This window comes from Salvia splendens, chromosome 9, assembly GCF_004379255.2.
Source record: "Salvia splendens isolate huo1 chromosome 9, SspV2, whole genome shotgun sequence".
NCBI lineage: Eukaryota > Viridiplantae > Streptophyta > Magnoliopsida > Lamiales > Lamiaceae > Salvia > Salvia splendens.
The window spans coordinates 15,008,407-15,152,585 of record NC_056040.1 but is presented as its reverse complement, the minus strand read 5'-3'; the positions used below and the strand labels follow the sequence as shown (position 1 = coordinate 15,152,585).

General features: G+C 35.6%; 11 protein-coding genes, 2 long non-coding RNA genes and 2 other non-coding genes across 18 annotated transcripts; 9 read left to right on the top strand and 6 right to left on the bottom strand.

Annotated features, from left to right (window-relative positions):
* The first annotated feature begins 25,825 nt into the window (after positions 1-25,825).
* Positions 25,826-31,510, top strand: LOC121746522 (phosphatidylinositol/phosphatidylcholine transfer protein SFH8-like). Of its 2 annotated transcripts, none has more exons than XM_042140400.1 (15): positions 25,826-26,059; positions 26,181-26,314; positions 26,860-27,163; positions 27,949-28,048; positions 28,170-28,436; positions 28,538-28,615; positions 28,699-28,800; positions 28,897-28,946; positions 29,043-29,145; positions 29,228-29,323; positions 29,417-29,533; positions 30,040-30,166; positions 30,269-30,669; positions 31,014-31,088; positions 31,180-31,510. In XM_042140400.1, exons 2-15 carry the CDS (start codon positions 26,281-26,283, stop codon positions 31,198-31,200), a joined length of 1,875 nt encoding a protein of 624 aa, XP_041996334.1. In that variant the 5' UTR covers positions 25,826-26,059; positions 26,181-26,280; the 3' UTR covers positions 31,201-31,510. The 2 variants fall into 2 exon arrangements, with proteins under 2 accessions (XP_041996334.1, XP_041996335.1); XM_042140401.1 differs by having other exon boundaries at positions 25,827-26,059; positions 29,420-29,533.
* Positions 31,511-31,720: 210 nt separating this feature from the next.
* On the bottom strand, positions 31,721-35,816 carry LOC121746523 (phosphatidylinositol/phosphatidylcholine transfer protein SFH12-like). 2 transcript variants are annotated; one of them, XM_042140403.1, is made up of 14 exons: positions 35,595-35,816; positions 35,133-35,208; positions 34,635-34,896; positions 34,299-34,398; positions 33,950-34,216; positions 33,790-33,867; positions 33,601-33,702; positions 33,465-33,514; positions 33,281-33,380; positions 33,089-33,190; positions 32,897-32,998; positions 32,532-32,703; positions 32,066-32,457; positions 31,721-31,968 (listed from the first exon to the last, which is right to left on the bottom strand). In XM_042140403.1, the coding sequence occupies exons 2-14, from the start codon at positions 35,164-35,166 to the stop codon at positions 31,882-31,884; spliced, it is 1,848 nt and encodes a 615-aa protein (XP_041996337.1). In that variant the 5' UTR covers positions 35,167-35,208; positions 35,595-35,816; the 3' UTR covers positions 31,721-31,881. The 2 variants fall into 2 exon arrangements, with proteins under 2 accessions (XP_041996337.1, XP_041996336.1); XM_042140402.1 differs by lacking the exon at positions 35,595-35,816 and adding an exon at positions 35,472-35,566.
* A 12,963-nt stretch (positions 35,817-48,779) lies between these two features.
* On the bottom strand, positions 48,780-49,463 carry LOC121749202. The gene has a single exon (XM_042143790.1). The coding sequence runs from the start codon at positions 49,461-49,463 to the stop codon at positions 48,780-48,782; it is 684 nt and encodes a 227-aa protein (XP_041999724.1).
* An 8,102-nt stretch (positions 49,464-57,565) lies between these two features.
* LOC121746554 (40S ribosomal protein S25) lies at positions 57,566-58,990 on the top strand. The gene is made up of 4 exons (XM_042140438.1): positions 57,566-57,654; positions 57,751-57,825; positions 57,912-58,046; positions 58,719-58,990. Exons 1-4 carry the CDS (start codon positions 57,652-57,654, stop codon positions 58,830-58,832), a joined length of 327 nt encoding a protein of 108 aa, XP_041996372.1. The 5' UTR covers positions 57,566-57,651; the 3' UTR covers positions 58,833-58,990.
* Positions 58,991-61,446: 2,456 nt separating this feature from the next.
* LOC121746653 (very-long-chain (3R)-3-hydroxyacyl-CoA dehydratase PASTICCINO 2A-like) lies at positions 61,447-62,415 on the bottom strand. Its single transcript, XM_042140563.1, has one exon. It carries the CDS (start codon positions 62,324-62,326, stop codon positions 61,658-61,660), a length of 669 nt encoding a protein of 222 aa, XP_041996497.1. The 5' UTR covers positions 62,327-62,415; the 3' UTR covers positions 61,447-61,657.
* A 728-nt stretch (positions 62,416-63,143) lies between these two features.
* LOC121746840 lies at positions 63,144-64,363 on the bottom strand. Its single transcript, XR_006039078.1, has 2 exons — positions 63,836-64,363; positions 63,144-63,641 (listed from the first exon to the last, which is right to left on the bottom strand). It is a non-coding gene; the product is annotated as an uncharacterized LOC121746840 (long non-coding RNA).
* A 12,638-nt stretch (positions 64,364-77,001) lies between these two features.
* On the top strand, positions 77,002-81,317 carry LOC121746832 (glucose-1-phosphate adenylyltransferase large subunit 1-like). 2 transcript variants are annotated; one of them, XM_042140770.1, is made up of 15 exons: positions 77,002-77,489; positions 77,728-78,031; positions 78,235-78,357; positions 78,817-78,987; positions 79,227-79,319; positions 79,429-79,515; positions 79,596-79,651; positions 79,756-79,849; positions 79,969-80,154; positions 80,272-80,352; positions 80,438-80,524; positions 80,604-80,708; positions 80,806-80,912; positions 80,995-81,055; positions 81,157-81,317. In XM_042140770.1, exons 2-15 carry the CDS (start codon positions 77,798-77,800, stop codon positions 81,256-81,258), a joined length of 1,587 nt encoding a protein of 528 aa, XP_041996704.1. In that variant the 5' UTR covers positions 77,002-77,489; positions 77,728-77,797; the 3' UTR covers positions 81,259-81,317. The 2 variants fall into 2 exon arrangements, with proteins under 2 accessions (XP_041996704.1, XP_041996705.1); XM_042140771.1 differs by having other exon boundaries at positions 77,017-77,489; positions 79,432-79,515.
* A 6,162-nt stretch (positions 81,318-87,479) lies between these two features.
* On the top strand, positions 87,480-90,124 carry LOC121748875 (protein RER1A-like). Its single transcript, XM_042143428.1, has 4 exons — positions 87,480-87,639; positions 88,331-88,703; positions 89,422-89,602; positions 89,757-90,124. The coding sequence occupies exons 2-4, from the start codon at positions 88,351-88,353 to the stop codon at positions 89,805-89,807; spliced, it is 585 nt and encodes a 194-aa protein (XP_041999362.1). The 5' UTR covers positions 87,480-87,639; positions 88,331-88,350; the 3' UTR covers positions 89,808-90,124.
* Positions 90,125-91,510: 1,386 nt separating this feature from the next.
* On the bottom strand, positions 91,511-94,084 carry LOC121746656 (probable pinoresinol-lariciresinol reductase 3). The gene is made up of 5 exons (XM_042140568.1): positions 93,759-94,084; positions 93,539-93,673; positions 93,077-93,314; positions 92,725-92,928; positions 91,511-91,838 (listed from the first exon to the last, which is right to left on the bottom strand). The coding sequence occupies exons 1-5, from the start codon at positions 93,942-93,944 to the stop codon at positions 91,672-91,674; spliced, it is 930 nt and encodes a 309-aa protein (XP_041996502.1). The 5' UTR covers positions 93,945-94,084; the 3' UTR covers positions 91,511-91,671.
* Positions 94,085-99,335: 5,251 nt separating this feature from the next.
* Positions 99,336-101,920, top strand: LOC121749031 (protein RER1A-like). Its single transcript, XM_042143645.1, has 4 exons — positions 99,336-99,486; positions 100,150-100,522; positions 101,286-101,466; positions 101,593-101,920. Exons 2-4 carry the CDS (start codon positions 100,170-100,172, stop codon positions 101,641-101,643), a joined length of 585 nt encoding a protein of 194 aa, XP_041999579.1. The 5' UTR covers positions 99,336-99,486; positions 100,150-100,169; the 3' UTR covers positions 101,644-101,920.
* A 2,139-nt stretch (positions 101,921-104,059) lies between these two features.
* LOC121749959 lies at positions 104,060-104,137 on the top strand. The gene has a single exon (XR_006039760.1). It is a non-coding gene; the product is annotated as a small nucleolar RNA U30 (small nucleolar RNA).
* A 632-nt stretch (positions 104,138-104,769) lies between these two features.
* LOC121749960 lies at positions 104,770-104,847 on the top strand. The gene has a single exon (XR_006039761.1). It is a non-coding gene; the product is annotated as a small nucleolar RNA U30 (small nucleolar RNA).
* A 6,364-nt stretch (positions 104,848-111,211) lies between these two features.
* On the top strand, positions 111,212-113,159 carry LOC121748525. The gene is made up of 5 exons (XM_042142940.1): positions 111,212-111,597; positions 111,690-111,769; positions 112,443-112,561; positions 112,674-112,750; positions 112,843-113,159. The coding sequence occupies exons 1-5, from the start codon at positions 111,366-111,368 to the stop codon at positions 112,866-112,868; spliced, it is 534 nt and encodes a 177-aa protein (XP_041998874.1). The 5' UTR covers positions 111,212-111,365; the 3' UTR covers positions 112,869-113,159.
* Positions 113,160-113,447: 288 nt separating this feature from the next.
* On the top strand, positions 113,448-114,754 carry LOC121748526. The gene is made up of 2 exons (XR_006039489.1): positions 113,448-113,795; positions 114,515-114,754. It is a non-coding gene; the product is annotated as an uncharacterized LOC121748526 (long non-coding RNA).
* Positions 114,755-114,936: 182 nt separating this feature from the next.
* Positions 114,937-117,297, bottom strand: LOC121748524 (transcription factor bHLH63-like). The gene is made up of 7 exons (XM_042142939.1): positions 116,666-117,297; positions 116,356-116,586; positions 116,133-116,267; positions 115,969-116,040; positions 115,681-115,866; positions 115,497-115,596; positions 114,937-115,159 (listed from the first exon to the last, which is right to left on the bottom strand). The coding sequence occupies exons 1-7, from the start codon at positions 117,083-117,085 to the stop codon at positions 115,122-115,124; spliced, it is 1,182 nt and encodes a 393-aa protein (XP_041998873.1). The 5' UTR covers positions 117,086-117,297; the 3' UTR covers positions 114,937-115,121.
* Between the last annotated feature and the right edge of the window lie 26,882 nt (positions 117,298-144,179).

Below are 144,179 nucleotides of genomic sequence, written 5' to 3'. Positions count from 1 at the left end.
GCTCTATCCAAATGTGAGTCGAGAGCTCCATAGCCATCTCCAAACCCCGAATCAGAGCCAAAAGCTCTGCCTCAAAGCTCGATGATGCAGCAATCGGACGAGTATTATTTTTAATAATTTATAAATAAATTATAAAATTACAAAAACATTCATACATGTTTTAAAACTGAAGGCCCCGTGGGCCATGTGCACCAACATAAGTGATGCTATGCAACAATTCAAACTCTTAAATCGGATTCGTATTCATCAATACTTCCTTATACCTCATTATTTTAGAGCGAATATGAGAAATCTATTACTCTTATATTGTATACCGTCGCGAAATTAATAGGAGTAACAGTTATATATTCCACATTATCTAAAAAATTAATAATTACAATGCTTCCTTTTCATAATGTTTTTTTATACAGTACTCCCTCCGCCCGCCATTAGGAGTCCCGGTCACTTTCGTGCATTCGTTTTGTAAAAATGATACTAATAAATAGTTAAAGTGGATAAATGGTAAAGTGGAAGAGAGAATAATGATAAGAAGACATTTGTCAACATTATTCTCTCGCTTACTTAACCATTTCTGCACTTTAATTATTTATTATCATTTTTACAAAATGAGTGTGCAAAAGTGACCGAGACTCCTAATGGCGGACTCTGAGAGTACTAATTATGCTTTCTTTTCATATTGTTTTTTTTGTATACAGTAATTATCTTTGCTCGTTTCTGCTTGGTAGTTTGTATAAGTATTTTTTATAGGAGCTGCTTGTGTCAGTTTTCTGATTGATTAGCTTTGTTGGCTTTTCCTTTAGATTGACTTAGTTGTACATTTTGGCTAGTTTTCATCTCTGTATTTTGGACTTCTTGCTGGCTAGGATGGCTTGAGCCTGCTTCTATATGCATTAAAAAAAATCTTTTTTTTGGGTGGTAAATTACAACCTTTGATCGATCAAACAACGTCGGTAAGTAACAATATATATTTGCAGCACATGTATGATGCATACCAGCACGACAACATATATACTCATTTTTTTTTTTAATTTTATTACTTATATATGCATAAATGCAAAATAGTCTCTACGTTATGGGTATACAACATTGAACGTAGATTCTGAGATACAATTCATATGGTAATTTTATAAATAACTTATGGTAAAATACAACAGAAAATAATGAAAGGGATGATTAATAATTTTGTAACAATTTTCCGTGTGTATGAAGACAATCACTTTCAGCATTTTAATAAATATGTTTAACTCTTGAGTCGTTTAGTTATCATGTTATACATTCGATTTGACTATGAATAGCAATATAATGATAGAGCCATAGAGGCGTGGCCAAATTGATCTTTATTAAATTAATCAACCTCAGAGTACTGTTATATATTCCCCTAAAAAGGTTCACATTTTTTTTATCACTATTGCAAATCGGATAAATTAAGTGTGAAATATAGAAAATAGTACTTAATTTGTGAAAGGTTCATCAAATAAAAAGGGAAAATATACTCAGTTTTGAATGGACATATTAAATTGAAACCCAGCATTTTATTAGCAAAACATATTTTATTTATTTTTCTTTTACGGCGCACCATGAGCACATGTAAAATACAATAATTTATGTTTAAAAATGAATTTAACACATTTAAAAAAACAGTGACGATATTCTTATAAGTTAGAATGAGGGAACACTTGACTTTATTAGGCGGAGATTAAAATACAATTTGATACTACTACTTATTTTCAAACCAAATACTTAAAATATAAAGAATGCCGCGTGATTGCTTTTCGGCCATTAATATCAAGAAAAAACAAAATTTTGAAGCATCATTTTACATTTTGAAAATATTTGTTTTATTGTGTTGGTACAATGCATGCAGACCTTTTTTTTTTGAGCTTAGTGAAAGTGGGCTAGTGGGTAGTTTATATTTATTAAAACCATTAGTAATTTTTTAAATATCAAATTAAGGTGTCAAGATTGGCTAAGATATGAGCGCATCTTATCCACTAATATAATGTTAATAGCCTAATAGGTAAAGTGCATTAAGTATATGTTGATTTTTTCTTTCAAAAAAAAGAAAAGGCCTATATTGGTCAGAAGACTAAGCAAAGAAGTACAAAAATAGAAATAAACAAAATTAAACAGAACCAATCAACGAACAAACTAGTCTAAGTGAAGCATCATAAATACAAAACATTTACTATCATTCTATCAACAAAGTTGAAGAAACACTACTTAGAGGAGGAATATGATGGTCAAATTTGCTTTAATCATCAAGAAGGCAATCGTATCCCAAACATCTTCTAATTTTAGGTATGTTTTTACATTCCTGACGAATAAAGAAACTCACTTTTCAAAATATGAACAATTTCGTACGAACAAACGAACATAAATTTAAAAACGGTATCACGATTGATTTAAACCTAAGATAAAGGTACCTGTCATTAACTACACTATCACTAAATCAATACACCTACATAGGGCCAAAATGATAAGCTATTGTTATTTTACTTAACTATGATATTGGACATGGTGATTCATTGCGATATAGTAGTATAAATAGTGGGCCCAAAGATAGAAATTTGTTTATAATCTTTGTGGGCTTTGTGATCAATCTATTTACATATTCACAATATTATTTTGGGCTAGAATAGTACTTACTCGACCAGTCATATATATAAAACAATGGACTTAACGCTTCTATATTTAGATATCATTGATTATTATCCACTCATAATTTACTAGAGATTATTATAACGTATTTGTTACGATTAAGTATATATTTATGCTCAATTAGCTAAAATCAAGTTCATTGCGTGAAATTTGAGTTTTGTGTCATATTTTTATGCTACTATTTGGATTTTGTTTATACATAAATAAAGTATACTGGCTTTCTTTTGTAAAAGAAAGTTCATAGACTCAATTTAAGTGGAGTTGAAAGCAATGTCTTTCAACAGGAAGGAACATAGGGGCTTAGTTAAAATAACAATATACACCTAAATTCGCTTTAGTCCAAATTTATAAGAAATATTTATATTTATATTTATTGCATTCGAACTCAAGCATTAAAAGGAAACATCCAAAAAATAAGAAGTTTTGGACCCATAAATAATAAATAGTTCTTGTAAAGTTTACAATGTAGACTATATTTGACTAGTCCATTTGCGACATACTCGATGATTTGGATCAATTAAATTCCTTTTTGGTCATTTCAATGTCGCATCGCCACGGCTAATTTTGCTATTTCAATTCATTCAATTATTTCGGTTATAGTAAATTGGTAGTATGATTTTTATTTTCGTCAATTATTGACGAAATTGATTAACTAAGGAAAGGTTGGTGGGATTCCTAATTTAAAATTTTCCCCGGTATTTGTGGTCTATTTTACTTTTATGGGTTATTGATTAGTACTTTTAAGTTTAGGAACACAAATATCGGGTTTAAATTTTTTATTTTTGTATTGGTGTGATATGTGTCGGAATATGAATATTCAAAACTAATCAATATCATTATTGTAATCGCACACATAATAGTACTCCTATTAAAAAGATATAAAATTAGACCTGATTGATTTATAAATATTTATATACATTTGCAATTGTTATAAATACAACTATATATGCTCCAACTGGACTAATTTCTCTAAAAATATGTACTATAATCTATAATTATTATATTTGAGTCAACATGAATATACAGACATTTTGTGTCCAAGTACGATGAATTTTGTATCCTTAACTCTAGCAGAACATTGATTTCATGAATCATGACTGACATTAATTTAATTGAGATAATTTATTTTTCAATATAAAATTGGATTAACCGGCAGCGATTCCGTTTATACTGAAGGAAATAGATATATGTGATGAAAAAATCGAATTATAACAAGATGTCCAAAATCAACATATGTCTAATAATATAAGACTAAAGTCTCAAAATGATCCTTAACATATTGCGTTTTTTTTTTTATTTTAGTCCAAAACATCATCTTTTGAATTATTCGGTCCCTCACATTTGAAATCGGATCACATTTGGTCTATTTTGGACGGTTCCGTCAATTTTTTGACGGTTTTAATTACCATGGTCACAAATCCGTCACTAACTGAGAGAAATTGATCCGTCACTAATCCGTCACAAATCCGTCACTAATCTGACTGAAGGTTCAGCCGAACCCTTCATTATTTCTCTCTCTAGCCAGACTACTTACGAGATGTCTACTCCGGCTGAGCCACCGGTCACCACCACCAGCTCCGCCATGTTCCGGCCGTGGCCTCAGTTCCTAGACCTCTCCGCCCTCAGCATCCTCGTCTCCCTCTCCGAATCGACCTACCGCGTCACCCAAAACCTCCGCTATTTTCTCCCAAACTACGTCGTTCTGACCTTGATCATCTTCCTCCTAACCCTCCTCACCCGCCTCCTCAACCACAGGTTGAAATCTTGTTCCCCTCAATAATATAATAATGTAATGTGTTTAATAATAATTGAATAAAGTAAAAGTACAAAGAAACCCTCGCATTCTACTCTTTCTCTAGCTTAATCAACAGTAGCATTTCATTTGGTATACACCTTTGCGTTAATTTTAATGATTGTGTTGTAATCAAGATCATTTAACGTAAACTTCACTTCAATAATAAGCAAACTATTGAAAGTGAAATATGGCCATATTAATTGAGTGATGATAAACAACCAAATTTTGTACAATTAAAACAAGGTTATAATAATAATTTGATGTATTAATTATATATTAAAAAGACTTATTAGCCTTTAACCTCATTTTTTATTTTTATATTTGAATTTCCTTTCTATTATTTTTAAAATTTGAATTAAAGTATGCACTAATTACATTTATGGTTCCAAAAAAAAAAAAATTATACACAAATCATAAATATATGACCACAATATTATGCACTTTCCATGTACTATATATGCATCCATATATTTTAGAGTAAACTATAAAAATTATCCCTAGACTATGGGTTTACCTCGCCCATAGTCCTTGGACTTTAAAAATATCCTCAATAGTCCCTGGACTAAGGGTTTATCTCGAAATTGATCATTTTGCACTGTTATCAGACGAAAATATCCTTTTGAGGGTTTGGGTAATTTTGACATTTCAAAATTCGTACTGTTCACTGCGTCAGCACATCATTGATTTTGTACAGGTTTTGTAATGATTGTTTTCTCTCTCTCTCTCTCTTGCCTCTCTTTTAAATATGACCATATTCTATCTCCTATCTCACTTCTTCTTCTTCTTCTTCTTCTTCTTCTTCTTGTGCCAACCATTCCCTCCGTAAAATCTCGACGCATTATTCTTCTTCTTGTTGTTCCTGCTTCCCTCTGCAACGTCGAGCTTGTCTTCATGTCTTCGATGTCCGTTAAAAATTCGGCTGATGGATGAGGAGGGAATGGTTGTAGGTGTCTCCGGTTTGAGTACGAAAATTATATGTGCCGGCAAAGAGCGATTCTCAAAATCGTTGTCGACGCAAGAAAGCCATCAAATGGAATGTTGTATTTCGTTTGCGAGAAAAAGGACAAGGTTGGAGGCTGCAATTATTTTCGGTGGTGTCATCCCAAGTGTGTGAATTTTGAAGGCTGCAATTACTTGGTTGGGAACAGTGGGCGTGAAGACGAAGTTGATTCTGAAATATATCCAAAGCGGTGTGTAGGTGAAAGTAAAGTGAATGATTGTATTTTGGTGTTATTTGCTGGGTTTTCATTATTGTTAGTTTCGTTTGTAGCCATTCTGGTGAGTTTGATGAAGTAGGTTTTGACAGGTAGATTGCAGTGTGTGGGGGAAACATTTGGTGAATAAACATTTTACGAAGAAGAATTGTAATTTGAAGTGAGTGATCTTGGTGAAAATTTTGACGTGTTTAAATCGGTATAATTTGATTTTGTTTGATTTATGTGTTCTAAGTATGATTTTTTTGAAGTTGAAAGTTTTAGTTTTTGTGATTTGAATTAATTAATTTGGCAATGAAATTAACCATGGCGGAAATGGGTATTCTTCGATGGGTATGAAATGGGTAAACGAAGGTACCTAGTAAGGAGTTCTATATCTCGTTGGAAATCTTACTGAGTTGTTGAAATATATCAGATGTTGTATACTATACGGCTAAAACAACACAAAAAAATATCAAAATTGGTTATTAGAGGTGGTTCCAAAAATAATATCAAATGTAGTATACTATACAGCTAAATCAACACAAAATAATATCAAAACTGACCATCAGATGTAGTACAAAAACTAATATCAGATGTAGTACAATAGTGTACTATACGCATAAAATAATATCAAATAGGATAGATACTTCAAAAACTAATATAGTATCGGGTTTTAAAGAAATATCAGATTTAGTCCCTGAGTATTGGGCATTTTATCGACATTTCAAAATTCTAACTTTTTCAATCTGTCAGCCTCACCCAGATTTGCATGTACTCTCATATATACACATATGGGGTATTGACACGTAGAGAGAGAGAGAGAGGAAAAATTGAGTGACTTTCGATAAACCCTTCCATCTTCCCACCATTTTCATCCGTTCATCTTTCTTCCCTCACACCAACCCTCCATTTTCCCTCTCATTTTCCTCTCACCTGCTTCTAACATATGCATTTTCGCACTCTCACTCCTCTCTGTCGTGGCTGGTGACCAAGCAAATCGCCAGTGTCCACTCTCCAAAAGTTGTATCGCCAGCCACAATCCCGAAGGGGACAAATCAGTGACCGTGATGCCGCTGAAAAAAGGGGACGAAAGAAGAAGAACGATGATGGTGCTAGGTCAAGTCAAAATACGCTGAACAATGATGGTGTTGGGTCAAGTCGAAATACGAGGAACAATGGCGGTGCTCGCCCTAGCCGTCCTCGAGTGATAATAGACCTTGAGCAGGAGAAATGGCAACTCCGTGGTGGACATATTGAAGGGAGGATTTTTACATGTGTGTCGTATGCACGTGTTCCCCCTTTCAACAAGATTTATAATTTTCCCACTAATGCAACAAATATTACGAAGTATAAGAGGCAAGAGTGAGGTCGAACCACAGAGACTAGGGACCTACTCGAGATTGTTTCTACGACACAAACGGAAAAGGGGTCGGTTGATGCCACACATTCATTAAGGGCTGAGTAACTACTAGACCTGGGAATTTAAACCTAATCTATTCTATCTACTGGATCCAGAGAACTGAAGGTGCTTCAAATGTAATTGCAATCATGATTTGAAACTGAAAATTACTTTAGATCATTCACCAAATTTCCTGGGTCAAGCAAATAAGTTTCCTAAACCAGCCAGACATCAGAGCGTAAGAAAAGCAACAGAACAGATTTCCCTAAATAGCTACTGACAAGAAAGCTGCCACTAACAAACTAAAGCAGATCTGATTCTAACTACTAGCAAACTTCATCTTCTTCATGAATCCAATGGGAAATACAAAACAAAACAGAGCATTAAACACCATGAAAACAAAGCAATCTCAGATCTAAATTTAAACATGAAATTAAAGCCTAAGCTAACAGATCTACGCTACTGGGTCTAGCAGATGCGAGATCGAACAACAAACAACCATAATCATGCAGAATAGAAACAGAGAACTTCAGATCCACCAACACAGATTCAGATCCACCAACACAGATTCAGATCCACCACAATCCAACATCGAAAACGAAACGTAAACACGAAATTCAAGCTAGAACTGCCAGATCTACTCTCCTGGATCAAGCAGAAAGCGGAATAAACACAAATTAACCTTGCATGCATCACCTAAACTAACAAATCTCAGAAATCGAGCACGTGAATAACTAGATCTCAACCTCTAAACTATTGGAAATCGTGTAAACATCATGGATCTAAACATCTAAGCCACCAATTGCGAAAAACGTCCAAGAAACATGAGTAAATAGCATCATCAACGTGAAAATAAACACCAAAGCTTCATAAAACCAGAAATAGGTCGAGATCCAAAGGCGGAGTCGTCAATTCCTCCGATGAAACTCGAGATCCAACTACATCGTCTCAAAAGTGGTAAAGAAAGCAAGGATCCAACGTCGGAGTCGTCAATTCCACCGTCGAAACCATTGAACTAAGCTAAGAAATCAGCAACTAAACTAAACTAAGCTAAGAAAACGGTGGCGTTAAGCGCCTATGAGAGTTTCCTACCTAAACTACGAGAATGGTAGCGTTAAGCGCTACCGAGAACTTCCTACCTAACTACCATAGCGTTAAGCGCTCCCCTTCTTCATACATGTTGGTCCCTTTATATAGGGAGGCTTCAAGCTCGAATCCCTAGGACATGCTCTTCATGATTTGACGTTTGTACCCTTAAAATATGATCTTTTAAATCTGCTCATTTCTTCACCTTTTCTGCTCCATTTTCCCCACCCCGGGTAATTTATGTGCATTCCTAGGTCCAGCAGATTTTTCACACACCTGCTCTCCTGATAATTCTCCTTGACCTAGTGGATTTTTGACACTTTTTACTTATTTTCTGTTCATTTTGCATCTGCTCGGTCAATTTGCAGCATCTACTTGACCCAGCCAATATCTGCACACTTAATCTCAAATTTGCGCATTATCTCCCCAAAAAAACATGTAATATTACCAAAAACCAATGCATAACGAGCCTTATCACATATCTCCATCTTCCACCCGGAGCTTGAATATGGTACGCATTTTATCATTTAAAAGTGTATTGCTATGTACTTGAAAAAATGAAGAATTTGTAATTATGTAATGTTGAGGTTAGGGTTCTGTGAATATTGATCGATTTTATGCATCCGAAAATGATAGACATTTTTGAACTAATGGATTTTGTTGTTTTGCGTAACTTTGAACAGAGAATAGGCCAAATTGTTTTACAATTGCCCTTCACCACCATGGTATGTTCCGCGCTGGAGATTACATTACGGGATTGTTAAACTACATCGACTATGTGAGCATATTGCAGTTTGACCAGTTCGAATTGGCAAGTATGATGGTCAGAGTTGGGTATCCAAGACACACTATATGTAAGTCTTATTATTGTCATCCCCATTTCAATGATGGATGCGTGGGTACTCAAATTGGGCATCCACCTGATCCGCTCATCGAAGAAGACGATGTCTCTCGATTTACGAAGTTGCTATAGCTCGAAATCGAGGCTCATTCACGTTTACGTGGTTTAGATGACAACTACAGACGCTTGGGCACGACAGCAGGATGACCAAATTGAGTTGTTTGAAAAAAATTTGCAGTCAAAATCGTCTAGTAGTGTTGTGATTGAAGAAATAGAGGAGCCCCCTTTGGTTGTACCGAAACCGGCTAGAAATAAGGCAATGACTATTCCACAAACACCTTTGTTAGGGTGGTGTGAACGTGACATCGAGTTTGACGTTTACCTCGTTGATAGCTTGGTGTAAGCACGTGAGGAATGGAAGGCGAAAGAAAGGGAAAATGAAAGCGTTATAAAAAATCTGATGGATGAATTTGTTGTGGTTCAGGTATCATATTTGGTGTTATATTTGTTTGTGTTATAACTATAATAACAACCATATCTAAATGTGGACATTTATCTTCTAGGATGATGTTGGTGATGTTAATGCTGGTGATGCAATGGAGGAAGATGATGTTGATGTTGTACAACATGTATTAAATGTGTTATTTGTCCATGTAAGTTAACTGCTTACTTATTGCTATGCATGTTGTAGGTTGACAAAGCTCATGGGGTAGGAGGATTACAAGGACACGTAGACCATGCAGTTGGACAAGCCGATGTAGCACAAGCGCAAGTTGATGAGGTACCGTGATTACTGACTTTGTATGTATTTTGATATTAGTTTTCATGCATATTGATTTTGATATTATGCATTGTTGGTTTTGAGGAGAAGATTGATGTGGTTAACAAATGCATTTTTGTTGACTTTGCAGCCAACGAAAACAATTGAACAAGCTGTTGAAGTTCAAACTTCATCTGATGTAGATGTGTCTCATGTTGATGAGGTACTGTCATTGATATTGAGATTTAATTTTAGGATTGAATTAATGTTATGGTTGCATACTTACTAATTTGGCTATTATGTTGTGCTGATATGTGTGTTGTGTAGGTTGATAAAGTGGTTGGAGTGGGAGTATTACAAGATGAAGTTGGAGATGATGTTCAATCTGTTCATTGTGCATCTGATGAAGCCCAATGTAATGTTTATGATGTAATGTTACTGCATCTGTCATTGATAATGAGATTTATTTTTGAATTGACTACATTATGATATGATGTTATGGTTGCATAGTTACTAATGCAGACTGTTGTTGATATTAGTTTTCATGCATAACATATTGATTTTGATATTATGTTGTGTTGGTATGCATGTTGAAGGTTGAGAAAGTGTTTAGAGTGGGAGGACTACAAGATCAGGTTGGACCTTCGCATAGAGATGAGACTCAGGTTGGAGCTGAGATTGAAAAAACATCTGATGAAGCTCAAACTCATGCTCATGGCGTACTGTCATTGATATTGAAGAATTGAATTTTCTTTTTTCTTTTGAAATTGAATTGTATTTTGTTTTGTTTGTGAATCACTGACTTTGTATTTATTTTGATATTAGTTTTTATGCATATTGATTTTGACTTTGCAGCCAACTATAGCAGTTGAACAAACTGATGAAGTTCAAACTGCATCTGATGTAGATGTGTCTCATGTTGATGAGGTACTGTCATTGATAGATATTCAGATTTAATTTTAGGATTGAATTGAATACATTATGATTGTTATGGTTGCATAGTTACTAATTTGGCTATTATGTTGTGTTGGTATGCATGTCGTAGGTGGAGAAAGTACTTGGAGTGGGAGGACTAGAAGATCAAGTTGGAGCATCGGTTGGAGATGAGGTTCAAAATGCATCTCGGGATGCCCAACCTAATGTTGATGAGGTACTGTTACTGTCATGTGATTGATTTTGAGTTTTGTGTTTGAAATTGAATATTGTTTGGTTTCACAATGATTTTGTATTAATTTTGATATTAGTTTTCATGCATAGCATATTGATTTTGATATTATGTTGTGTTGGTTTTGATGAGGGGATTGATGTGGTTAACAAATGCGTTTTGGTTGAGTTTGCAGCCAACTGGAGTAGTTGAACAAGCAGATGAACCAGAATCAGTTGCATATGTTGGTAATGCACGGACAGAGGATGATGTGTACAAGCCAATTATGGAGGGCAGTGTACAGAGGGCAATTTGTGCCAGACTTTGTTGAAGCAGCTGCTGTGTTTGAGAAGTATCTTGTGCGGCTGACTGAGGCTGAGGAGGGGAACAATGGAGGAGGAACAAGATTTCAACCTGTGGTTGAGGAGGTGAAAACAGAGGAAAACCAGGGAGGAGAAACCACAAATGGTGCTAAGGATGTGAACAATGGAGGAACAAGAATTGCACCTGATGAGGCTGTGAACATAAACTTGCAAGACGGCCAAGTCGAGGACGACGATGACGACGTAGACATAGACGATTGCCCTCTGCACAACGAGGGTTTTGATATGCATAGTGATGATGACTGCGAAGACTTCGATCAGTTCATTTCTCTGGCAAGCATGTGACGGGGTGAGCAAATGTTTGCGTCTTATTTCGAAGAAATGACCAGGCAACGCGAGGCTGAGAGAGCCGCAGCCGCAGCCGCAGCCAAATCTTCCGCTGCAGCCGCATCCAAATCTACCTCGAAGACAACTAAACGCCGCAAATTCTGTCCTGTGGTAGATACTCACAATGATGAAGCCCAACGGATGGCTGAAGATGCTGACATGCTAGATGGCATAGCCAATGCCGAGGTGAGAGATGTTGATTCAGACGATGAAACACCTAAGCGTAGTCCTGTGGTGAAATTGTCGTTCATACTCACTGATCAGTTGCCACACTTTCGTGCTGGACATATCTTCTACATCCGAGACTTCTTTAGAGAGGTTCTCCAACAGTATGGCATGATGTCGAAGAGGTCCGTTCATATCAAAGTGAATGATGATACAAGAATGAGAGCTGTGTACCGTGGCGCTGATGGTGAGTGCACTTGGTTTGTGTACACGCATAAGGAAAAAAATGGAGACTATATGGTGCAAACATTGAACAGGGAACATATTCACACATGTTCAGAGGTTCAAGAAAATAAATGGATCACAGCTAAGTAGTTGGGGAAACAGTTCACTGAGAAGATAAAAGTGCAATCAGAAAATGTGTAGATGAGTAGTTTGGTTCCAGACTTAGTCGGATGAAGTCATAAAGGGCTAAGGGACACGCACTCGAAGGCATATTTGAGGGTATCGACAAGCAATACAAGAAGCTCTTCTACTACAAGAATGAGCTGCTTCGAACGCATCCCGGCTCGACTGTTCAGATACATTATGAGAATCATAGACGTACACCAAGCTCAAGTCCAAGGTTCCTTAGAATTTATATTTGCCTAGGGCCACTAAAGATCGGATGGACACGGTTATGTCGACCTATTATCTTCCTTGACGCATGTTTTTTGCGGAGGACGTATAAGGGACAAATATTGACTGCCATCGGGATCGATCACAACAATGGTTGGTGGCCTATACTTTGGCCTTTTTGTGAAACTGAAAGCTATAAGCAGTGGAAATGGTTTCTAGATCATCTGGATGAGGACTTGCAGCTATCAGAAAACGGCCCTCGATATGTATTCATGTCTGATCAGCAGAAGGTAAGTATTGCAATTGGAAATTTTTTTCATATCATATTATAACTTGTTAGGTAACAACTTTCGTTTTTATATGGACATGGTTTGTCTAAGATAATTGCTGAAAAGTATCCGCAGAGTGAGCACATGTTATGTGTACAACATATGTACAACAACTTTAAGAAGCGGTTCTCAGGTAAAGAGTTGAAGAAAAGGATATGGCAAATATCTCATAGCACGACTGTGGAGGTTTTCGAGCAGAGATTGGATGAACTTCGGGTGTACAACCAGGCTGCCTATGAGCATTTGGTGGGTGCGGCACCAAAAGAAAAATGGGTTAAGGCATACTTCTTTGGACATGCAAAATGTGATACACTGGTAAACAAGTTTTAAGTGTATAACACATGTTTAAAGTATATAACACTATTTTGGGTTGTGAATCAAGATTTACCATCATCTAATGTCGACATTATTCTGCAGCTGAACAATATGTGTGAGACATTTAATGCTAAGATCGTCGAGGCACGTGAAAAACCTATTCTGACTTTGTTGGAGGAAATTCGAACAAAACTATTGGAGCGCATCCAGATAAGAGGTCAGTAGGTGAAGAACTACAACTACCCCGTACCACGTTGATCTAGGATTATCATTATTTAAATCGTTCTAGGATATTACTAGACAGAAACAATTCCATCATAATCCATACGATAAATAAAATCCAACCAACCAAGATTTATACAAATCTTAATTCTATTTAGAATAGATATCTAGAATATATCATACATTACTTAGGATTTCTTAGATAAATAAGTTTATCTAAATCCAATTAAATAAGGATTTTCTTTTATATTATATTTATCCTAATCTATCTAGGATATAAATCCAAAAGATAAGGATAACTTGGATTAATGCTTATTTTAATCCATCTAAGATTTGTCATAATAGAATTAAATCTATTCAAATCTATAGGATAAAATAAATTAATATTAATATTAATCCTAATCCATCTAGGATTTATTCTTGGAGTAAATCCATATAAATCCATAGAATTAGGTAATATTATATTATAATTATTCAAATCTATCTAAGATTTATCTAGGAATAAATCCTCATAAATCTATAAGGTAAGAATAAAATATTATATTATCACTATCCAAATCCAACTAGAATTTATCTATGAATAAATTCATATAAATTCATAGGATAAGAATAAAATAATATTATCATTATCTAAATCCAACTAGGATTTGTCTAGCATTAAATCCATATAAATCCATAGGATATAGATAAAAATTAGATTATTATTTTCCATATATAACTAGGATTCATCTAGGAATAAAATCCAAATAAATCCATTAAATAAGGAAATAATCTAATTAATCCGTGATTTAATTCATAATCAAATCTCATATAATATATAATATCCACAAAAGATATATTCAAATCTAATTTCATATTTATCTTGAATTATTTCCAAAATTGAATCCAAGGATTTGGAAATCCTAATCAAATTTGGAAAGCAAAGTCACGGAACGACACGATGCGACGTCGCGCGGGTTCCACCCGCGCGAGCGTCGCGCATAGGGTAAACCCTAATCTTGCGTCGTCGAACTCGAGTCCGGGAAACTGCCCGCGAAGGGCTCCCACTCGTCTTGCGAGCTTGCCGAGCCTGACGTCTCCGACGCTACTGCATCGACGTCGCTCCAGCCGCTGCTGCCCGGAATTCCGCTGCCATCGCGTTTGCAGATCGCCGCTGCAATCGTGCAGCTGCGTCGCAGCTCTCGCTGCTGTTGCTGTCCTTCGACAACACAGCTGCTGTCCGAAGATACAACAGTTGCTGCCGGAGCTGCTGTCCGTTGCCAACTCTCTCGCTTCCGTCGACTGTCGAGTCTGGGAACTGAAAGGATATGGACTAGATTAGATTAATATGAATTAAATAATTATAGTTGGGCTACAATTATAATTAGTCCATAAGCCCAACAATCATGAAACCCTAATGACTCTTTGTCTATATATATGGTTATTTATTCTCCATTGTGGGGGAAGAGAAATAGCGTAACATTAGAGAGAAAATACGTAAAGCTCTGTAGAGAGAATTCCTAGCTTTCTTCTACGGAGCAATTGTACCGGGATAGTTCCTGCATCGGATTGGATTGCACGTGGACCTCGATAGTAGTGGATTCAACTTGCAGGATTCAATCGAAGAAGAACAACACAACAAGTAAGATTTAGTTCCGTTGTGTGTTACGTGCTCAACTTGCAATATGATTATGAATCTAGATCTGTTATTCTTGTCTGCAATTTCCGCTGCGCTCATTAGATGAATACAAGAATTCCTAACAGTGGTATCAGAGCCCGGGGCTTGATTCATAATTGATTTTGTCCTCTAATTAGTTCGTGGAATAATTTTGGAAATTAAAATCATATGTAATTGGGTATACTTTGGAATCTGATTCCAAAACTTTACGAAAAGGTTAATGCTTTCGAAAATTGATTTTGAACAGCTCTCTCCGCCTCTCTGAAATTTTGTGGAAATTGGATTACGCATGTGTTTTGAAAGTTCAGCAAAAGTTCTATTGTATTTTGGAAATTCTTTACAACAATTTCGAAACTTCATGCAATCGAAAGAAATTTTGAACTGTGGATTTTGAAAATTGGGTTTAGCTATTCAAATTGCTAATTTGTTTCTAAAGTCGGTGGTACACAATAATTTTGGAGAATTAATGGTAATGGTTGGGTTATGATAATTTTGGAAATTGAACTTGATAAATTCTCAATTACATCACATTTATTGATTTGATCAATAAATTATTATTCACACAAATTGTTTCAATAATTGGGACGTGGGTTAGCAATTGTTGTGTTACTGGATGTATTGGTCCATACAGATCACGATGTCATTATTTTGGAAGTGATAATAGTGATAAATCCCAATATGATGATTAGATTCATTATTTATTGAAATAATATAGCATATAATAATTCGAGAATAATATATGATGATTAGATTCATTATTTCATAATCTGCTATAATATTAACAATGTGTGATATATTATTATTTGGAAATAATATATATTTAATATTGATTTGGAATTAATATTGAATATTTAATATATTAATTTAGAATTAATATGAATTGTTAGTCCACGTTTAATTTGTAATGAAATATTAATTGGATTAATAATTCTATTTGTTGAGCATTATTTGATATCCTATGTGATAAGCATGCTATTTGATTTATGCTTATTTATTTAAACTATAGTAGTTAGAGACCGTTTTATTGTCTGGGTAGGCGGCGCCCAGTATGTGTAGTCCGTGTTATACTATATCTGGGTAGGCGGCGCCCAGTATTTGTAGTCCGTGTTATACTATGTCTGGGTAGGCGGCGCCCAGTAATAGTTTGAAATTTAATATTGGATATTATATTCACGAAACTAGTATCACACTTTTCCCCATAAAATATAAGTCTTGTTTTGATACAAACGCATCGTCCATCATAATTGTTTGATGTTCCTAGCCTTTTCGACCACGAGTTTTACGCCAAAGTGTTTACTCTAAATCTACAAGGCCTAGGCTCATTCATAGATGCATGGTTGGCATCGTGTGATGGGGTTGACTTGCTTAAATTGTTTAGTGACGCCAAAGCGACCTAAATAGTTTATGGATGCATATTAATTGGATTAATAAACCAAGAATTGCAAAATAGTTGTTGCAATTGGCTTTGAGGCCTACCTTGTGATATTATTGTAGTGATCAGCCAAAGCAGGGGCTGCAATAATGTAGACTTGGATCTTGGACCACTAAAATTTATATTTGATATAAATTCGTATTTTATGTTTGGGGGACATAATATACGTTAAAATTAGTGGGAGCTAATCAATACAATAAACCCTTGTTTGATTAGTGATCCGAATGTGATCTTTGTATGCTTTTATAATTTGCTTTTCGTTTTATTTTCTGTTCAGATAATATGTCAAACTTATCTTATGAGTGTATGATGGAAACAAACAAATTGACTAGGTCAAATTTCACGGAGTGGCAGAGAGACTGCCCAAAACTCAAGGCACAAGGTGCAATGAGTGGGAGTTCAGCTATGTTTGTCATTGAGATAAATATGTCTATGAATAACTCACAATCCTGGGTATTGGATACCGCTTGTGGTTCATACATTTGTAATAATGTGCAAGGTTTAATTGACAGCAGGAAAGTGAGGCCTGGGGAAGTAGACCTACGTGTTGGAAATGGAGCAAGGGTTGCTGCCGAACGCGTAGGAACTTATAGATTAGATCTTCCCTCAGGACATAGACTAGATTTACATAATTCTTATTTTGTTCCAGTTATTTCAAAGAATATTATTTCCATTCCGATGTTGGACATCGAAGGTTTTTCCTTCCATTTTGCAAACAGCAGATGCTCGTTTTCTAATAATGGATTGTTTTATGGAAATGTCTCTTTAGAGAATGGATTGTATATGCTTGAATGCAAACGGGATATTCTCAATGTGCAAAATAAAAGACTTAAACTAAGTAATACGAATAATGCAACCTATCTTTGGCATTGCAGACTTGGTCATATTAATGAGAAAAGAATAGCAAGATTGAGAAAGTTAGACTATCTCACTTCATTTGATTTTGAATCATATGGTGCTTGTGAATTCTGTCTCAAAGGAAAGATGACTAATAAGCCACTTTCTGGGAAAGGGGTGCGTGCTAATGGTGTGCTGGAGTTGATCCACACAGATGTGTGTGGACCGTTTCCAACTCAAGCAAAAGGTGGTTATTCGTACTTCATTACTTTCACTGATGATTTGACAAGGTATGGATATGTGTATCTTATGAAACACAAATCTGAGGCCTTTGTGAAATTTAAAGAGTTTAAGTGTGAAGTTGAGAAACAACTTGGGAAAAGTATCAAGACTCTCCGATCAGATCGAGGAGGGGAATACTTGAGTCGGGAATTTCTTGATTACTTGAAATCACATGGAATTCAGTCAGACTGGACACCTCCTGGTACACCACAAATGAATGGAGTATCTGAAAGGAGAAACCGAACATTATTAGATATGGTTCGATCCATGATGAGTTTAGCTAGTCTTCCTTTATTCCTATGGGGTCATGCCTTACTAACGGCTATTTACATTCTAAATAGGGTTCCTTCTAAATCAGTCGAGAAAACACCATATGAGTTATGGTGTGGCAAGAAAGCAAGTCTTAACCATATCCGGACCTGGGGTTGTCCAGCTTTTGTTAAGAAAATGATGACTGATAAATTGGAAACCAAAAGTGAGAAATGTTATTTTGTGGGATATCCTAAAGAAACTAAAGGGTACGATTTCTACTGTCCTGAAAATCACAAGGTGATAACATCAAGGAATGTGACGTTCCTTGAAGACAATTATGTCTGCAAGGAACAAGGTCAAAATACAGTAGATCTTGAAGAAATTCAAGAACCACAAGTTAACAATGAGGATGAAGTATTATCCACTGGATTGGACAATAACTTAGTGGGAGTTTTTGATGATCTATTGGGAGGGGAAATTACTCTTAGAGAGGACCTTAGAGAGACTCTCGAAGGACCACCTCAAAACAATGAGATGCATCAAAGACAAGATGATACAATAGTTGCATCACCTCTACCTCAAGAAGATCATAGTGATATTCCTGAACCTTCTCACATACAGAATGAACAGCTTGAACCAGAGCAAAACCAACTCAATAGGCCTAGAAGGATTCGTCGTGCACCTGAGAGACTGAATCTAATGGTTGAGAACCAAGATGATGAAGTTGATTTAGATGATGATGAGCCTAAGACCTATACCGAGGCGGTGTCAGACACCGATCGAGAGAAGTGGCTTGAAGCCTTGATATCTGAAATGGACTCGATGTACTTCAACTTAGTCTGGGAACTAGTTGACTTGCCAGATGGGGTTTACCCCATAGGTTGCAAATGGATCTTCAAAAAGAAGAGAGATGCAGATGGCAAAGTACAAACCTACAAGGCTAGGTTAGTGGCAAAGGGTTATAGTCAGCGTGAAGGCATTGACTATGATGAAACCTTTTCGCCAGTTGCTAAGATCAAGTCCATTAGGATATTACTTGCAATTGTTGCATACTACAATTTCGACATTTGGCAAATGGATGTCAAAACCGCATTTCTCAATGGAGAATTAGAAGGCGATGTCTATATGACACAGCCAGAAGGTTTTGTATCGAAAGAAAGGCCGAATGCAGTGTGCAAGCTAAAGAAGTCCATCTATGGACTTAAGCAAGCTTCGAGGAGTTGGAATATTTGTTTTGACAGAACAATCAAATCGTTTGGTTTTGTCAGAAGCAAAGAGGACCCATGTGTTTATAGTAAACGCGAGAATGGAAACGTTGTCTTCCTCATCATATATGTTGATGACATCTTGATTATGGGAAGCGATCGTTCCATGATGCAATCCGTGAAAGAATGGTTGTCTAGTTTATGATGAAGGATCTGGGTGATGCTTCCTACATCCTTGGAATTAAGATCTATCGAGATAGACCAAATAGGATGTTAGGATTATCACAATCCACTTACATAGACAAGTTGCTAAGGCGCTTCTCAATGGAGAATTCTAAGAAAGGTTTTCTTCCTATGGGACATGGCATTGTATTGTCAAAGAAGGATTGTCCTTCTAATGACAAAGAAAGAGGCAACATGAAAAGGATCCCGTATGCTTCGGCTATAGGATCTATTATGTATGCCATGATTTCTACTAGGCCAGATGTGGCCTATGCGCTTAGCATGACAGGCAGATTTCAGCAAAATCCCGGTGAGGAACATTGGAAAACTGTTAAGACTATTCTTAAGTACCTTAGAAGGACTAAAGAATATTTCTTAGTCTATGGTGGACAACCAGAGTTATCAGTTACTGGGTACACTGATGCTAGTTTCCAAACAGACCATGACGACTATAAGTCTCAGTCTGGATATGTTTTTGTCCTCAATGGTGGAGCAGTGAGTTGGAATAGTTCCAAACAAGGTACAACTGCCGATTCCACCACCGAAGCCGAGTATATTGCTGCATCTGAAGCTGCCAAAGAAGCTGTTGCTTTGTTAGAGTTCGTTAAAGAACTGGGTGTCATTCCGAGTGCCAATAGTGCAATACCTTTGTATTGTGACAACACTGGTGCTGTTGCGCAAGCAAAAGAACCCAGAGCTACGAACAGGAACAAGCATGTTCCCAGAAGATATCATCTGATCAGAGAAATAATTGAAAGAGGCGACATAAAATTAGAAAGAGTACCCACTGATGATAATTTGGCTGATCCTTTCACCAAACCGTTATGTATAGCAAAACACAACAAGCACTTTGAGAGCTTAGGTGTTAAGCATCTTGGTAGATGGCTTTGAATCAGTGGGAGTTACAGTTTTATATGTCTTAGAAACATTTTGTGTTGAGACAATATTACTTGATCACATTATATGAAAATTTCAATTTCTATGGGTTTTGTGCACTTATTGGAATAATTGTTTTAAATGTTTGATTTTATTCTAAATATTTGTTCCCTTGAATTATGACTGTCGTTAATGGTGTGAGACATTAATGATATAGTATAATTCTAAAATAGCCCTAACCAATGATCATCAAGAATGGGATATTGATGATATGTTATAGGTTAGCATAGGGTTTGCATCACATTCTTCGAGAATGTAGTTGTTCTCACAACTATGAGATATTAGATACTCGTGATGGACACATGGTATACTTTGGAGAGTATTGGTATACCCTACTATTAAACTGTTTTGTTAAGTGTCTACAGTTTATTAGTACATGAAGTATGTAATAGTCCTTGGATCTGAGGTCATTACACATTTTGTTTGTTGAGTGGTGTGCTTTGATCTTGTCCAATGCTTTGCCTCCCAAAGGAGGATTGAGACACGGACTTGTGTTGGGTACATCATAAGATAAATGGACATGGTAGTTGAGCCAAGAATGAGATTCATTCCTCGATTAGAATTTCGAGAGAACACTCAAATTCTCTATATTACTTGACCATTAAGTCATTGGCCAATGCAAAGATATATTTAATTAAAGTAATTGAATATGATCGAATGGGTCATTTAATAAAGATGAGATAAAGTGATTGAGCTATTTGGATGACACATGACAAATCTTAGGCTCAATCGGGTGGTTCGTGAATGAAAGGATATTACTATAAACTTTGTGTAAAGGTTTGTTTACCGAATTCACGTAAACGTCCGTCATATATCGAGCTACGCTGCCAACGCAGTCTAGGAGTTTTGTGCAGACTTCGATTAGATCGTCGTCGATAATGGGGGCCTAAAGGGTCACACTATAAGTGTATTTTGATCCGCTCAAGGGTACAAAGTTGGAACTGCGTATTATATCTAATGCTAGTCCAAGTGGGAGATTGAAAGGATATGGACTAGATTAGATTAATATGAATTAAATAATTATAGTTGGGCTACAATTATAATTAGTCCATAAGCCCAACAATCATGAAACCCTAATGACTCTTTGTCTATATATATGGTTATTTATTCTCCATTGTGGGGGAAGAGAAATAGCGTAACATTAGAGAGAAAATACGTAAAGCTCTGTAGAGAGAATTCCTAGCTTTCTTCTACGGAGCAATTGTACCGGGATAGTTCCTGCATCGGATTGGATTGCACGTGGACCTCGATAGTAGTGGATTCAACTTGCAGGATTCAATCGAAGAAGAACAACACAACAAGTAAGATTTAGTTCCGTTGTGTGTTACGTGCTCAACTTGCAATATGATTATGAATCTAGATCTGTTATTCTTGTCTGCAATTTCCGCTGCGCTCATTAGATGAATACAAGAATTACCAACTCTCTCGCTTCCGTCGACTGTCGAGTCTGGGAACTGCCCACGAAGGGCTCCCACTCAATTCACGAAGAGCTGCTCTTCTGCGTCAGGCAAGCTGCCCAGTTCGTTAGCCTGGGCTACCGACGCAGCTTGGCCAGCCAGCGACGATCGAACTGCCGGCATAGCTGTTGATGTTCAGCTTCGCGCAAACTGCCCAGCTCGGGAGCTTGGGCTGCCGACGCAGACAGCCCAGCTTGACTTCACCGCACGCACGCTGCTGTACGCGTCGCACAAACTGCCCAGCCTTAAGGCTTGGGCTGCCGATGCATTCAGCCCAGCGTGCCACGCTCCGCAGCTTCCCGTCGTAACCGCACCTGCTGTGCTGCGTCGCACAAACTGCCCAGTACGTAGGCTTGGGCTGTCGACGCAGCCTGCCCAGCGTGCGATTTGATTCAAATCACGCACATGATGCACGAATTGATTCATGATTTATTAATTACCATGTAATCATTACATATATCAATAATAAATCATACATATCATCATTACATAGAGGTTTTGAACAAAAAAATGCGAATTATAATGAGAATCGGTTGATTCTTGAACAGCCATAATATCCACGCAATTTGATAAAACCATCGCATATGTAATTGACATCTTGCATTCAAACAATTCACCTTACATGAAATTAATCCACATAATCAGAGCCAAAAACTGGCTCTGATACCAATTGTTGGGGTTTTGGAGCCCCTTGCACAGCGGAAGACTTGTACAAAACAAATAAATCAGACGTAGGATCTATTTGACAGATTATGGGATTAATCAATTCACATGTTAACACATAATTGCATGCTAGAACGCAAATAATTCATGCTCATAGAATATAAATCCTAAACATGAATTCTACGGTTTAGAGTTACCGATTTGATTCTCCAAAGAATCGTCGATTGCTTGCGCCTTCTCCACGATGATCTTCAATACTAGACCACAAATCTTCTGACTGGTGTCCCGAACTGTATCTCGACATCAGGGTGGGCTGATCTTATCGAAACACTATGACTCGAATAAAGAAGACAGATCTTTCTCACGGAGGAGAGCTGAAAAACTCACGGAGGAGAAACTAAGAGAATTTTCGAGCTCCTCTTAATAATAGAGGGGACGAAAATTATCTCTCTAAAATTGATTATTTCTCTGTCTCTTTTATTCTCCTATTTATAATAGTTCATATTGGGCCCAGTCAGGGATCTATGGAAGATTTTGGATATGGGCTCCCCCAATTAGCTTTTTACTAATTAAATTGAACCCACAATTTAATATAAGCTTATATTGGAATATTACGAGCAGCCACTACAGACGTAATATTGACCTCCCCATCCAAATCCAAAATTACAAGTAATCCGAGTTTCCATTTTGTTTATTATTATTTATTTCTCGCGCTTAAGATAGAAATGTCCATTAATTAATTAAAGTCTGCTATGGACTTAATTAATTAACATCTTATTAATTCCAAGAGTGGACTTAGCAAGAAACACTTATTTATTAGTCATGGAATAATTAAATTCCAACTGGTCAGTTTCCGAATAATAAAACCTTGTTCAAGCTCCTCTTGAGGACATTATCAAACGAGACTCACCTCGCGCACGATTCAACATAAAAGCAATCCTAGCACCGCTAGATAATGATCACCACTACCCAATATACCTGGATCGTTGGGTGACGAAAAACCCGCACCTTTGGTAAGTCAAAGTAGTAGATACTCAATATCGTATGCTCAATGCTAACGTACATTGATTAAGAAATAGATATTTATCAAGACCTCGTCTTTCAGTAGATAGCATAAAGACACGTCTTGCTGTTAGATCCATTCAGTGCTATACCACACCAACGTCATCTTATTTCAATAAGGCTTAGAAATAATCGGACTGACATTGCAACCTTTCACGATAGGTAGCCAAAGCCTATCTAGGTTGTGAAATTCTTCTTTTTCTTTTGCAAAGCATTGCATAGAACCGACTGTAGTTACCTTAAAGTGGACGACGCCCACAATCAGTCTACTAAGCAAAAGACTTAGGCTTTGTTTACTTCTTATGCATTTAAATGTTTATAAAACATCTTATAAACGCACAAGCAAACACAATGTAATAATATACTGATTCTATTCGTGCGAAATGCTCGAATAATACTGAATCGGGTCAAAAGTGGATTGTAGAGTTTTTTTCGTACACAAGCAAGATTCTATTAGTGCGAACTCGCTCGAAACATGCTTTTCAGTATACTAAACCTAACAGCTTCTTCATCAACCCATGTACGGAAAACTCAGAGATGTGGTCGTCGGAAGACGGTTGATTGAATTGAATTGGCCTCCAATATGAAACTGTGTTTTTTGTGTATGGCATTGCAAATCTCTAAACTTAACTTAATCATTTTTTTTGTAAATCACATACAGTCTGTGTCTCTACCCTTTAATACTTGGGTTGCTACTCCTTTTTGTTTGTTTTTGCCCATGGACTAGTAAAGGGATGTGCAGACTAATGATGATTTTGGTATGCATTTATGTAGGATTGCATACATAAGTTAGGAGTACCTCGTATGTACTTAAACCTTCTACTTGATATGCTATTATTTTGTGGTATCCACTACCTCTCACATCTCAGATGACTATTAGTACGAAGTATGGTATTATTTTGCGTTGTACTCTTTGCCATCTACTACATCTGATATTAATATTAGTACCCAATTTGTTATTATTTTTTGTATTGTCATAGTTTGTGCAGTAGATTTGATATTAGTTTCGTATGACATGTGATATTAACTATCAGTAGCCAATTTGATATTATTTTCATATACTGCATCTGAAATTATTTATGTATAAGATCAGGCGTTAAGACGCATTGGATTCATCTATCTTCCAACTTCCAACTTCCAACTAACTCATTTAATGATACCCCATCAACCAATATAAAAACCTGCACAACTAAATACATACGCCTCAACACAACACAATAGAGACTACCACAAATCCAAATCCAGTCGTTGGTGGAAAATTGTCTGACGAAAAGTTGAGAAGTATCTAAAGCGACCCCAAAATGCAAACGAAACGAAGCCGACACTATCCAAAACTGAGTTTTGTTTCTCAGCACTGGTCTCAGAAACTGCTGCCAATGTCACAGTTGTCTCAAGCTCAACTATGACAGCGACGTCGAACAATCAACACCCATTCGAATGGGCAATGGAATGGGAACAATGGGTGGAAGATGTCGAACAAAATCCATTCGAGTAGATGTCCAACAACATCAATTTAAGTAGGATTTCCAACATGATCTGTCTCATTAGCCACTATATTATTACTAGGTACGATTAGTTTTATTTTTAGATTTCGTGTATTACCACACGTCAGACCTGTCGAATGAAAATTTAAATGCCCATTTTCATACTTCTACTTCATACAACGTTAATTTCATAGTGCATCAAATAAAATTTCAAATCAAATTTTCATTCACTACAACATCAGAAACTTCAAACTTCATAAAATTTGATTGTTATAGACCTTAGAAAACGCATAATCAAATTAAATTGACGGCAATCAAAATTTTCCCCAATAATCACGTACTGCAATCTAGTTATCAAAACACTTGCTCAAACCCACGATGATGGATACAAATGAAACAAACAACGGAAACCCAACAAATCAAAGAAATCAACTTCGTCCTCTCCTCCAACCAACCCCACCTTCACGCCGATTCTGCCCAACCAAATCAAAAACCGCACACTTCGGATAACACCACCATAAATAAACCTTGCAACATTTCATTTGCTTTCTTGTTACCGGCGACTGTTGCGGAGGAAACCAGAGGAAGAAGAAGGGAAGAAAGATAGAGGAGAGAAGGTGTAAAGAGAGAGAAATATACAGTCACGCATCAATTACACCACCTGCACAACTGACACCATTGAAAAGTCAAAATTTTGAAATGTCCAAATTGCTCAAACCCTCAAAAGGATATTTTCGTCTGAAAACAGTGCAAAATGACCAATTTCGAGATAAACCCATAATCTAGGGACCATTAAATGCATAAATAAACTTATTTTTTTCAAATAAACTAGTTTTTGGTTGTACAAAAATATTTGTTGATATTAATTTGTTAAATAATAGGCAAAAATTATAATTTCTTGACCATTTTTTAGCACATTTATTTGGGAAAATAAGATTACAATATAAAAATAGTAATGATCAAATTTATGAAGTCAACAATTTAAAATATAGAAGCTAAATCATTGAATAAAAAAAAGAGAATCGAAAGGCCGACCGACACAGTCTTCAAGTAAAAACACAAAAGAAATAAAAGCACGCGCTCTACCATGTGGCATTAATATTCAAGGGCTCCATTCTCTCAATTCTTCTAACCCAAGAATACTACTGTACGAATAATGATGACTTAATCACTGCTGGCCTTTGCCGTTTTGATCAAATTCCTCTTGCCACGCCCCACTATACACCTAAAAGTCGCCGTTGCTAAATTATCCGGCGATTTGCGGACTACGCCTTTTGTGGATATTTGAGAATTTTTGTTACTTTTCGGATTTTCTTGCTCTAACTTTTCGAGGTTTGCGTTTTGCTCCAATTGAGCTTTCTCTCACTTGATTTCTCGATCTGCTGCAAAATTTGAGCTGCTCTAGATTTTTGTTTACTTTACTGAATTGATGTTTTTTTTCCTTGGGGTGAAGAAATCCTGGGGTTTCAGTGCAGAGAGAGTCGGGATAATTGATTAGTTGTTCAATTGGTGCCATAATCTTCAAGAACTAGCTGCGTTGATCGAAATTGAAGATGTCTGGGCCTTTGGATCGATTCGCCAGGCCTTGTAAGTGAAATTGTGTTCAATCTCTTGATGTTCCATCTGCATTTGGAGATTATTACTTACGATTTTTTTCTGTTTGTGATTTTTTTATGTTTGTCTGTTAAATGTATGTGAAGATTACAATTTCTTGCGCTGTGTATGATTTATTAGTGGCAAAATTTGTGAGATTTTGGTTGGTTAAGTTTGGTTTCTATAAGAATGTGAAATTTAACTTGTCTGTTTGAAATTACGACCGCGGTTTTTCAGTTTTTTGCTTTTATTTTTAAAAATTGAAGAAAATAGAGCGGTTGGTTTTGATACCTAGACCTCTCTGCATATTGTCAGTTGGGTTAAGCCGTTAAGGTAATTCCTGTTTTTTAAAGTCCAATTCCTGGTTTTGATTCAGTTTCTGGACTGATGGAGTTTTGTTTTTTCCTTAAGCATTAATATCATTGAGAAATGTACTAATCACATCAGGGAAGCTCAAAATTACTACATGATTTGTACTGCCCTTTTATATTTTCCAGATGAGTCTTCACATGTATATCTAATTGCTTCTTGTTGAACAGGCTTTGAGGGTTCTTCTGGTAACGACGAGAGAAGAGAAAGAAAGTCTGACTTTGAAAATTCTGAGGATGAAAGGAAGACGAGAATGGGCTCCTTCAAAAAGAAAGCACTCAACGCATCTTCTAAGTTTAAGCATTCTCTCAAGAAGAAGAGCAGTAGAAGAAAGAGTGATGGCAGAGTCAGTTCTGTTTCAATTGAAGATATCCGGGATGCGGAGGAACTACAAGCTGTTGAGTCATTTAGACAAGCCTTGATATTGGATGAGTTGCTACCAGAGAAGTTTGATGATTACCATATGATGCTTAGGTAGTCACTTTTCTGTTTCCTTCGTAATTTAACTTATCAAGTAAAATCTGAATTTGCATGCTAGGTGAGGAATTTTGATAAAGGAAAAGATCTTTCACTTATTGTCATCCACTTTGAATGCCTTTATTTTGGGTAATTGATTATATTGACAATACATAAGAATGAGTATTTGAAGGATAACACGATCAAACAATCGCAAAAGTGTTTATTCCATCGAGGTAATATGTTGCGGGGTAGTGTTTATAAATGGAAATGGACTAAGTTTAGTGGACGTACCAAAATGGCAAAAATTTAGGTGAAGGGAGTATTATCTTTATCTATCAAAGCTATCACCAAAAATGAATATCTCCTGATTCCCAAGATATCTAGGAAGAGTGCTTAATCTTATTTACTGAAAATTAAAGCTAATATTAACTGCATCTCTGCATGCATACATGCCATCCATTTTTACTAAATATACTACCAACATTTACAGAACATCCTAGTCCAAACTCCAAAACTGTTTGCCTACACATTTGAGTAGAAGTAAGTTTTTGGACACCCACATTCTTTTTCTCTAAGGGAATCTTTGAACTACTCAATATTATGATTGGCAAGATTATCTTTTAAAGAATGTCTGGTATGGTTCCTTGGATTCAGGCTAGGACTGTTCGATATTTTCCTAAGGTTTTTCAAGGCTATAGGATAGTTTGATGGAAGTTCTTTCTTATTCGCTAAATCCTACTTCTTTCACCATTTGATAACTCGTCAACTTTCTCATAACACTTTTGACATTGTGCATGTAGGTTTCTGAAAGCAAGGAAATTTGATATTGAAAAGTCCAAGCAAATGTGGGCTGACATGATACAATGGAGGAAAGATTTTGGCGTTGACACTATTGCAGTGGTAACAAGACCCATAAATTTTCATCATATCTGCATGCAACTTGGCCACCTTGTTTCTATTTCACATTAAGCATTAATCCTTTATTTTTGTGGGTTCTGTTCACCATCTTCCTTTTCATCAGGATTTTGATTTTCAAGAGGTAAATGAAGTATTGAAGTATTATCCCCATGGATATCATGGAGTTGACAAAGAGGGACGGCCTATATACATTGAGAGGCTAGGGAAAGTCGATCCAAACAAACTTATGCAAGTGACCACGATGGACCGTTACATAAGGTACCACGTGAAAGAATTTGAAAGAAGCTTTGCCATTAAGTTTCCAGCTTGCACCATTGCTGCCAAACGGCACATTGACTCGAGCACAACAATTTTGGATGTTCATGGTGTGGTAAGTTGGGCACGTCCAGTGCTTCAATTATCATGACATCTGAGTTGGTTGTCCTTTTTCTACTCAAGGGGTTTACCTTACCATCTGTTAATGTTCCCCAGGGTTTGAAAAACTTTACCAAGAGTGCAAGGGACCTCATTACACGACTCCAGAAGATTGATGGTGACAATTATCCTGAAGTAAATTCCTGCATAATTGACTTGCTTTATTTCTGATATTTTATGTGGTTTTAGCTATTAATTTATATGTCTCTTCATTGCAGACACTCCATCAAATGTTTATCATCAATGCTGGGCCTGGTTTTAGGCTGCTTTGGAATACTGTAAAGAATTTCATCGATCCCAGGACTGCCACAAAGATTCATGTAGTTCTTACTTCTTTTCATCCTTAATATCAATTATGCTTTGCTGAGAGACTTGTTGTAACTTAAGGTTCTCTCTGTTTGTTGTGTTTGGCCCAGGTTCTTGGAAATAAATACCTTAACAAGTTGCTTGAAATCATAGATGCAAGGTGAAAGGGGTGGAAATTACATTTTCTTTGTTTTGATTGTTACTAACATTGATGTTCCTTTATAAAGACTCTTCTCATATTTTTTTGCATCTGCAGTCAACTGCCTGATTTCTTGGGAGGAACATGTACTAGCTGTGCAGATCAAGGGGGTTGCTTGCGCTCTGATAATGGCCCATGGAAGAATCCTGAGATTTTGAAGGTTCTCGCTTTCGCATGACTGCTTACTTGTGTTGGTCTAACATATTGATTAAGATGGTTAACAGCAAGAATTTGCTTTGCAGATGGTGCTTAATGGTGAAGCACGACGTGCCAGGCAGGTTGTGAAAATCATCAATAGTGATGGCAAGGTAGTATATGCAAAGCCGCAATACTCCATGGTATGACCGCTACCATTTTCTAATTTTTTGATATATATTGTTCTTGAGACATTTGATATGAGCTGATATATCTTATATTTATGGTTTTGTTAGCAGTTAAAAGGCAGTGATACTTCAACGGCAGAGTCTGGATCTGAAGCTGAAGATATAGCTTCACCAAAAGCCACTAGGAGTTACTCACACCTTCGTTTGACTCCAGTCCGTGAGGAGGTGCAGTTAATTCTATCTTTCTATCTTAATTGTTCTTTTTGACAGTCGCAACAAAAAAGGAAGGAGACATACTATTTGTGAACTCTCTAATATTATTATGTTAGTGGTAGGCCTTGGAAATTTCGAAGTCTGCCTCATGGCCCTCAGTAATGAAATTATATGGGCAGTAAACCATTATCAGCTATGTAGGTCTGACCAATCATAAATGCACCCCCCACCAATTCTACTATCTAATGTTTTACTAATAAATAAATCCGAATTTCTTTGATTCTGGTAACTGGAACAAATTTCTTTTGATTTCGCCCTATTTATATATGTCATTTTAATTATCTCTGTAAACGCTTATCAATTTGGAGATAACTTTATCGAGAATGTCAGGAAGAAGTGTCACTTATGATAACAAGAATGTTAAAGGGAATGTAACCAAAAACATATACTTTTCGTTGTAATTTTCCTCATAATAGCTCTCCATTATGATTTGAAGGAACATTTGATTTGTTTTTCAGGCCAAGGCTATTGGAACAGCTGGGTATGCTGGTCAGTTCCCAGGTTATGACGAATATGTTCCCATGGTTGACAAGGCTGTTGATTCTGGGTGGAAGAAGTCCCCTCAAAAGCTTTATGTTCCAAAAGGTTTGTTGCAACTGGTTTGGAAGCACACCATACTTTATGACCGTTCTTTAACATGTATCAGGCTTTGCCTAGAGATGCTAATCTGTTTTTAACTCATTTCAGAGATAAAAGCACCTGAAAACTCTCAAAAGGTGCCAGAAGGTGTTTGTGCTCGTCTTGTGGCAACTCTTATGGCTTTCTTTATGACACTTTTCATGTTCTTCCTCTCAATATCATCACGTGTTACCAAGAAACTTCCGGATGCATCACCCAATGAGCAACCCACTCAGGAATTCTCTTTTGATGCTATTGCAAAGGAGGAGTTTAGGCCACCATCTCCTACCCCATCGTTTACAGAGGCAGAACTCTTGTCAACCGTTGTTAAGAGATTGGGTGAGCTCGAAGAGAAAGTCATCACTCTTGAAGCAAAACCGTCTGAGATGCCATATGAGAAAGAAGAACTGCTGAATGCTGCTGTTTACCGTGTGGATGCCCTAGAAGCAGAGTTAATCGCAACCAAAAAGGTCTTATTCATTACAACTCCATATTTCTGACGGATCTTTATATATCCTTCCTGAGTTGGTAAAAAATTATCTTTATGGCTAGAGAGGTTTAACTAGTTTGGAAAATCATGAACTGCCCCTTGATTTTATGCGAAAACTGTGACCTCAAGAGCCGAACATTATTTTTTGCTTATGGTACACCATGCCTTATTAGCTTCCTTGTCTGGTTTAAATCACCAATGGAGTCTAATTTCATTGTCAGCCTAGGAGACCAAGTCTTGCTACGATTATCATGTGTTTTGAACAGTCTTTTCTTTTATGTATTTGAATTTAATAGAAAATTTCATATCCTTTCTTTCGAGCAGGCTCTGTATGAGGCTTTGATGAAACAAGAAGAACTGCTTGCTTATATAGACAGTCAAGAAGATGCCAAATTCCGGGTAAGTGAAGTCGATGCACAGTTGTCTTGAATTAACAGATAGACAACGGTTTGGTTGGTTCTAACACGCCTCTCGCTCGTTCTCTTTACAGAAAAAGAAGTTTTGCTGGTAAGCTGCATCATTTTGGAGATTTGATGGTTGAGTATGTCTTCGGCTGAATCGAGATGCTCACCACTACCACATTACCTTAATGCTTTTGAGTTGTGATTGAAGATGTGTATAATTCGTGGATGACGCATACCTTTTGTGTAACACACACCTAACATATATATACTTATATATTGATCTAAATCTTTTTTTTTTGGTGTGATTAAATATTTTCTAAAGAGATGTTTGTTTGAGTGATGTTTGAGACGCATGTATGTGAAATTATCTGAACTCAAACATTTTAAGAGTGGTATCTATGCTGAGTATTCTAAATACAAATTTGTCTATCTTCTTTTGACAAAATATTGAAGACTGACCTTTTTATAGATTCGAGTTTAAATTGTCAAAAAATAACACAAGGAGGAAGGATAATTATTACAGTTTGAGATGTATCTATGCTGGGGTCATTTTTTACAACCCACGCAATTCTTGAAAATTATTACAGTTTGAGATGTAGCCAAGAATCTCATTGCTAGCCAAGGACAAAAGCAACTGCGTGGTTTATTATGTTATAAACAACTAACAAGATTTTATTTTTAATAAGATTTTACTAAAAAAAATAATTAGCAAACTCCTTGTTGAGGATCAGCTGGTATCATATCTACAAGAACAATAACATTATTAATTATATTCACAGTTTCTGGAGTTAGAAAGCGAAGAACTTCTTCTTCTTCTTTTTCTTCTCGATGTAGGCGAGGAGCTCCTCTTGTTGCGTGAGAGATTGCTCGAGAGACTGTCCAACAACAAGACGCAGGCGCGATGAATTTGAGTATATGATGGAATGGCATTCGTAACGTTAAAAATGAGAAAACAGAAGAAAAAGAGGCAACCTTTTTGGCTTCTTGTAGCTCTTGCTCTAATGCATCGATACGAGTAATGGCGTTATTTAGCATCTCCTCTTTCTCAGGTGCCATAGTTGGGGGCTTCTGGCATTCTATGCTCATCTTCTCCTCCAACTCGTTCATGCGCTTCATCATGATCAAGTAATCTTCTCTGGAGACGCCTGCCTCTGGGGACTCGTAGACAGGTGCCCGGTTTTTCATCATGTCATCTGAGCCACGCATGGAGCTAGAGTAGAGAGTGGAATCCGTGAGTCTCCTAGGCATGTTGCGTGTCATACGGACCATTGTGACTACGCCCATGACAAAGGTCAGCACTCCGGTGAAGATCTGGTTGCTGAAGCCGTCCGCGTTCTTACAAGAATTGATGCCCGGGAAAAACTCTGCAGGCGGGTGTAGTAAGACAGATTTGATAGGTTATGAATTGTTAGCAAAACTTGAGATAAAGATTATGCACCTTTGACAAGCATGAGACTGTCTTGTTGTTTGTTTACTTTAGGCCAGGCTGCAATGGTCTTCTCGACCATGTGGACGTATTGATCTTGCTCTTGTGGGGCCGGTTCGGGCTGGGAACGGGATTGGGGGTAAGGATGGAGTTGGGGTGGTTGGTAGGGTTGGGATTCAACTACCTGCAGAAAATTCTTTCAAGTGTTAAAAATGGAATCATTGCTTGAGGTTTTAAGACAAAACTAGAAGTAATATGGTAGATATTTGAGTTCTTGAATATGGTAGATATTTGAGTTCTTGAATAACGACCATTAGTGGCTTCTTCGCTGGCCAAATTTAAAGCAACGAAAAACGGATTACATATTTGCTACTTGCCTCTTCATCAGGAGGAGACATCTGCTGCTGTGGCTGTGTAGTATTGTCATTCGAAGAAGTAGATCTGGGAGACTCGTTCTTCATGTCGAAAGACATGCTTTTCTTCACATGGCACGTGTCGTATATCAGCCTTAAATGATTTTAGATAAAGTTTGAAAAAGAAGACAAGGATCAACTCTTGAAACTTGGTACCTTGGACTTATTACCATTCTCATCCTCCGATATCGTTTTCTCATCCGCGGACGCAGAGGAGGTGCGCCTGTGCGCGCATTTGTGGTCACCGTTGCGCACCATCTTGAGATGAAAATCGAAATCATAGAATCTTAAGTTAGTTTTGATGTCATCTCAAGTGAAGAAGAACTGAAGATGACATCAAAAGAAAACCTTCATTATCTCGGGATCGTTCCAAGGGCCTCTATCGGAGACCATACAGCCACCCTTGTCAGCGCAGGCGCACGTCCCCCCCAAGAACTCCGGTAGCTCACTGATACAAGATCAAAATAATGTGACTGCTCTCTGTGGATTCCTCAAACGTTCGTTGCTTGAAAAGTTGAGTAGTAATATTTACCTTGCATCAATGACTTCAAGCAACTTGCTCTGGTATTTGTTACCAAGCACCTGAGATCAAGAAACACGCCAACTCGATTTTCATACCGTTGAGCTAAAGATCAAATGGAGACGAAAGCAGGGGGGATGTTGCTTACGTGGATCTTCGAAGTGGTCTTTGGGTCGAGGAATGACTTGACAGTGTTCCACAAGAGCCTAAAGCCAGATCCAGCGTTGATGATATACATTTGGAATAATGTCTACGAGATAAAATGGTAGTTAAGTCATAGAATAAGATCTCGGAGCTACAACCAAACAAGAAAACCTAAAGAATCCACATGTTGTACCTCAGGGTAGTTATCCCCATCAATCTTCTGAATGCTCTGAACGAGCTCCCTCGCAGACTTGGTGAAACTTTTCAGCCCCTGAAACGAAAAAAGGATTCGTTCGAGAGATCAAAGTAATAAAAATGGTTTATTTCTCAAATTTAGGTAGTTTGTTGCATACCACTCCTTGGACATCCAAGATGGTTGTGCTCTGATCAATATGCTTTTTGACTGAAATGGAGCAGGCCGGGAACTTATCGATGAAGGTCCTCTCGAACTCCTGAACATGGTATTTTAGGTAGCGTTCCATCGAGGTTACCTGCAAGAGCTTGGTTGAGTCAACCATACCGAGCCTTTCAATGTACACCGGCCTGCCCTCCTTGTCAACCCCGTGATGCCCTTGTGGGTAGTATTTAACCACCTCCTCTTTCTCAGTAAAATCGAAATCCTAGCAATCATATTCATATCAATGTCGATGTTAAGCTTAAAAAACTCGAGCCATTATGCAAAGGGTCGTAATCAACAGTTACCTCCATAATGGTGTCAGAACCGAAGTCCTTCCTCCACTGAAGCATGTCGGACCACATTTGCTTCGATTTTTCAATATCAAATTTCCTGGCCTTCAAGAACCTGTTTGGAAACATGCATTGTGAACATTAAATGATCATATATTAAAAAATTAGACTTATTTTTCTCTTTTCGTTGCTCATTTTAACCTTGTAGTCATTCTTCGTTGTTGAACACATAGACAGATGTAGACGAGGCTAAAGTAGACGATTCAAAGAATCTTATCTCTATGTGATTTAAAGCTGTTAAATTAAGATGATCAGTCTCAAATTCTTCCAAGAAACAATATATGTTACTACCTTAGTAGCATATGAAAGTCGTCGTGTTTTGCAGGTAACAATTCCTCTAGAATGAGCGCCTGGCGAAAAGCATCCACAGACTGCGCTTCTTCAGCATCATGCTCGTCCTCGAGCACAACAGACATAACTCTGCTGCTCCGCCTGCCCTTTCTAGAAATCGAGTCCCTGAACTTGTTAGAGGCAGTGATTGCCGCCTTCTTGAAGGATCCGATCCTAGTCTTCTTATCGTCATCAAGATTGTCCGCATCAACCTTCTCCAGGCCTTTAACAAATTCCACCAACAATCAATCTCAAAAAATTCAACAATTACAATCACCCCCATTCCATTTTCACCTAATCTTAGATTTTCCACAACAAAACTTTCCATTCCGTCATATCTTCATATCATCAAATCAAACCATTATACCAAATTTATTAAACATCAAATTCATCCATACAAAGGCAAATGACATGAAAAATTGAATCAGGAATCCAACGAATTCGCAGAAAGCAACGTACTTTGATCCGAGGGGCGGTCTAAATGTCCCGACATCCCGGCTGCAGCAGCTTGATCAAGTTAGACAGCACCATAAATCTACAAATGGCAAAATGCACAAAAACTCATTGATTGCCTAATTATGCCTTTTACATTGACAATCAACATATATATCTTGAATTTATACAACATAACCTAACCTAATCAATGTTCAAATGCACAAATCCAATCAACCGACATAAATTGCTTCAACATTCACAACATGATCTAAACCGACTAATATTCTAACAGCATAACCAATATTTACAAGAAAAGATTGAAAATTTAACAAATGATTGAAAATATTAAAAGGAGAACATTACCGAATGGAAGATGTGTTTTTTAGTTTCAAAATTCTAAGGAAGGTGAAAAAGAGAGAGAGTGAGATATTGGAATTAGAGACAGAGAAAAGAGGGAGAGAGAAAAATTAGGAAGAAATTATTTACCTGTGGAAGTGGTTAGAGAGAGAATGTGAGAGGAGTCTCTCTAACCGAATTAGCTCCGAGAATTTGTGGCTACAAAAATCAATGGCTATCAATTATTCCACTAATTTCTTCAATCATTTCTTACACTACCATGTGACCTAGCCTACAAATTTTTGGAGATACATTATGCATCAATTTAATTGAAAATGAGAGAGAGAGAGCTGTTGTAAACTAGGAATCCGTCAACTATTCACTGTGTGTGTGTGTGAGAGAGAGAGAAGTGGAAGCCATGTCGGAATCCAGGCAGAGAATCCCACCACAATGAGGTAAGGACTGTTTCTGTTTATTTTCCCGCGAAAATTAGTTAAATACAGTACGGTAGCATTACTTTTATTTTTGAGGACTTTTCATCATATATTTTTTTTCCATAATCAAATAGTAGTGTTCAACTTTTTTATAAAATACTGGGATTTGTATATTCAAGTTCGACATGAATCATATGATGTAATGATTTGTAAACACATTTACTAAAATTTGTATACTATCAATCAGCCAATTGAACTATTTTGATGCGAACAATTTCTTGATGAAGATAATATATCTGGTGCTCTAGCATTTAGGTGCAAGTGTGTGATCCTTTTGAAATAAACTGATGATATAACACGTGATGTTGATGAACAGTGTTATGAGATTCAATTATAGGCATTGACAGTGAGTACTTTTGAGTCTATGATATTGATGTTCAACACACCAAGATTCTTGTGAAAAGTGAGACATAGATACTAGAGGTTTTTCTTGTGACAAATTATTTTATCATTCATGCACCTTAACTGTAAATGGTTTTTTCTTTGATATTTAAGTATGCTAGCATTATGAATTATGCAAGACCACACCCAAAAGCTTTGAGGACAGACATAGATTATCACTAGTATTATATATGTATCTATAATTGGGTGAGTGGATGAGTGTCTGGTTTGATACATCCTTGGAGATACTGGTGTGAGGATTTTTTATTAGGTAATGATAGTGTTGATGTTAATTTAATGTTTTTTTTGGAGTATGCTGAGATTATTTATGATATAAGTATGTCTTATGGGAAATATTTCATAGTTTTGATTACAAATACACATATTTCTTTAGTTAAAAAGATGAGATATCAAAAGTTGACCAAATTAAAATTGGACCGAAAATTGTTGATTTGGGTTATCTTCTTTTGGTTTTTAGGCTACAGGGCATAATTGGGCTTAGTCCATCGTGTTAAAAAGAAAATCAATAACAAAATATAAATAGAAATAGAAGTAAAAGAATTGGGTTTGTGTTACACTGTTAGTCAATTCTGTTAATCTCATAGTAGTACTATTCATTTTCATTTGTCAATATGAATGAATATATACATATGGATATATGTCGAAGGAGAGAACAGTTCAAATTAGAACAATCTTTCTTGTATCAAGTAGTAAAAGTTAATACTCCATGCACTAGTATTCATCTTTATATGATTTATAGTATTGTAAAAACAAGTGTTATCATTTTTAGGCTTAAAAACCTTGTTATATACACATAAAAAACCATTATTTATACGTTGAGTGATGGGGTACGAACTAAACCCTAATGGCAAGCCCAATAACAGTGACGGCCCATCAGCCCAGAGCCCAAGAAAGAGTATCTGTTCGGCACCAAAGAGTTCGGCACGACCAAAGAGTTCGGACTCAGCCTACAGCTCGGTAAAAGCCGACCAGTCAAGCTCTCCTCTCAGATCGGCAAGAGCTGATCGGTAAAGTCCAGCAGTTCGGTCTCAGCATTCGACCGAACTAGGAGTTAGTGGACTCATGAAAGGCCTCCACGACCTCCGCTATACCCACGATCTATTTAGTGGTATGAAGCAGTTATTGAGCATTTATTGCTCACCCACGATCTTGTTAGTGGGGCTGCAAACCACGATCTTAGTTCAATGTATAAATAGAACTTAGATCAGATAGAAAAGGGTTAAGCTCTCTAGAGATAAAATCATATAGCAAGTCTGTGTTGTAAGCTGTAATCCCAGATCAAGCAATACAATCTTGCCCTCCCTTCTTCCCGTGGACGTAGATTTACCCCAGTAAATCGAACCACGTAAATTCACCGTGTCGTAATTTATTTTTACGAGCATTTATCATCATCAATAATTCGCGGATTCATCACTGGCGCCGTCTGTGGGAATCAGAGAACAAAATTTGTGATAAAGCGAATTTTTGATCCATTTTTTCCATCCAAAAAATGCATACCAGATCGCAGAATACCCGTATTCCAGCCCGTGAGAACCAGGAGGAAGCCAATCCATCCCATAGGTCGGGAAAACAGCCTAGGGATAAATCCACCACCAGTTCTCATGGCGAAGGAACAAGCCGCTCCAAAAATCGTCCCACTGAGTCTTCCCAGCAGCCCGATTTGAATGAGGCTGTCAAGCAGTTTTTGGCTGAAAAGCAGGAGGAATTCTTAACCTTCCTGCGAAAAAGCCAAAAGCAGCCGGAGACGAAAACGACGGATTCTCCTTCTCCCTCCGCACAAGAAAGTCACTACCGCAGTAGTGTCGCATCTCCCAGGAGAAAGAATCCTCAACCCCGACATATTCCTGTTCCTCCTCGGTACCGGAATCACAGGAGAACTCAATCTCCTCCATACCGACGAGATATCGGATTCGCCGTGTACGGAGCACTGAAGACTCCGTTCTCGGACGACATCACACGAACTCCCCTACCACAGAACTACCGAACTCCGTCGATGACTTACGACGGGCTCGTGGACCCTCACGATTTCTTGGGGCGCTATCAATATAACATGGCGAACCAGGGTCTCAACGAGGTCCACATGTGCAAGCTGTTTCCCGAGCTGCTCATCGGGAACGCGAGAAGGTGGTTCGATAGCCTCCCCCAGGGCAGCATCAGATCTTACCGAGATCTAATGGATGCCTTCCACAGGAGGTTCTTTCAGAAAGCGGAAGCCCGAATCACTTCGGCTCAGCTGCTTTCCATTCGTCAAGGTCGCGACGAAAAAATCAGCGACTTTATGACAAGATTCCACAAGGAATGCCTGCAAGTAGACGATCTCAACGATCTGCTTGTCATCTCGGCATTCCAAAATGGAATCTTGCCCGGAGCTCTCTACAGGAAGCTCGTTGAGTGCGGTCCGCAGACAGCTCAGGAAATGTGGGACATTGCGGACCAGTACTCCCGGGCCGATGAGGCAGACCGTCGCAAACGGTCGTTAGACAGCTCATCGACCCGAGGAGACAGAAGGAAGCCCGATCATAGCGATCAGGGGCATCCTCGCCGGACTCCATTTGAAAGAATTCAAAGGGCTCCGGTGCAAGACAGATTGGGACCTCGTCTCAATCCCGAGAAGCCGCCCGCCCAGTTCGTACCGCTGAACAAGCCGAGAGCGGAAATTTTCGAACTGCACTCTGACCTATTCGAAAAGCCAAAGCGGATGACGAAATCAGCCGCGCGCCGACCACAGGATAACTACTGCTCCTACCATCAAGACCACGGTCACGATACTGAGGAGTGCAGAAACTTGGCTGCAGGTATCGATGTTCTTGTGAAGGCAGGGACATTGAAAAAATACCGAAGTAAGCAGCCAAAGAAGAATAAAAAACAGAGTGGTGCGAACTGCGCTCCTCAGGATCCGAAAAGGCAGCCGGATCCCGAAGACGATGACGAGCCGCAATATGATGGAGTAATCCAGACTATTGATGCGCTTCCTGCCGGGAAGACCAAGTCGTCCCTAAAGTCAGAACGCAGAGGCTCCAATCGAGAGGAGCCAACGCATAAAAGGCTGAAGCAGGACGAAGTGATTACGTTCTCGGCTGCTGATCCCGTCCCGGCCATCTCTCCTCACCAAGACGCCATTGTCATCCAAGCCGGAGTGGCAAACAAACTGATCCACAGGGTGTTTGTGGATACAGGAGCGTCGGTTAGCATTCTTTTTAAAGAGTGCTTCGACAAACTAGAAGTGGACCCAGCTCGGCTCAGTCCGGCTCCGCTTCCCCTGAAGAGCTTCACTCAGGAGGACACCCGCCCTGAAGGTATTATCAGCCTTCCGATCACGGTGGGGAAAGCGCCTACTAGCTCCAGTACGATGATTGAGTTTTTCGTGGTGAAAGCTCGGTCCCCGTACAACGTCATCCTGGGAAGAGACTGGCTCAACACAGTTCGGGCCGTTTGCTCCACCTATCACCTCACCATCAAGATCCCTACTAAAGGAGGGATAGCGGTCATCCGAGGTGACCAAAAGAGAGCAAAGGAATGTCTGCAAATTGCGCTTAGAAGTGCCGAGCAGTCAGATCGGCACCACCAAGCATAGCAATCACAGCAGCCGGAGTCAGAGGCGATGACCGAAGTCATACCGGAGCCGAACTCGATGACAGTTCAGCTGTACGAAGACGATCCATCCAGAACGGTTAAGATCGGCTTCGCGGGAACGCCCCTACTTCGGGAAAAAACCATCCAGCTCCTCAAGGAGTATAAAGACGTCTTTGCATGGTCTCCGTTGGACATGACCGGAGTGCCCCCCGAGGTAATCACTCATCGGTTAAATATTGATCCTTCAGTCCGGCCGATAAAACAGAAGCAAAGACTCTTTGCGGCAGAACGAAGTCAAGTCATCCATGACGAAGTCCGTCAATTATTGAAGGCGGATGTGTTATTCGAAGTGAAGTATCCTTCGTGGGTGGCCAATCCTGTCATGATCAAGAAAAAGGAAGGAGGATGGCGGATGTGCATAGATTTCACCGATCTAAATAAGCACTGTCCCAAAGATTGCTATCCCCTTCCGAACATAGATAAAAAAGTAGAAGCTTTGATAGGCTTTGAAATTTTTTGTTTTCTTGATCTGTACAAAGGATACCATCAAGTTTTAATGGATGAGATTGACGCTTCAAAAACGGCCTTCATTACTGATTTCGGCATTTTCGCTTATAAAAAGATGCCATTCGGTTTAAAGAATGCCGGAGCCACTTATCAAAGGATGGTAGACAAGCTTTTTCGGCACCTGATTGGAAAGGAGGTCGAAGTGTATGTTGACGATATAGTCGTCAAAAGCAAAAGCACTTCGGAGTACGAGCACAACCTCAAGTCCACTCTCAACGTGCTCAAGAAAGCCAACCTCAAACTTAATCCCCAAAAGTGTACCTTTTTGGTAGATTCGGGAAAGTTTCTGGGTTGTTGGGTTTCAAAGGACGGACTCAAGGCAAACCCCTCAAAAGTTCAAGTCGTTCAGAACATGGCAATGCCGAAGTCCATACATGACGTGCAAAGGCTAACCGGATGTCTAGCCGCACTGAATCGATTCCTTTCCCAAGCAGCCGAAAAGCAACTGCCGTTCTTCAAGGTGTTGAAAAAGGCACCAAAGTTCGAGTGGGGAGCCGAGCAGAAAAAGGCCTTTGACGAACTCAAAAGTTATCTAGCCGAGCTTCCTATTCTCTCTGCTCCAACCGAAGCCGAAGTAATATTCTTATACTTAGCGGCATCGGATCAAACCATCAGCGCGGTGCTTGTACGAGAAGAAGGCCTAAAGCAGCTTCCCATCTACTTTACAAGCCGAGCATTAAGAGGTCCAGAAACAAGGTATCAACCTCTGGAAAAAATTGCTCTGGCATTAGTAAATGCAGCAAGGAGACTGCGGCCATACTTCTATGCTCACAAGGTATGCGTCCTAACTGATCTGCCACTTCGGCAAGTGTTGACCAAACCAGAAGCATCAGGCAGAATCGCCAAGTGGGCTATAGAGTTGGGAGAGCACACAATTGAATATCTACCTCGGAAAGCCATCAAGGGACAAGCCTTGGCAGATTTTCTTGCGGAAGCAAAGTTCGATCAAGCAATTCCTGTTATTGCCGAACAGAAGAATTCTGCCAATGCCGAACTAGCACAGCCCTTGGAATCCGAAGTAGAGCCGCCAGACTGCTGGAGCGGATTCGTAGATGGAGCTTCAAACAAGATGGGAAGTGGAGCTGGTATTTTACTTGTCGCTCCCGACGGACACGAGGTAACCTACTCACTTCGGTTCCTATTCCCCACTACTAATAATGAAGCCGAGTACGAAGCTCTCCTGGCCGGACTCCAGTTAGCGCAAAGTCTGCTCGTCAAATCTCTCAAAGTCCATTGTGATTCACAAGTCATAGTAAATCACATGTTGGGTACAAGTGAAGCTCGTGACGAGAGAATGAAGAAGTATTTGGACAAAGCGCAAAGCATCAGCCGAAGTTTCTCCTATTTTCGGATAATCCGCATTCCCAGAGCGGAAAATAGCCGAGCAGATACCTTAAGTAAGTTGGCCTCAGATCCGAGCTCAAAGGCGGAAGAATTAATGCATCGAAGCATTGATGAAGCCGAGGTACATTCAGTATCTAGCTCGCCGAACTGGATGACGCCGATCTTGCAGTATCTGGATCAAGGACAATTGCCCGAAGATAAGAGAGAAGCTCGGAAGATCACGTGCCGAGCACTTCGGTACGAACTTCATGAAGGAGTCCTCTTTAGAAAGTCTTACCTCCAGCCGTTATTGCGGTGCGTAGGACCAGAAGAGACGGACTACATCCTCAGAGAAGTTCATGAAGGATCGTGCGGTAGCCACATCGGAGCCAGAGCTTTAGCTAAAAAAGTTCTGAGATGGGGATATTATTGGCCAACCATGGTACAAGAGGCAGTGCAGCTCGTCAAGAAGTGTACGAAGTGCCAAATTCATGCAAATGTCCCAAGGATGCCGCAGACCGATCTATACACTATGCAAAGCCCTTGGCCTTTCATGCAATGGGGCATAGACATAGTGGGACCACTTCCTCAAGCTCCTCGGCAAATGAAATTCCTTATCGTTGCCGTGGACTACTTCACGAAGTGGGTGGAGGCTGAACCATTAGCTACGATAACGAGCTCAAAGGCATTGGACTTCGTCTGGAAGAACATAGTGTGCCGATTTGGCATACCCCACATCCTCATCTCGGATAATGGGACTCAGTTCACCGACAAGACGTTCAAGAATTGGTGCCAAGAGCTGAACATTCAACAGCGGTTCACTTCGGTCTCCCATCCCCAAGCAAACGGACAAACGGAAGTAACGAACCGGATTCTGGTGAAAGGGTTTAAAAGCTCGGTTAGAACAAGCCAAAGGACAATGGGTAGAAAATCTCCCTCAAGTCCTATGGTCCTACCGAACTACGCCCAAAACCTCCAACGGTGAAACTCCGTATAGTCTGGTGTACGGCACTGAAGCCGTAATTCCGGTGGAGATCGGCGTACCCAGTCCCCGAACTCTAACTTTCTCCTCAGAAATGAATGACGACGGACTGAGAGCAGAACTAGATCTCGCCGAAGAAAGAAGAGAATTGGCGTGCATAAAAGCAGCCAAGTATAAGGAGCAAGTAGCCCGGTATTATAACCAAAGGGTGAAAAAGCTTCAATTTCAAGTGGGAGATCTCGTCTTGAGAAACAACGAAGTAAGCCGAGCAGAAAAGCTGGGCAAACTCGAACCCACATGGGAGGGTCCGTATCGGGTGTCAGAAGTCCTCGGCAAAGGGTCTTATAAATTGACTCACATGTCAGGAGAACAAGTACCCCGAACATGGCACGTCTCCAACCTCAAGAAGTTCCACTTGTAAGAGACAAAGTCCGGTCAGTCTGTCTTGTGTCTAGTTCGGTCATAGGGGTACATGTTTTTATTTGTTTGTTTTTACTTGTACCTTTTACTTGTTGTTTTATAAAAAGTTTAAAGTTTTTTTCTTTCGTCTTTTTCATTTTTTCTCTATGTGTTTTGTCTCTATGTGCTTGTCGTCTCTTACAAATGGTACCAAGGTATATCGTTCTTTAAAGACTGATCCCCTTTTTAGATCGATTATTAAAGACTATTGTGAGTCCAAGCTTCTAAGGAGGATATAAGACCACAATTCAGCTTAACAAGCAGTCCGTCTGAAACGAACTGCAATAAGCCAACGATTGTGAGTCCAAGCTTCCAAGGAGGATACAAGACCGCAATTCAGCTTAACAAGCACTTCGTCTAAAACGAACTGCAATAAGGGAAAGTCCGATCCACGCGATAAACCTCGCCGAATTAGGACGACCAAGTTCGGTCAAAGAAGTTTACCTCATAAGACCGGGGACGACCATGTCTAGTCAAAGAGGTTTACTGCATAAGACCACTTCGGTTAAATGGGAAAGTCCGATCCACGCGATAAAACTCGCCGAATTAGGACAAGGGAAAGTTCGATCCCGGCGACAAAAATCGCCAAATTAGAACACAAACCAAGTCTGGTCAAAGATGTTTATTTCATCAGACCAAAGACGAGTCCGGTCAAAGATGTTTATTTCATCAGGCCAAAGACGAGTCCGGTCAAAGATGTTTATTTCATCAGACCAAAGACGAGTCCGGTCAAAGATGTTTATTTCATCAGACCAAAGCCAAGTTCGGTCAAAGAAGTTTACTTCATAAGACCGAGGACAAGTACGATGAAATTTTTTCGCTAAGCTGTAAATACAGTGTTAGAAGCGAAAACAAAATTTCATTTTTCAAATCTTGTTCGGCATACAACTCAGCTACCCTACAAAATGGCGTTACGCTATTACAAAGGACTACTCTACTGTCCAGGGTTGCTGAAGTTAAGCCACCTATCTGCAAAATCCTCTGGAAGCCGAGTTCGGTTGTTCCGAGCAGATGAAGAATAAGCAGGTCGACGAGATGCTATCCTCGACCCAACGCCTCTTCCCCGAGCCCGAGAAGTCCTAACACCTCGGCGATGAAGAGTCTCTGCAATAATCATCTGCTGATCTTGCTCGCTCATAGTCACCACTCCTCGGCGATTTTCAGTCCGTCCCTGTCTTGACGATTCCGGTTGCTCCTGAGCCCGTTCTCGTCTTGACGTTTCCGGCTGTTCCGGAGTTCGTTGTTGACTGGAAGTAGGATTTTGAACAAGGGAACCAGAGGCTTGATCTGGAGTGCGAGCATCTGTTGGCACGACATGCCGAAGGAATCTTTCTATGGAGGGGCGCCGAGAAAGAACAATGTCGTACCGAGAAGCCCAGCGCCGTAATGATTTCACAACTTGTTGGCAAGCCGAGCTCTCCAGCGCATTGTTCCTCCGGAGTACATGATATTCCTCCCACAGTTCGTCAACTCGACTCTGAACATCTGATATGGTCAAGCCCCCCGCGCACACGGATGTAATCCTCGTACGCGGTCCTCTCAGCAATGGTCGTATTCAGCTCGGCCTCCAGACCCTTCTTATCGGACTCTAAGTCCTTATTATCGGCCTCCAGCTTCACTAAACGAGCCAGAAGCTCGTCATTCTTCGTCTGATCGGCTATAGCTCTTTTCTCAGCTTCGTCTAAAGCCGAAGAGTACAGCCGTTTCCAGTGAAGTATCTCCATCTCCTTGAGTACAAAGCAGCTATATTAGTTCGGCAGCTGTACCGAGCAGATAGTAAAATACAACAGAAATAAAGGCGAGTACGAAAAGCTATACGAAGACAAGTGTAGAGAATTTTTCATTCGCAAGGAAAATTTTTACACTAGGAGGGCTTCAAGGCCATTTTACAAGGAAGAAACTAGACTAAGAGAAGGGAGACGAAATCATACTCCACCAGCTTCGTCTCCGGCTCCTTGGTCTGGTTCAGCTTCTCTCTCCTGAGCTACTTCAGCCTCGGCCTCGCCTCCTGCCGGCCTCGCCTCCGCCTCCTGATCGGCTTCCTTCTCCGGATGCCCGGCCCGCTCGACTTCGGCCTCCAGCTCCAGCGGCTCGGCCTCACCCTCTCCGTTGTAAGTCGAAGCGGGTGAAACGGGTCCCACGGAGGCAAAGATAGCCTCCAGGTTCTCGTCCCGATCAGCTCGACAACTCCGGACTCGGTCTGCAGAAAGCAGGACCGAGGATGAAGCGAGCTCCTCAAGGAGCGGCAGATTCTGAAGCCGAGCTGCTATCTCTCGGCTGTACAGAGGCAGCACGACGTCGGCCCCCTGCTCGCCCTTATCGGCAATTAGCCTTACCAGGCTACCGACAAAGGCCGAGAACTGGCTGCTCAAAAAGAGTTTCTCCGTGTAAACACGGAGAGCCTCCCCTTGGGCAACCACGGCAGCAGCATCGCTCCGCTTCGTCTGCTCTCGCTGGATGACGAGCTGGTTTTTGGCAAACTGAGCTTCATCCTGGGCCGAAATCCTAGCAGCTCTGGCTTTCTCAAAGTTAGCCTCAGCCTGTTCGGCCCGATGACAAGCAGCCGCCAACTTCCTCTGCATCTCAGCATAGTCATTGGACGCTTTGGAGAGTTCGACGGCGACGAGCTTGGAGAGCATATCGTTCCTCTGAAAATGGATAAAGAAAAAAGTCAACAAAGGGGCCACAAAAAATACAGGAAAAAAGCAAGGCCAGAAAATCAAGAAGAGAATTCACCTCGGCGAAGTCCGTGGGCCATAAAAACGGCTCACAGATATGTTCCGAAGGAGGCGCCAAGACCACGTCTTTCTCTGGCACTCTCGGGGGCTTCTGGGCCCTCCCCTTCCCCTTTGCCGAAGTCGACTCCGGCTTCTTCGGATCCGAAGAGGTTTTTTGCCTTTTCGGAGTCCTCTCGGCATCAGACGCCGAGCTGGTCGTTTTCGGCCTCTCCGGCTCCTTGGACTCCGAAGATTTGCGGCTAGCCTTACTCAGCATGTACACTGCCAAAAAGCAAGAAAGCAAAGTCAGATTTTCTTTGTTAAAGCAGTAGAGCATAAAGATAAAGAGAAATCCTCACCCTCGGCCTCTTCGTCCGAAGACGAGATGTCGAACACGACGTCGCCCTTGACGAGCTCAGACTCCGTGTATTGTTTCCTAACTATGGGAATCTTGTTGAGCTCGCCATCGAGCTCGTCCAACGGTTCAGGCCGAGGGTGACGGATAACGGACTCCGGCCCTCTCCAGGGAAAACTAGGAGCCGCGGTTCTATCATAGTAGAAGAAGCGATTTTGCCACTTCGGCCACTTCGTTTTACAAAAGGCTCTAAAGGGCTGTAAAGGGATCAAGTAAAACCAAGACCCCTTCCTCTTAAATTGAAAGAATTTAAGGATCGCCTTCAAAGACAAATCCCTTCCTAACCTACGGAGTTCGGCAGCGAAGGCCGACAAGTGCCTCCAAGAGTTCGGAGTCACTTGGCCTAAAGGAAGCTGAAAAAAATCTAGTAAATCTATAAAGGCAGAAGGGAGGGGGAAACGAAGCCCGCATTCTAAGCAGGCCTCGTACACGGTGGCGTACCCCTCCGGCGGGGAGTCAGCCCTATGATCACCGTCAGGTACCACCGCCTTCCCCCCAGGAAAAAAGTATTTTTCGGGTAGGGATATCACAGTATCCTTACTCAAAATACTAGGGAAATACTCTACGGTCTTCTCCCCGGACTCTTTCCGGCCAGAAGACCCCTTATCCCCTTTCCTACCGCTACCCGACTCCGAAGAAGAAGAAGACATTTTTCTTACTTTTTGAAGATGAAGAAAGTCTGAAGAAGCTCTTGAAAGCGGAAGAAAATTTCTCGAAAAAGAGAGAGTATAGAAGACGCAACAGCAAAAGTGTTCAAATGAGGAAAAAGGAGCATACTTATCAGATTCGGGAAAGATTTCGAGATCGTTGCGCCGTTTCGAATCCCACCTTTTCAGGATTCAACGGCCGGATTTTACTGTCGCATTTAATGCAGGCACGCGCAAGGCACGTCCCCTGACGTCAGCCTCCCCCTTACCATTATCCAGAATGCCGAAGTGACTCACCTCGCCGAAGTGATTCACTTCGCTTTTCGGGGGGGGTAGTGATGGGGTACGAACTAAACCCTAATGGCAAGCCCAATAACAGTGACGGCCCATCAGCCCAGAGCCCAAGAAAGAGTATCTGTTCGGCACCAAAGAGTTCGGCACGACCAAAGAGTTCGGACTCAGCCTACAGCTCGGTAAAAGCCGACCAGTCAAGCTCTCCTCTCAGATCGGCAAGAGCTGATCGGTAAAGTCCAGCAGTTCGGTCTCAGCATTCGACCGAACTAGGAGTTAGTGGACTCATGAAAGGCCTCCACGACCTCCGCTATACCCACGATCTATTTAGTGGTATGAAGCAGTTATTGAGCATTTATTGCTCACCCACGATCTTGTTAGTGGGGCTGCAAACCACGATCTTAGTTCAATGTATAAATAGAACTTAGATCAGATAGAAAAGGGTTAAGCTCTCTAGAGATAAAATCATATAGCAAGTCTGTGTTGTAAGCTGTAATCCCAGATCAAGCAATACAATCTTGCCCTCCCTTCTTCCCGTGGACGTAGATTTACCCCAGTAAATCGAACCACGTAAATTCACCGTGTCGTAATTTATTTTTACGAGCATTTATCATCATCAATAATTCGCGGATTCATCATTGAGTATCGAGAAAAAAAAGCTGCTCAAACGGCTCCTGAAAATAGTACCTAAAGAATAAAATATAACTTGAATAGAATGGGGAATAAGTACAAAATAAAATAATTTCACACCCCAAAATAGTTGATGGATGAGATGGACATCGTGACATGAAAGCATATATTCGAGCATTAATACTAATTGAAATTAACAAAAGGGAAATTTTAACTGGCTGATACTTCTCGCAACGTGACATCAAGAGAATAATATATGCTTATTTCCCAATAATTAGAATACAATTCCCATCATAATTATCCACAAATTATTAAAATCTTCTCCAGATTTTCTTGCTTTATACTCATGTATCTATTCACTGTGAATGTGATGAGATGACCATCCATCCAAATTACACAATCTCCACCCAAACAAATGATAATATACTTTATATTTTCTATTTTACTATATATATACTACTCCACAATTTATTTCGATTTTTAATTAATATGACCGTGAAGTAACATGCTCAATAATTTTATGAACGTGACTATTGATTCATCGATTATTTTTCTGTTTTCCCAATATTCACGTAGAAGTAGTATATTTTAAGAAAAATATAGTTCTGCATGGTGAAACTAAAATACGCAAAGAAAATAATTAGAAAATTAAATAGACATGAAGAAAAATAAGGCTTCAAAGTTCCGATATATACATGTAATTATATACGAATGATACAGTTTTATCATTCTATAACTATGTACCCCATCAGGAACTCAAAAAAGCTTAATAATTCTAGAAAATATTAACAAAAAAAGGGGAGAAAATTAGGCACAAAACAAGCGCGAATTGAATTCAAGCTTGAAACGAAACCATAGATGAGGCATCCCCTTCTTCTTCCCTCAACAGCCTCTGCTGCCGCGCGATGAACGCCTCCACCGTCTGCCGGAACTCTTCGCTGCTCATCTCCTCCTCCGCTCTCTTCCGGCACTTCTCGCTCAAGCTCCGCCTCAAGTCGCGGCGGCGCTCCTCCTCCCCCCGTACGCGCTCCAGATTCGCCGATCTAGTCCTGCTGATCGCCCCTCTCTCGGTGCGAGCTGATTTCTCCACCGATTTGCTCCAAATCTGCTGCTGGATCTGATTGCTGTTGTTACTCCGACATTTCTCCACCGATTTGCTCAAAATCGGCGGCTGGATCTGATTGCTGTTACTCCGGCATTTCTCGACGTACTCGTCGTAGAAATCGGTGCTCCTCTCGCCGGATAACCGCCGCGATATCAGGAAGAGCGCGATCACGATCGCGTTTCCGATCACGAACACGGATCCAGGGCTGATCAGCGCGACGACGGAGATTCCGCGGAGATACTCTCCGGAGAGCTTGAGAAAAACCGCGAATTGAGCGGAGAATCGCGTGACGACGATCAGAAAAACGAAGAGCTCCACGAATCGGAAAAGGCTCGTGATTCTCTGAATCCTGCGGTATTTCGCGACCGCGTTCGCTTTCTCCACTCTCACGTCTTCAAAATTGAATGCTTCCATTTTTAATATTTTATTTTTCCGTTTAATTATATGGATATATGCGGTTTGGCGTATGTGCAAAAAATTGAAAGCAGCTTCTTCTCTGTTTTTATTATGTGTGTGTGTGTGTGTGTGAATATCTCTCTAGAAAGAGAAGTGGTGAGAGAACTGGAAGAGAAAGAAGAAGTGGATTGCGATGAACATAATGTGCGGAAATAAATAGGAGTAGGATTTTCTGAGAATATGTGTATTAGTGTTGAAGAGTGAGTGTAGTATTATATTTGGTGTGGTGGTATATATAGACTAAATAAATAGGAGTAGATCTCCTTTTCTTTTAATATTAAGTGTGGAGTGGAGGACTATATAGACTTATGGTATTGGTATGCATATCAAATACTAATAATTTTTGTCTTCTAATTCCCACATAAATATGTATACCAAAACATAGGTTTGAAATCCTCTATCTCACAGTTTTGTACTCATTTTTTAACTATTACAGTTTTGACTAATTTAGTTTAAATTTAGAATATTAATTATCATTCGTTAATCTAATAGAATTCAAAATTACATTTAATGTACATTTTTGTTAATAATTTGATTATTCCATACTTAGGTATATAGTTTTCAACCTTCAATTATTAATAACTAATGATTAGGATTTATTATATAACCAAAATTTTTAGAATATAAATATTATTATAATAATAAATTTTTTATTAATGGGTACTATTGTATATAAAAAAAATTAAGGGCTAGAGAATCTAAAACAATAAATATAATACAGTAGTACTTATTCTAAGAGTGCCTAAATACTGCACAAATTCAATACAATGAATGCGGTGCGGCACTATATAATTTTCTTATTATTTAATAAAATAATATTGTAGGAGTATATTACAAAGATTTACTTATAATTGATGCTAACATAGTGCCGTTTTTGGGTGCAGAATAGTGTGTTTTGGTGGGGAATGATATACTACTACACTTTTGGTAGGTATTAATAGAGCACATATGCAGTTCTTGAAGTGGAAATCTCCAGCTGTTTATGTTCATGCACCCCTCCTCTCTCTAATGATCTGTAATTTGGATAAGGATCTATCTATATATGGCATAATTAAATGGACAATTAGGCAAAACACTAAAATAAATTAAAAATCTCAATTTCTCAGTCATTTATGACTTTCGAGATGTATATTAAAGGTCGCATTTTAATCTCACGTATAACACACAAGATTTTGAAGGATTGAAACTTATAGGCACATGGATATCTTCATTTTCATGTGTTGTTTAATACAACTAGTTTTATAGTATGTGATAAAAAAAAATAGATATATAATGATAGTGTTAAATACTCCTAAGGTAATGTACGACCATCACGATATTTCACCACTTCAATTGCATTGCTTACCTTATCATTACTCGTCTTTAATTTAAAATTATCTTTTACTCTATATATAGTATAATTATTTATTATGTATATTTATATATCTATCGTAATTAAGCTCATACACGAATAATCATAAATTAAGAATTTCATTAAAAAATGAAATAATTAAAATTAAACAACTACAAATCTAGAGTCTCGCTAATGAAACCTTGGACGTCCCATGAACCAATATTCATGTGTTAAAGAGAGAATATTGTTTTCATTTTGATAAATATATCAAATAGATTGTGCCGAAGGAGTATAGTTTGAAATGGAAAAACAAACAACGAATATCGTGCTAACTATGATCGATTAATACTGAAATTCAATGTACAATCGTCAAATATTAGCCCTGAGTCTGTTCATAAAAGACTGCTAATTATCCATATGAATAAAGTTGATGATTTGAACACCAAACCTGGGCAAACATCAATCTCATGCATGCTTTTATCGATAGTTTGGTAATATTTCCAGCTATTATTTGCTTTTTTCGGGAGAACATGACATTCTGTCATCCAATTTATCTCTACTCGTTATCCATAATATGATTGATTGTTGTCCGATTTTTCATGTGTACTTGATGGGATTTTCTATTATGTAGGTTATTTTTTTAGTGAAAAATACACACTAGTCTTTAAATTAATGATTTAATATCAAGCATGCAGGACTCCCTATTCATTTCTTCGATAAATATAGGTTCTTCACAAAAACTAAGATATTTCAATAAAGAACAAATAAATAAAAAAATATTATAGTACTAGTGCAATTATTAGTTTGAATTTAATTTGTGATTTTAATGTTGCTTCTTTCTTTAAAAAAATAATCTAATAAAATGTTCAATATTGTGCAATATTAATTGCTGATAAACATTATATTCAATCTACTTTGCCTCTACAATGAATTTAGCTACTATTTTAGTTTCTCTGTATAGTCTACTTGATTTTTTTTATCAAATTTCTGATATCTTAGGAATTGTTAATATAATGACAGCCAAATATGAAAAGTAATAAACATCAAATTCATGATTGGAACTTTAATTTTAATATGAGTTATGTACTTATTTGATTAATACTGTTACGGATTGATGTCGTAGAAATTAGTTTAATGTAAAATGTATCTGCAAGTGGAACATGTTTATTTATTTATATATAATTGTATTATTTAAAGATATTTTGGAGACTAAGAGAAGTGGTAGTCTATGAGTTTATTATTTATAATGCAGTTCCAAAATTTGTGAGCTTATTAGTATTATTGTAGGGCCAATTTGTATTTGCTTACTAGCTAAGAAATTGCCACTTGGCATTCGCTTTCCTTCGCCCCCCGCCAATTATAATGCTTGAATTATTTGTGTACATGGCAATTAAAGATGTAGGAAATTATTTTCAAGAATGGCCCTCCAAAAAGCTATGAAATTTTGGTATTTAGCACTACTCTCTTACAATTTTGTGGCAATTATGTAGGAAATTATTTTCAAGAATGGCCCTCCAAAAAGCTATGAAATTTTGGTATGTAGCACTACTCTTTTACAATTTTGGGACCTTCAAAATTCCCTTTTTAGGGCAACTCCAACCATACTAGAAAACCCATTTTTCCAATAAAAAACTGCCCCAACCATACACCAAAACGCATCTCAAATCCCCCATTTTTGCGTTTTTTGAACAGTAGGTACCCAAATATGCGATAGCACTGTAACTACTGCATAATTTGTGAAAAATTGCAAAACACCCCTTCTTATTTATGTATTTATTGGGGGAAGAAACATGCCCGTGGCCTGATGAAGAGGAAATGGCGGAAACAAGAACCGTAGAGAGATAGACGATTGGTTCTGTATTTCTTCGTATGAAGAAGACGATGGAGACTATTTAATTATTTTATTAAGTTGTATCTATATGGGCTTGACAGTTGTTGGCCTCAATTTAATTATGATCATCTAAATAATTAGTAAAAGATTAAGATAGTTAATTGCTAATATTGATATTTGGTTATGTTTAGTAGTACTAATTAACTATTTTAACACTACATGAATTTAGAGTTTTGAGTTTATATAATTAGGATTTGTTTAAATATATTTGAATTTTAAATTTATATTTGAGTATTTATTCAAGGTTAAGTATTTGTAGCATTTAGTTTAAGTTTAATTATCTTTCATCTATTATTTAGTTAAAAAGTCAAACAACATTAATTTTATTTTATATAAATTTCTTAGTATTAATTATTTATTGTGCATAATTTGTGATATTATATATAGTATTATATTTTTAAATTTCATACTATAAGAAAATAAATTAAAGAATATGATATTTAATTTATATAAATTATTATGGGGTTAATGTGTAATTTAAATAAATATGTAGGTAAGATTGAAAAAGTAAAAAGAAATAGGTGAATATGGAATATTCTTTTGGGTTTGGGTTTGGTGTAAATGGTTATAGTAAAATTAGTGTTTGATGTGATAGAACTGAAAAAATAGGTTTGAATTTGGTGTAAATGGTTGGAGGTGATTACTAAAGTACACCATGCAAACATCTTTCCAAATTCAACCACAAACATTAGACCCATTACTTATGTAGTTAAGATAGAAACACTTGAGAATAACAACATAAAAATTGAAACCAATTCTCAACCACATGTTTGATCCAATAATATTACTAAAGTGCTTTGTTGATAAATCAATTCAACATCCACATTCACGAAAAGTGTGCATAATTCATTGTGCCACCACTTAATAAGTGTATCGTTCTTGATTTAAAAGTTATATGCAAAATGTGTTAGGAATTAGATTAATAGTACTATCACCTAGCATTATATTCATCATAACTGGTTTAAACTTCAAATATATAAACAATGATGGCCAATCCATTTCCTTCGACTAAATACAGCGCGATCATGCCAAAGCTTTGTGACTGAGACATACCAAAGAGAAGATGTTGATGACGTACACTTCTCATGCATTGCTTCTCCTCGGCCCAAGTCTATATCATCCGCGGCTTCTAACACTGCCTTCACTACTTTATCCGCTCTCTACCACAACTGCTCGATGGAGTCTTCGCTCTCGATCGTCCATCCTTGATGGCTGTACCTCGCGCGTGGACGTGCTTGTTCAATGTACGAACGTTGGAATTAGTCATGACAATTTCATTGACTTAACTTAACAACAAGGTCAATCTAAGTAGTAGTAGTAGTCATATTTTTGTATTGGTTTATTAGACATTTGGGAATTCCAGATAAATAATCACTAATAAGAATCTAAAAGCAATGGACCACAGTGAACTTATGATTTTGTCGGACATACAAAATGTCCGAATTTAATTTATGGCTGTATAATTAACCCTTTACTCGCTCAATATCTCATGGGAATAAGTAAGGAATGGAGTTTTATTGGATATAATTCAAATGTGTCCCTACCTTAAAGGCTACATTGCAGTCTATGTCCCATCTTTTTATTTGGAGTACTACAAATATATCATGGACATTCATATCTTTAAAAATGTGTTGATGGATAAAAATACCCTAATTATAATTTGGATTGCGGCATTTAGGATATTATAGACCTTTATTATTCTCAAAATTTCAACTCCAATAATAATAGGAAAAATACTCGTATTGCGATTTGCGGTACATATGCTTCCAAAAAATGCTGATAATTCTATTTCAAAATCCCTCCTTTTTTCATCACAAGCCAAGCCCGATTTGTGATGGACTTGTGACTGAAAAGAATGGATGTTTAAACACGGGTTGGAAAATAAATTGCGACAAACTTTTTTTTTTGCCTATCACAAATTTAACGTAGTTTAACAGCACCATTGTCGTAAAAAATGGTCATCGATGACCATCACCGTCTGGATTTTGCAACAAAACCATGATGAACTCGCAACTAGCGACGAACGGTCTCCTGTTACAAAACTTAGCAGTCAACAAGGTAAGGTTGCTCCCAATGCCACCTTTTAGCAACACAACTTTTGACCGAATTTTCAATCAAAATTTAATTTTGGATCTTGAAACATAATTTCTGTTTTAAGTATATCATATGAAATGCTACACGATGTAATACAATTAGATCACATTAATTACATTCAATTTTACGTGATTTGATTCCAATGCATAGCTCTGAGTACATGCTACATATTTCCCAAATAACAATTGTATTTGTGAATAACAAAATACATGGATTAATTTAACATGCATAGCGTGATGTGTGGAATATTAGGAATTTTTCTTTCTTAATTTGGATTCACAGTTGATTATGAAGTGTAATTGCCATAAATGAAAATGATGGGACCGATTTAATTGAAGCAAATTAAGAATAATTTGAGTGAGCCACAGATCTCTGGGCTCCATGGTCTCACTTTGATTTACATTATCCAAGTAATAGTGCCTTAAGTGGGAGACATGCTTTTTTCCAAAGCATTAACCATCAACTCCAAATAATATATAGCTTGTCTTTGTTTAGATTTCTATTTTTCAATAAAGAAACTATAAATTAAGAGACATTATTGCTCTGTTTATAGTGATGCCCGAATATTGTATCGAAGATTATTAAATGGTTTTATTATTTACTTTTTACCATCAATAAGTCGAACCCAAATATATAAAGAGGACCTTGTAAAAAAAATTCTCTCTTTATTATTTAAATGGTAATTTTTAAATAAATCATGAAAGATGGATCAAATTCAAGTCAGTTTTACGTTTTTCAAAATCTGAAAATTCAATTTCGCAATTATCTAATTTGTCTCCTTGGCGGAAAAATATGCAATAATGTACCAACAGATTTTAAACATGCATCACATAAACATGTATCACCCTAAAAAGTGAGTTAACATAGTCATAAGACTTCCATGTGTTTAAAACCGGTTGTCATATCATTGCATATTTTTGCCGAAAATGAGGCGGGTGATATAATCGTGAAATTTTCATCTTTCGTGATTTAATTTTCAGATTTTTAAAATATATGATAGGTAGAATTTGGCCATATATCATGATTTATCTGGATTTTGCCTGTAATTAAAATTTAATTTGAACCATCATTATGTATCAAAGTAAGTTTATGAAGATAGCAAGATTATACACTCAAGTATATAAAGAATAAAAATATAGTCGATATAGTTCTAGTAAAATTTAACATCTTAATGTTTCAATTACATACGAACTAAACATATACTATGATTCAACATTTGTCGTAGTGGAAATAAAAGGCAAATAACTAATAAATAAATAATACTTTCTTTTTCTAACACCACTTTAGAATTTTTGATGTTATATTCCGGCACTAAATAGAAGTTATTCTATTCTCCCAAATAAAATAATTCCTCCTAATCCAAGACTAAATGAGAGAGTTAATCACGCTTTTAAGATCCTAAAGCAACTTTTTATATGCCTCTAAAAGCAGATAAGGATTCAGACATCCTCGTTGGTTTAATTAATTGACTTCGTGTTTCTTATAAATCTAGAAACTGTTCCTAGTTGGGAGATTCACACGGTGGATCATCTGATTTCTGACTCGGATTCCACCTTTTCCTTTTTTATTTAATGTTCATTTTATTTTCTAAAATAATAGTGTTGTTACTTATTTTTCAATAAGCATATGCATCTTTTCCTATGTCTCAAGAGTCGAGAATAACTAACTAGTTGCATTGTATTTATTCTGATCATTTGAGGAATGGAATATGGCTGCGTGCATTTGTGCTGAAATAATTATGCATATGTCTACTTTTATTTGGTTAATTAGGCTATCTGTCTATGTCATGATCGTGATATTATATATTTGGTGAAATATTTTGAGACCGACATTAATATTTATTTTATTCTTGTTGTCTACGTGTACGACGGTTAATGTATTTTTTCAAGGTGTTTCCTTCAAATTTTACTAGTACTAGATTTAGCTCGGTGGGAATATATTCACTACGATTTTATGCATATTAAAGTGTCCATAATAAAACGGAACAGTTAATCCACAACCACAAAAACTTATCTGTTTAGTTAGCATAGCCACAAAAAATTCTACCACCACATCATTACAGCCACAAAATAAAATCACATATTTATCACATTATTAATTAATAAAATAAAAAAAAGGGATCGGCGGCCGCCATGGAGTTCGCGCTGCGCGCAAGATCTTATAGACATGTCATACGCTATTAATTTAGTGATCGTGATTATAATTTTTACAGTATTGTTCCTTTGTATGTGGAATTATTAATAGATGAAAACAACGCAGAACTATATTACAATTAATTAATGTATTTTAGTAATACTCTTTTAGTTAAGACTACTTTCTAGAATACCATTTCGAATAAAAGTAATCAGTGATTAATACATGATTATATATTATTTCAAGTTTTACTATATAGTGTGATCAATGATTTTAGGTAAATTAAAACATTCTCGTTGGTATAAATTATAATAATATATTATTGTTTATTATTTCAAGTTTGACTAAATAACATAGCATGTTCAAGGTTATATTTAGTGATACAATAATATATTCTCGTTGGTGATATATTTAATGCAAACCATTGCACTAGGAATTATTTTTTCTGATAAAAAAATTGGAAATGGACTAAAAAGGATTGGAGTAAGAATTGGCTTACTAATTGAGCTTAGGAAAAATAAGGCCCAACACTATAAGCCCAAGCCCATCACTTGATAATCGAATAAGACGTGTTGAATGTAAAGTAGATATAAACCCTAACTAGGTCGTGAATTATTAAGCAGCCTCTCCTCTTCGCCTCCTGTGCTAAACCAACCACTCGCCCTCCACCACCGCTGTAGAACTCTCGCATTGCGATGGTGCGCCTCTGCTCCGATCATTAATACTGGATCTAGCTTAAATTTTAAATCCAATTTCGCTACTTACGCTTATTTTTTTTACTCCGTTTTTCGCAGGCGCCGAAGAAGGATAAGGCTCCTCCACCATCGTCCAAGCCGGCGAAATCCGGAGGCGGAAAGCAGAAGAAGAAGGTCGCCTTCTGTTCTTTTAGTCTCTGTTTTTCATTTTGTTTTTCAGGTTTTAATTAATATTTTTATTGAAAATTATTGGCGTGCAGAAGTGGAGCAAGGGTAAGCAAAAGGAGAAGGTGAACAACATGGTGTTGTTCGATAAGGCGACCTACGACAAATTGCTGACTGAGGCACCCAAGTACAAGCTTATCACTCCTTCCGTTCTCTCCGATCGTCTCAGGGTACGTTATTTTGATTTTAATCTTGATATTGTGTTAATTGTTTTCATCAACGATTTGTTTTTTGATAATCACGAACTCCTTTTTGGTTCTAGCTGGTTAATTGGATATATTGCTGACGAAATTTAGGGTTAGCAACTTAGCAAAATGTAGATTGTAAATTATAGGTTTCCTGAATTCGTCTTCTCTATAGTAGTTTCTGTAGTTTGCAGATTGCGCTCAATATGAGGTGCTTATAGTACATTAATTGTGATGTTGTTCAATAATTTTAATTGTTGAAAATTGGTTATATACATAATGCAATCTGGTTGTTTTCTCTGCTACATTATGCATCATTATCTACTATTGTGCCTACCCAATTCATATTTCATTCACTGCAAGTCAGATGATATTCTCTTGATTTTCAGTGTTGTGTATTGTTGGATACAGGATATGTATAATTATAAAGTAATTGAGTAGTAAATTCTAGCACTTTGAGTCCGTCTTTTTTGTTAGTTTTTAATATATAGCCTACTACTTGAATTCCATTTCAGTTCAATACTTTGTTTATGATATGGGATTTATTATGAAAGATTCGCTTGGTTGGACTGCTTGCTGATATCCCTTTCTTGGATATGAAAGGGCCACTACTGTTGGTTGCTGCTGATGCATAGTAAAATATCTTGTTATTTGCAGATCAGTGGATCGCTGGCGAGGAAAGCAATCAGGGAATTGATGGCTAGAGGTTTGATCAGAATGGTTTCAGCTCATGCAAGCCAGCAGATATACACCAGGGCCACGAACACCTAAGTATCTTTCCCTCTACTATGTAGTACAGGGCTTGGAATGGAATTTTTTAAATTAGAACCATGTTCTGTTTGCTTTAATTTTACCTCTGTGGAATGTTAAACCCATGTTTGTCAACTTTGCCAAATTTTATCATCAGTTATCAATTTTGAGCTTATTTATGCTTTGGATTTTGGCATTCCAACTCTCCTTTCTTCGTGTAGTTGTATCTCTTCTCTACTTCTTGGTTATACATTTATGTTAAATTTAATTATGATCTGTTTGCATCAAGCCATTTTCTCATGTGGTGTTTAATTTAAGCGATACTTTTGTTGATGAAACTTAATAGAAATGGTGTGAAATTGTGAATCTTGTCGCAATTGTCAATTGTCCATTGTCCAATAAAGTGACAAATGAAAATATAACTAAGTGACAGCATGTATACATTTTTCTAAGTTACTGTAGAAAAATGTCGGGTTACAAATTTGGTTACCGCTGAGAGCATCCACAACCGTGCTCTTGCCAGCGGCACGGTTGTGGGCCCGGCCCCACTTTTTTGCCTGCGCTTTGGCAAGAGCACAACACCCACAGCTGTGCTTTTCCGCAAGGACGAGCACAATTAATTTAAAATTCAATTAAACAAAAACATTTCAATAATACTAAAATTCATTAAAAAAACCTAAATAATATTACAAATGACAAATAAAATAAAAACGACATAATTAAAATCTTAAAAATTAAAAATTACATAATTAAAATACTAAAAATTAAAAAAATCACTAAGCGTTGCCGAATTTCGCCCACATGTGTTTGATTAGGTCTTCTTGCATAAAAACCGCGGCTGGTCGGCAACGAGCCTTTCGTGGGCTCCCTCCCGGTCACGATGGATGTAGCGGCGATTTGATCTGGTTCGTTGAGGAGGAGGAGCGGGGGTATTCACCGCGACGTATGCTTCGTAAGCGGCACGATGTTGTTCGTAGCATTCTTGTTCTTCGCGCTCCGCTTCCGCCATAATATGAGTGAAATCCATTTGAGGTTTTGAGTGATGGATGAATGTGTTGATAGTTTGTATGAGAATTATGAATGAGAGATGATTTGATGTGATAAATGGATGATGAATGTGTGTATTTATAGATGATTTTGGGGGGGAAAAAATATAAAAAAATTCAAAAAAATTCAGAAAAAACTGGAAAAAAACGGCCATATTTTTTGGATTTGGAAAATATTTTTTTTTATTTTTTTTATCATTGTATATAATTAAAAATCGAATTTTAAAATTAAAAAAAATAATTCAAAGGCAACGGCTATGCCGTTGCCCAATCGTAAGCCGCCACGTCGCCTGCTCGCTGGCACGGCGCCGCTCGATGCATCGAGCAGCGCCGTGCCAGCGGCGCGAGCGCAGCGGCGGCGGTATGCGTCCGTGCCAGCGGCACGGACGGACGCGGGGCCGCCGTCCACCGTTGTGGATGCTCTGAAACCAACATTAATTTTCGTTAGGTTCTTGAAATAAGGAGTCATAGTAGTACTATCTGAGTTTTTAATATATCAATAAAAAAAGGTTACTGTATTAAAAATTTCTAAGTGACTTCGATGTTGAAATGAAAATTCTTGATATTCAGTTGTGATTATATTTTGTTGTTTTAACTTTTAGAGTGTCCAATATGGTATAGTCGCGGCTATAGCCCCTGTCGGGGCGATCTCGGGGCGGTTATAGTGGAGGTGACGTCCGCCCCCGGGGCGGACGAGGAGTGTGGGCGCGGTAGGCGGCGGACGGGCATGCGGCGACTCCGGGGCGAGGACGCGGCGGATAGGCGGGGCTCCTATAGTAGAGCAATGCCCAGCGCGGCGGTAGACGGCGATTTTTTTTTTTAAATTCAATTTAATTCACCTATAAATACACCTCATTCCATTCATTATTTTCACGTCATTCCAACTCGATTAAATTTGTGAACACCTTTGTGATTTGCACTAGAATAAATTTTCGTTGTATAATTTTTCATGTACTTTAATACGACGAATATTTGTACTTTAATTTTAATTTCTTCACGTATAGTCGTTTTCTTCTAATTACGTAGTAGTCCGATAAATTTATTCATAATTGCTTGAAACATTAAAATAAAAAATTTGGAGCTATTGGTGTCCACCATAGCGACGGAAACAAAAATTTGGGGTTGTGGACCAAAAATCTGGGGCTATGGACAAAAATTGGGGCGGGGCTATTTGGGTGTCCTATAGTGGACACCCTTACCATTGGGTGCGATTAGTACTCCTTTTGTTTCGTTTGAAATGATCAACTTTTAATAAGAGTAGATATGTTGTTTTTTGGTAAACAAATAAATTGACCATTTGTATTAGGACATCTAAAAAAGAAGTAGCAAATCACGTGTAATAGCGCTGATGAAGTACTACTACTATAGAAGAGAATGAATGACTATTGTCACAATTCTAGTGTTTATTCGTGAAATACTAATTCTTATTTTGCATAATCACAATATGGAGTAAAAGTTACTATAACTTGCCAAAACTCGAAATTGTATCGTTATTTTTTCAAGCCTAAAAGTTTGTGCCTATTACAGTACTAGCACATTTTATTTGCATACAAAAATGTGATTTACAAAAAAATCAATAAGCACTAGTATAAGATAAAAGTGTGAATTGCACTTCATTTTCATATTCATTTAAGAACAAACCGATCACTCCCAAACTCAGAAGTAACCACAAAGAGAAGGATGAATTCATGATTAAAAAATTAAAACACTAGTTTCCATACAAATCAGACTAATTCCATAACACAAAATCAAATTTTACAGAGATTAAACCACAATTAAAATCTTCATCATCAGATCCCATCACGCCGTTTTCGCTTTGGCGAGCGCCTTTTTCCTCTGCTCCAACATGTATCCATAGAGATGAGGACTTCCAGGAACATAGAATCCCAGAACCAACACCGCATTACAGTAATAATCAAACGAGAAATTCCACCTATTCGGCATCCTGATACTGAATTTGTCCCCTGATTCCTTCAGATACGGCAGCGCGTAGTAGATCAGCCCTACCTCGCTCGTGATTCCGGTAGGGTACAACATCAGAAACGTGCTGTACCTCAGCCACAGCAGCCATGACGGCGTAGATCCGAACGCCTCCTTCAATCCGAAAAACGAGTACCTAATTATCTCAGTAATCGACCAGCTAATTACCAGCGACGAAACGAAGAAATGCGTCCGGATTTCGGGGAAGCTGTACAGGATTCCCCAGGTCACGTACAGCCGTGAGGCGACCTGCGGCAGAGTGGCGGTGACCGGAGATCTGACGATTCCGGCGAGGCTGTGGAGGATCTCGAGCAGCGCGGCTGACTGCGCGAGGATGAGCGGCTTCTCGACGGCGGCGTAGACCGATTCGTAGCCGGAATTCCGGAGAGTAGAGACGGCGAGGTAGAACACCTGGAGCCAGCCGAAGAAGAGCGTCCAGTTGTAGGCGGTGAGGTAGATTCGCCGCACGGCGGAGAACATTCCGTCCATCGGCGCGGCGGATTCCGAGATCGAGGGTTTTTAGATTTGCGAGATTGGGAATTGGTGAATGCGACGAATTTGGAAATGGCTAGATTTAATAGAGGCTTTGTTTTTAATACGTCCTCCGTCCCAAGCTACTAGCACTTATTTCCTTTTTGGGCGTCCCAAGTTACTTGCACTCTTCCCATTTTTAGTAATAATTTTCACCTACAGCCGTTATTTTTTACTTTCCTATACACTCATTCCTTAATCTCCGTGCCGAAAAGAAAAGGGGCGAGTAGCCCGGGACGGAGGGAATATAAAAATTATATTATATGGTTTGGAAAGGGAGAAATGAAAATAGGTTGGCGGATACAACTACCCATAACCCATTACTTGCTGCAACTATTTATATATAAAGAATTATTAATGAAATCACTTTCTACATTTTCCTACTTAATTATTTCTTTGCTTGTTTTTTTGGGATATTGGTGAAATTATGATTTTTTGTCTAATTCTAGTATTTTTCATAAATTTTAAAATTGGTTTAAAAAATGGTTGAAGGATGTATTCACAAGTAAAATGAAATCTTCATTATTCAAAAAATATTGTTAGAGCACGATAGTGAAATTGTCGACTCGTGTATTTGATTCTTTTGCATAATCAATAAGTTCGATTGATATAAATTTTGTAATGGGATAGTTTCTTAATATTATACTACTACTAATCTATCAATATCTAAAGGAACAGTTTTTTGGAGTCTATGTGGCACACTTTTGAGCGGGAAAATTATCTATTGGGCAAATAAAAAGGCAAATATTATTGGATAAAAGTTGAACCAATGAGATGCAAAAAAAATTGGCTTCTACGAGAAGTTTGACATTTATAAAGACACAACATTAACTGAATCTGCATATTTATGGACTAATTTCTCTCCCTTTCCCCCTCTCTCTCTCGCCTGATCTTTCTTTATCTCTTAACCTCACTGATTCTTGCAACTCCACGTCTTCATCTGCAAAAAAAAGCTCGAATTATCAGCGGAGAAAAAGCGGAGCCGAAACAGATCTGTTGATAAAAAACGAGAAAAACCAACCTGGAGAGTCTCTGAGGCTGTTGGTTCGGTGGCGGCGGCGGTTGAAGCCATTGGAGCCGACGATACTAGCTCTCCTGGCTTCTCTGTTTCTGTCCATCACTGGAATAGAATCAGAATTTCAGCTTGACCCAGATGAAGAAATCCAATCAGATACCTCATCAGAGGTCGCTATAGCATAACTCGCCGAGGCTCGCCGAAAATCAAGATTCAGAATGAATCCAGCGGATAAAACAACAATCTTTTTCTCCATACCTGCAAGATACAAGAAAAGTTAATTGCAGTTAACATATTTGTCATTTGTGTTTGTTTTCTCCATGTTTCAGCTTAGTGATTATTTCCTTTTTTGTTCTTGCTTTGTGATGCTTAGATTTTAGTTTGAATACTCATTTATTACTCTTCTAAAATCATTTAGAACTGAATATTGATCTTGGCTACAGCTTCATTACCTTATAATTCCTGAGATAGACTCCGATTCCTCTTATTGGAGATAATAATTTAGCACTCTGTAATTTCTCCTTGAATGGAATGTTGTCCAATGATCGGCCCATCTGCTGGTGGTGGGGTCGCCGCTGACGGTAGCGCTGGGTTTGAAGTGTGGTTTTATGTGGTGGCGGAGGGCGGCGAGGCTGGCGAGAAGCGGGCGGAGAGGCAGCGCAGGCGAGACAGAAGAGCGGAGATGATATCCACCGGGGTGAGAGAAAGGGACGAACAGAGAGGAGAAAGAGAGATGGAGGCTGAACATTTGTGTATGGTTTGTAGGATTAATTATCAATGTACATATTATTTGGGCTTTAGTTTAGCCTTTTTAGGTATAAAGTGTGTTTAGTGGGTTGGATCTAATGGAGGATTTTAGATTTAAATAATTTGTAATTGTAAATTTTTATTTAAATAGAGTTTTAGTTTGGGTGTTGGGTTATGCATTTTAAATTTTTTATGTATTGGGCTTTGTAAATATATAATTTTTAAATTAAATTCTTTTTCATTAACTTTGATTTAATTTATTAGATTCTTTAATATTTTTAAGAATCTTACTTGCATGTTTTTTAATACTCCCTCCGTCCCCCAAAATTCGTCACCATTTGACTCGGTACGGGTTTTAAGAAATATAATAGAAAGTGGATTGAAAAAGTTGGTGGCATGTGGGTCCTACTTTTATATATTAGTTTTATAATAAAATGTGAGTGTAAATGAGTTAGTGGAATGTAGGGTCCACTACCAAAAATGGTAAAAGTGAAAGGTGACAAATTTTTAGGGACGGACGAAAAAGGAAATAGGTGACAAATTTTCAGGGACGGGGGAGTACTTCTAAATTATTGAAATAAACATATATATAATATAATGTATATATTATTATGTATTCAAATAATAATGATGAGGAAAATTGAAATTCTTTATTTCAATACTTATTTCCATATTACTAATGAAGCTAAATGACAACACAAATATATAATCCTTTGTCTCATCCTATATTTACTTAATTGGAAATTTTAATATATTTTAGATAGTCGTATATAATTTCATAATATATTTTAATTAGTTTCCAATTAATTAAACAATACTATAAATTTTATAGAATAAATTATGAAATTATATGAAATTATAAATATTTAAAATTAAATCTAATTTATAAAGTTTGTATGAGTCCTTATAATATAAAGTGTAGTATAAATTTTAAGTGATGAACTGTTATCACTTATTTTAAGTGATAATTAACTTTTTATATGTATATATGGTGGAAATAAAAAAGTAATTTTATTCGTATACAAAATTTGCATTTAATCTTTGGTCATGCATATCAAGTTATTCCATGGTCTGAAATTAAACATAAGAAAATAAGTAGTCAGCTAAGATATGATTATTGGATGATCTCATTTTTTTTATCTTGGCTTCTCAAGGAGATTTTAAATTTCTATGAGCATCCTGCTGATATAGTGAGAGGAGCATCCTGCTGATATAGAAATGAAAAAATAGAAAATAATGGCACATTAACTATTATTTCAAAGAATGATAATTAATTAAGAATGTTCTTCTTAGTCTTTTTTGAACTTATCAAAAACAATGGCACGGAGGTTAATTCACCTTTAATTAATTAAACAATACTACTAAGTTTTTAGATTAAATTACGCAATAAGATGAAATTATATATATTTAAAATTAAATCTAATTTATAAAGTTTGTGTAACTTCTTAATTAAAGAGTAGGGTAAATTGTCACATTATTCAAAACAACCAAGATGCATAAAATAGTATTGTTATTTTAAGTGATAATTTACTTTTTATACGTATATGTGGTAGGAAGTAAGAAATTTATTTTTCCAATATTAAAATTCATTTAGTCTTTAGTCATATATATCAAGTTATACTATAGTCTGAAGTTAAACAGAAGAAATAAATAATCAACTAAAATGTGATTATTGAATAATACAAATTTTTTAACTTGACTTCTCAAAGAAGTTTTAAATTATTCATATATTTAATGTGTATATGTTTAATATTCCATATATTTTTTAAATTAATTTTTTAACTAAGCTATTAAATTTTAATTTACCTTCTATTTGGATTAATGACTACCATAGCACCGCCAAATATTTTTACTCACACATATTTTCTTTATTTGTAAATCTTATTCTAATTAAGTCATACTCTTTGAACATAGTTACACATCTTCTTTTTGTCATTAATTTTTATTACTCCACTTAGATTATAAATTAAAATTTTATAGATATTTCATTCATTAGGGAGTAGTAAATTATTCATTTAGAGTTAGACAAGATAAATACATTTTTGTTTTTTTAAATCTTTCACATTGATTTGAATTTATATTTTCTATATATTTTGAAATTATTAAAAGTTTTTAATGGATGATTTTTCAATTATGAATGCTTTTTTCTAGAATTGTTAATCAAATTTATAAATTATTAAAAGTCTCTTTATTGTTCTGTTTACTGAATGCTTTTTCAAGTCTTTGTTTTTGTTCTGTGTTTACTTTTTTTTCAGTTTCTTAGTCCAGGTACATTAGTATTAAGGCACATGAAATCAACAAGAATTTAAGCTTTTAAGCACTCATTCTAATCCAAACATCTCTTAATCTACTAAAATGAAAATAAACCATCATAAACAAACAAAATCCCATCATACCATCATGTTTTAAGAAAATATCAGCAAGATGTATTCCATTTAGATGAAACTATTCTCTTATACTAATAATCAGATAATCAAACAAGAATATGTAAATTGATTGACATGCACTTTTAGAACATTATGCATTTAATTCTACAACCGGATAAGCATTTTTTTTCTCATTTTGCATATATATATTTTTAATTTAGCAAACGATGAAACAAAAGAGATCTTCTACTATAAAGAGTTCTGTTCTCTATGAAAGCTTAAATAATCACTCAGGTAAGCCATCTATACCTTACATCATCCATTTTGTGTGCAATCTACATTTAATCATTAGCAATCCTTTGATGCTGTTTTAATTAATTAATTAAGAAAATATTTAAAAATATCACCTTTTTGTGTTTAATTTTTATTCTTACAAATTTGTAAAATCTCATTTTAGTATTATCTTTAGTCTAAATTACAAATGGAGTTTTATTTAACATTAATTGATCTCCTACTTTAGATGTAATTTGATGAAGTTAATTAGTTTATAATCTTTTTGGATAAATATGATGTTCGTGTTTATTTGATTGAGCTCTGATAGTATATCCAAGTTTGATACAATCTCTAATTATTTTGCTGAATAATTTGAAGTCGTTTGGTATTCCTAATCATGCATAGCTTTTGAAGGTTGGTTTTCATGTTTTGTTGATGAGGAACATTGATCATTCTAATGAGTTGTGTAATGGAACTCTGTTGATAATCACACGTTTTGGTAATCATGTTTTCGAGACGAAAGTTTTGATTGGTCATATCGTTGGTGAAAAAGTTTTGATTCCTATAATTTCTTTAACTTCTAATCCAAAATTGTCATTCAAGTTTTACACACTGTCATTTCCCTTTGACTATTGTCTCATGGGTGATTTAATTTATAATATTTTAGTACGCAACCGTTGTGATTAAAGACATTAAGGTTACTATTGTTAATATTTTAATTATAATATCCGTGTTCCAAATTATTCATCATTTTGTATTACCATTTGCATTATCGGTATATAAAGAGGATAATATGGAAGCAATTGATAAATTTTTTTTATGTCAACGTATAGATAGAAATATTTAAGTGTGCAAATGTGATTATAAGAATTTTGTTTAATGCTACATAAGATTACATAAATATATATTTCCACACGCATAGAATTTATTTTTTGAATACATATGTTTTGTTGATTAAAATTATTGAACTATTTATTTTTTATTTATTTAAATTATATGATTTTTTCGTCTCATATCCTCATTTACACATATATTTTTTTTGTATATATATATATATATATCTTATTCTAACTAACCCACTATTTATCATTAATCGGGTATTTCATGTTTGTCATTTGTTTTATTTTATTTTACTCCACTCATATCATTAATTAATATTGCATAAAATCGTTTTCCAAACATAAATATTACATTTCTCTTTTTGTTATTGTTTATAATATTTTTAATCCTTTATAATGTTATGAATACTTATTATAATTAACACATTTTTTTAATCATAAATATTATTAATTCTCTTTATCCTCTTTTTTTATTTTTCTTATTTTAAAATTTAATTTCATTATTAAAAAATCTTATGTCCCGTGCATAGCACGGGTGATAATACTAGTTGTGGATTAATGGTTGAGTAAATTGAATTGATCATGAGAAATTTTAAAATCACGAATATTTTGAGATTGGAGTTATGGTTTAGTTGATTAGTTTGTCACAACCTCATCAAAACTAGCATGTGGCTACTTACTATATATGATATGTTAGCAATGATTTTGGGTATTTTTCTATTGTATTATTATTGATATACTATCAAATTATGTAAATGTAGGCATCATTTAATATCCCATCTGCTAAATATGCTCTTGACCTTTTTATTGACATTAATTGGGACACTTTTTTGTTGAGATTTTTTTTATGGAGACCATCAATTTATGGGCCCATTTGCCTTTTATGGCCCGTTTATATAGTTGGGCTGCTATCTTTATTTATCCTAATTTGTTGATAATATTTTCGGATGTAAATATTATTCCGTGCTTATACAAATTTATAAGCCTAGTTTAATAATGGTTAAAGATAAATGTACATAAATTGTATATCTACATTTAGAATGATTACGAGTTGGAAATTTGAAGAATACAAACTATTTATATGACACTTAATACTTATAAATAATTATTTGACTTAGAAAGAAAATATCGTCATCATAGATTTTTACAATTACTCCTTTTTTACACAATTCGAGTTCAATCAGCTATACTGAGATTTTAATTTTATCAAAGATACACTTAGGCCATCCGCAATGGGGTGGACGATGGCACGCCCGATGGCGGGCATCATCCGCGCCCGCCATCGTCCGCCCCATTGCGGGTGCGTGACATAGGCTGCGGACGATCGTCGCGCCCTATACTAAGGGCACGGAGTATAGCGCGGACGATGTCCATCGTCCGCCCCATTGCGGCCTACGCGGACGATAGGCCATCGGCCGCCCCACTGTGGGCTACGCGGACGATGGTCGCGGACGATGGCACGCGTTTTTTATTTTCTATTTAAATCTTGTTTCTTATTCATTTGTACGTACGAACATATCGACTATCTCTTTACATATTCTCTCTCAACATCCAACCAAAATGAATCTCGGCGACGACACCAATAGTTCTAGTTCGTCTGAGTCCGGTAATTCGACGTCAGAAGCATTAGATGCAGCCGTTGAAGAGGCCATGGCGGCATGCTATGCGGCAATATAGCGCGAGGAGGAGGAGGCGGCAGCGGCGGCTGAGCAAATCCATAGGCCTATTCGACATAGGACGTATGTCCGACGCGACCACCCGGAAGCTCACAAACGTCTGGTTGAAGACTATTTTGCCGATCAACCACGATGGGGCCCGACTATTTTCTGCCGCCGGTTTAGAATGTCGCGGTACCTTTTTCTCAGCATTGTTCGGACACTGCCTTCACGTGATGAATACTTCACATTTCGGGAGGACGGCATCGGCAATCCCGACCTTACACCATTGCAAAAGTGCACGACTGCTATTCGTCAGTTGGCATACGGCACCACGACGGACCTTTTTGACGAGTACCTCCACTGCGGGGATTCTACTGGCCGCGAGTGTCTGAAGCGCTTTTGTCGGGGGATAGTAGAGGCCTATAGCGACACATATTTGCGCAAGCCGACTGCCACTGATTGCCAGGGTCTGATGCAGATGCACGAGACGGCGCACGGGTTTCCTGGGATGCTCGGGAGCATCGACTGTATGCACTGGCAGTGAAAGAATTGTCCGACGGCGTGGAGAGGCCAATTCACAAGTGGATACAAGGGCAGCCACCCGACAATGATCCTCGAAGAGGTCGCTGACCATCGACTCTGGATCTGGCATGCTTACTTCGGCGTAGCCGGGTCGAACAATGACATTAACATCCTCAACTCGTCCACCCTCTTCACCGAGTAATGTAACGGCAACGGCCCGGCCATCGAGTTCACTGCCAACAGACGCCAATACCATATGGGGTACTACTTGGCCGATGGCATCTACCCACGGTGGCCAGTTTTCCTAAAGACGATCAGCTGCCCAATTGATGAGAAGAGGGTTTTATTTGCGCAAAAGCAGGAGTCGGCGCGGAAGGATATCGAGCGGGCATTTTGGTGTGCTCCAATCACGGTGGGCAATTGTGAAAGGGCCGGCTCGTTCCTGGTACAAGGAAGTCATCGCCGATGTCATATATGCGTGCATAATCATGCACAACATGATAGTCGAGAATGAAGGCGGAAGCATCACCGATTGGAATGAAGATGACCGTGCATCTAGCTCGTCCGGCACGTCGACCGAGACACCCAATAGAGGGTTACCGATAGGCTTCAATGAGGTTCTATCTAGACAGGCCTCAATGCGCAACCAACAGGATCATGCGCAGCTTATGAGCGACATGATTGAAGAAGTGTGGGCTCGTAACCGCCGTCGCTGAGTTTGCGTTTTTTTAATTCGCATTGTAATGTATTAATTTTTATTAAATGAAATGAAGTTTTTGAAATTCGTATTTTAATTTATTAGTTTTTTTAAATTCATATGGATTTTGTAAATATTAGAAAAATGATTATGTGGCGCGCCTTAGGGCGCCCCACTGCAGGTGGGGAGGTAGGAGGATAAAACTGATGACGTGGCCTTAGGGCGCCCCACTGCTGATGCCTTAGTAAATATAGAGATGTAATTTAAGTGCAAAGGTTCTTTTGGTGGGCAATGGTTTCGTTGCCATCGATCAAGTCATTTTTTTTCACTTCATTCAGTTTCTATATAATACTTATCATGTTATCACTCTAGTCAAGTCTTTTTAACTATCTACAATAGTTCAATTATCTTATGGTCATAGTGATTTAAATCAATTTACTGATTGAAGAAGAAATTAATTGGTCATCAAAATTTATGTTTAGTTAAAGATGATGTATTTTCGTAATTTATCATAAGTTAAACATTAAATGGTAAAATCAAATAATCGAACATGCAAATAACCAAGCCGAATATTTTGGATTGACGGGTACTTTACATACTCTTAAGTCTTAATTATATGAATCATGTACTACAATGATAGCTCCAATCTATAGATTTTGTATTTTTTTTTGTATTTTATCAAATAAAATTATAAAATGACTTTTGAAAGTGGTCCCATGTTTGTAAAGTTTAGTAACAAAGCACATGAAATTTCATGTAACGGTTACTTATACTGGTTATATGTTTTTTTTTCAACAAAAACGCCCTTTGTGGGCGGGAGATTTAGGCAGACCTCCCACCCGTAAATAGAATAAAAATAAAATGTTCTAACAACATGATCTTAACCCAAAAGTAACTAGGATCTAAACAAGAACATGAAGAAGCCAAATAGAGGTCCCACAAGTCGAGATTCTCCGTACTATCAAGTGGAAAGAAACTGATTATATATATATACGAGGGAGAAACGAAAAATTATCAAAACCAGCCACCAAGGACGCTGGATCAACCCACATCTCTACGTCGGAAATGAAAGTTAGGATATCCCAGCTGGTCCATCCTAGCTAGCGCCTTCAGATACCGAAGCGCAGAGATTGGATCATAGTAAGTAAGGGCAGGGGTCTGAACCCCTACTTATATGGTTGAACACAATAGTATTTCCGTGCATCTCTAACATTCGGATACTCATCTTATTTTAATTTTTATAATATTTCATTCGAAACACTAACGCCCATATTTATTTTATCTCTTTTTCCTAGAAATGTTTTATGTAGAGAAAAGCTAATGATTTTGGGGAAGAAATATGGTAGTTGTGGAAAAGGATTAGCTAAAATAGATATTTCTTAGAGAAAAACCGAAAGTGAGTAAAAAAAAGTTGTGCATAGCTTTTGATATTGCGTATTTTGCATTCTTACATATATGGAGTACTATAAATCCATCTATTTATTCTTTATGAGTATAGAAAACTGAATAAGATTTTAAATATAGTAGCCATTATTATGTAATTGTAGGCCCATAGAGCCTCAAGAAAGGCCTATTATATAGAATTAGAGGCCCATTTCAGTACTAAAAACAAATCCCAAGCCCACAAATTCAATTAATTTTGTGATTGTGAGTGTTGGAGTCTCATTTGATTGAAATATTGTGATATATATATAAAATTTAGATGGCTGTAAATATATGTGTAGGAGCATACCTTATTTCAAAAGTGGCTTATCTGGGTCGTTTGCCCAATCAAAATATTTTACTTATTTCACTAAAAAAATACAGTATCAACCTTGTGTGAGATTTTTAGATGTTTCTAAGCTAAAATGAAATTTTGAGAAATTTCACAAGTTTAACGCGACAAATTCTCAGATTTAAGTCACCAAATTAGGTATGGCTCTTCAATGCTGTCAAATATATTTAACTAACATCACAAGTCACAACCAATATTTTTCATTTAGGACTTGTAGCTTCTTATTTTGTGAAATATAACAAGTACTACTTTTACAAGTTTAACTAATGAAGCAGTGTCATTGCACTAAAATTACTAGCTTAGAAATTCGTGGCCTTCCTTTTATTGAGGAGAGTGAGACAATATTACAAATCTCAATTCCCATCTCACATCTCCAAAGGGGAAAAAAATGAAATTTTTGCATCATTGCATTATTTATTAGTGGGTTTTCACATGTCTTAAATCTTACTACATGTTTTGCCCATCTTATTTGCTACTACGTTATAAGCTTCTTGAAATGACACGAAGTCACCTTATATTTTTTATACTATTAATAATTGTTTCATAGCACATGCACACATCTTACATTCTCATTGAGTCATTTATCTTTTTATTTCATTTTAAGCTAAATAATTAATTTATTTTGTAGTGAATTAATTTATGTCTTGAATAATGTAATTAACTAAACTATGAGCTAAAACGATCAATCAACAGAAATACAAGTGTATTTTTATTTCTAAAACACAACAATATTGTTTATTTTGTAATATTAGTACCATTAAAAATTTGCCACTTTTCTTTTATAGTAGTGAAGAATACATAAGTCAAACCTCACCACACCACCACTTTTATTTCTTAAGTTGAGATCTTTACTTCACTTACACACTATTACCCACTAACATAAAATCATGCTGCTTTATAATATGAATTTTTTTAATATGAACGAAGGGAATAATAAATTCAAGGACATTGTATCACAATCTCGAAGCTTTCGACCATCTTAAATTCTTAATACTACATTGTTGCAAGAATAAAAAAATATTGTTGTAAATTTGTAATTGCAATTTACGTATCCCACACTCAAATATTCGGAGTAATTTGAACATATCAACCTATTAATTTAGAGGTACAACATCTTATAAATGAAATTGAACTCGTCACAAGAATATAAAAAAAATACTCGTAATAAGTTCCATATTTCAAATGAATGAAGTAGCGACACCTGTGCGGACAGAATTTTTCATGCTTTAAATCATTAGAGCATCAGCAATGACGCCCGTTCCGGCGGAATTCCGACCGGCGTGCCGGAATTCCGTGGCGGACGTCCGCCATTGTGCATGGTATGCACGGATACGGAATTCCGCCGAGGACACCGTAGTTCCGCGGCGTTACGCGGAATTCTGTCGCGACGGGCGTGCGGACGTCCGCCATTGCGTTGACTCCCACGGACGTCCGCGCAGAATTCCCGTTTATTGCATTAAATTTTTTTAATTGTGGGAAGTCCTTCCGGATGTGCGCTACTGTGCAGTGGGAAGTCTTTATGACGTGGCAAGAGGTGTTTTTGGGAATTCCGCCGGGAATTCCGCGTCACTGCTGATTTATTGGGATTTTCTCTGCGATTTGTTTACTATCAATCTATGTCACTATCGTTATCTCTATGAATTTATCACTGCAAATTAAATCATTAAATACTTGATACTATATATAAAAATCATTGTATCTTGCAGATCGTTTGCTATAAAATAAGGCCGATATATATGTATTAACAATATTTGTTTGGACAACTGGTAATGAATTAGTCATTTGTTTTCGGAAGGAATTTTATTCTGCAACAACTAAACATTTATTCTAATGGTTTCTTCATGCGGTCATTTATCCAACAATGGTTAATTACTTTTCTTAAGTGATTGTGAAATCTTATTTTTCCAACAATGGTTTCTTTTCCAACCTAATTTAGTACTATTGGAAGGCTTTTAAATGAACAGCATCTACGTTTAACAACCTTTGTTTTCTTCTTATGTTGAACAAGGGAAACTATTTTATATTACTATATTTGGTATACATATATATAGAGAGAGTAGTAGTATAGTAATATGGTGTGATTTATGATAAAAAAAAATAATATTTCCTTAGAACTAACGATTAACAACTCATGGTTCTTATTAATGTAATAATTCTTCATTCATGTTAATATTTTCGATATACATATTCACTACTCTTTTATCAATTAAAGTAAATTACTAGAATATTTTAAATCTATTTGCAATTGGGAAAATAAATATATGGTCATGTCTCTCTCTTGAACAAAATATCATTAGTTTGATTAGGAATAAATTGGTTGATGTTAAACAAAGTGAAATGGACTTGGAAAAATATCTCTCTATACTAACTCATGAACCATGTGAAATGAGGTAACATTTAATCCCCACTGGTTAGTTGTAGCAATCATTTCCCAATTGCAATAATCTAGCATCGTTAATGTCTTTTTCTAGGTGGATAATTCTTAAACATGGACTAGGATATTAAATTGTGATTATTTTAAGTACAATCACATCGTTTTATGAATTTTTAGTTATCATTTTAGTTGGAAGGCCATTTTAGCCCCTCCATTTTGAGAGTATGCTACAATCCATTTGTGACCGCTAATTTAAAGCACACACCAGCATTTAATTTGTTCATTTTTTTATATCACTTAAATTAAGATTAAAATCATCAAATTTACAAGTTACTTAAAAATCAAAATCTATTCTCCCTTTTCATTTATTAAATAATTTAATAAATTAAACTTTGACTTTCATGTACTACCTCCATCCCAGAGTCACATTTTGTCATTTTTGTCCGTCCCATAATCAGAGTCACATTTTATTTTTACTATGAATGATAAGTAGCTCTCATATTCCACTAACTCATTTCACTCACATTTTATTATAAAACTAGTATAAAAAAGTGGGCCTCATATACCATTAGCTTTTCCAACCCACTATTCTTTATATTTCTTAAAACTCATGTACATACTAAATGTGACTAAGTGGGACTAAGATAGTAATATTTATATTCGACTATTATTATGGTTGTGATAGTGCTATGATTTACTCCCCCGTCCCACAAAGATTGTCCAAGTTTTTTATTTTCGTCCGTCCCACAAAATTTGTCTTATTTCACATTTTACCATTTTTGGTAGTGGACCTCATATACCACTAACTCATTCTTATTCACATTTTATTATAAAAATAATATATAAAAGTAGAACTCACATTCCCCTAACTTTTTCAATTCACTTTTCATTAAATTTCTTAAAATTTGTGCCCGATCAAAGTGAGACAATCTTTGTGGGACGGAGGGATTACTCCATAACTGTAAAGGTTGAAAAAAGAGAAGAAGATCTATTATAATTAGTACACGTGAATGTTACTCCAACCATCAATTTGATTGGATAGGAAACTAAAAACTTATTAAAGCTCTAAAATTTATCCGAACCAATATTCTTTCTTTGCCACAGTATGATGTTAATGTATTTGATCTGAATCGTTTGATTAATCAGTGTCTATATATGATAATATATTAAATTAATTTACTAAAACGACACACACTAGAAGTCATCTAGTAACTTGAGGTGGTTCGTGTAACATGGGTTTGTCTCAAGGCTATAAATTAAATTTCTCTATATTTAGATATGTTTATTTTTAAAATTCATTTTTATTGTTTTTACGCGTATGTTCATAGTCTTTTTTGTTCTAAACGATTCATACATAAAAATTCATAGATATGAATTAATAAGTCGTATGTGATCCAATTGACTTTGTTAAATTCTTTTGTCGATGTTAATAGTAATATATATGATAATATTAATATGTAAGGTATGATATCTTAATATGTACTCAGTAATTGGTATGTTCATAATAATATACTCCTAGATGGCTTAATGATATTGTACTTGAAGATTATTTTTAATTAATACAATATCGTTTCTTTCTTAAAAATGATTAACACAATTTACAAGAATAAGTATGATTCCCAAATTTCGTAGCTAGTTTCAACGTTTAGAAACGCATAAATTAGAAGATATTTTTCTTTTAACTAACTTATTAAAAGTTTGACTGTTCGAATCACATGTGCATTACAAAATAAGAATTGTGAGTGAAAAATATCATAGTAATATATTGGCATATTAGCATTAGACAAAGTAATGCGTAATTCATTTTCAAGTTATCAAAATTTGTACATTAAAATAGCGTTAAATCAAAATAATTCATACAATAGTAGTGTTAGTAAAAAATAGCCTCCTGTCAAATTACTAAATTAATTCTCTTATTTTATTAATTTTATATTAAAATTTATATATTATTCTTAAAGTTTTCATTCTTAAGGGACATTATTATTGCATATGATCCATTCTCTCTGCTTCTCTTTAAGAAGATTTTTTTTCAACAACATATCAACAAAATCCACAAAAATTGCTCGATTCAATCTCTGACTGTACATCATATTCACTATCTCAATCAAAAATGACACCAACGATTGTGAAATCGATTTTCATCATCCAATAATCAACTTGTCATATCATATGGCGTAGAAAATGCATATGTGCCTCACAACTGCTCGACAAAATGTCCCACTGAACCCCTTCCATTTTTCCGACTTCCCAAAATTAATTTACAGCCACTCGTGTAAAATCACCCAGATTTTTACAAAAGAATTTCCTAACTTTTTTATTTGGGATCAAATCACGACACACACAAAACACCAATTTTGGTTGTAACTGCAGATGAGAAAGGGACATGTGTTTCGCCCACTCTTGTCCAAACGCAGAGGGGTCTAGAAACGTGGACGATGGCCAAAAACCCAAAATCTTACACACTGAAATGGCTGCCTATTGCTGAGTTCACGCACTTGGGCGTGTTTATGTTTGTGGGATAAACAGGATCCTCAACTTGGGAGGCCTGATTTTTTTCCAATTCCACAAATCTCTCTCTATATATAGCAGTGAAGCTCACATTTAACAGAAATAAATTTGCAAGCTTTCTCGTGAAAAACTCACAGGCCAATAAAGCTACCACCTTTCACCTCCCCCACTTGATGCATACACTTCTCATGCATTCTTGTCAGCTATAAATCCATCGCCAGCTTTTCTGAAATAGATCTTCAAGTTATTGTTTCAAGATTCTTGTTTTAGGAATTTGTCCTCAATTCAGAGTCTTTACTTGTCTATAGTTCTGGATGATCTACTCGCATGAGATCTTGAGCTTGGAAGGTATACAATTTTTTTAGTATTTTTATGATGAAAGAGAATACTCACTACATTTGTTATTAGTTCGTGTAACGTTAATTCAAGGCTACCAACTGTTAGACTGCCTTTTCTTGTCTAACAATTTTTAAAATTTTTAAGATATATTGTGATCTATACTTTACGTGGTTATTTAGTTTACATTTTCTTCATTTCGTGCTTTACTGTATTCTTACACTTACGCGTAAACATCTGATTTATGTAGTTGATCCAGTGATTGTCTGAAAAGAGTGGTGATTGTTGAAATTTGGTCTTGGGGAGTGAGAGAAACTGCTATGGATGCTTTCTGTGCTACGTTGAAATCGGCATCCCATTTGGCGAATCCGACCAAAAGTGTGTTTTGTGGTGAAGAGAATGGGTTTTGGGGAGAGAAGATTACATGGAGTCTGAGTAATCGTGCTGGGGCTTGTAAAATTGGGAAAAAATTGAATCTTGAGAAAAGGGGAAGGAAGATCAAACCTGGGGTTGCTTACTCTGTTCTGACCAGAGAAAACAGCAATCAAACTCTGGTTAGCATTTGCTTCTCTCTTTTCATGTCCACTCGATTTTAAATATTGTTTGGTGATTGTTCTGATTGTATTCTATGTCGTGTTGTTATTACTAGAAATATTTAAGTAGTAGAATCTGTGATGAGTTTAGAACACGTGTGAGTGTATTTGATACAATGCCTTGATGGTTGAAACTGATATGGTGCTTCTTGGGGTTTAATCAGACAATACCTGCTCCAAGATTCGAGAGACAGAGGGCGAATCCAAAAAATGTGGCTGCGATCATTCTGGGAGGAGGTGCCGGGGCGCAGCTTTTCCCTCTTACAAGCAGAACTGCCACCCCAGCTGTAAGAAAAATGCCTCATCTTTAGTGAATCACTCATGATTAATGTTATGTTTTACCAGATGTTATCTTAGTTTCTTACTACAATTTTCTAAATTAGAGTGTGTGTATGTGTGTATGAGAGAGAGAGAGAGAGAGAGAGGGGTGAGTAATTTGCCCAGTGTGTTTGATTTGGTTTCTTACATAGAAGTTTATTAGTCCTTTCATATGTGTCTAGAGTGGTTAAACATGATCAAAGCAATTAATAAGAAATGCACTGAAACTATTGAATTCAGAGATAGATCAAATGTATCTGATTGAAGGAGAGTTTGTGTGACTGAGCTTGGGAACCAGGAGACTGGAATTATTTGATGAACTTGATCATACCTGCTTAGTTTTTTGCCTTTCATCTCTAAATCCAACATCTATGCTCAAATTTTCTTGATACATATTTTTGTGGTGTTGCACAATATGCTGCACACAGGTTCCAATTGGAGGATGCTATAGGCTGATTGACATCCCAATGAGCAACTGCATCAACAGTGGCATTAACAAGATCTTTGTGCTCACTCAGTTCAATTCTGCTTCTCTAAATCGACACATTTCTCGAACATATACTGGGAATGGCATTAGCTTTGGGGATGGTTATGTTGAGGTGAACACCTGTATAACTGTGAACTGGTAGTTGATTACTGGCTTGTGAATTAAACATGTTAATATTTTGTACTGGATAATATCTATGGATTACCATGATATATTGTAAAGTGGGAATTACCCATGAATCTATGGAGGAATACAAGCAACGATAGATCCTATAAAAAAGTGCTAATGGGTGGAAGTAGTCTCTGATTAATTTTTAAACCCAACACTCATCTGGAAGATGTATCCTTGTAGGTTTTGGCTGCGACTCAGACGGCAGGGGAAACAGGAAACCGGTGGTTCCAGGGTACAGCAGATGCGGTTAGGCAATTTATATGGCTATTTGAGGTGAGTCTTCATTTATTATGTAATTTACTCGATACCTACTCATCTAGCCTAGCGTCTCATTCTCAAACTGGGAATCAGACTCTTGACGTCGACCTTCTACTGGTTTTAGCAGGATGCCAAGGCAAAAGATATTGACAACATCTTGATTCTATCAGGGGATCATATATACAGGATGGACTACATGGACTTCGTTCAGGTATATCAATAATTTGGTATTAGCAAGTGTTGCAGCAAACTCTATAGTGCATAAAATTTAACGGGTGTTTCTTTAAACAGAACCACATTGATAGAAATGCGGACATCACACTCTCGTGTGCACCAGTTGATGAAAGGTTAGATTGACTGACTAACTAACCTGCTGTAGTTTGTTTATGTCTTTTTTTCAGACTTTTCTCTCTGTTATTGACAATGTGAATTGTAATCTCGATTTCCTCAGCCGAGCATCATCCCTTGGACTGGTGAAGATTGACAGCAGAGGTCGTGTATCTCAATTTTCTGAGAAGCCTAAAGGCGTGGATAAGATGGCAATGGTATGATGAACTGCATCTCGAACAATTTTACTATGTGAATTCTATATAAGATCACTTGATCTCTTGCGACATTACCTGTTGATATCTTCTAAATTATGTTGTGTTTTGATATACTGCAGCAAGTTGACACCTCTATCATAGGATTGTCCGCGGAGGAGGCTGTAAGATCTCTGTATATCGCTTCTATGGGAGTATATGCATTCAAGGCCGACGTTTTATTGAAGCTTCTCCGGTGGAGATACCCGACTTCAAACGACTTTGGGTCTGAGATCATACCATCTGCAGTAAAGGAACAAAATGTGCAGGTTCATTTCCATCTCTGCACCTTTCGATGATGTTCAAGACAAACAATGCCCAAAAATAATTCTATTTCCTTAATCTGTATTGATCTCTGAGGTTGTTAATACGAATCATCTTTGCAGGCATATGTATTTAGAGACTACTGGGAAGATATCGGAACGATAAAATCATTTTATGATGCTAATTTGGCTCTTACGGATGAGGTAGCTCTTACCTTCTTCTCTTGTAATAAGTCATCCAAGCTTACTACTGTATGAGGTATCTTGACATTTGCAAGCTTGTTTTCAGTTTCCGAAGTTCGAATTCTACGATCCAAAGACTCCGTTCTACACATCACCCCGTTTCTTGCCACCAACCAAAATCGACAATTGCAAGGTAGCTATGACAGTGTGGCGTCGTGATAAAACGCCCTATAGATAAATGTTTCTGATGCTTTTAGTTAAATCCTCTCCAGATCAAAGACGCGATCATATCACACGGGTGCTTCCTGCGGGAATGTGTAGTTGAACACTCTATAGTAGGCGAGCGCTCTCGTCTCGACTCCGGGGTTGAACTCAAGGTGAGCACATCATGCCTTCATTGTTAAAGAATCTCAGTTTGGTATAAGTGACATTTTTTTATTTTCATATTTTCAAAATTTTATTTTTTGATAATAGGATACATTTATGATGGGGGCTGATTCTTATCAAACGGAATCAGAGATTGCCTCACTCTTAGCTCAAGGCAAAGTTCCAATGGGGATTGGTAGTAACACCAAAATAAGGTGAAGAGACACAGAGTTTGCATTTGCTTTACATTTACAAAAAAAAAGTGAGATTCTAACACAACATACTACTATCTTGCAGTAACTGCATCATCGACAAGAACGCTAGAATCGGGAGAGACGTGATCATCAAGAACAAAGATGTAAGTTCGATTCACAGCTAGCTCATTACTTCTCTTATCACTCCGCGTATATAAGGTTATAGCATCGGTCATGTCCTGATATCATCTCTGGCATTGTGCAGGGAATCGAAGAAGCTGATAGATCGGAGGAAGGGTTCTACATTCGCTCGGGGATCACTGTAGTAGTCGAGAAAGGAACGATAGCTGATGGAACGGTCATATAGATGTGTTGCTCTTTGAACACTGCGATTTATACACATAACGCTTAATTTCTCTTTCCATATTACAGCGCTTGCTTTAAAAATTTTAATTAGTAAATTTAGATAATAATATTATATATATGTGGTATTAATATCGAAAAATGATCAACATTTGAAGTAGACGGGTGGTTTCACATTCTAAAATTTACGAAGTGAAGAGCATCCTTAATGGGTAAATATGGATAAATATTTAGGTATCAAGTATTAAATCTTGATTAAACTAATTAAAGCTTATAAATAAAAACCCTGTTTCTCATATTCCAAAATATATACTCCTATTAGTAACAAGAGGGAGGAGCTCCTTTGCTATTAGATAGAACATTCTTCTCAAATGAACATCTTCGAAATCATACAAATTAACAACCGAATAAATACTCCATATTTTACTACTATAAATCAAACCACACTAATATTATGTGGAATATTGGAATATCATGTGTTGGATTAAACACTTTATAGATCATGTGTTGAATTAAACACTTTATAGATAAGTGCATGGCAGAGGCAAAAATATACTACTTACATTATTCGTAACTACAATGGAAGGATTTTGATGAACTAATTCAAAGAAAAAAAGTTTAGAGAGAGAGGATAACCTTTTCGAATGTTTCACCTTGATTGAGAAGATATAGAAGCTTTTTGATGATCTAAATCAAACAGAAACCAAAATAATTATGTAGTAATTTTTTAATTAAAAAATGCTTCAACTGTAGTGTACAATTTGACTTTGCATAAAAGAAAAAGAAAAAAAAAGTATAGAGAAATATTACAGCCAAACATCTTGTTTTTATCAACACCAAAACTTTTCAATTCAGTCAAAACTTCATTTTTCTCAATCGCCACAAACCAATAGCGATCTGCTGAAACTTTAACACAAATACAAAATTTAGTATCTCTAGTATTTTAAAATAAAACTATACAATTCAAAAAATAATAATGGTAATATACTACCCTTTTACCACGACGGTCTTGGTCTCTTTTCTCAAACAGGCATGACATAGTCTTCAAAATGAAGAGAAAGTAAGTTTGTCTCTACGATAATCAGTTTACCTTAGATTTTTCTCACAATAATTGCTATTGAAGGGAATGATACGACTTATTAGTGCTAATATTTTGGCAATAAAAAGTAATATGGACTGATAATGATATCTTACATTACGAAGCCATATTCGTACATCATGATCCGTGTGAAACCAAAAACCCAAAGGATACAAACAAAAATTATATAAGATAATGTACGAAAATGATATAATAATGTACGTCGTCACTTTTAAACATAGACATCATAAGGACTTGATGTATTGGTTGATATAAAGATGCTGCAAAAATAATTAAGTTAATCAACTAATATATTCAAGATAATTGTACAAAATGCATGTCATAATGTATAATATACAAAATGTGTGGCATAATGAATAATGTAAAAAATGCATGACATAATGTTACTATGTTGTAGGTAAAAAAATACGTGTACATTAATATTTAGCATACATTTTTTATTACTACACAGAAAATGAAATCTTAATAAGGCGTAATGTACTATTATAACATAATAATGTATCTCTTAATTTATAGAACTAGTACTGCATATTAATGTAAAACTTAACTAAAAGTAATGTACAAGATTAAAAAAAAGGTACTAAAACATTAATGTACGAAATCCTGAATATAATGTCAAAAACAACTTCTAAACAAATGAATACTGGAAGCAAGTGTTTAAAACTAAAAGTTTGAAACATAAATTAAAAAATATCAACAACCGGCTTCAACTCAGGCATACACGTCATAAAAGGCAACAACGTACTGAAGTGATTTGACCCTCTGACCAACAACTGGAATCTACTCTTGAGGGCATTTGGGTACAACCAACACTGTAAACAAAACAAAAAAATAACATGTTAGATTCTCTACATTAATGTGTTAACCCGTGATACATTATACAAGCATAAGTGTACATAACTCCATACCATCTTTCACTTTTACATGAAGAAGCAATATCTCCACATCATGTTATGTTACATCATTCAGTCAGTTCCTTACATTAATGTGTACGATTGATACATTAACAAACCATATTCGTACATAAATATATGTATGAAACCAAAAACAGAAAAATACAAACATAAATTATAGGAAATTGTTGGTAATATGTCATAGCCCCATGTATTGCGAAACTCAAAGGGTAAGGATTCAACTAGACTCACACATTAAACTATTTCTTTCGTACATTAATCAAAGAACGCATATACATTAAAAAACGGATTTGTACATCAAATTCTATATAAAACCAAAACCAAAGAGTAAAAACATAAATTCTATGTTTTTTTAAAAAAATTAAACCCTATATAAGGGAGGAAATTACAAATAAACTCCTATACTATAGATAGGAGGAAATTACAACTGATGTCAAGAGGGCTCGAATTCTATGTCAGTGAAGGTAATATGCCCTAGCCAAATGGATTTATAAACCCTAGGGAAAAGGATTAATCTCTCTGGCCTTGGTGAAGTTTTCTTTAGTCAATCGGTACTACAACCTAACCCGAAGGGATGCTAAACCCAAAGGGTATGGATACAACTGCACCAAAACATTAAACTGTTTATTTCGTACATTATACAGAGAGAGCATGTACATTAAAAAATCATATGCGTACATCATCGTTACAAGCAAAGGACGAACAGTATTCATAAAACAAATGCAAGCAATACGAGAAATCTGAAGAGTATTCACAAATCATAAATATAAAATACAAAACTACCTTCTTCTATCGTCCACAACTGCAGATGAATTGGCAGGTTTAATAATGATTTCCTACACGAACTGACGACTACGACGAACAACTGTAGTTACTCAAATTGTTGGAAGCGGAAGGCGATGAAGAACTACAGTAATTCTCCTCTCCAGAATCGGCGCAAAGAAGATTATTAGTGGTGTTGTGTGATAATTATAGAAAACAAATCTCCCAGAATAAAAATATTACGTGAATCATGGGCTGTGAATAACTGCTGATTTTGTGCTATACCATCCATACCCTTTTCGATTTTTTTATTATTAAATTTAATTCCAAGTGGATCATATATTAACCATCAGATAACCACTAATCAATGAATGAAATTAGTTTTCATTTTTAACAGTTTTTACACATTGATCTGAATACATCTCATATATATATATATATATATATATATGTGTGTGTGTGTGTGTATGTATGTATAGAGCAATGATCTGCTTGGCGCTCAAAATGAGCGGCAGCATGAGCGCCACTCTTCAATACTCTTTTTTTTTCCTGTTTTTTAATTTTATAATTTATTCAATTCTCGTTTTCCTCTTCGATTCCTCTACGCTACCCTTCTTTTTCTTCTACAATTCTCTATGCCTTTCCTCTTTAATTATCAACGCCTCCTCTCGCTTTTTTTTCTTCTACAATCAATTCTCTATTTTTTTCTCTTTCTGCAATTCCCTCTTCCAATTTTGTGCCTAAATTTTCTTGCTCAATTCTTATTTTCTTTCAATGATGCTACTTGCAATTGCCAACTACAGACAACTTAGAATGCACATGGCTGTCAGATTTGATCTCAAATTTTGAATCTCTATTTTTGAATCTCTATTTTTTGAAATCATTATCCCCAAATCTGAATTTGATATTACACATAGATTTGTGTTTGGAGAGAAAAACGTTGGGGAATTTCAATTTCTCTGTGTGTGATTTATATTTCTCTATAAATATGAGATTGTGGATATATTAGAAGTGATAAATTACAATATAAGATGTGTAGTGAAATTCGATTTTGGAAAAAAAAATGTTATGGAATCTCATTTGGAGAAATTATTGATAGAAAAAGTGAATTGAGCAGATGAAATTGTACGGGATAAAAAAAACTGTGTATGGCTTTTTGAGTCAATATCGCTGGAGAATCAGGATTTGTGAAGAAATATAAAATAATTTCATAATGTTAAAGGAATTTAAATTAATTTAAAACTAAAAATCAAAAAGAGAAAATGAAAAAAAAATTATTAAAGAAATTGTCGCTCATGCTGGCGCTCATTTTGAGCACTCAGCAGAGCAATCCTCTCTCTCTCTCTCTCTCTATATATATATATATATATATGGGTCCTCTTATAATGGCTTATAACACCATAATCCAAAACTAAGACTAAATCTACACCCTTAGATTTTGAGATGAGTGGATGAGATTAAAGCTTCAATAAATAGTAGACAAAATATCAATAAAAGGGTAATATCGTCATTATGTTATCATATGATAATTTCCGTAGGTGTTTTATTATATCAACATAATGTATTACAAATATCAACAATATGACATGAGAATATCAAAACAAGTACAAGAAAATATCAACACAGTTTTATTGATATTTTACCTACATTATATTGAGATTTTGCATACATTATATTGAGATTTTTTTTTGCATTTGTTGATAAAATCTTCTTATCAACATGTATGAAAATTGAAATATAATTTAACAAATTTCATCACCCGAACATCGTCGGAACATATGCAATTCAGATCTCGTTGGAATCCTTATAAAATTATCTTTAATTTGATATATTTTTTGTGAAAAAATAATTTAAATCGAGAGAGTTATATAAATTTAAAGTTTTATGATGATTTTGATGAGAGAGAATTGACATTAATACCCTTTAAGTTTATTTTATAATTTTTTTAATTTAAAATATAATTCATGTGACATTATTTCAACCACTAGATCTCCTAATCTAATTACTAAGATTTGGTCTTTAATTTGTGATTGCTAATTAGTTAGCAATTGATCACTTCCATATATATATAAATATATGAGAGTGATCAATTGCTAACTCATCATTTAATTACTAACTACAGCTAATTTAAGACCATAGAATTTTAGAAATTTTATGGTCTAAAATTTGTCACGTGTAATTTTTATTTTTATTAATTAAATCGAAAAGGATTAAAAAAACTATCAAATTAGGGTTTTTGATGAAAATTTCAATATAGTGTTTCGAAAATATCAACACAATGATTTGAGAATGTTAACACAATGCTTTGAGAATGTTAACACATTGCTTATATTGACATTCTACATGTATTATATTGACATATTTTATATACTATGTTGACATTTGTTGTTGTACGAAAAAATTGAAAATTTTCAAAAAAAAAATTCAAATTTTGACATCGGAACATATGCAAGTGAGATTTCGTTAGAATCCTTATGAAATTATCTTTAATTTGATATATGTCGTGCGAAAACATAATTTAAATCGAGAAAGTTATATGTGTTTTAAAGTTATTGGATATTTTTCAAAAGTTAGTTATAACTAATTTATTGTAAATTGGCCTTAATACCCTTATTGACGTTTTTTGTTGATCGTATTGACGTTCCGAGGGTGATGATCTAGACCCTTGATTTGAATATCTAAGGGCTATTATTTAATTGTAGTTAACAATTAAGTATTGAGTTAACAATATAACACTCACATGAGGTGGTATATATAAAAAAATAAGTATTTTAGATAAATAAAAGATGAAAATTATATAAAAAATATTCATTTGAAGTGATAAATAAATATAAAATATATAAAATTATTATATTTAGATGATAGCATCCAATGTACCCAAATATTTTGTTCTTCAAATTTTGAGTGAGAAAAGCTTAAAAGTAAAAGTTAGATTGGTGGAGTGGCAGAGCATGGTGTCTGTCTGTCATAGTAGAGGTCCGACCGAGTACAAATCCCAGCAAGTGCAAATATAAAGTTTAATTTGGAATAGTAGTAGTAGTATATAATTTCTGTATCAACATCATATTTATTATTAACAAGACTAAATTAACACAAGCCAATGCTTGCTTGAGATTGAGATGGCTTCCATTTGAGGGGGTAATAAGTCACCCACCCTTCAAAGTTGAGGGAGTGTCATTATGTTTATATTTTTATTTTTCTCTCATTTAACCCCATCCATGAATGCCAAAATTTATGGTTTGTATTAAGAATACAACCAACCTATTCCAAATTTGACATTATCACCATGATTAAATGTATCACAATGCGACTAAATAAACATTTTATATATTAATTATATCAACTTCAATTTTTTTCTTTATAATAAAAAAATATGCTTACCTAATTACCTGAATTTAATTATTTAACTTAGATTGGGAGAACCGAAATGACGAAAAGTCCCATGCCATCATATAATCACCAAAAACGTATTTCGAAATTCGAGTGGTTTTCGAAGAAATCGTTGAAACGGAATCCCTCTCTCCAAACAGATCCAAACCCCCTAATTTTTTCATCTCCTAAAATCACTCAGGATTTTCTCTCTCTTTCACTGCTATTTCTCTCGCGGAAGGTAATCGCCCTATTCTACGGTCTTCTCTTTGATCGGAATATGAACTAATTTGTTCAAATCTGTTGTTTTACTTCCTTACCTGATGGCCTATGTTTTAGGTTTCTTGTTTGGGGTAGCATGAAATTGAATCTTTTTTTGCTGGATCTGTCGGCAAATATTGTTTCTTATCTTGGTTCCGGTTCCAATTTGCGTTGTAAATTGTGTTCAGTTTTGTTCCCTATCAATTGATTAGCTGTTTGTTATCATCGTGAGTAGATTAAGTTGAGAGAGAAGCTGAATTAGGGAATATGTGATTCGTGTTAGTTGATTGGGGATCAAAAGAAAAATATACACTTGATTTGAGGTCAACAGTGTCCTCGCCGGAAAAAGAATGTCACTGAGATATTCATGCATTTCACCGTTGCTTTGGCTACTCTGATAACGTCATGCTTGGATTTTGTGTATTTTTTGTAGGTAGAAATTGTTCATTTTCCACTTTCTAATCTTGTCTATATTGAGTTTCCTTGTTTTATTATTGATCCATCTCCAATGGGAGATAATATGCTTGTTAAAGATAATCAACTAGTCTTACTTTGGCTGCTAAATCAATAGCCCCTGTATTGATAACACATGCTTTGAGTTTCTTTTATGATTTAGATACTTGACATATCTTGGATGGTTCTCCTTATTGAACATTATGGTGGACTTGTAGGGTTTAGAAGTTGATTTTTCATGGAGGGCACCGGAGGTGATGGTCCCTCAGCAGCTGCTGCAGCACTTGACCAACGGAGGCATGAGTTGTCGAAACTTTTTCAGCATTATCTAGATAAATCTACCCCTCATTCTCTTTATCGGTGGATTGGGACAGCTTGTTTGGTGCTTCTATATGCTCTCCGGGTTTATTATGTTCAGGGATTCTACATTGTTACCTATGGTTTGGGGATCTACCTTCTCAATTTGCTCATCGGGTTTTTGTCACCTCTTGTTGACCCCGAGCTGGAACCTAGCGATGGACCTTCACTGCCCACTAAAGGTTCTGATGAATTCAAGCCTTTCATTCGCCGTCTTCCTGAGTTCAAATTCTGGTGATTGTTCTAGTCTTTTTATTTGTCTTTATTTGGGCGTTATAAGATAGTTTTCATTAACTTTCTGTGGCATGTTGCTTGATTATGTTATATCAGTTACTTACTTGCTTGGTGGAATCATGTATCATGATCAAAAGTTACAGAGGTCTGTTGATAAAAATATCCTATAACCACATGAATCATTAAATGCAAATCTTTCTAGATTAAAATAAAAGCATGCCAAAAACGTTGCTGATGTGCTGTGTAAAGTTCTGCTACCAGTTCTTTGGTCGGACCATTCTCCTATGATCTTGTCCTCTGCTGTGGGCAGTTTTGGGGAATGTGGTAGAAGAAGCTTGTCTTTTGACTATAGTAGGATAAACTGCTTGGATTTGGTATAGGGCATTCAATGTTCTAGCAGCTACTAATACTCTAATATCAACCTAACTTTAGACTCTAGTTAAGTAGAGGAATTTTCATTGTTATTGTCGGTTTGTCACAACTTTTATAGAGGTTTGTGGTTTCTTTTTAAAAAAAAAATTAGTTTGAGGTGGCAATTTCCCTATGTTTGTTGCTTAATAAAAATAAAAATAAACACGTGCCTTGTTGCTTAGACATCTTCTATGGCAATTTCCCAATGTTTGTTTAGGTTGTTCTTGCTAAGCCTATATGACAATATGGACACTGTAAAGCCTATAAGATTTTGATATTGATAAGTTTTTCATTTCTGATATTCCAGGTATGCCATCACAAAGGCTTTCTGTGTAGCTTTCCTGATGACATTCTTTTCCATGTTTGATGTGCCAGTATTTTGGCCTGTCCTATTATGTTATTGGATTGTTCTTCTTTTCCTAACAATGAAGCGTCAAATCATGCACATGGTCAAGTACAGATACATTCCGTTCAATTTGGGAAAACAGGTGAGCTGCTCTCCAAGGAAATTCCATAATGTCTTATATATTGCTTCTTCAGTATTAGGAAATTTTCAGCATGTGTCACCGAGGTGTTGTTAGAAGACACAACCATTTCATATACAAAGTATTTGCCCGTCCAATGATTTTTATTTTGCAACAGAAATATGGAAAGAAAAAGCCAGCTTCCAGCGGCAGCAGCCCCCGAGACTGAACTGGGGTTGGTTTGTGATTTGATCGGAATCTGAGACCAGGAGTAAGTGGGAAGATGGAATTGATTATGACAATTTACTCAATATGTTTCCGCAATTTGTACTTATAAATGACAGGTTTATTAGCATATACTAGTTCAGTTGCACACTGTTATTTTGATCATGGCAGCAAACTGTTGGTGGTGCTTGGAGAAGCAAAAGCTTCATTTTGTTTGACATTCTACAGTGAAATTATTGCTGTTGGTGCTTTGAAATTTAGGGCATTCAAACATCAATAGTTGATATGAAGCAAATCCTATATATATGTCATTTGGTAAAATTGTTTCATATTTTCAGTTCATACGCTACCGGTCTCCTCCCCTCCGTGCACCTACAATCTGATCCTGATCTCGTTTAATTGCTCGCACCAAGCTCTCGTTTTCATACATATCTCCTAAGCCTTTTCAATTAACCAAATAATTAAATTCAAATTCAATAGTTATGAATCTATAAATAACTGAAGTATCGAGCTCACATGTAGTATGAAATTACCAGCGGTAGCTTCCAAAATGAATTTTCTGATGTATCTACTGCGTAAGATCAGAATATTAATATTTCCGGCCACTCTGAAGGATTCGCCCGATAGCTGGAGAAAAATATTTGTTTGGGTGTGTTGTGATGATGCAAATTCTCTTTTCTGCAACCCTTGTAATTATTTTAAAATTAAAACAAGACTTAATTATTATTAGTTGCTTGAGTCCGTATGTTATTTTGATTAACAACTGATTCTGCCATTATGGAAGTAGAGAAAAATTATTTGAACCATGCATATATGATTGTATTATGTGTCAAATAATTTTATGTATGGGATTTTAACATGTGACTAGGGCCGGCAAAATATACCGAAATACCACACTTACCGTACCGAAAAAATACCGAAAATACCGCATTTTCGGTATACCGCATTTTTCGGTACGGTATGATACCTTACCGTTAGATTAAGATACGGCAAAGGTATGAATTTTGCATATACCGCGGTATACCGCATCATACCGCATTATACCGCAATTACGGTATATACCGCAAAATTGTGGTATATACCGTAATTTTGCGGTATATACCGTTAATAATTATATATATTTAATATATTTATTATTTATAAAATTATAATATTTAATATATTTATTATTTATAAATCAAACAAGTATGATTTGCGGTATACCGCGGTATACCGCAATGTCGGTAAGGTAAAGGTTTTCAAATATTGACATACCGAATTTTCGGTATACCACAATGCGGTATACTGAAAAAATCGGTAAGGTATAGGTATGACATTTTCTCATACCGCAATTTGCGGTACGGTATGCGGTATGACATTTTCGGTGCGGTATACCGTACCGTGCCACCCCTACATGTGACTAGGATTTGGAGTTTTCAAAATAAAAGTGTAAGTATATGGTTAGGTTGCATTTTTTAACGATAAATTTTGAAAATCTACATTTCTTATTGCAATTGCATTTTTAGGTGTTCCAATGCAAATACGAAAATTCCATTCCTCTAGTAGTATTAAAACTTCATTCCTCAACTTATTTAAAGCTCATTATTTTATATTCTAGTAGTACTTGGTAATTTTGAGAAGCAGTATTTACACTAAAGAATGATACCAGTTTCTGGAGTATAAGAGTACTACTCATATTTCGTCTGTTTCATTTCTGAAACAAAAATCTTCATATGCAAACTTTAAACCCAAAATCTCATTTTCTACCAAATCTCTGATTTATGAATCAGAACTCAACATTTAATCACAGCCAACTCATGGCGCATGAAAGAAGAGGGAAAAAATACAACTCCTCAGATATCAAAGTAGCAAAAACACAACCTTATAAGCTACACCAGCTTGTCTAAAAACTGGCTTACTGTAGTATATTCGACATGTGGATACAACTGAGTTCCCTCCACACCATTTGATGAGTTTATGTCGTAGTAAGTCTGGTCGCCCTTCACAAACACCGAGTATATGAAGACCATCTGCATGTTTTCTGGATATGGAGTTTCTGCAATCCAATGTGAGATAGTTACATAATCTTACAATCATGCTAAGATATATGTCAACATAGATTTTCTTAAGATGCGTCACGCTTTGAAGTTAGAACTCCGTCTAAACCACAAGCCAGTCAAGCAAAGTGTTAAAGGAAACTAGAGCTACTGAATGGTAGACACACATAATCTTACTATCATGTTAGGATAGTTACATAATCTTGCTATCATGCTAGGATATATGTGGATGTAGATTTTCTCAGATGTGTTGCACTCAATTAGAATTCCGTCTAAAGCAGTTGAGCAAATTGTAGCACCTGAAATGGTAGACACATCAAATAGCCGATATGGCGGCGCCATGGCGCTATGGCATGGCGTTCTGTGGTGGAAATGCCATAGCAACATGGCGCTGCCATAGCACCGCCATATCCGTCATTTGACAACATTGCGTGTGTACTGCATTTAGGAATGGGGCATTATGCAAGAAGCATGGATGTTAGAGCTGTATTTTATGCTTTATTAATTGTTTTAAGAGTTTTAGATATTATATTTTTGTTATTTTCCAATTTTTGAATTATGTATAAATAATAAGTATTATTTTATTTATTTAATTATTGACCGCCATATCCGCCATACTAATACGCCATATCCCTGTGGCGGTTTTTAGGCGAACCGCCATAAGCCGCCATACGAGATTGATAACACTGGACACATATCAACTTACTAGTATGTTAGGACTTGGATAGTTACATAATCCTACTATCATGTTAGGATATATGTGGATGTGTATTTTCTTACACATGTCAGAAGTTAGAACTCCATCCAAATCAGTCAATCAAAGTGTGCAAGAAAACTACAGCAACTGAAATGTAGACACACGAATAAAATGGTTCAACATGATACCTTGAATTCTTTTAAGAAGCTCTTCTTCTGAAATATAATTTCTCTCAAGTTTTTTCCCTATTTTTTCCTCCCAAATAGTAACCAGTTCATTCATGGAGACTGTATTCCCAGGTGGTCTTAGATACAGGGTTTTATTCAACGTGCGTGGATCATCCATGGTGCTAATCGTGAATGCAGCTACATCACTTTCCTTCATAAAGACGCCTGCAAAAGACGCACATATTACAACATTCAAACTCATTACCGATAAGGAAAGAATAAAAATAGCAGAATATGCAAAGAGGATGAATGGATCAATACATTTGTGACGTATAGTTGATACAAGCTAAGACAATGATAAATGTGAAGAAACCTCTAACATTTCCATCTCCGAAGATGGTGACATTGTCTTGTGGTGGGGCTTGGCAGCCAGGCTGGACGAGGGACGGAAGCAGGTAGCTTGTGTAGAAGTTGCAACATATGTAAGTGTAAGGAATGCCTTGGGATTCAACGAGACGCCTAATCTCAGATTTCCTTGAATAGAAATTGTGATCGAGATGGGAAACTGTAGTTCTGTCAGGATCTGATCCAAATTCTGATGGAATGAACCTCTGCACAATCCCAACCAACCAAATTCAATGCCATAACACTAAACACCTATTCTGAGTAGTATTAATCACTAAACGAAGAAAAACATTACCATTTCTAGTCCTGATTCGAGAAATTCACCTAATTACATTGTAATTCAACATAGCGTAGAGAGAACAATTATAATCAATTTAATACTACTTCACACTTTTGAATGTTTAAAACTGCAAAATTGAGAATAATTGACCTTGATGCAACCGATACGTTTGATGGCCGAAATCAGAGGCTTCTGATCATGAACTTGCTTGGATGCGACGGCGCAGATGACGACTTCAACTTGTTTTAGGGCTTCAATTAGGATCTCCTCATCGTGTAACGAGCCCTAGGATGTAACAACCCGAGAAAATGAGAAATCATGAGCCGAATAGCAACAACACAAGGGGGAAAAGTCGAGTTATCGGACATGCTTTAACTATTTTGAGGCCTGAATCGGAGAGCAGCTGAATTTTGTGGAGTTTTTTGGGATCGGAAAATGCGGAATCTCGGATCAGCCCGAGTGTTGGATGGGATGCGTTTAAGCTGGCCTTCGCGAGCTCGAATCCGAGGTTGCCAGTGACTCCGATTATAAGAATTTTGCTCTTGCTTTCAGCCATTGAGTTTGCTGCGGCGGTGGCGGGAGCGGCGGAAGGAGAGCTAGTAGCCTGTACGCCGCCGCTTGCTCTGGTAGTGATTATTGGTTTTTCAACACAAGTAAATGTTACAGAAATTAAAATTTTCAATTCTGAAAGAAAATAGTACTAATTGAGAAAAGTTGTCATAAAGAAAATAAAAATAAGATTAATTTTATTAAATCTATACTACTTAAAATTATTGGAGAAAAATTGGTCCAATGAAATGATAGCTTCCCAATCAAGATTTGGAACAATTATAAGAGCATCAACAATGACGGCGAGCGGACCGGCTAGCCGATTCCCGGCGCTGGCCGGTTCTCTCGCCGAACCATTGCAGGCGGCGAGCGGCAATTCGGCGAGAAAATCGGCGAGCACACGCCGATTTTCGGGCGCTGGCTGATCCGCTCGCCGGTCGGCTGGCCGTCATTGCAGGCTCTTGATCGGCGAGCGATCAGCCAACCCATTTTTTTATTTCTTTAATTTTTGAAACACTCTATATATACGCGATTTGCACGTCATTTTCATTCGCACCACTTGTTTTAACGAGTGGATGCTCATATTCGACTCCAAAAGGATTTAATTGAAGAGTTGTGGGCGCGGAGGACTGTACGGCGTTAGTTTTTTTTAATTATGTTATTTTTTTAATCTACTTTTTTTTAATTATGTAATTTTTTTTAATTAATGTACTTTTTTAAATTAAATATTATTATTGAATTTTCCCGTATTTGTGTAGTAAATTTATTTCCGTATTTTGTGTGAGTATTAATTATTTGTTTTTTATAATTTTGTTTATTGTGGCTAGCCTATTGCTTGTCCAGTTGCTTGTCCTGATGATGTGTCAGGAGGAGTTTTTAGTGCTGATGATGTGACAGGAGAAGTTTGTGGCTAGGCTATGGCTGACCTATTGCTATTGGAGATGCTCTAAAGCAACAAATGATAGCTTCCCAATCAAGATTCGAAACAATTATAATGCAACATTGAATTAGCAAAATGAAACGTAGAGAGAAGGGTGAGAAGAACAAAGAGGAAGGAGAAAGAGTGCATCGAGGCGGCTGTGCAGATCCCCAATCATCACTGGAGTGGCGGCGGACGGCAGCAGCGGCTGTAGCGTGATAATGAGAGAGAAAGGTGAGAAGAAGGAGAAAGAGAGAAGGGCGGCGAAGCGGCACAGCCGGGACAGCACAGTGGTGCGCTGGGTGAGATGGCGAGAGAGAAGCCAGAGATGAGGAGTAGGAGGCGGCGATGCAGCTTTGCAGGAGGGGTGACGACGACAACAAAAAAATAAATCTTGCTTCTATGGATATTTCTTGCTCTTGCTTTCAATTATCCAACTAAAACAAACCAAACTTTCAGAAATTGAGAAGGATGAGCTGATCGGGTCTTATGAATCAGGCGGATGGTGAAGCTGGGTGAAAGGAATTCCGGCGAGGCAGTATGGTGGAGCGACGAGGCAGCTTGCTTGAGCAACGCGGCATGGCGGAAGTAGCGGCGGTGGGCGTGGCGGCGAGGTGACGAATCCTGCCGATTGAGAGAGAGAGAGAGAGCCGACCGGGGACAGAGGGAAAGAGAGTGTGAGGCGGCACTTTGTATCATGCAAGGTTGTAGGGATAATTAGTTTATGTAGGAGTATATTATTTGGGACTTATTAGTCTATTGGATTCTATAATTTGAAAAGGTTTTAATTAAGAAGAGTTTTAAATTGGATGCTATGACTATAATATTATGTCTTCAAAGTTTGGTTTTATTTGACTACTACTATTTATTAAATTTTATATAATATGTTTTTTATAATAAATTTTTTGATTAAACAATTATATTTATATATTAATTTTCCTTCTATTTAGGTTAAAATTGGAGTTGTGGTAAGAGTATAATTTGCTTTTTTATTTGGATTAAAATTAAAATTTTATTCATTATTGCGATGCTTCTTCTTAGAAGTAATTCAGAAGCTAAACAACAATGTAAATATTTAATCTTTTAAAGTTTCATCTTATATTAACTCGATTAAAATATTTACTAAAGTATATTTTAATATTTTAATCAGTATTCAATTTAAAATATTTTAATTAATCTCCAATTAATTAAATAATAATACCAAGTTTATAGAATAACTTATGAAATTAGATGAAATTATAAATATCTAAAATGAATATAAACTTACAAAGTTTGTACGGATTCGTATAATATAAAGAGTAGTGTAAATTGTCACATTATTCAAAACAAATAAGATGCATAGAATTTTATCGTTATTTTAAGTGAAACGTGTTGTTGGGTTACTATACAACACATATAAATACGTAGGAACAATTGAAAAATATATTTATTTGGTGAATATGAATTCTTTTGGTTTAAATGTAGTGTTTATGAATGGATATTAACTGTTAAAGTGAAATCCTATACATAACCTTTGGCGCCTTCTTTTTGTTAAGTTGGAGCACATTAGTATCATTTTTTCGGTGTTATAGTTTTGAGAAAAATAAAAATGCGCAAATTAATAAATGAATTGTACATAACTTTTTACACCTTCTCTTTGTTAAGTTTTTTAAGAACAATGTATAGGATTACACTTTTTATGGAGATTCATAATTATTTATGTTAAAATTATGATTTATTAAAAAAATTCCAATTATATTGTGAACTATATCTCCATTTGATATGTTAGTTTCTTAAAAAGCTACAAATCTAAAGTGTTTGCGTTAAAATGATACTACTAAATAAATTTTGGTGTCAAAATTAATAAGCCACACATTTTTTTAACTATGGTATTTATGTCTATTTTACCCTTATAAAAATAATTTAATTTTTTTTTACAATTTAATGCATAATTAGTAAAGTACGAGATATATATATAGAAAGAAAAAGTTTTAAAGTATTGTTAATTGATAATAAGTCCCACATGATTAGAAAGAAAAAAGTTTCTAAAATTAGAAAGTTCATTATCAAACAAAGAACAATATTGCATAACATTAATTTTTGTTGTGTATAATAATATATAATTTTATATATAATATATTAGTTTAATTAAATATGTTGAAATTACTTATAAATATATATTTATATTCAAGATATATAATTTATAAATATATTTATATTTAAATTACTAGAAGTACACATAGTTATAATAGAGTTGATTTTGATTTATTCTACTCTAGATAAGATAATTTTGTTTATAACTTTGAGTTCTATTTCTTTTTTATAATTTTCAAAATATTATTATGTACTATTGAATTTAATTTTGATGAAAATAAATTTATTAATTGTGATTTTTTTATTCATTTTATCATGTCTACTAAATAAAAAAAAAATAAGTATGTTTTTAGTTATAAACAATTACTCCCTCTGTCCGCGAATAAGAGTCTCGTTTTTTCATTTTAGTCCGCCCGCGAATAGGAGTCCCGGTTCACTTTTACCATAAATGGTAATAGGGTTTCACATTCCACCAACTCATTCCACTCACATTTCATTTAAAACTAATATATACAAGTGAGACTTATATTCCACTAAATTTTTTCCACTCACTTTTCTTAACATTTTTTAAAACCTGTGCCGCCAAAGAATGAGACTTCTAATGGCGGACGGAGGGAGTATGTTGCAATTTCAAAACTTATGAACTATTGGTTTGTTATTGTTTTTCTTATGTTTTTGTTTCATTTATGAATACTTATGTTTTGTTAATCGAAACTGGTGAACTATTTATTTGTTCAAATAGTTTACTTTTTTTTCTTTTGTAAATAGTACTATTACATTTTTCTTTATTTGTATGTCTTACTCTATTTCATCCACATATTTCATCTTTTGTTATTTCTTTTATTTTATACTATTACACTCATATCAAATATTAAAATAGTATACAATCATCTGCTAAAATATGAAATGTTTCATTGAGAATGGATTGAGAGAAGTACAAATATCTTTTTGTTGTTGTTTATAATATTTTTAATTGTTTATAATATTACAAATACTAATTTTAATTAGTTTTATATGTATATTTTCATCCTTATTTATTCTATATTCTTTATTTTAAGTTAATATAACTTTATTATTTAAAAATCTTTTATCTTGTGCATAGCACATGTAGGTGTTAACACTAGTTATGTAAACGATAAAGTGAAACTATTTTTATTGAATGAGAAAGAGTATTTAAAATTACTGTACTTAATAAAATACCAGGAAATTTTCACCTTAAACACACCTAATCTTATTTTCATTATCTCTTTAACTAGAACGTTTAATTTGGTGGACAATACATAAAAGATAATTGAACATGAAGCGTTGATCAAATCATATTCGAATTTTATAGGATGGTTTGTTACGTATAGTACGTATGCGATAAATGTGATACATTTAACTAATTAATATCTGTATATGTTAAAATTTATGATTTATTAATAGTATGTAATGTTTTAATTCCTATAATGTCAATATATCGTTGAGGCATTCACCTAAATTATGATTTACTGGTATTTTTTACGCTTGAAATTGTATCGTCAAATTTGGTTTATACTATAATCAAGGATGAGCAAAAAAAACGTAAGGCTTGAATTATTGATAAATAAACAAATCCACTGAAAAAGATATTTAAGGAGAGACAAGTTCTATTGCAGGCAAGTGTTATGAGAGTTATTTTACATCAATTTTTGTGGGTGTCACCTGGCAAATCTATTCAACGAATGAAAAACAAATGAATTCCAAAAAAATCACCAGTAAACTGTGACATAATGAATATAGGTTTTAAGAAATAAGAAAAAAGTAGATAAAAAAACTAATAGAATATTAGTTGTATATAAGTATTACTTTTATAATAAAATATGTATAATAATTTAATTTAGTGTGACTTTTATTTATACAAAATGAAAAATACAAATAAGATTTTAAATTATGAATGTGCCAAATGAGCAGTAGGTCATGTGCCTTTCAAAATTTAAGGCACACTACTCAAAATAACACTCCATTCAATTATAAATAATACCCCCTTCATTCTATCAATATGATTCACTCTTCTTTTCTGTTTGTTCCAAATTTAAGATGACTCATTATTAAAAATTGAAACCCCTTTATTTCTATTTTATTTCACGTCTTTTACTTTTTTTATTCATCTGACACCCAAAATAAAATTGCATAAAATCCCGTATCGCCCAATAAATGAATTGGGATGAAGGAGTAGACATAATCAGTTAAATGTATTACGTGCTAAAATGTAGTAAAATAATAAAACTAGTTAATAATATATGAATCAATCTTATTATCCATCAATAATTCACGTTCTAAATTATTTAATGGTGATGTCACAAACTAAGAAATTAATTTACCCCATAATTTAACTTAGACTAGTACGAAATGACGAAAAGCCCATGGCATGGAAAGATATTATCGTAAAAAATGTGAAGTCGTCGTTTGTCATTTCGTGCAGTTTAATCGGTGCAAACGGAATCCCTCTCTATACACAGATCTAAATCCCCAATTTCTTTCACCTCCTAAATTCTCCGAAGATTTTGGTTCTCTACTGCTCTTTCACTCGCGGAAGGTAATTACCCTAATCTACTTCTTCTCTCTGATCGGAATATGGAGTAACTTGCTCAAATTTGTGTGATTTGTTGTTTTATGTTCATATCTGACGGTCTAGGTTTTAGGTTTCTGTTTTTTTACTAGAAATTGAATCGTCTGTTACTCGATCTGGCGGTGACTATTGTTTCTTATCTTTGTGTCGGTTCTAATCTCAGTTTCGTTTCTTATCAAGCATATGGGGTTTAGCTTGTTTTTAGCAATAGCGTTAGCTGTTTTAGCTATCATAGCGAGGAGATTAAGTTGAGAGAGAAGCTGAATTAGAAATTATGTGATTCGGATTGTGTTTGTTGATTGGGGCAAAAAAGCAAAATATATTGGATTTATCGTCAACCGTGATCCATGTCGGAAAAATATTGTCGCTGACGCTTTTGTGCATTTTAGCGTAGGTAGAAATTGATCTTTCCACTAATTAATCTTGTTTATACTGAGTTTCCCTGTTTTATCATCTATCTATCTCGAATGGGAGAAAATGTGTTTCTGAAAGATAATCAACTAGTCTTCATTTGCCAGATGAATTGAGAATTCCTGTATTGAGTACACATGTTTTGACTTTCTTTTACGCATTGGATGCTTGACATGTCTTAGCTGCTACTCCTTATTGAACATTATGATGGACTTGTAGGGTTTGGAAGTTGATTTGTCATGGAGGGAACCGGAGGTGATGGTCCCTCAGCAGCTGCTGCAGCACTTGACCAACGGAGGCATGAGCTGTCAAAACTTTTTCAGCACTATCTAGATAAATCTACCCCACATTCTCTTTATCGGTGGATTGGGACAGTTTGTTTGGTGCTTCTATATGCTGTCCGGGTTTATTATGTTCAGGGATTCTACATTGTTACATATGGTTTGGGGATCTACCTTCTGAATTTGCTAATTGGGTTTTTGTCACCTCTTGTTGATCCCGAGCTGGAACCGAGCGAAGGACCTTCACTGCCCACTAAGGGTTCTGACGAGTTCAAGCCTTTCATTCGTCGTCTTCCTGAGTTCAAATTCTGGTGATTATTCTAGTCTTTTAATGGTCTTTATTTGGAGTCATAAGATATTTTTTGTTAACTATCTGTGCCATGTTGCTTGATTATGTTATATCATTTGCTTGATGGAATCCTGTGCCATGATCGAAATAACAGAGCTCTGTTAATAAAAATGTCCTCACACTACATGTGTGATTAGATGAAAATCTTTCTAGATTAAAATAAAAGCATGCCAAGAAAGGATACTGAAGTGCCATGTAAAGTTCTGCTACCATTTCTTTGGTCAGACTGTTTTCCTGTGATCTTCTTGTCTTCTGCTTCTGGCAGTTTTTGGGAATGGAGTAGAAGAAGATCTTCTTTTATGACCGTAGGGAGCTAAATTGCTTGAAATTGGTGTTAGGCATTCAGAAGTTCTATCAGCTAATGATACCAACCTAACTATAGTTAAGTTATGGGATTTCATTTTCATTGCCGGTATTTGTATTTTCTGCATGACTTTTATAGGGGTTTGTGGTTTCTTTTGAGAAAATTTTTAGTTTGAGGTGGCATCATGGTCTTATAAGTGCATTTAAGAGGGCGTCGTTGTAACCACTTTTTGCATGTTTTGGCTAGTTGACATTTTGAATATACATGCCTAGACTTCTTCTATGTCCATTTCCCTCTGTATATATCTACTTGTTTTTTACAGTCAAGCTGGAAACAAACTATATAGTAATTTTTTTAATTGAAACTATGGTGAAGATGGAGTTAGATTTTTGTTGATTAGTTTTTTGTTCTGTCTTTCCAGGTATGCCATCACAAAGGCTTTCTGTGTAGCTTTCCTGATGACATTCTTTTCCATGTTCGATGTTCCAGTATTTTGGCCTATCCTATTATGTTATTGGATTGTTCTTCTTTTCCTAACAATGAAGCGTCAAATCATGCACATGATCAAGTACAGATACATTCCGTTTAATTTGGGGAAACAGGTGAGCTGCTCTCTCAAGCAAATTGCATAATATCTTACATATTGCTATTGTGTTATTAGGAAATTATCTGCAGATAACAACTATTTCATATAAAATGTATTTACCTATACAATGATTTTGCAACAGAAATATGGAAAGAAAAAGCCGGCGTCCAGTGCCAGCAGCCCCCGAGACTGAACTTGAGTCAGTTTGTGATTTGATTAGAATCTATGACTTGGATGAAGTGGGAAGATGGATTTGATTACAGCGATTTACTCTATTTGTTTCCGTGAATTGTACTTGAAAATGACGGGTTTATTAGGCGTATAGTTCAGTTGCACGCTGTTATTTGATCATGGCAGCAAACTGTTAATCGTGCTTGTAGAAGTAAAAGCATCATTTTGTTTGACATGCCACAAGGAGATTACCAGTTCTTTTATGATGTTATTTCATCTTCATTATTAGGGGACTCAAACGAAACGAATATGCGTACATTTTATTAACAGATTATCTATTTGTTTCTCTTGATATGAATCATTGAATCATATGATCATCTGTGACATACTTAACGTATGGATATTGCTCAATCTCGAATTCGCAATACTCCTTTGAAATTTAGGGCATACATCGATACTAGTAGATGAGAAGCAAATGCTATATATCCCACCTTGGATGTCTTTAAGAACTTGCTTCACCGGATTTTTTTATGTTATTTATGTCTTCTACTACCTCTACGCTGCACCTTTAATCCACACGGAAAGATGATGAAAAATGTTGAATCTCTTTGTTGTTTCGAATTTCAGATAGCCGTTTGTTCGAGCTCAATTATGTTAATTTTGTTGGAGATGTCTTTGTGATTAACGATAGATCAAAGAAACAGAAGTCCTTTTTTGAGCTTGAGAAATTAAAAATAATAGTAGCACAAATTTGAATAAATTGAGAATTTGTAAAACTTTATTTATTACTCAAATTTTAGAAGATGTGGATAAACCATTAACCCTATTGTTTTCCTCTGCTTGATAGTATGCAAATCGTTACGTAGTTTGTTGTACTATTGTACATGAGAGATCTCCAATGATCACGCCAAATCACTCGTTTTAAAATTACAGTAATATTAATTGGAGTAGTTTATTAGGACACAAATAACATCAAATATCTTTCAAAATGAATCTTTAGTACCGACTTAGAAGTAAAATTTAGTAGGCCATCTCACCAAAAAAGTGATACTATCTGACTCGATGTCACTAAGACCATCCACTACGCGTCCCGCGCCGGGCTCGCGTTTCGTCACGGAGGGACGGGTCTTCCGCGGGACCCGTTGCAACGATCATCCCGTCCCTAGCCCGCGCCCGTCTCGTCCCGTAGCCCGTAGACGCGAGACACGGGACGCGCAGTCCCGCCACGCGCCCGGGAGACGTGTCGCGCGCCCGATGCTTGCGTGACTCCCACTCGCTGGCCCGCGAGTGGGCGTCGTCACGGATGACGCAATAATTCGTTTTTTTTTTAAAAAATTGAATTTTAATAAAAAAAAATTAATTTTCAAACGGTAATATTACCGTAAATTTTTTATTTCCCTTTTTTTAAATTTTTTTTACTCTATAAATAATCATATTTCATACTCATTTCAAACATAAACACACATCTATTCCTCTCAAATCCTCTCTATCACTCCAATTTCCATCTTAAATCAACTCAAACAAATGGATCATTTTGAGCAAATGCGTCAATTAATGGAACAATCACTTGAAGAAGATCGACGACGAGAAGCGGAGCGCATCCGTTTATACAAGAACGGTTGGCTGTTCGGGCAAGGACACGCGACTCTAGCGCCCACCCAACTCCAAGAGGACTAATTGAGCACATTTGGGAAAACTTTAGCGGAGAAGATTAAATTATGTTATTTTTATTTTTTAGAATTTTAATTATGTATTTTTTTTCTTTTTTTTTTAAGTTTAATTTGTAATGTTGTTTTAATTTTAATGAATTGTGTTTGTTTAAATTGAATTAGGTTGGGAAAAAAAAATGAAATTGAATGAATAGTAATTAAGGGACGGAGCGTTGCAGGTTCCGTCCCTTAGTTAAGGATGGAGGAAAAAAGGACAGTGTGGCCCTCATATAGTGGTCAAATAGTAGTTAAGGGACGGTATAGAGACAGCGTAGTGGATGACCTAAAGAATCAACGATACACCATTATTATTATTATTGATTATTGATGACATTATTAAATTGACATCGTATGTAAATAATTAAATAAGTTGGAAAAGAAGATAATATTGACATTTGTGAGTACTAATTTTTGTAGTCATATTTTGGGCCTCAAACTAGTGCAGACTATATATTAGTAGTAATTCTTTTATGAAGCCCAGCAAAGTGCTCATTATTTAATATTCATATGAAATGGACGAAATTACCCACACCTTTTTCGTCCATATAAATCAGATCGTCATCTTTCACCATACTTAAACCCTACCTCAAGAGCCTCATAATTCCAAAGAGCCTCCATATGCGAAAACGGATTTTGTGCTTCAATTCTCTGTCTCTAGAGATATTCTTAATTTCAGCTTCTCTATGAGTTTAATTTCAATTTCCTGTTTTACGTTGGTCAAAGAGGAGGCGCGGTGATGATGTGATTATATCTCGTTAATCTGAAATTAACTGAGGAAAATTATCAATCCATTCTTTATGTCTGAGCGCCTCCTTTTCTTTCCACATTTTCCTTATTTCTGGGGTAACATTTTTTTTATTAATGTTGAACTCCCATGGTTTATCAATCCAGACCACAGCTATTTTTTTTGAAGTGTTTCTGATTTTACCCATTCTTAAATAAATGAATTTGTTTTCAATTTGAAAGACTTCGAAACCCATTGTGTAAGCTTTATGATTTTTTCCTAGGTTGTAAATAATTGTAAATTTTGAATGAATTTTTTCAACCCGCATCGAGTATACTTCAAATGAACTTGGTAGGGATTAGGTAATTAGATTTATCAGTTTTCCTAAGCTACAAATTAGGTATGTAGCATAAGAAATTTGGAAGCTATGCTATGCTATGCTAATTGAGTTATAGTAATTTTTTACTACCAATATTTTGTTATTTATAACGTGTCTTACATTTTTTGATTTTTCCACTTGTTGGATTGATTAATTCAGAGTCTTAGACCATTTCCAAATACATCAAAACTTGTGACAAAGCCTATACATCCTCTGTTGCAAATTCCGTATCATATTAATAGTTTGAAATTTGCATTAGTTTGAAATTAGCGTGACAAAGTTTTGCGGAAATTACAACTTAATTTTGATTAATTAAATTTATTTGACTTGTATATGCGCAATGATGATTTGATTATATCTCGTTAATCCGAAATTAACTGAGGAAAATTATCAATCCATTCTATGTGTCTGAGCGCCTCTTGTTTCATTCCTCATTTGTCTTGTTTCATCCTTCATTTGTGTTTTGTTTTAAACTTTCCTGATTTATCGTCTCAATGTTTTTGTTTAATTATTAAACTTGATACGCCTTTATAAATCTCTGGGTAGTTAATCAATAGCTTAATTGATATTTTTATTAAAAAATAAACATCTCTTTTACTGTGCAAAACAATAACTCACAAATGTAATAAGTACTACTTAGAGCATCCACAGTGGTCGTCACAAGCAATAGCTCAGCCATAGCCTAGCTATGCAACATCAGCAGCACTAAATTCCTCTTGCCACATCAGTTGGAGTCGTTGGACAATCAAGTGGATAAGCAACTGGACAAGCAATAACCTAGCCACAGCCATGTCACATCATCAGCACTAAAAATAAATAATTAATAATCACACAAAATAAGGAATTAAATTCACGCCACATATATGGGAAAATTCAACAATTTCATTTAAATTAAAAAAAATTACATAATTTAACAAAATTACATAATTAAAAAAACCTATCAGTCTTCCGCGCTCACAACTCTTCAATTAAATCCTTTTGGAGTCGAATATGAGCATCCACTTGGCGCATGTCGGCATGTGCCTGGAGGCGATCGTCTTCATCGTGAGGTACCCCGCTTCGTACGTTGGGGGCGGCCGCGCCGTGGCTTGGACCGGCTTCATTATCGTCGTTGGTTCAACTAGTCAGTTGTACACCTTCATCTTCGACAATCATGTTGTGCATGAAATACATGCATACATTATATCAGGAATGCAGTCGACATGCCACAAACGCGTTGGACCCCTAACTGCCGCCCATCGAGACTGGAGCACACCAAATGCGCGCTCCACGTCCTTGCGCGCCGACTCCTGTCGTGCCGCAAAGTAGGCCTTCCTCTCATCTGATGCGCATCGGATCGTCTTCACAAAGACGGGCCACCTAGGGTATATCCCATCCGCCAAGTAGTAGCCCACATCATGTTGGTTGCCGTTGGCGACAAAACTGATGGACGGACCGACGCCCTGGCACTGCTCGTTGAAAAGGGGCGACGAGTTGAGGACATTGAGGTCGTTGTTCGAACCGGCTACCCAAAAATATGCATGTCAAATCCACAGCCGGTAATCAGCTACGGCCTCGAGGATCATCGTTGGATTCTTTCCCTTGTAGCCGGTCGTGTAGAACCCTTTCCAGGCAGCAAGGCAGTTATTCCACTTCCAATGCATACAATCTATGCTGCCTAACATACCCGGGAACCCATGCTTCTCCCCGTGCATCTGCATCAGCTCCTGACAGTCTTCGGGGGTTGGGCTTAAAAGGTACTGCTCACCGAATATTTCAACCACGTCCTGACAAAAATACTTCATACATTCAAGGGCAGTCGTCTCGCCGATGTGGAGGTACTCGTCCCACATGTCTGCCGCGCCTCCGTAGGCCAGCTGCCTGATTGCCGCAGTGCACTTTTGAATAGGTGTGTGCCCGGGTCTGCCAGCTGCATCGTGCCTGAAGCGGAAACACGGATATCGACGCTTCAAAGCTTCGACAATACGCATAAACAGGGCTCTGCTCATCCTAAAACGCCGCCTGAAAAGGTTGGCGTTAAACCGCGGCTCCGATGTGAAGTAGTCTTCGTATAGCCGCTAATGTGCAGCTACGTGATCCCGGCCAATCACTGCTCAGCAGTGGACAACGGGTCGAGGTTGAGGAACCGCCGGTTGCGAGGCCCGTTGTAGCAGCCGGTCTATCTCTCGGGACGTATAGGCATCCAAATGTTCGTTCAAACGCCGTTCGTACTCCTCAGCATCCCCACCACTACCACCCGCGTTACGCATTTCACGTTGTTGATCTTGTACAGAAATTAAGATAGAGAGAGTACTCGTTAAAACAAGTGGTGCGAATGAAAATGTCGCGCAAATCGCGTATATATAGTGTTTCGAAAAAAAAAATTTGGCTCACCGGCTGCAATAGTTCGGTGAGCGCCAAAAATGGCGAGCCGCTCACTAGCCGACCACTGGAGATGCTCTTAGCAAAATCTCCTTCGTTATGAAATTTAATAGCCGCAATTTAAAAAATGTAAAAATTATAGTTTTATTTAATGCTCCTATATTGTAATGAGGCACGATAGTCGATATGCATTTGTACATCTTACAAAATCAACTAATCATAACAAAAAAGTCGATCAAATTTTTATAATTTAAATATATAAATGTGTAGATTCATATATGCAATCTAATAATATATTCATCATTCTTTCTATATTTATTTTATCAGTCCATATTACTTCTAATTGCTAAAATATTTGCACTAATAAGTTGTATATCCCTTCAATAGCCATTAACCCCCTCAATTGTGAGAAAAGTCTAAAGTAACTAATTATCATTGAGACAAACTTATTTTTCTCTTCATTTTGAAGACCATGGGGTGCCTGATTGAGTCAAAGGACCATGATTGTCATGGTAAAAGAGAGAGTATATTACCATTATTTTTTGGATGAGGTGCGAATTTACTCTACTTTTATTTGTGATTCTTTTAGCTAGCTAGCTAGCTATTATATAGCTAATTGATGTAGGTTATTTTTTTGTTGTTCTTAAAAAAATTGTTTATAAGCTTGGATTAATTACTTTACTAGTACTATTGTTTATAAACTTGGATTAGTAGTAGGAGTATATATTTTTGGAATATGAGAAAGAGGTTTTTATTTATAAGCTTGAGTTAGAGTACTTTTTTTTTGTCTGAAACAACATGAAAATAAGAACGTAAAGGAACCAGTTGAACAATCAGCTCAGAAATTTGAATGATGCGTCGCCGGCACGAGGGCCGTGTGATTCTTCGAATTATCATGAATCATCGTAGCAACGGGCAAAACTTGTGTCGACCTTTTATCTAATAAATGCGTCCCTTCAAGTGGTGAAATCTCTGCCATTTGCAACATCTCATTCTCTAAGGAGGAGACTCGTGTGATTCGAGGAAAATTATGAAATGTTTATTTTATCTACGTTCTTAATTTAGTACTACTATGAATTACTAATGATCATTAATCTTATTGCGATCTAGGATTATTACAAAAAAAAACATGATTATTAGTACAAAAAAAATTCATGTGGAATAATATTTTATACTATAAAAGACTAAACTTGGGAACTGCAAACAAGCTTGCAACTATCAAGATACCTCGTACTAAGGGGATGTTTGGTAGCCTAGATAAGGCCATGATATATGAGTTATATGGCTTATTTGGTTGTTTGGTAGATAAAATGAGGTCCATGTTAAGTCATCAAAGCCCATCTCGGCCCGGTGAGGCCCGAAATGAATTAGTTCAAAAGGATTGATTATTTAACGGCCCAAAATGGTGGAGATAGCGTATCAATCAACCATATATGATACGAAATAACTAAAATACCCCTATTCTTCCAAATTTGAATTTGACGTTGAGGCGTGAGCAGTGAATCTCCCCAATTCTAAAAATTAGGGCTCCTTTCTCCAACAATTTTCAATCTGAATTTGACAAGAAATGTGATCAATCGTCTCTCAGAAATTAGGGCGAGCAAGCATCTTCAATTCCAGAAATGTGATCAATCGTCTTCCGATTGCATTTTGTTTCGTTGGTTGCAATGATAACTTTATGCCAGAAAGAGACGTTGCAACAAGAGAAATGGTTGGGGAAGAGGCGCTGGATCGGTGGAGAGAAGCGTTGCTTTTTTGGGTTTGAGAGGAAGGAGGAAAGAAATGAATGTAGATGTGCTAGGGTCAAATCTGGAATAAGATTAATTTCATAGGGTTAAAATAGTCATTTTAGGTCTGTATCTTGATTTTTGTTTTTGTTACCAAACAAGAATATTAAATTAATTATCTTGAATTTAATCTTAATTCTTATCTTAAAGCCCATCTTAATTAATTATTTTGTGTTAATTTAACACGTCTACCAAATACCCCCAAGGTAAGCTTGAATGACTTATTACGAGAGGAGACCTATAAGAGCTACCTCATCCAAATTAGCATCGTAAAATGATTTTTATCACAATACTCTATATATGGCTATTTTAAAATTAATTTTTTTAAAATTTTCAAAATTTCTTCATATGGTAAATTTGTCCCCTTTTGTTACAAATTCCTATTGAAGCAGCAAATCTATATATCAAGGGGCTTTTAGGGGGAAATTTTCAAGGAATAGAGCCAATTTTCAAATTAGTGTTTGGGAGGGAATTTGTGAGAACAATAAGAAAGAGATTAACAATTGTCTAGCAGAAATAGTCATGCATATGAAGTTGCATAAGAGAGAATTCATAAGAGGATTAGAAGAGGAGAGTAGATGAAGATGAGAGAAAGAGATATACAATTTTGATGAGAGTGAGAGGTTCCTGGCATCATTCTTGGCATCCAAGAGAAAAGCAACTTTCAGCACACTCTTTACAACCAAGAGTCCATAGAACAAAATCATGATTTATACAATGGGTAAAATATTTTTCTTATATTGATGCTGAAGTTTTGAGGGAGGTAGAAGCAATGTTTTTTTACATCTCTCTCTCTACCATCTTCATAGTTTACTGTGAATTTTCTTATAAGAGTTGTTCTTCTTAAACTTTCTTTCTCCTGTTTTCTTTTTGGTTTGGTTTGGTTTGCAGTGATTATCTAATATTTAAAAGATTATATGAGTATTGGTGTGATTTAGTGTGAGCTACAAAATCAGTGATTTTTTTTAATGAAGATTACCTTAACTTCTTAAGGTCTGTCATAACTCCAACTACTACTTAATTCAATGATGCAGCCTGCAACAAAATGCAAACAAAGTAAGAAGAAAATAGAAATGCCCAGAGTCTTTTTCAGACAAATACAATGTAAAGCCTATCAGTCTATATGTTTGCAGTTTTTACCATTGTTAGCATCATTCACCAAGTTTGGACAAAATCGTATATTTAGGGAAATACAATTATTAATTATTATTATTATTGTTATTATTATTATTATATCACATTTTATTATTAAAAATTATTATTAATTAAAAATAATTATATGATCAGTATAATGTTGTATTTTAATATAATCAATTATTAGGATTTTGATTGATCTAATTTAAATTGATTCCTTAGTCGAATGTAACAATGAATTGAAATATTAATTTCCTTAATTGGATTTAATATTATTTAAAATTTTCAATTGTTTTATTTAGGGATATTGACACCTAATATCATGGAATTTTTAAAAAGTTGGGTTTTCCCACAAACTTTGAAATTGACAAATAATATCACGAACTTTACCTTGAGTTTGTTATTTCCCACTAATGAAAAAATTCCGGCAAATAATATCATTTTTTCGTAATTTTCGACAACAACTTCGAGAGTTTCAAGATTTTTAATCTTTGAGAATAGTTTTTCTTGAAGCACACCCTCCAAATTTGTTCTTCAATCTATTAATATAGCCAAAAAAATTTCATAGTTGGAAAATAACAAACTCTGGGTAAAGTTCGTGATATTATTTGTTAATTTCAAAATTCGTGGGAAAAATCCAACTTTTTGAAAGTTACATGATATTAGGTGTCAATATCCCTTTTATTTAATAGTACCACATTAGTTAAAATCTTCGGTTATATGATTCAATCAAAAATTAAATCTTCGATTTCACAATGTGTTGTCAGAGTTTTTTTCTTATTTTCTTTTAGCATATGACTAAAAAATGAAAAAGGAAATATTTTAATAGTATTACCCCAAAATAAATAAACTTAAAAATTTCTTTGCACGTTTTGTTAGAGGTTTTTTAAAGGAGAAGATGCCTTTTTTTCTTATTTTCTTTTAGCATATGACTAAAAAATGAAAAAGGAAATATTTTAATAGTATTACCCCAAAATAAATAAACTTAAAAATTTCTTTGCACGTTTTGTTAGAGGTTTTTTAAAGGAGAAGATGCCCCTTTAGTTTATTTAAAAAACTTGAGTCATGGGTTAATCTTGGATTGAATGCAATGCAAGTTTCACTAACGTAAATTTGTAGATTATATCTTAACAAAGTCAGGGTCAATCTCCGTCTGTAGTGAATTTATAAAAATTTGAAACAATACGAAAACAAAGCTGACTTTATTTCAAACAATATAAATCAATTTAAATTTTCTATAAAAATATTAAAATTCACTTGTTATTGTTAACAATATTATAATCATGGCAGTTGGTTATAGGTATGAATCGATTTATTTTAATATAATACTATTAAAATTTAGTTTTATAACTATGTATTCATTCAATTAATAAAAATGTATGTAAACGGTGATGGTGAAAAATGAAAATTCAAACACGAAAGCCGCGTACTTGATAACTTAACCAATATGAATCCAACACGACTAAAATATTGGTACCAAATAAAAGTAAAGTTATCACAAATCACAATCATCAAATGAGAAAGATCAAAGATCAATTTCACTTTCTCTACTACTACTAACTCATCCATACCCATACTATTCTTCAATCTGCAACCACACCACGCATATTTGCATCCATTCAACGCTCAAAAGAGGAACACAATTGCGAAATGGAGACCTTAATGGAGGAGGAAGAGTACAACTGGAGAGAAGTGGTGTTGCCGTCGCTGATTCCGGTTGTACCCGAGCCCGAGCTCGATCGAGAGACCGGAGAGAGAAGGAGGGGCCGCGACATCATGATCGCCGTCGATCACGGCCCTAAAAGTAAGCACGCTTTCGATTGGGCCATCACGCACCTCTGCCGCCTCGCCGATACCGTCCATCTCGTCTTCGCCATCTCCAGTACATCTCACAACTACTCATTTTTCTATTTTGTGCGTTTTTTTTTTTGTTGTGGTTGAGAATCTGACGTTGTTCTGATTGTTGATTCTAAGGTTTGAACAACAAAATTGTGTACGACATGACTCAGGGGCTCATGGAGAAGCTCGCAGCCGAGGCCTTTGAGGTTGCTATGGTGAGTTCATACGATTTAGTCATATAATTTCACAATTGTAGCTCCAGTGTTTCACGCTTTATTTTTACATACTTAGTAGTATAATCCAGATCATGGTTAGCATTACTTGAAATCGAGTGAACAATTTGATAGCCACCTAATAAAATGAAGTCCGAGCTCATTGATTTTACTTGTTAGTTGTTATGCAGTCAATTTGGTATCCAATTTAAACATGTTTTTGAGCTCATCTTATGTGAAACCTGTTATGTCTTTGTGTATGGTTTGCCATAGCTCCAATCCAAGAAATTATGTTGCATTGGATGAAGAATGGAAGTATTTTGGGGCCTAGTTTTCCACTTAGCTCTCCTTTAAAGGGATCTCTCGAGCAAAAATATACGCTTCATGTCATTTGCCATTGATTTTTCGGAGTACAGATACGTGTTTCAGGGTTTCCATAATCAATATTATACGTATTTGTTAAATATTCTTCTGCAAGTACGTAATGAATGACTTTTCTGATTATATGCCTTTGTAATTGTGAGATTGAATATGATATCAATCTATTATCATGTATAGACTTATTTATTGTTTACTTCATGCACATTAATTAAGACGTATTCATAAGAAATAAGAAATTTTATTTATGATCTTCTAATTTTATAACTCAAACTTGTAAATATTATCATGGAAATAGGTGAAGACACAGGCTAGGATAGTGGAAGGAGATGCAGGGAAAGTTATATGCAAGGAAGCAGAGAGGTTGAAGCCTGCTGCTGTAGTTATGGGCACCAGAGGCCGAAGCTTGATTCAAAGGTTTATCACACCCCTTTTCTCATGAAAGTCCTTGCTTGATAATGCTATTAAAATGACGTTCATTTCATTTCATACTCATATGTGTGTTCTCTTTTCATTATGTTTACTCCAGTGTAATACAGGGTAGTGTAAGTGAATATTGCTTCCATAATTGCAAAACAGCACCAATTATAGTCGTTCCTGGTAAAGGTATACTTGTAACCATACTCAGAAATATCATATTCATCTATATATAAACTAAACACACTCGTAGTTCTAAAAGTATTTTTTGGTTATCACAGATGCAGGGGAGAAATCTGTGCTGTAATGGATCATAAGCAGGATGACAGCTTAAGGATCAACAGAAGCATGCATATGGTGATTGTACCTCTTCTAGTGAAGGCAGGATTTCTTTCTGTTGGATGTGAACTTAGGGATAAGATTATGATTAGTTAATTAGTTTGATGTTTGTAATGTACTACTTATCTGCACTCATGTATGTTAGTTTGGCTATAACTATTTTATTGTACAATAGTGTAGTGTAACTAATATTCTTCATCGATTTGTGGCAATGTTTATGTCCTTGAATACTCATTTTGAGTGCATTTTGTTAGTTCAACATTGGTTTTGATGGAGTGGCATGATTTTGTTTCATAATAATTTCACCCTTCATGTTCCAACCCATATCCCTTTTCACATCATCAGCATGCCTGCTATATTTTGATTTACTAATAGTATCTTTTATCCAACCACCCCATGGAGGCATGAAACTTATATTTTGATTAATTATTTAACAGGATTTGATCTCAGAAATGAGAAAGACTAGTCCCAAGATTTTTCTATAAATCTAATTATTCTTTCAGGTTCTCACACAAGCTGTGAATGCACTGACCAGTTGAGGGGGTGTACAGCATCTTCACAGCCATTAGAATTTAGTTTTATAACTTTTATAGTTGTAAGCTGTCAACATTGAGAAAGAAGTTTTTCAAGAGGGGAATGGCCCCATGACAGCGACTAGGCAAAAACTCGCTTTCGTTTCTTTATCCTTTGAATTTTGTTTTCTTGATGAAGTTCTGAAGCAGGAAAAAATCCCTTTCACCATCCGTTGGGGCATAGAGAATCATAGAGATTTTGAAGATAATATTAAGCCAGGTCCAGCCTTTACCTTTTTCCACATGGCTTGAAAATGAAGGTGATATTGGTGCCCTTTTGAGGTCCCAAAGTGGAGAACTACTCTGCAAGCCGTAGGATACAGGTTGGCGTCTCAACCGTCTCAATTTAATTTTATGCCTACCACTAATATCATCCCCCCACCCCAAATGAAAAGAAAAAAAAGTTATTAGGAAAAGAGATAAAGGAATCTTTACAGTATGAATTGGTCATTAAACCATGTTATGAATTATGATTGAGTCCTACTGTTGTACAGTTTGTGTTTATAAAACATTTCCTGTTGAATTTCTGTTTTCCAAAATCCCCAGCTTTCACAAATTTCTATGTAGCTTGGGATAAAAGATGCTCTGATAGGCCTGATTGCTGCCAGACTTGACTGATTTCTACCCAGTTTTCTTTCTTCATATTAATCATTGTGTTATGATACTTAAAAGACTGCACACTACAATGCATTCTTGGCCAATCAATTTCATCATTTTCCTTGAGTCAGTCTTGGGAATCATGATTACATGCCTGATATTCTATTGCTTAATCATGTTAAATACCGTAGCATGCTGTGATGTTTTTTTTTTCTTTTCTCAAGAAAGAATCTTTGATGATTGTTGAACCGATCATGGGTGGAAGTAGTAGCATAGGGTAAAGATTTAGTTCAAGAGTTATGTGGCTAATGTTTCTCCCAACGTGATATATGGTCTACAGCTTTGTAGCTATTTCTTGTAATGGCCTTAAATCTGTACCTTTAGTAGTACTAGAAAACTTACAAATGCTTTTGCTCATATCATAAAAACTATTGAAACTTTGCAGCTCATTTATGGCCAGTCCCCACTACTCCACAACAACGGAAAAATGGGACAACTGAGAGGAATCAATGAGAAATTGCCTTTCGTTTTCTAATTATGAGGTCTGATAAATGGGATGTCTCGTTCTCCTCTCCCAACAGGAACACCATGTTTTACTGGTTCATTGTTCTCTTCCTATCATTTCATTAAAAAAAAGAATTGAAGATTGCTTTCAGGTTTAATTCATACACCACCACTTGTTCAAGTTGATGGAATTGACCCTTTTGTACTGTTTTTACATGAATTCCAATCTTTTGATGTTACATTGATTCTTAACATGTTATACATGAATAGTTTGCCCTCTTGTTTGGCTTGCTTCTACAAAGATGTCAACTTTAAACATAAGCAATGTCTGTTTGTATGAGAAGATTTCAACATCAAGGGAAATTTAATAAAAAATTGGGCTATCTTTCATTATCTTTACTAATCATCATCATCATTGCTAATATTGTCACTAAATATACACGTAGATGCAATATACACAATACGTAGCTTCTGAAGGGCGAGGGGATATGGGGATCAGAAACACTCTGAATTGGACTTTGTTCAATTCAAGAATCTGTATATTTGACTCACATCTCCAGCTTTACATGGTTTGCCTCCAGAAAACCTGGAAAAAAAAGAAGTTAAGCTTATGTATTTATATTCATCTAGAACTGTAGATAAGATTGAATGTGAAATAACTAGTGAAGTCAAGGTGAAAACTTAGATGTATATCTCTGTGGCAATGCACTAAGGAATTATTGGATCATTGGTTCATTTTCAGTGGAAGATGGGAAAAAAGGATAAGGTTTAGCAACTGCACTGTTTAGGACCACATGACTTTAGTTAGCTCTGTGTTGTGGGGTTAGTATGTTCTCTTATTGAGTGCAGCAATATCCTATATTCTTAATTTGTTTAAGCCACCAGAGACACCAAAGCGTAGCTTGAAAGACATGTCTATGTACCTGTAATCTGCTGAGAAATAAATGGTGTAGATCTTCCTTGTTGGTACTCCATACTGTAGAGATTACGTAACTCATCCTCCCATGTTACTTGCTGAGTTTGCTGTTCATGTGTAGTTTCTTTGTCAGACATCTTGAGATGCAATGTTTTAACCATTTCAAGTAAGAAAAAAAGTAGAGAACTCACATTCAAGCTGGATGAATCCAGAAATGATTGCTGGACTGTTATAGGGGCACTTATGGTTCTCCTAAGCGTGGCATCCATTGGATCCACCACCATTTCTAGACCCGAACCCGAAACTTCTTCAACTGATGTATTGAATTGAAGGTGGGAATGATCAGGCTCCATTGCCGGAGGACAAGCTGGAAACATCTGTGGGAAGAAATTCAGTTGGATTGTGCTTGACAAGTACTACTATAACATTTTATATCGCATAAATGTTGAATTGAAGTCTGTGTTGATAATAGTTTTTACCTCTTTAAGTATATAGTTCTCGATGTCAAAATCCAGCCTTGGATTGATTGCAGCTAATTTCATTGACAAAAACTGGCATATAGAAAGTTTTGGTATTAATATATGATGATAATTGCAAGAAAATGGCAACTGATATATTTATCTGTTTCATCATATCTATATACCTCTACTTGTCTTTGCAGAGATTGGACATAGTTGATGATCTCATCAAGCATACTGGCTTTCCCAGTCACCTTGTTGCAACCGGGCACCAAATCTTGCAGGTATTTCATTCTCTCACTTATTTTCTCTCGCCTAACCTGGATCAATCAAAGCCATCCCATCAGAACAAAGTGCATGATTTTTTAACATATCAAGTGAAGGTTATTTTTCTTCTTTCTTTCTTACCCTTTCAGCCAAGCTATGGCTGTCAGTTGCTTGGCCGCGACGCGCACGGACGTGGATGTAATCGGTCTTGGGCGCGTCGCTCGCCTTCTTCGCATTAGCTGATGCCCCTTTGCTGTTCTTGTTAGCCGAGGTGCTAATAGTGGTGGTGGTGCTTTTACTGTTGCTGTTTTGCTCTGTTATCTTAGATTCCTCCTCTGCACATCCCTTCATCTTCTTCTCCTCTGCAGCTATCTGATTACACCAAAAAACACATTCTTGATCAGCAAATAAAACCAAACAAGAAACAGAGTTATGTATGTATATAATATACCTTGTGGCTTCTGTCAGCCTTCCTTTTCTTGCAGCTCTCTTTCCCGGCGGCGGCCGAGTCGACACTCGCTGCCGCCACGTAGGGAGGGCAGCTGACCGTTCTTGGGAGAGCGGAGCTAATTTGGAAGTCTGTTGTCCCACTCCCATAATTCATGAAGCGGCGGAAGTCATCGTGCTCGACACCGGGGTCTGGCTTCATGGCGCCGCCGTTAAGCACGAGATCGGAGAGGGCTTGATCGCCGTGGAAGCCTGAGTAGGCGAGGTGGTCGTTCCCATTGAAGTAAGGTATTGGCGGGTGGTGGTGGCTGAGCTGTTCCTGCTGCCACTTGAGGCAGGAGCGCTGCCGCTCGAGCACGCTCATTTCGCAGTTTTCCGACGTCAAGTTGAGGCAATGCAACATCTCCGGCAATCCACTGTTCATTAGCTAGTAAGGTTTGTGGCTTGAGAGTGTTTTCATCAAGGGGAAGTGTATGTGTATGGGTATGTGAGGGAAAAATGGTGTGGTGTGGGCATTGGTTATATATGGGGAGTGTGGAGGATAAAAGTAGTTAGGGAAAAAGCATTTTAAAAAAAAGATTTCTTTATTTGGTTGAGTAATTGAGGAAAAGCCGCCGGGAAGTCCGATTAAGACAGGCAACTGACATAGCGAAGCCGGAATAAATGAATAGGGGAGGGAGAGGGTGGTGGGGGCAGAGAGAGAGGCATGGAATGTAACCACAAGCAGAAGCCATGGTGTGTGGGGCCCAGGGAGATGTGACTAGCCACGTGGGCGTGTCTGATGGGCCACATCCACTGTATCAGGTTATTGGGACTTCGATTTAGATAATTGTGGGATGGTTGCCCACAATTATCACTCCTGCAATGAATTTTGTGTCATTTCTGTTGGCAATTGAAACTAAAAATATACCTCCTCCTTTTCGCACTCTCGCACTTTTTCTTTTGGGCACGGAGATTAAGGAATGAGTGATAGACAAAGTCAACAATTACGGCTGTAGGTATAAATTGTTACTAAAAATAGAAAGAGTGCAAATAACTTGAGACGCCCAGAAAGGAAATAAGTGCAAGTAGTGCGGGACGGAGGGAGTAACATATAACTGTCCCACATCGGTGTCGAGAGAAAACTGAAACTAGTATACAAGTCTCATGGGCCCCTCCTCCTATCACCAATTGGTTTTAGGATGGAACCCATGGATTTTTATCATGGTATTAGAGCGGGTCGCCGACTGTGGGTCATATTTAACTGACCCATCAGTGAATCTGGGCTAAAACCGAAAAAAATGACTGACCCAGCAGTATAACTGGGCTGAAAATTTGGGCCAAGTGGTCCCAACCGATCGAAAAAAATTGGACCGATTGTCCAATCGATTAGAAAAAAAGTCCAACCCCTCCAAGGTGAAGGGTTTGAGGGAGGGTGTTGGCAATTGAAACTAAAAATATAACATATAACTGTCCCACATCGGTGTCAAGAGAAAACTGAAACTAGTATATAAGTCTCATGGACCCCTCCTCCTATCACCAATTGATTTTAGGATAGAACCCATGGATTTCTATCAATTTCTATCATACCTAATTCATCAACTTACAATTTTTTTTAATTATCCATACAACTGATCTGGAAAAATAGATATGATGTGGCGATCAAATAGTTTAGTTAGTACTGCTTTGATCAAAATGATATTGTTCCAATTCCCATATAAAATTTTGAAAAATAGAAATAATTTCCACATCTTCACCAACTCCTCGAAGACGTTGTGTTCGATCATTGAAGGACTACAGCAAGGCGGAAAGAGAGTAGAGAGTAGTAGTGGAAAGAGTTGAGACAGAGAAAGCATAGAGCAAGAGATGTCACATTGTGAGGAGGGAAAGAGGGGAGAGGAGAAGAAGATGAGTTTGTGATGAGATGTGGCTTTACTTTTATAATTTTTTATTTTTATGAGTTAATTAAAACAATGTCATTTTGGTATAAATGTCATTGTTTTATTTTCTTTATCATTTTTTTTATTTTGGAAAATCAGCTTCGATTTTTCGGGATTAATTGATTTCAAAAGAAAAAAAACAGAAAAATTGAAAATTTATGGACAATAATCATTCAAATTCTGAAAGTTATGGAACAAATCTGAATTACCAAAAATTAGTAATTAAGCGACAATATCCTTTGATTATAAAAAATAATAGGGTAATTATGAATAAGGAAAACCATGCATGTGTAGCACAAATGATAAAATGTTTGTTTTGACTTTTGAGAGTGAAATATCTAAAACATCATTTTACTTTTCAATAAAGTTAAATTAAGTGTTTTTCTTCCTCTTTTCAGCTACAGTGATATGTTCCATTTCTATTCATTTTTCATTTCTTCAATTGTCATGCATAGGCATACATACCATCTTCAAAATTCTAAACCACAACCAATCAAACCATGAATTCAATTTTACATTGATCTACAATCACTGGCGGACCCAAGTAATAGGGAAGCCCCTCAATGAAATTATTTTTTCAATTTTTTCTATTGATTTTTTTAAAACTTATTCAAGTTTAGTACAAATTATTATGTAAAAGACCATATAAATAATTTAAATCACTCAAAAATATACTTTAGAATAAAATTTAGAAATTCCAACCCCTATCGATAAATATTTCTGCGTCCGCCACTGTCTACAATTGACATGATAAAAATCATAGAAAAATCACTTTGCAGTTTTCACAACATAAAACAAGTTCGAATTTCCATCATATGATATAGTTTAAGAACCTTAGAGCATCTACAGTGGTGTGGATGTCCCGGCGGACACCCGACGGACTTTCTAAAAACACCTTCTGTCACGTCATAAGGACCTCCCACTGTATTGCCACGTCATAAGGACATCCCACTGCACAATGACGGACATCCACAAGGACATCCCGGCGGACATCCACAATAATAAGAATTCACAAATATGCAATTTACGGAATTAAAATTTCGACACGAATACGCAAAAAATGCAACGATTTTATTTTTAAAAAAAGCATACATATTTAAATTAAAAAAAAAACCACCCCAAACCAAAAAACAATTCAAACAAAGTACATGCTATGCCTTGAATCTCTATAGGCCTTCATTTTCGATGATAATACATGCGTTAGAGTTTTTTAAAAAATCGTATATTAGAGTTTGCAACGAGTCGTATATATAGAGTTTAAAAAAAATCAAAAATCGGGACGTCCCGACGGACGTCGCCGGAAAGCCACGGATGTGCGGTGTCCGCAGCCGATGTCTGCATCCGCCCCTCCCTCGCCTAATGGCGGACGTCTGGCACACCGGTCCGACGTTCGGCGGGACATCCTTCATTGCGGATGCTCTTAGCGTGTTTATTTTGTAGAAAACGATGTTGGAGATTCTTCAGCAATTTGTCGGACTATTTGCCGACGGGCTATTTCGTCGGAAATTAACAACAAATTACTGTCAATATGTAAATCCCACTCTTTTTATAGTGTAATATTATTTGGGATATAATTTACATATAAATTTTTTATTTGGTCATTATTTATTATTCTATTCTATTTATTGTCTTCACAAATCACAAAAATTGGTCAAATACTACTAATACTAGTACTACTATTTTCTAATTGGGAAAGTATATACAAATTAGGACATCCCAATAAAAAATAGTGCACGATTATATTTGTGTGATGGAGGGAGTTTTTCATTTCATTTATGAGCATCCAATCCAACCTAGTTAAATTATGTTTAAATAGTAATAACACTTAGATAGCTCAATTCGAGCTAGGGTGGACCACGGTGTGTAAATTTTCTACAAAATCGTTGTCACTAGACAACCATAATCCAGTACAGATTTCATATCCCTTTCACATAATTTTCTTATATTATTAAATTTCTATTTCTCATTCGCCTTTTCTTAAAAATGACGATGACATCTTTAATCATATTTTTATGTTGCTGTCTGCCCTGGTCTCGTATTATCATGTAATTTATTTTATTAATTTAAATTTTGAATACCAAACGAGAAAAAAACACACAAATTAAAACAACGTATATTATCTCTAGATTCTGAAAACGACGCTGATATATATGTCACATTCATAATGGTGCAATTAGATATAAGTACGTTTTTTCTTTTTTAATTTCAAGTTATAAATATGTTGTTATCACTTGCGATTTGAAAAAGTAAATATGTATACTTTATTAATTTTAAAAATCACTATCAAATATGATTAGGGTTTTGCTTTAAGACAACATTTTTTGTTATTCAAGGTACAAATATGTTGTTATCACCCGCAATTATGTAAAGTAAACATACTTTATTAATTTTAAAAATCACTATCAAATATGATTAGGGTTTTGACTCAGACAATTATAGGTTGATTATATATCTGAAAGAAATGTCAATCTCGAAGAATTTATCAGACCACTTGATCGTCAACATACTTTTCCAAATTCAACTTGACTATCATCAACATAATTAATTTTGCTTTGAAGATCCGAATTATTAATAAGGACATATATGGATATGAATATTTGTGTGTGTATAATGTATTTGTGTTACATGCCTTGTATCTTAGGCAATTTGGTAGTTAGTTTTGCAAGTGACTTGACATAACTTTGGATAAAGTGGGTAATTATTCATAATTTTCTTCCACATATTTGAAGTAGACATTACAGCAATCTCTGTAGAAATAAGGGCACCTATGTTGTTAACTCTCTCTCTCTCTCTCTCTCTCTCCATATAATATAGAGATATAATTAGTACTTTATATCATGGTGGCCTATTGAAATTGTTATAGGTTAAAACCTGGTTTATGGGATTGACTCAAACCCTAAAGGGTGTTTTTTAATTACGTTTGAAGATCACATAAAATGATAAAAAAATAGAATAATCCATTATTTATCTTGAAGTTTGACCTTAACCCTAGTGGTATTTAATTTATTAGAATGTTGAAATATGGATTGTAGAGATTGACCTAAACCTTAAGGGGTGTATTTACTTTTTGTGAATGATAAGATAGAGGATTAGCTAATTTTATTCCTAAAACTAGGGTTTCTCATACTCCATATTTACGTCGATAAGTGGTCAAATAGGTTCGACTGGTTGAACCATGAACTAATAATTTCATCGATTCACTTACCAGTTCGGTTCTTAAAATATTGGTGGGTACCATGGGCATTGAGTCACTAATGAGCCTAAGGTATCCAAAACCCAAATGGCAAATGGGACCTGTCCCTATCTCAATTCTTCTATCACTTTCCATGGAACTAATATCCCTATACCACTAGTTTCTATTTTATTTATATACTCCATCTATGTATGTATCAAGTTTTCTTTTCATTTTATTTTATTTTCCTTGACTCCAAATTATTCTCGTCTTTATGCTTTTATTGCCCAAGAGCCCATGTACAATGAACTAATCAACAGTGCCATCATTTTGCCAACCATGGACTCCAACACCACTGTTAGTAAAATTAATTACACATAGTGAGTGTGTGTGAGATGTATAAAAACATTTCCAAGAACCCCACATAAGTGTTTAGTCTTTTTCACAAAGATTATATCGTATATATAAATTGAAAACAATCATTATATATTAGAAACAAGATTACTTGTATAATTAACAAGTCATGATTGATTCATTCTCATCTTGGATGAATTTTTGAATTCAAAAAACACTGACAGGTTTTTGTTTTGGAATATTTTACATCTGCAGATAGTTATGTAATTATTCAGCCAAATCTAGAAAATCCTATGAAATCTGAAGTAGTGTTAGCTAATTTTGAAATACTATTTTATAGGCTCTTATCTTATCTTCTAGGGATGAAACAAGGGCAGGAAATAATAAAGGATATAAAGTTATGGAATGTGATAAGGGGGCATGAAATTATTAGGTTAGCAGCAGATCCAATGTTCCAAATTCTCATTCAAATAAATTACTACTATAACCCAATTTTAATTTCACCCAACCAAAAATATACTACTATTACTCTATATTTGCATTCCTTGTGGGAATTTATATATGCGAAAGAAAATCAGTAGAAAATAAATAATTGTATGAGAGATAATTAATGTCGCTATGGGTGTCCATGATTCAAGGGCTGGTCCCTTAATTTTCAGTATCTCAATATAATAATAATAATAATAATAATAATAATAATAATAATAATAATAATAATAATAATAATAATAATAATAATAATATATACACATAGTAATTAAAATTGGAACTGGTTTTCTCATTTTCAGCATCAAGTATCTAGTTTAGATGTATTTTGAGAAAATGGATATATATGTGGTCGAACTTCATTTATGATAAAAGAAATGGACACACGCACAGAGTTGTATTATTGAAGCATTGTGGTGGTAGACTTGAAGTATTTTGTAGTGATGCTTTAATATTATTAATTATTTTTCTTTAACGAAATCATTATATATATTCAATACTTTGTCAAATATAAACTTGCTATTGACAGACACACTTCTCTCTTTTGGATTGTCAAAAATATACACTTGGCAGATTATATATGTAGTTTTTCTTTATCTAAGACTTGTATAAAATTGCATGCACTAATACATATTAAACCAATTAATTTATTTACCATAAATAGTTTGCATTCGTCGGTAAAAAAATCTTACTTATAATAGCATACAGACTTATAACTTCAGAGTAGAAACTTATATCTTCTCGTTATTTAGACTTTAGAGCATGATTTTATCTATTAAATTGGGCTTCATTGGTGAACACTCTAAATTGTGGCTTATATATCGCATATTTTTTATTTAAACTCATAAGTCCTAACTCATTACGATCAAACAAAATAGGTAAATGCATATTTTGGTGTAATATACTTATATGTATAAAAAAATCATCTCTCCACAATTTTAATTAAAAATTAAAATTGAATACTCGTTTTCGAACAACCTAAAATTCCGCGCACTACCATTGAATTAATATTATGTCATGTAACCAAAAAATCTTCTATAGGAAATTGAAACCCCACTTAGAAAAAGAAAAAATAAACCCACTTGCAGCTTTTTCATCATTTCCAATTATATAAATATGCGTACATTATTATGTAGTATTTGTATTTCGTATGCCAATATATATGTGATAAAAATATGTGTGCGCCTTTTTTTGAGGCTGTAAACTCATGATCAGAAATCCTGCTGCAAACTTTGAAACGATTTCGGCTCTTGGCAAATGTAAAATAGAGAAAATTCAATTTTTCTGACTCCAATTTAATGATTTTGATACACGTTTTGTGACATCCAAATAAGGGTGTAATATTAAATGTAATTTTAAATTCTAAACTATAGTAGTAGTATTATTTGTCAAAAAAATCTAAACTTAAAAAGAAATTTATATATGAATATCAAACTATTGCTTTTGTATCAACATGTTTTGTGTTCATCATCCAAATTTTAATTATTAGGCCATAAAACGAAATCTATTTTATTTTATCAAAATATAACACCATTTCCGCAAGCGGAATGGGCACATTGTTTTGAAGAAAATGGTTAGTAGATGTAGTTTGATTTAATAAGAGTACTTACTAAGGGTCTCATTATATTAAAAAAATGTGATTTTTTTTGTAAATATGAGATGTTTTGAAGATTGATATATAAAGTGCAATGTGTATATTCTTAGGGATACCAAAATTGTGCTACGTAAAGGTTTTTTTTTGTTACTTATTTGGTATATACTCCTGTTTAAATCTTTATCGAACTCTTTAGCATTAATTTATAAAAAAAATAAATATGGCCATATTAGCTGGAAAGTTTATTGCACAATTTTTTCTCAGCAATTTTCTGTAATCGTGTAAAAATTTCAATAAACTTATAATGATTTAGATGAATGGAGTATAAATAAAGTGGATCGTGTAAACTAATAAACAGTTCATAGTGTAAGAGTCGGGATATTATAAGAGCATGGAAGTGGGCCCGGACCCATTTTTATTCATTTTTTACTCCCTGCTCTTCCCCGAAGAATACAACACTCACATTCATACTCTTCCGCAAGGACATGCTCAAGGATCCCACCATTCTATTATTCAATTTAAATAAAAACATTTTCCACAATATTAGAATGCATTAAAAATACCCGAAATACTATTACAAATAACTAAAAAATTAAAATTACATAATTCAAATCCTAAAAATTAAAAATTACATAACTAAAGTCCTAAAAATTAAAAATTACATAATTAAATTCATAAAATTAAAAAAAACCCACTACTCATCGCCGAATTTCGCACAAATGTGTTTGATTAGGTCTTCTTGTAGCTCAATATGGGCTTTGGTATCGCGCATTGTGTGTCTTGTTTCGATCCTCTCTCGCACCGTCGTATGCACACCTCGGCGTGGGGTAGAGATGCCCACCGGTTCCGGTTCCAAACCGGAACCGTCGTAATTCGAACCGCGGTCCGGTTCAGGTTCAAGAATTTTCGAACCGGAACCGTCACCGAACCGCCGGTTCGGGACGGTTTGGAACTGTCGGTTTCATGGCTCGGGCACGAAAATCAATGCGACAGTCGGGGCAGCTTTTTCATGAGTTGAAACTGGCCGGCTCCGGCGGTTTTTGGACCGGAAATCGGCAGTTAGCTGCAAACCGGTGGCTTTTGGTGGTGGTGCGGAACCTGAGGCGACATATCGCAACTTTTGGCAACCGGTTTGTTGACCGAACCGGCGGTTTTCGAACCAGAATCAAACCGTGAAATAGCCTCACGGTTCAGTTCCGGTTCCGAATTCCACCAAATCGGAACCGCCGGTTTTCGAACCGTGGGCAACACTAGCGTGGGGGAGACCTTGCGGTTGAGCTTCCGACTTCATCATCATCATAAAAGTTAGCCGCCCTCGGTCCTTCGTCAGCTATAATCATGTTGTGCAAGATAATATACGTGTACATGATGTCGGCAATATTCTTAAAGTACCACAGCCAAGACAGGGCCTTCACAATATTGAATCGGCCTTGAAGGACCCCAAAAGCTCTTTTGACGTATTTTCGAGCAAACTCTTGACGCTTCTCAAAAAGAACATGTCTCAGGTCTTGCGGATTGCTGAGCGTCTTCACGAAAGTCGACCACCTTGGGTAGATACCATCGGCGAGATAGTAACCCATGTGGTATGGATTTCTGTTGACGGTGAAGTCGACCACCGATGCCACACCATTCAAAACATCATTGAAGCGTGGTGAAGAATAGAACACGCTCAAGTCGTTGTTGGATCCGGCAACATCGAAATATGCATGCCAAATCCATAGGCGGTAGTCGACGACCGCTTCAAAGATAAGCGTTGGGCCGCCGCCTTTGTGGCCGCTTAAGTGTTGCCCCCTCGAAGTATTCGGGCAATTCTTCCACTTCCAATGCATGCAGTCAATGCTGCCAAGCATACCGGGAAAACCGTGGACTGTTTCGTGAAGATGAAGCAATCGTTGACAATCTTCGATGGTGGGTGCCCGAAGGAATTCCTCACCGAAAGCATAACGAATGCCGTCACAAAAATTTTTGAGGCATAGGATTCCAGTTGACTCACCCACATGCAAATACTCATCGAAGAGGTCAGCCGTTTTCCCAGTAGCAAGTTGTCGGAGATATGTAGCGGCATTTTGATCTAGTTGGTTGAGGAGGAGGGGAGGGGGTGGCGGCGGCGACATAGGCTTCATAGGCGGCACGATATTGTTCATAGTATTCTTGTTCTTCGCGCTCCACTCCAGCCATGATATCGGTGAAATAAATTTTTGAATTTTAGAGAGGGTTTGAGTAAGATAGGAAGATGGATGATGAATGTGTATATTTATAGATGATTTTGAGATTAAAATTTTTTTAAAAAAATCAAAAAACGGTAATAAACAGATATATTTGTTGGGAATCCGATTTTTTTTTTGGTATTATTTTCGATTTAAAAAAAAAAGGAAATTACAACGGCATTGTCGTTGGCCAATCGCACGCTGCCAAGTCGACATGCTCAGCGGCACGGACATGCTCTTATTATCGAGCAGCGTCGTGCCGTTGGCGCGAGCACAGCGGCGGACGGGGCTGTGTCGCGCCCTTTGGCACGGACGCCGTCCGCCCCGGAGAGTAGCGATGGGATGCTCTAGGTCGATTCTAGATTAAAGTTGAGTTCAATTATGAGATTTGTTTATTTAAATATCTAAGTCTAATACTTTGAATCCTATATTTTTCCACAGCATTGAAATTATTAATATCGGCCAAGTTGTATGTTAAAAATAGAAAGCAGAGGTCTGAGTCATGGGATTCAGTGTTGGAGTTCCATTTATTTTAATTTGCCAATTTCCAAGATTCAACAGAGTGCGTGCTTTTGTCAAATAGAATACTGTAAAATATTGATACTAGTATAAAATACTTATATATAGTTTAATCGTTTTATGATTGCCTTTAGTCATGTATTCAATTTCCTGCAAGGATAAATTATAAAAAATAAATCAAATCGAGTGAATTACAAATAAAAAGATTCACCGCAAGTCTCTTTTTCTATTCACTAAAATATTACTTTATTTATATTACAAATTGATTGAGTTTGACTTAATTTTGTTCATATATAAATAAAATAAAATAAAATAACTAGGGAGCTAATTTAAAATAATCATTCAAATTTTAAGTATTACTACTATAATACTTAAATAATTTTAAAATATTTAATTATAGAAGTACTAAGTCATAATGGGCTTAGAGGCAAAATAGGAAAAGATGAACTGTTGTGATATTTTTAAAGAAAAATGGGTATAGAATAGTCTTTACTTCTAAGAAACGTATTGTGTGTATCGATAGCAATATTAATTAATAAGTACTCCACTTAGCTGCAGTTAGTTAAGCAGTTACTTCTTGAAAATATTTTATAGTTTTACAAAAGTCATAAATATTTAATTAGAAGATGTCGTAGAGCGTTGAATAATATTTCCAGTCATTTTATAGAAGACCCACGTACGTACTACAGAATTAAATGAAAACATAAAACTGATTAAACTGTTATAAAACCCTAATTCTTTTTAATATTGAACGAAATGAATAGTTAAAAACAAACACTTTCACACAGAAAATCGAATTATTTCAGCAAATTGTATAATAGGAACGTTCTGGAATCCTAAAATTATTACAAATTCAGTAGTAATATAAAATAGCTAGTTAGTTGGCATATCATAATAATAACTAATTGAAGCCACTTTATAGCATTCATGGACTAAATTTTAAATTATTTTTCTGTTTTTTATGTATATTATATAATATATTTTGTATACTAAACTTAGTCGAAAACTTAATACTACATGAAAAAATAAAAATAAAAATAAAAATAAAAGAGAAAGTTGAGAAGTTGAATTGTGGATAAACTTGAAATGGGCCGTACCTCTCTTTCCAGCTGGGAATCGACATTTGGGCCCATTATAGAGACAAGCATGACAGTTTTAATACTGTATGATATAAATATAGATAGAGATTTAGTACTAATAAATTTGGAATAAGATCCCATATTCTTAATGCAGAATTAAGATCAAATATTTATATTAGAATGTTGAAATCAGATAGTTGTGAATAATGCCATGTGACAACCTATTATGATAACTATGGATGATTTTGATAGTTAATGCAAATAGTAGCACGAATCCGTGAGATATGACTTTTTTCCGCAATTAGCGTTGTATTATTAATGTATACTTATTTGATATTATGTTGAATTAAATTTAAGGTTATAATAAACAATATTTTCAAATTTGAAATGACATCTTTCTTTTTCTAATGACGATCGATACCCACTTTTTAGATTATAAAATTTCCCAAAACTCAATATGAATTATTTTCTACAAATTATATATCAAATTAAATTCTAATTAAATCATAATTACAAATACTCACATGGAAAATTTTACTTAAAAAATAGAGTACATAAATATCTTATATTTATGTTTACTTTGCCAATAAAAAACATAAAATTTTCAGTTGAGATTGAATCAACCTCAGCTAGAGGTATGTCTTATATTGTCTCAACTTTTTTTTATTGAACTAGGTCTCATTTGCAAAACATTAGTAAGTAGTATTATCTAGGAATGAATAAAGGTTAATGCAATCTTGTTGGACAATTAGTTGAGGCAGTATAACTATTACCCATGTATAGTCTACACTATAAAATAAAACAAAAATGAAGATGGACGTACACTTAATTCATATTCATACACCCGAGAAAATGCCAAGAGGTCATTGATAATTGATTTAATCAAATAATAGACATATTTTTTTTTCATTGGGGTTGACACATATCTTTTTACTTGAAAAATAAAAATAAATAAATATTTTATAATTAAATTAAGTAAGGTGATATTAAAGTAAGAGCAAAAATATGTAGATAAATAATGAGACAAGAAGGTAGGAGAAACAATAAAATAGGAAAAAGGTAAAATAAAAGTGAGAATAAATAAGAGAGATTAAGTATGTTGAATCTTGCTAAAAAGAAATACACAACTCAATGAGATAAAAATTATAGTATTACTACTGCAATAGAACATATTTCCACGATTATACAATTCATAAATTCACCATATGTATATTCAAATTTTTTTGGAACAGGTACATCGATCATCTAACATTATGTATATACATTTTAAATTACACCATTTAATTTTTTTCTCTAAAAATATTGCGTTCTAGTACAAGAAACGGGACTGTTCATTAAAAGGGAGTTTTATTTTATTTATTTGTTTCAAGACAAATAGGCCTGCTCTATCGTTTTGCTCTTCAAACAAAAAAAATATCATGAGCTCAAAAATTATACGGGGCAACGCAAAAAGAAAAATATTTTATTTTTAATGAGACAAAATGAGTATAATTTTTACAGCTTATTTTGTCAAAGATTAAATAAAATTGACAGCCAATACTACAGTATAATACTAGCTAGTACAGTACTATTACTAACTCCAGTTAGTAAGAAGTGGGAAAATATGTCTTGCAAGATCTATTTCTGATACGGCCCAGTTTATGTAATTTATGTGGCCCAATATCGAATAAGAAAATTGTTGAAGTTTTAGTCACACTACTTAATTCCATTAAATTTAAAAGATGCGTAAATGATTTATTTATCTGCGGATAGATATGAAACGTCGCGGACTTAATTTACTTACAAGAATGAACATCAAATTTGGTCTTTGTTGAATGTATGATTTAATTATATTTGCGACTTTTCATGATAATAAATTGCACCATAGATTTTTGGATAAAGGTTAACTCATTTGTGATATTTTTTTACATGTTGGGCCTATTTCTTTTATATTTTGTCATTTTCAGCTTCAAGAGAAAATTTTATAATTATATTTCTAGTATTTATTTTATTTATATTTTCTCTTATTTCTCTCTCTTTTCATGCTCATTTTTTTGTTAAAAATCAACTTATATTTATGCTCAGGAACAATATCTTATGTTTATTTAATGCTTAAATCAATGCTTAAAATGGACTAATAAATTTATATATATATATATATATATATATATATATATATATATATATTACAATAATTTTTTTTGTTATTTCATATACCTATACATTTTAGTTTCAAATAAGAAAAAACATAAAATTCCATACAAAACGTTGTTATTTTTTTCAAATTTGAAAAATATATATATTTCTATATCTAACATTATGTATAAAATTCGAAATATATAAAATATGCATAGAAAATATTTCTAATACGACTATAGAAAGATTATTCCGAGAGGAAGTTAACATTATTTTATTTTAAAAAAACGTGTTAAGACGGAGAAATAAGAGAATAAGAGATCATAGGAGAAGAGAGGAAAAATGAGAATAATCAGAAAAGTCAAATTTATCCTTGAAGTTGGAAGGAGTAAAAAGGTAAGAAAGTATCACATGAATTATTACCTTAATCTAGAGATCTTTAATTCAATTTATTTTCACGATGTACTGTAAATATACATCTTACGTCCAAGAAAATTAAAAAAAAATCTAATTCCGTGACTTTTAGACAAAAATGCTCTTTAAAACCTCTTTGTTGTGTTCTTTTTTCTCTATTTCTTTTTCTGTCCAGCCTATTTCTATATATGTTGTTAAATTATTGCAAATATTACTATTGGAATTTATTTCATTTTTATTGACGACGTTCGGTAAAATCTATAGATCCCAAATTGAAGTGTAGCACACGTGTTTTGACACATAATGTTAGAAATTTTTGTAGTGACAATTTAGAGTAGCTTGTGATACATCGAATATTCGTACACTTTTTATATAAAAAAGTGAGACGACCAAACCACCATATAAGTAGAGAGCCGTACTATATTATTTGAAATTCGTGAAAATTACAATTAAAAATTACTAGCATGCTTGCTTGATGCTAATTACTTGAACAAAACACACGCCATTTCTGCGTTAATAATCATTCTACATTCTTTCTTAATTCACCACAAAAGCTTATGAATAATAACTCTCGTGCCTCTTCACTTCACATCTTTAGAAGCCTGCCAAAAAACAACAAAAATAAATAAACACTAGTTATATATCTCATGTTAACATCTAATTATAACGAGATCAAAAAATGCAGTTACCTACGTGTATATGAATTGTAACAAAAAATGTTACTAGTACTTAATATGCCAAAATATAGTTTCACTAAAAAATAAATTTCGTATATAATTAAATCATACGAACATTCAAAAATTGAATTTGCATTGTTACTCTTGTCTTCGTCCATAACAAACATTATCCTTACAAAAGCGGACAGAAAATATCTAAGATTGAATTTCTCTGTCACTTTTGGTAGAATATTTATGTAACAAATTATTGATACACTGATATACATTATTATAGCAATTGTGCACCGCTTGTAAAGAAAATAAGAACCAGACATTCCAAAAGATCTGGCCCAGGATTAAATTCTTTTTCCATAAAAAAACATAAACATTGTAAATGTATATATTTATTAAGCAATCCTAATTTTATGTAAATGAAAAAGTCTACCTTTTATGTTGAGGTTTTCTTATATTTGGGAATGGGAACGTAGCCGGATTCAATGCGGCAGAGATCCTCTATCAGAATCTCATAGTGGCGCTTCACCTCCTCCGCTGATTTCCCACCGCCCACGGCCCGTGCCACGTTGTGCCACCGGTCTGGAGTTTCAGTGTCGAACCGGGCCAATGCCTTCTCGAAAAGCTTGTTCTCTTGCTGCGTCCATGATCCGGACCGGTGTGAGCTTAGTGAACCGGATGCCATTTAATTAAAAGTGTAATTAATGTTTGGCCTCAAAAGAAAATAGAAGAGGAAGTGAAATGTGGTAATTAATTTGCTTGCATGCAAGCTTCTTATATAGAGAGGTTTAGGGGGTGGGGAATATGCAATAGGGAAAAGTGGGAAAATGAATGACTCGTTTGAAGTAGAGCCACACGGTGTGTGTGTACGTGTAACAATATTTTCAACATAGTTTTTTTGTAATATTCCTTTTAAGTAATTTTGTTTCCCTTTTGCAATTTGGTGTTCATGTACATGCAAAGAGAATCCTCCAATCTTGTAGGAATATAGAGATGTGAAGAATGATAATTTGTTACTACTACTTATTCGATGGGTTTGTTAGTAGTAGTATTATTTATGTAGTTAGTTGAGTTTGTGAGTTTTTAATTAATGGAGTACTATTGATATAGTGCTGAAATCTAAGGTTAATATTGTGGAGAGGAACTAAACACGGGTATCAACTTTTAGAAGATTAATTTGAGAAATTAATGCATTTGTAATTATCAATGAGGATAAATTGCAATTATATACATAAGTCAAGATCAGACTGATACATATATTGTTTGAATCCATCTTTCGACTCGATTCCAAATTTCCCTATCCAATGCAGAGAAAAAAGCTTCAATATATTTGTTGCTTAGTTGCTACTAGTATTTTAAATAATTAATCAAACAAATATGCAGCCACATTAATCGGATGGAATTTAAATTTGACTTGTGTAGCTTGTGATGCTTGAGGGAAAGGAAACAATTATTTATTTATTATTTTTATTTTTGGCAAAAATAATAATGAGGGGACTAGTTGAATAATAAATATAGGATAAAATGAATAAAGATTCAGTCAAATGAAAACAAAATGAAATTTAGTTTCTCATATTTTGTTTTGACCGCCCAGTGACTCCAGTAGTAATTAATAATTTAAAATGGCATTTCAATCTTTTTACTTTTATTTTTTGGTTTTTGGATTTGGACTGTGGTTAATAATAATAGTGAATAAAGACAAATGATGCACGTATTTTTCGCTAATGAAATCCTTCGAATCTTATACTCCCTGCCATCAACTATGCACTACCCTACTATTTCAGATTTCCTCGATTTTGATGCACAACTCACATCTCTTCTCAGGCTATGTTTTTTGTTGTTTTATAGTGTTTGTCTCTATAAGCAAAACAAAATTAATTCCACAAAAAATTAGTATTTAGAAGAAAAAAGAAATTATTAGAAAAGGGGTGGGGTTTTTGAGTTTGATTCGGGGTCAGATCATTGGAATTGGAGTTTCGGAATTATTGTACTTATTTCACCCTCAAATTTGATGATAAGATATTTTGTAAAGTAATTATACAAAAATATTAAATAATTAATAATATTATGAGAATAATTTTCTTTTGACAGGGGCCTAACCAGATTATGTGCGTGTATCCCAAAACATCTGTTTTTCTATAGAACTGGATTTCTTAAAATTTATAATAGCATGTAACAACATATAATATAAATTATATAATGTAATAAAAGCATATGAACGAAATAGAATGGCTAATATCGTGGTAGAGGGGAATATTAACTATTTAGTAGGAGTATATAAAAATAGTAACGATGATTTTCATAATAAAAACTACTACAACAGAGAAAATAATAAAGTAAAGATAGAAACTTATTTTATTGTGAAAATGAGTTTAAGTTTGGTGTATGGTTAAAGAAATTTTTTACACCAAAACTTATTTTTGGTGTATGGTTGGAGATGGTTTAAAGACAAGAATGTATAAAATAAAAGAATAAGTGTTTTAGATTGATTCTTAGACAATAAAGAAAAAAATAGAGTATCAGAATAAAATTACCTTTAATTTTTGTTTTGATATGTGAAGTTGTCCGTAGTAGTAGCAGTAGCTGGGCATCAGAAATTCCAAAAGGGTGCACCCCAAATTCATTACTTGGTCGCATAATTGGTGGTTCTAACTCAATGCTCATTTAAACACTCATAATTATAGTGAAGTTAATCTAATTGCATTTGATGAAATATATTACTACAATGATATAAATTTAATGATACGATAGAATGTAGTTTTGAAATAATAATAATGAAAATAACAGCTATCTACAACCTTTAAATATCATGGGTTAATAATACTAAGTACAATAATTTAGATAATTTTACTCACATAACAATGTCCCCATGAAGTTATAAGTACATTTTTGTGGAATCTTGATATTTCATATTTTCATCTAATAAATGAGATGCCGTCTTGAATTAAAAAGGGGTGGGTAAATCTCCAGAAAAATCACAAAATTCAAAAAATAAAGTTGGTTATAGATGTCGATAGGGTTGATATTTGATGACATGATTCGATTTGGAGGAAAGCTCTTCACTCATTATTGGGCCATCATATAAATCACTTTATATGATCCCTGCAATAATGAGGTCCATACCCACTCCAAATTGGTCCAGCCCGAACAAAAATTCCCATTACTACTGCAACACAATTTATTTTCAAGTGGAGTATACAATCACCTCTGTATATTCTTTTTTTGGGGGAATTTTAAGGTGATTAAATTATGTAATAGTGTTATGTACATTCATTTTAAAGTACGTACCACTTCTTTTTTTTTTCACTATACAGATTACGTTCTCGTCCTATATTGATTTCTAGTTCCGAAAAAAGATATTCAATTTCATTTGATTTATTTGTTTCATAAAAACTAGGCCTACTACTTCATCGTATTATATCTTCAAACAAATAAATCATGAGCTCAAAAATCACACCGGATTTTCTATAATAATAATAATAATAAACATCTTTATAGCTTATTTTGTCAAAGATTTAAAAATTGACAGCAAAGAGGATATACTCCCTCCGCCCACAAAATAATGTCACAATTTGCTATTTGTGAGACGTCACTGGAGATGTAATGAAAGGCCAATAAGATATACACCCTCGGTCTCTGCAAAGTTTGTCACATATTGACCCGATGCGAGTTTCAAGAAATGTTATGCAAAGTAAGTTAAAAATTTAGTGAAATATAAGTCATGTTCTTATAAACTAGTTTTATACTAATAAAATGTGAATGAAAGTGAATTATTGGAATGTGCGGTCCACTATAAAAAGTTATAGGAAGTAAAAGTAAAATGTGACAAACTTCGTGACTTGTGAGACTGGCGTAATGGACACATGTGACAAATTTTAGAGAGGAAGGGGGGACTCATTAAATTGGTTAAGTAATGTGGGTAGGTACGGTATACCTTACCGAAACCACCATATCGTATACCTTACCGTAAATTCGGTATGCGAAAAAATCATACCTTTATCTTACCAAAATTTTCGGTATACCGAACTTCAGTATACCTTATTTTCGGTATGGAGAATTTTCATACCGATATCGTACCTCATTTTTGGTAGGACGTACCAAAGTTCGGTATACCATACTTTTGCGGTATACCTTACTTTCAATATCAATGAAAATTGAATATTTGAGTTTTTAGAATACTATTTATATTTTATAGTAATTTAAATAATATACGGGTATTAAATACTAGTATATTTTATTCATATTATATTATATTTCACAATAAATTTTATAATTTAAAAATATATAAAATACTTTATATATTATTATATTCATATTTTATGGTATATACCTTAAATTACGGTATATACCGAATTTCGGTATGCCGGGTATATAAAAATTCATACTTTTACCTTACCGAAATATTTCGGTAAGGTATCATACCGTACCGAAAATCACGATATATCCAAAATTCAGTATTTTCGGTATTTTTTCGGTACGATAAGGCCGGTATTTCGGCATTTCGGTATTTTTCCCCGGCCTATCAAAGATATTGATTTTGTGTTAATTTAGGAAGACAAGAGAACTTGTACGGTGGTCTGATCGACCAATAATTTGTCTATCGAGAAGTTCAATATTTCATCATCCCAACTTTAGAAATATATATCCACCATTCGTCGTCTTATAATTAGCCCTTTGGAATTTTTTTATTGAATTTGATTTTTTCTATACATATCTTTTACTGTAATAGAATATATTTTTTTATGCAATGCAATCATAACACTGATTTCGATAATTTAAAATTATATACCATATTTATTTAGAGGAGAGTTATAAAATAGTAGTATCTTATTAAAATAGTCAAGGTAACTGAATTTAGTAATTTTTTATAAATTTTTTGACACGTAATATTACCAGTTATTTATAAATTTTTTACAAGTAATGCTAGTACCATTTATTTACATACAAATTTAAAGTAATTGATATATCGAATATTCTCATAAGCTTTGTACAAAAAGAAGCACGACAAAATCCACCATATAAGTAAAGTAGAGACGTATTATATTATTTGAGATGCGTGAAAATTACAATTAAAAATAAGCAAGCTTGCTGCCAATTTATATTACTAAAGAAAAAAACGCGATTTCTGCGTTAATAATCATCCCACATTCTTTCCCAATTCACCGCAAATATATATAATAACTCACGTGCCCATTCTCATCTTTAGAAGCCTGCCAAAACACAACAAAAATAAATATTAGTAATTATCACAATTAAATCTTAAGTAAATGCATATCTCATTTTGAAAATGACATTTCGAATATTTCGAAATAATTGTATTACTCACATAATCTTCTAATTGTGACATATGCATGTATGATGTATCCATAAGAAAACATGTGTATATTATAAATTGGACACATATAAAAAGCTGAAAGAAAATATCTAAGATTGATCCTCTCTTTCACTTTTGATAAATATACAAATAATAAAACTATATATATAGATATATAATAGTACTACCTTTTATCTTCTTTAATTGGAGGTTTTCTTATACTTGGGAATGGGAACATAGCCGGAATCAATGCGGCAGAGATCTTCTATGAGAATCTCATAGTGGCGCTTCACCTCCTCTGCCGATTTCCCGCCTCCGACGGCCCGGGCCACGTTTTGCCACCGGTCGGGAGTTTCAGAGTCGAACCGGGCCAATGCCTTCTCAAAGAGCTTGTTCTCTTGTTGCGTCCATGAACTGGACCGGTGTGCGCTTAGTGAGCCGGATGCCATTAAATTAATTTGAGCACCAAAAAAACACTAAAAAGGTGTAATGTTTGGCCTCAAATTAAAATAAAAGAGGGACTGAAATGTGGGATGGTGGTATTTTGCTTGCATGCAACCAGGTTCTTATATAGAGAGGTTTAGGGGGTGGGTGAGGTGGGGTGAGGGGGTGACCAACTTGGGGAATATGCAATTGGTAAATGAATGAGTAGTTTGAAGTAGAGCCACACGGTAGGGTATGTATGTATGTATGTATGTACGTGTACCAATATTTTCAACATATATAGTCTTTTTGTTAGATACTAGTACTTTTTTATTTTTAATTTTGATTCCCTTTTACAATTTAATTTGGTGCTCATGTACATGCTAAGAGAATCCTCCAATCTTGTAGGAATATAGAGATGTGAAGTTATTGAAATATATTCAATACTCCATTATGATAAATTGATAATATAAATCTAATCCTATTATGATAAAGTGCATTTTTGAAGTTGTAATACTGAAAAATAGCAGCAGTCAACCACCCTTAAATATCACGTGTTAATAAAAATTTATTCAAGTAATGATATTCTGATAAATTTATAATGACGCATTTTCTTGCATTAAAGGGTTAAATCTCAAACAAAATTCTATATGACGAAAAATTCACAAATTAAAGTCGCTTTTTGGACGTCGAAAGTGTTGATATTTATGCATGATTCGATTTGGAGAAAAGCTCTTCACACATTATTGGGCCAACATATAAATATTCCTAGATTTTGTCATCTTTTGGTCCCTGCTAAAATCAGGTCCATTCCCACTCCAAATTGGTCCAGCCCGATTTTACGCCCAATTCAAGAATAAATTCTCAATAGTGCAATGGAATATATTTAAAAACTTATTACAGTCTTTTTTAAAGTGATTCTATATAATTAAAGATTTCAATCCACTCACACCATCGACTTTTGGATAATCCGTAAATAATTTTTTTTAAGATCAATTAGGTGCGGATTAATGTGAGTGAAATCTTATGGGATTAGAATTTTATAATTATAACTCTAAAATCTAAATATTCATGTTTCGGGCTAACCTAGCTAAGCAAACTACTACTACTTATTAAAGACTAAATATAAAAAATAATTTTATATTTATAATATTGGAACATATAGTATATATAGATATGTACCATGGTTGGTTCGAATCCGAGACTTTTTGCCTTGTGCGTTAACCATTCTATGTAGATTTCTACTCCCCTTGTCCCATTTTAGGAGGCTCAGTCACTTTTCTGCATCCGTTTTATAAAAATGATACTCCATAAATAGTCAAGTATTTTCTAGTTCAGGAAAGAGGCACATTCCAAAAAAGATATTAAGTTTCATTTGATTTATTGTTTCATAATAAATAGGCCTGCTATTATCTCTTCAAACAAAAAAGCCATGAGCTAAAAAATTACATGGGATCTCTATAATAATAATAATAATAATAATAATAATTAACATCGTTAGAGCATAGTTTGTCAAATATTTAATAAAATTGACAGCCAATAAGATATAACTAAGAAGTGGGACAAATCCATCCATTTCTTCATTCGCTATTTAAGTTTTCTAAATTGTTTTCCAATCAAATTAATCATTTCTGCCAAAAAAAAATAAAAATTAAGAAGTGGGAAAAAGATGTTTTGAGAAAAGGTCTAGATTTGAATTTTTTTTTTTCTGGAGCGGCCATTTTTATGTAACTTGATAAGTAGCCCAATATCAAATCCAATCTGAAGAGATTGTACAGTTTTAACTTTTTAAGATGAAGAAAAGTGAATGAATTTTTAGCCATCCTACTGAATTAAATTGAATTAAATTTGAAATGCTTCGTAAATAGATATGAAACTTAAACAAAATAGGTGGTAGACCTGAAACCTTGTAGGGTGGTCTAATCGACCAAAAATTTGTTGATCGGAAAATTCAAGATTCGATCGCCCCAACTTTAGAAATATATATCCACTATTCGCTTTTAAAATTAACCCTTTCGTTTGGAATTTTGTTATTGAATTTGATTTTTTTTTCTGTATATACCTTTATTTTGGAGTAATATAATCATGTTACCATTAATACTATATATTTTTGTAGTACTTTTTTCTGTCTCATCCTAAGCGAGACATTTCATTTTCGCACTTGTTTTGAGAAAATTATTATAAATAATTAAAATGGAGAGATAATTAGGTAAAAGAATGAATAATGTAGGAGAAGATCAAATCCATCATATAAGTAGAGCCGTACTATATTATTTGAAATGCGTGAAAATTACAATTAAAAATTAGCATGCTTGCTGCCAATTTATATTACATGAACAAAACAAAATGCGATCTATGATAATCATCCTACTAAAATACATTCTTTCTTAATTCACTGCAAAAGCTCTATAATAACTCAGGTTCCCCGTCACATCTTTAGAAGGTTGAGTAGCCTGCAAAAATACAACAAAAATAGTTTATTAGTTACTATTATTATAATTAAATCATAAGCAAATATACATCTTATGTTATATGTAACGAGATCCAAAAAATGCAGTTAATACTATTAGAATTAATAGTAACTAAAAATATTTTTTATATATAAAAATATACCACGTCACACTGAAAAAGACATGCTTTCATTCCGGTAGATTCCGAATATTTTGGTTTGTTTTTTATAGAAACATATTTATTACTCACATACCCTCATGGCCTCACACAATATATATTTCTACTCTTCTGTATAAAAAGAAAATAATACTAGTAATGATTAATGGAAATTAGTGTAATGTAAAATTATGATTTATGACACAACGACGAAACATGTATAGTAAATTCCTTTTCCATAAAAATAAAAAAAAACATAGTAGGTATAAATAGCAATCCTAATTTTATTTGACTGAAAATAATAGTATAATTACCTTTTCTTTGATGTTGTTCAAATGGAGGTTTTCTTATACATGGGAATGGGAACGTAGCCGGAATCGATGCGGCAAAGATCCTCTATGAGAATCTCGTAGTGGCGCTTCACCTCCTCCGGCGATTTCCCACCGCCCACGGCCCGGGCCACGTTCTGCCATCGGTCAGGAGTTTCAGTGTCAAACCGGGCCAACGCCTTCTCGAAAAGCTTGTTCTCTTGATGCGTCCATGAACTGGACCGGTGTGCGCTTAGGGAGCCTGATGCCATTGATCACCAAAAAAAACACTCAAATTAAAATCTAGAAAGAAAATAGATGGGGATTAGAATTGTGGGATGGTGGTAATTTGATTGCATGCAAGCAAGCAAGCTTCTTATATAGTAGTTGTAGTACTACAAAGGTTTAAGGGGGGTGGGGTGTTGTGGCCAAGTTGGGGAATATGCAATTGGGAAAAAGTTGAAAATGAATGAGTCGTTTGAAGTTGAACCACACGGTGAGGGTGTATGTACGTGTACCAATATTTTCAACATATATACTCCTTTTTTGATATATTCTTTTTAATTAATTATGATTCCTTTTTGCAATTTGGTGTTCATGTACATGCAAAGAGCATCCTCTATCTTGTAGGAATATAGAGATATGAAGTTGTAATACTTGCATTTGATGAGATTTATTCAATATTAAGATGATATATAAATTTAATGCTATGATAAAATGGATTTTCTAATTAGTAATAGTGAAATAACAGTCATCCGATCAACAACCTTTAACTATTGGGTTAAATATAATATAATATAATTTAAACAATTTTAATCATATAATGTTTCGATAAAATTTTAAAAAAACAATTTTCTTCAATCTCGATCTTTCATAGTATTTTCATCTAATAAATTATATAAAGGGTTAATACTCAAACAAAATTCGAGATGACAAAAAAAATCATAAAATAAAGTCGGTTTGGGAAGTCGAAAGCGTAGATTTTTGATGAATGATTCGCTTTGGACAAAAGCTCTTCACTCATTATTGGGCCATAATAGAAATATTCATAAATTTATTTCACTTTTTAGGATCCCTGCATTAATGCCAAATTGGTCCTACCTAGGTGTGCACAAACCGAACCGGACCGGCGGTTAACCACCGGTTCATGAACCGGAAGCGGCGGTTTGAACCGGCCGGCGGTTTCACGGTTCATAAGGGCTGGTTCAGGTTCGGCAATATATTGAACCGAGAACCGGCAGTTCAAAACCGGCGGTTTGGCGGTTCGAACCGCCGGTTCAAAGGGTCAAATAGTGTTTCTTAGGTTAGGGGTTCGTAGGGTTCAAGTAGGGGTTTAGGATAGCCGACGGTTTACAGTTGGAACCGGCGGTTTTCGGGTTGAACCGCCGGTTTCCGACGGTTCCGGCAACTTTTCAGAGGCTAGGTCGTAGATTCAGTGTTAAGGCCTGCAAAAACCGGTCAGAAACCGCCGGTTTTCGGTCAGAAACCGTCGGTTTTCTGACGCAAACCGTGGACGAACCGCCGGTTTCGGGTTGAACCGCCGGTTTTGGCGGTAAACCGGCGGTTTTCGGCAGAATTCAAATTTTCAAATTTTTTTTTTATTTCATCCAATTTTACTCCTATAAATACCCCACTTCTCCTTCATTATTCCTTGCCCCATTCTTGAGTTTTCAGAATTTCATTCTCAATCTCCATTTCTCTATTCTCTCCCCATTCTCTCTAATTGCGCAAGTTTAATTCTACACTTTCTACTCACTACTATATTTGTTGTGCTCATAATTTACCACTTCTTTTATACTTCATACATATTTCATTCCAAGTTCATATTACTTTCATTTATCAATATATTCAATATGTCTTCTTCTCGTGGTGGATCGGGACGTGGTGATCGGGGCAAGGGAATAGCCCAAGATCAAAGTACTACGCGTCCCTCAAAATCTCGACGACCTAGTCGTCGAGATGTTATGGAAGAGGTTTCCCGAGTGGCAGCCGAACGCATGCAAGTAAGTAATGAAAAATTTGTTTTCCAATTCATATTTCAAAATTTCATTAATTTTTATTTTGCGTTCATACTTTTAACTTCTACGTACATAATATTTGTAGATGGAAGAAGATCATAGGACCGCCATGCTACTTGCTGAAATGCAACAAGGTGGGGGTAGGGGAGGTCGTTCCCAACAAGATGAGGAGTTCGACGTTACTATATCGTCGGACTCGGACAACAACGAGGATAGATCGCATTCTCGTATTCCTTCTAGCACCGGCGGAAATGAGGAGATGTCTCCCCCTCCACCCGCTAACCCGGCAAAAGCTTTGAAATCAGACATTTTTGTCAAAACTACAAGAAGGTCCCGGTGGTGATTCCAAGTCCTCACGATCCGAACTCTCAAGAAGAGACTTCGGAGTTTCATGTTTACTGCAACTATTGCGATAAAGTGTACAAATGGTCCGCCGGTGGTGGATATGACACCCTCCGTCGCCATTTGGTGACAAAGCATCCGGTAGAATGCGACACTACCTCTACCCAAAGCCAACTAAACTTCCAACCCGCCGGCTCGGGTTCGTCAGGTACGCCTCTATTTAAATATGAGAAAAAGAATTTTGATGATACAATGACTAGATGAGCGGCTATGAAGCATTTGCCCTTTAATGTTTTTGATAACAAAAGTTTTGAGGTTACTATGCAAAGTGGTTTGAATGTAGCAATCAAAAGAATAGGTAGAATGACCGTGCAACGATATACCGTTCGACAATGCTTGGAGAAAAAGGTAGAATTATCACGTTATTTAGTTAACTTGGGCCACATGGTGAACATTTGCTCAGATGTTTGGACGGATTGTTTTAACCGTCATTCATACATGGGTATTACGGTTCACTTTGTGGACAATAGTTGGACTTTGAACAAGCGTTTAATTGGTTTTAGAGAATTTGAAACTCCACACACTGCACCCGAAATTGCTTATTTGATTATACAAGTGTTGAATGAGTTTCAGTTATGTAACAAGATATTTTCTATTGGTTTTGATAATGCAACTGCCAACACCGCAAGTATCGCCGATTTGATTGCGGCTTGTACACCGGTAATTGGAGGTAAGTATTTTCATCAAAGATGCATTTGCCATATTTTAAATTTATGTGTACAGGAAGCGCTTGAATTATGGCAAAAACATGTTTCTCCTATTAAAAATGCAGTTAGATTAATCCATCAAAAGCCACCTATTGGCAAAGCATGGAAGAAATATTGCCATCAAAAGAATGTCAGGCACACGAATTTTACTATGGATGTGTCTCATAGATGGAATTCGACATATGATTGTCTGAATTCTACTTTGACACATAAAGATGTTTTATGTGATTTTTATAGAACTAATCCCTACCGTGATTTATATCTTTCGCATAGTTGTTGGGATAACAGTTTGGCTTTATTTAAATTGTTCAAATATTTTAAAAATGCTACTGTTGAATTGTCGGGTGTTTATTATTGCACTGTTGTTCGTGTTTTGGAGCATTGCATGTACATATCTCTTTGTTTTAAAAGTGCAATGAAAAATGCTTCCTCTTCTCCCGAGTTAATGTGCGTTTTGTATTATATGATTGAAAAATGGCTCAAGTATTTCAGTGAGATTCCTAACGTGTTTTTGATTGCAAAGGTATTGGATCAAAAATGGAAATTAGCAGGTACCTCTAGAATTTTAGATTTTTATTATAACAATTTGAGTTCAATTGATCTTGGTCCCCTTCAAGAAATCCAATCCGATACCAGTGACAAATTTGGAGTCGACCTCTCAGAAACCTTTCAAATAAACCTCCCGGACCGGTCAGTTGTGCAACAAAACCTCGAGTTTAACTTGCGCTCTCTCTACACCGAATATGAAACCAAGTATAACACCACTCACCAAGTCAGAAGACCCCCTCCTCCACAACATAACTATGGCTTTGCATTTCAAGCCGATTATGATGACCCCGACGCGCAATCCCAACTAGCAGACCTATACAACTACAGTACCGGCGGAAGGTCCTCAGGTATGGTCAGTGAATTAGATTTATATTTTGATTCACTATTTTCCTTTGGTGATGAAGGTCCTACTCCTCCCGCCCAAATTGACGTCCTCGATTGGTGGGGAACCCACGAGAAAGATTTTCCCATCCTTGCTTCAATGGCCAAGGAGATTTTTTCTGTTCCGGCTTCCACCGTAGCCGTCGAGTCCGCTTTTAGTGTTGGCTCGCGCGTGTTGGATGAATCAAGAAGTAAGTTCTCGACGAAAAATATGGAAGTCGTGATGTTACTTGATGATTGGGCCAAAGCTGACGTCCGAGAACAAGAAAATGATTGGGATGA

Coding starts and splice junctions, on each gene's coding strand:
- LOC121746523 (XM_042140403.1), bottom strand. CDS start 35,166: ATGTCGGGACATTTAGACCGCCCCTCGGATCAAA. Junction 33,191..33,280: donor ACGATCCCGAGATAATGAAG/GTTTTCTTTTGA, acceptor TTTCATCTCAAG/ATGGTGCGCAACGGTGACCA. Junction 32,999..33,088: donor AGAATGGTAATAAGTCCAAG/GTACCAAGTTTC, acceptor TGCCATGTGAAG/AAAAGCATGTCTTTCGACAT.
- LOC121748875 (XM_042143428.1), top strand. CDS start 88,351: ATGGAGGGCACCGGAGGTGATGGTCCCTCAGCAGCTGCTGCAGCACTT. Junction 88,704..89,421: donor CTTCCTGAGTTCAAATTCTG/GTGATTGTTCTA, acceptor CTGATATTCCAG/GTATGCCATCACAAAGGCTT. Junction 89,603..89,756: donor CGTTCAATTTGGGAAAACAG/GTGAGCTGCTCT, acceptor ATTTTGCAACAG/AAATATGGAAAGAAAAAGCC.
- LOC121746656 (XM_042140568.1), bottom strand. CDS start 93,944: ATGGCTGAAAGCAAGAGCAAAATTCTTATAATCGGAGTCACTGGCAAC. Junction 93,674..93,758: donor CAGGCCTCAAAATAGTTAAA/GCATGTCCGATA, acceptor GTTACATCCTAG/GGCTCGTTACACGATGAGGA. Junction 91,839..92,724: donor GCTTCTTAAAAGAATTCAAG/GTATCATGTTGA, acceptor ATTGGATTGCAG/AAACTCCATATCCAGAAAAC.
- LOC121749202 (XM_042143790.1), bottom strand. CDS start 49,463: ATGGAAGCATTCAATTTTGAAGACGTGAGAGTGGAGAAAGCGAACGCG.
- LOC121748525 (XM_042142940.1), top strand. CDS start 111,366: ATGGAGACCTTAATGGAGGAGGAAGAGTACAACTGGAGAGAAGTGGTG. Junction 111,598..111,689: donor TCTCGTCTTCGCCATCTCCA/GTACATCTCACA, acceptor GTTGATTCTAAG/GTTTGAACAACAAAATTGTG. Junction 112,562..112,673: donor GGCCGAAGCTTGATTCAAAG/GTTTATCACACC, acceptor TGTTTACTCCAG/TGTAATACAGGGTAGTGTAA.
- LOC121746832 (XM_042140770.1), top strand. CDS start 77,798: ATGGATGCTTTCTGTGCTACGTTGAAATCGGCATCCCATTTGGCGAAT. Junction 79,320..79,428: donor AATTTATATGGCTATTTGAG/GTGAGTCTTCAT, acceptor TACTGGTTTTAG/CAGGATGCCAAGGCAAAAGA. Junction 80,709..80,805: donor ACTCCGGGGTTGAACTCAAG/GTGAGCACATCA, acceptor TTTTGATAATAG/GATACATTTATGATGGGGGC.
- LOC121746522 (XM_042140400.1), top strand. CDS start 26,281: ATGTCTGGGCCTTTGGATCGATTCGCCAGGCCTT. Junction 29,534..30,039: donor TGACTCCAGTCCGTGAGGAG/GTGCAGTTAATT, acceptor TTTGTTTTTCAG/GCCAAGGCTATTGGAACAGC. Junction 30,670..31,013: donor AGTTAATCGCAACCAAAAAG/GTCTTATTCATT, acceptor TCTTTCGAGCAG/GCTCTGTATGAGGCTTTGAT.
- LOC121746554 (XM_042140438.1), top strand. Junction 57,826..57,911: donor GCGGAAAGCAGAAGAAGAAG/GTCGCCTTCTGT, acceptor ATTGGCGTGCAG/AAGTGGAGCAAGGGTAAGCA. Junction 58,047..58,718: donor TTCTCTCCGATCGTCTCAGG/GTACGTTATTTT, acceptor TGTTATTTGCAG/ATCAGTGGATCGCTGGCGAG.
- LOC121749031 (XM_042143645.1), top strand. CDS start 100,170: ATGGAGGGAACCGGAGGTGATGGTCCCTCAGCAGCTGCTGCAGCACTT. Junction 100,523..101,285: donor CTTCCTGAGTTCAAATTCTG/GTGATTATTCTA, acceptor CTGTCTTTCCAG/GTATGCCATCACAAAGGCTT. Junction 101,467..101,592: donor CGTTTAATTTGGGGAAACAG/GTGAGCTGCTCT, acceptor ATTTTGCAACAG/AAATATGGAAAGAAAAAGCC.
- LOC121746653 (XM_042140563.1), bottom strand. CDS start 62,326: ATGGACGGAATGTTCTCCGCCGTGCGGCGAATCTACCTCACCGCCTAC.
- LOC121748524 (XM_042142939.1), bottom strand. CDS start 117,085: ATGAACAGTGGATTGCCGGAGATGTTGCATTGCCTCAACTTGACGTCG. Junction 116,587..116,665: donor AGGCTGACAGAAGCCACAAG/GTATATTATATA, acceptor TGGTGTAATCAG/ATAGCTGCAGAGGAGAAGAA. Junction 116,268..116,355: donor GCCATAGCTTGGCTGAAAGG/GTAAGAAAGAAA, acceptor TGATTGATCCAG/GTTAGGCGAGAGAAAATAAG.